At 42.5% G+C, this 142,018-nt stretch overlaps 9 protein-coding genes across 13 annotated transcripts; 5 read left to right on the top strand and 4 right to left on the bottom strand.

Moving 5' to 3' along the window:
• Window positions 1-6,808: 6,808 nt before the first annotated feature.
• On the top strand, window positions 6,809-13,065 carry tapbp.1 (TAP binding protein (tapasin), tandem duplicate 1). Its single transcript, XM_030409565.1, has 8 exons — window positions 6,809-7,176; window positions 8,259-8,450; window positions 10,066-10,314; window positions 10,420-10,779; window positions 10,910-11,233; window positions 11,726-11,827; window positions 12,099-12,127; window positions 12,285-13,065. Exons 1-8 carry the CDS (start codon window positions 7,116-7,118, stop codon window positions 12,294-12,296), a joined length of 1,329 nt encoding a protein of 442 aa, XP_030265425.1. The 5' UTR covers window positions 6,809-7,115; the 3' UTR covers window positions 12,297-13,065.
• A 687-nt stretch (window positions 13,066-13,752) lies between these two features.
• On the top strand, window positions 13,753-23,613 carry daxx (death-domain associated protein). The gene is made up of 11 exons (XM_030412849.1): window positions 13,753-14,104; window positions 15,145-15,401; window positions 15,608-16,072; window positions 16,281-16,412; window positions 16,520-16,636; window positions 17,347-17,578; window positions 17,999-18,168; window positions 18,498-18,657; window positions 19,350-19,887; window positions 20,526-20,661; window positions 20,820-23,613. The coding sequence occupies exons 2-11, from the start codon at window positions 15,162-15,164 to the stop codon at window positions 20,877-20,879; spliced, it is 2,250 nt and encodes a 749-aa protein (XP_030268709.1). The 5' UTR covers window positions 13,753-14,104; window positions 15,145-15,161; the 3' UTR covers window positions 20,880-23,613.
• Window positions 23,614-24,839: 1,226 nt separating this feature from the next.
• zbtb22b (zinc finger and BTB domain containing 22b) lies at window positions 24,840-36,438 on the bottom strand. 2 transcript variants are annotated; one of them, XM_030412931.1, is made up of 5 exons: window positions 36,259-36,438; window positions 33,256-33,480; window positions 32,297-33,043; window positions 31,704-31,982; window positions 24,840-31,560 (listed from the first exon to the last, which is right to left on the bottom strand). In XM_030412931.1, exons 2-5 carry the CDS (start codon window positions 33,469-33,471, stop codon window positions 30,496-30,498), a joined length of 2,307 nt encoding a protein of 768 aa, XP_030268791.1. In that variant the 5' UTR covers window positions 33,472-33,480; window positions 36,259-36,438; the 3' UTR covers window positions 24,840-30,495. The 2 variants fall into 2 exon arrangements, with proteins under 2 accessions (XP_030268791.1, XP_030268790.1); XM_030412930.1 differs by having other exon boundaries at window positions 33,256-33,486.
• A 664-nt stretch (window positions 36,439-37,102) lies between these two features.
• On the bottom strand, window positions 37,103-44,508 carry kifc1 (kinesin family member C1). 2 transcript variants are annotated; one of them, XM_030409588.1, is made up of 17 exons: window positions 44,396-44,508; window positions 43,187-43,282; window positions 42,963-43,062; window positions 42,705-42,758; window positions 42,266-42,349; window positions 41,432-41,630; window positions 41,162-41,327; window positions 40,703-40,870; window positions 40,384-40,497; window positions 40,168-40,254; window positions 39,819-40,016; window positions 39,493-39,657; window positions 39,240-39,378; window positions 38,900-39,039; window positions 38,671-38,744; window positions 38,327-38,402; window positions 37,103-37,707 (listed from the first exon to the last, which is right to left on the bottom strand). In XM_030409588.1, exons 2-17 carry the CDS (start codon window positions 43,274-43,276, stop codon window positions 37,663-37,665), a joined length of 1,899 nt encoding a protein of 632 aa, XP_030265448.1. In that variant the 5' UTR covers window positions 43,277-43,282; window positions 44,396-44,508; the 3' UTR covers window positions 37,103-37,662. The 2 variants fall into 2 exon arrangements, with proteins under 2 accessions (XP_030265448.1, XP_030265454.1); XM_030409594.1 differs by having other exon boundaries at window positions 43,187-43,279; window positions 44,396-44,496.
• Window positions 44,509-44,756: 248 nt separating this feature from the next.
• Window positions 44,757-59,368, bottom strand: znf384a (zinc finger protein 384 a). 2 transcript variants are annotated; one of them, XM_030412277.1, is made up of 12 exons: window positions 59,216-59,368; window positions 57,996-58,049; window positions 57,143-57,210; window positions 56,010-56,337; window positions 55,152-55,274; window positions 54,412-54,575; window positions 54,253-54,329; window positions 53,387-53,611; window positions 50,550-50,717; window positions 49,353-49,431; window positions 48,853-49,011; window positions 44,757-48,657 (listed from the first exon to the last, which is right to left on the bottom strand). In XM_030412277.1, exons 2-12 carry the CDS (start codon window positions 58,042-58,044, stop codon window positions 48,262-48,264), a joined length of 1,836 nt encoding a protein of 611 aa, XP_030268137.1. In that variant the 5' UTR covers window positions 58,045-58,049; window positions 59,216-59,368; the 3' UTR covers window positions 44,757-48,261. The 2 variants fall into 2 exon arrangements, with proteins under 2 accessions (XP_030268137.1, XP_030268138.1); XM_030412278.1 differs by lacking the exon at window positions 50,550-50,717.
• Window positions 59,369-60,800: 1,432 nt separating this feature from the next.
• flot1a (flotillin 1a) lies at window positions 60,801-69,980 on the bottom strand. The gene is made up of 13 exons (XM_030412918.1): window positions 69,767-69,980; window positions 69,185-69,248; window positions 68,835-68,910; window positions 68,069-68,159; window positions 67,514-67,657; window positions 67,212-67,331; window positions 66,731-66,826; window positions 66,196-66,348; window positions 65,894-66,075; window positions 64,986-65,031; window positions 64,679-64,816; window positions 64,325-64,489; window positions 60,801-64,078 (listed from the first exon to the last, which is right to left on the bottom strand). The coding sequence occupies exons 2-13, from the start codon at window positions 69,225-69,227 to the stop codon at window positions 64,058-64,060; spliced, it is 1,275 nt and encodes a 424-aa protein (XP_030268778.1). The 5' UTR covers window positions 69,228-69,248; window positions 69,767-69,980; the 3' UTR covers window positions 60,801-64,057.
• Window positions 69,981-73,876: 3,896 nt separating this feature from the next.
• LOC115578694 (tubulin beta chain-like) lies at window positions 73,877-84,725 on the top strand. The gene is made up of 5 exons (XM_030411784.1): window positions 73,877-74,039; window positions 79,361-79,469; window positions 80,452-80,562; window positions 80,761-81,005; window positions 81,101-84,725. Exons 1-5 carry the CDS (start codon window positions 73,983-73,985, stop codon window positions 81,911-81,913), a joined length of 1,335 nt encoding a protein of 444 aa, XP_030267644.1. The 5' UTR covers window positions 73,877-73,982; the 3' UTR covers window positions 81,914-84,725.
• A 1,003-nt stretch (window positions 84,726-85,728) lies between these two features.
• Window positions 85,729-107,297, top strand: LOC115578693 (uncharacterized). 2 transcript variants are annotated; one of them, XM_030411783.1, is made up of 10 exons: window positions 85,729-86,036; window positions 92,824-92,885; window positions 93,236-93,256; window positions 93,408-93,674; window positions 94,546-94,633; window positions 94,744-94,970; window positions 96,559-96,846; window positions 97,626-97,804; window positions 103,567-103,659; window positions 105,877-107,297. In XM_030411783.1, exons 2-10 carry the CDS (start codon window positions 92,840-92,842, stop codon window positions 106,324-106,326), a joined length of 1,659 nt encoding a protein of 552 aa, XP_030267643.1. In that variant the 5' UTR covers window positions 85,729-86,036; window positions 92,824-92,839; the 3' UTR covers window positions 106,327-107,297. The 2 variants fall into 2 exon arrangements, with proteins under 2 accessions (XP_030267643.1, XP_030267642.1); XM_030411782.1 differs by lacking the exon at window positions 85,729-86,036 and adding an exon at window positions 86,050-87,106.
• Window positions 107,298-117,190: 9,893 nt separating this feature from the next.
• tcf19l (transcription factor 19 (SC1), like) lies at window positions 117,191-125,246 on the top strand. The gene is made up of 6 exons (XM_030413135.1): window positions 117,191-117,622; window positions 118,174-119,178; window positions 121,785-121,954; window positions 122,808-123,201; window positions 123,500-124,001; window positions 124,314-125,246. Exons 2-6 carry the CDS (start codon window positions 118,908-118,910, stop codon window positions 124,657-124,659), a joined length of 1,683 nt encoding a protein of 560 aa, XP_030268995.1. The 5' UTR covers window positions 117,191-117,622; window positions 118,174-118,907; the 3' UTR covers window positions 124,660-125,246.
• Window positions 125,247-142,018: the final 16,772 nt, after the last annotated feature.

A 142,018-nucleotide genomic window follows, 5' to 3' on the forward strand; every position in this document is an offset into this window, starting at 1 on the left:
CAGAGTTAAACGGTACTGCGATGGTGGTTATCAACTTTCTTTGTCAAGTCCGGTTCTCTGCTTTGTGCTCTGCGCGCGTACATGTAAAAGGGGGCGTTTGACGTCATATTATTCTACTTCCGTGCGAAAATGGATCGATCCCGGGCCACATATTTTACTCAAGATGAGCAGATTCTTATTATGCAGGACTATGAAGAATTCAAGGACACAATCACGGCAAAAAGTAACACTGTCGCCGCCAGTAGAGCGAGGGAGGGCTGCTGGCAGAAAATAGCTGACCGTGTAAATGCGTAAGTTAACAATGATTAATATTAAGATAAATATTATATTAAGCCCTTAGTGCTTTAATTTCTGAAAGCTCAACATTGTGCAACTTTTACATATTAACCCTCATCCATTTAAAAAATAAATACACTGAAGTAACAACTATCTTTTTTCATTTTTGAATGATGTCTATATTGTTTTCACATTTTACTGATCTCAGTTATAGAATGCGCGTGTGTGTTTTATTGAAAGCGAGGCTGAGTGTGCGTAGGCTCGGTGTTTTTTTTTTTTTTTATTACTGTGTCGGGATGAACAAGCAAATGTAGCGACTGTCCCTGTACAATGACAATAAAGAGCTTCCTGACAGTGAAAATCGCTCAAGCCTGTTAGATTTTGTTTGGGTGTACACTGCCCTACAACGGGTGAAACATTGATCAGTTCATCAGTTTATTCAAGCCACATCAAAGAAATAATTAACTTTGCTCATTATCTGTGACAAATAAATACTAGGTTGGCCTAATTAATATTTCATATTGCATTTTATTAAGATGTGGAAGCAGCAGTCGGACATGGCAGCAAGTTAGAGCCAGATACAAACACATCATTCAAAGTGGTATGTAGCCAAGCTGCCCCATCATTTTGTCAGTGTGGATAACATACTGTTTCCCATTTTATTTTAATATATCACTGTCTTAAGCCAACAGGAAGAAGAATGAAAAGGGGAAGATTTCATTATGCAAGCAAGTAATACTGATGATGTAGAGGGGTATGAAAGTAGCCTACATTACCAGATATTTTATAGAATCCTTCCTTAACAAGCATTGTGCTCAAATGACTTGGGAACACTACAAACACGCAACACGCAGTGTTCTTGCTCAGATTTGCTGCATCACCAACTGAATGTAAAAAGGTTCCCGTGGCAAAAAAAAATGAAGGGCTACACAAACAGTTTGCCTTACAGTGAGCGCACAGCTTCTTCGAGTGGCATTCCTGACACTCGGCTCAATAAGTGAGCAAATGTTCCGTATTCCCTCGGCTGAAAATCTATATCGCTCATAGAGAATTTCATCAGGAAATGCCAGCGGATCAGCGCGATCTCGAAGAAGCCGCTCACATCGTAGTGCTGCCAGAATTATTCTTGCTCCCAGGTCCACCGGGTTCTCAATGAATGGTGACGCCATCTCCGAATGATTTACACAGTGAAACAGCGGCGCTTTTATAGCCGATTTTAAGCTGAAACTCTGAACATAACCTGGTCGGGACCAGGTTATGAGCTAAGCATAAGTTACCATGGTGATCTAGCCGGGTTAAAAGAGAGCCACCTTTGTAGTACAGGGAAGCCTGGCTTTAGACTCAACATACCTCGCTAACCCACTAAACTGGCTTCGCAGTACAGGCCTCTGGTCGGGACCAGGTTTTTCTCAACAAACCTCGAGTTTCTCTCCGTCTCCGCCCTCTTTCAGCCACACACGGTATTTGATTTCCTCATTCATTCAGTCAGCAGGCGAGTTTTGGCGTAGTATAGTTCTCATTGATCATTGCAAAAATCAGTCAGTAGGCCTACATTCAAAGTTATATTAGGTGGCGACTATTTTCACTACCATGGCATGTCCTTTTGATAATGATCCCGTGGATGAAGGTGCAGCATTACTGCGCAGAGAATTAAATATTCGTCGGGAGATGATTATCAGACTGCGCATAGATGTTCTTGCATTTCCAGACAATTCTCTTTTTGAGCGGTACCGTTTCACGTCACAGTCCATCATTTACATACACAACCTAATCCGTCCTTACATTTCCAACATTACCAACCGAAGTCATGCTCTCACAGATGCGGAGATGCAGAGCACTTGAGCAAGGCAACTGTATGCAGAGCGGTCAGAAAAGTGTGCCTCGCCCTGAAACGGCTACTACCCATTTTTATCATTTTCAGCTCCTCTGCCACCGTCAGAGGTGGCGGTGCTGGGCCACCACCCGTCTGTGTTAGTTTAAATAGGCTTAATTATTTAACAGAACATGATATAGATGAGAAGACATTTATGTGTGTGAAAACAGCATTATGTTGGGGATAAAACAACTGTACAGTCACACAGCCACTTAATATTTACTTTACAATGTAAAACATGATCAAAATGAGGTACCCCCATGAGATTATGCCGAGGTCTAATGTTTTTATGTTTCATCTTAAGCTGCAGCCAAGTGCGCTTCTCAGCCGGGGTTGCACCTAAATGAAATAAATTAATAGGCTACCACTCACGCAGTTTCCCCCTGTAATATTATTGTGATTGCAAAGGACTTCATTTAAAATTATGCATTGACCCGAGCACCAATGTTCTCCCACGCCGTCTCCCTCTCTTTTGCTGCTGCAGCGGTTTTACACTTCCTTCTAAAAACGTGCTCAAACTCACCGTATGAGCGCATTAATATTTACATTTCCAGTGGGGTGAAAAACGTAGCCCTCCTCTTCCCCGTTGCCATGGTGACTCGTCGAATCAGGGCTCCATTGATGCTGTCTTTTTATACTTGTGGTGCACGTGCTTAACTCCAGGTGAAACTACTCCGAGTTGATCAAACTAACTCAAATCAGCTGTTCTGGAACCGAAAACTCAGAGTTTCCTATTTCGGAGTAGATCAACTCAGAGTTCAGGGTTAGACTCAGAGTTTGTTGAACCTGCTTTGTGAAATGGACCCCTGGTGGCTGAGAGCCGAGTCGGATGACAACAGCTTCAATGATCAGCTTCAGTTTGTAACGCGCCACATTTAATAGTCGGTAACGGTAACGGCGTTGTAACGATGGAAATAGTAATTAGATTAGCCGTTACTGAAAAAAAGTAACGCCGTTAGTAACAACGTTTATTCTAACGCCGTTATTCCCAACACTGGTCCCTGATAAATTTAAGGTGAAGTATTGACACACGTCGACTCAGCTATTTATTGATTATTCAGTTATGCTGCTATCGTCCGAAGTAAGCTAGCAAGCTAACTCTCTGCTCCAACAACGATAACTACAATGCATTAAACTTTTAATGTAATTCAATTCATCACATTGATGTTACTGTACCTCTATCTTCTTAACATTTTTCTTCCTCTTCATTCCTTCTTTTCCTTCACTGGGTGCCGGATAGTTTCAGTCGTTTGGATGTTGTGGTTCTCTGGGTCTTGGGGTCGGGGTCCGGTCAGATTCAGGAAGCTCGCCTCTCGACTGCCCCCCTCACAGAGGACAGGTACAGTGCACTGAGCCAGGAACGAGAGAAAAAGCCTCTCCATTATTTAATAGTCTTTGCTATGAAGTTATATTGCTGTGGGCTGATATAATATTAACGGGTAATAACTAACTAATTACTATTTCCACCGTTACAACGCCGTTACCGTTACTGACTATTAAATGTGGCGCGTTACAAACTGAAGCTGATCATTGAAGTTGTCATCCGACTCGGCTCTCAGCCACCAGAGCTGCACAGCTGTTTTATTTTATTCTTTTTTTTAGCTTGGAAAATTTGAATGATGAAGAAAGTACGAGAAAATACGTATATCTGTATATTTGTAAGAGCTAAGCCAACACCTATAGCTGCTGAGTTGCTTCCCGCCGGATGATTTAGTTGACGCACTAATTAACTCGCTTCTGATGGATCCACGCTTTGACACAGTTTCTGTCTTGAACACTTTATCCATTTATTGTCCATTATATGTGTTCTTTCAATTAACAAACTTAAAACATTTCCTTTGTAAACAAAACAAAAATAACTTAAACCCAGCAACTTGTCTCAGCTTCAGCCACAGCGTGAGCGACAGCGGTCAAAAACTGTTTACCTGTCTGGGTGGAAACACCTGCCCCGGCAAAAGGTTGGTTCCCATTTATAACATTGGAGCCAATTACAAACAGCAACATCTGATAACATCAATTACAAAGCAAATAATATTATGGCTCCTACAGTCCCTTAATCTGGATTTGCACCAAAAATAAGACAACAGTGGAGTCCAAAGTTTGAAGTTTTGAGGCAAAAATTATTCTAATGTAGATAATCAGACCTTTATCAGTGCTGTGGTGGAAATGAAGAAATAATTCAATCAAATAAATTTGGGCTATAGCATAAAAATACAAAACATTTATGGAGAATATATCATTAAGATTATAATTACCAATAATTATTTGGTGTTACTTACATAAGGCCACATAAACTGAGAGTGAACAGGACTATATAACATTATAGTGATATGTAATGAGAGAGTAGAGTTTCCACCACCAGTATGTTAGATAGAGAACATTATCAGCTCCCTATCATTGGATTTAAACTAAAATGCACACTAAACCTGGGATATGTGCAGCGTCACCAGCTTAACTGAGGTGAAGTAATTTTGTCTCTCTCAATATTTATAAAATCTCACAGTCATTTGGCTTTTAAATCTGTTAATTTATCAATGAAGGTTCCCATCTCACTTCATTTTCTCCCAGCAGAATGAGGCATTAAGTTCTGACTGCAATGTCAGCAAAAATCTTTTTTTTATACATATATTAGAAAGGATTCTTTTTGGTGCGCTGAAAAACAGAAAAGCTCTGCAAGATATACTGCTGTTAATAATGTTCCTGAACAACATTCGAACAGTATGACATCTATGCAAATGTAACTCAGAGCAAGCTATCAGTGTGGCACACCCTTCACTCTGACGACAGTGTGCTGCCATGTTTGTTTCTGTTTTTGTTGTTTCTCTGACATGGAGGTCTCTGCAATGCAAACTGTTACCGCGAGCTTTTGGTCTCTGAGATAACAAACACTCACTAATGTTCGGGCGGAGATATATAAATATTAAGAAAACATTTGCCGAATGAAAAAGGAGTACTAAATAGTTCAAAATATATTATATACAGCGTTTTACATAATTTATACAGTTTCATCTACCGCAACTTTTTTGAAAAAAAGTGAGAACTTTTTCCACATGGCTCTCCTAATGAGTAACTTAAGCGAGTTACCGTTCACTGGATTTGTTGAATTTCATGTTTGGCATTAATAGGTTATACCGCTTTATATATTTTGTTTAAATAGGGAAATGAGTCGAAACACTGTTCAAACCGCTGCGGAGAGGTATGTCGCACTTCAGACACGGAAACAGAGACAGGCTTGCAGCGATGCCGGCAAAAACTGATATTTTTACAATGAAAGAAACATTTTAATGGTTCTTATTTAATGCCGATTTTACAAGAAGGCACTGGTTATTTAAATTGTGCCATAGCCTTATCACAAAGTCAGTTAAGTTTCTCCTCACGATGCAACAATTCGTAAAATCAGCTACTTATAAGGGAGTCTGGGATGATGACGTCACTTAACGAGACTTGCATGGTCATTGTCACTGTCATTCAGTGAGAATGTAGTGCGTATTTCCTCTGCAAAACAAGTTGGTTTTAACCTGTTTTTTATCTGAACACTCGTCACATTGAATAACTCATTTTAATAGTATATATATAATTCATTATTATTCATACCACGCATCCCGAACCCTGTGCTTTAGTGTGACAATCATTCTAATCCACCAAACAGAAATGTAACGTTTAGAAAGGGAGCAATAAAGAGAGTCATATGTTTTCATTTGTTGCTATTATAAAACCACAGAAAGGGTTTATACAGGGATAGAATGCTTTATTTGTTATAACAGGAAGAAGCAGAGGTCACACTTGACCCTGTCCATTATCAACTTGATAAACTTTTTTCTGTCTCTTCCAAACATCCGCTCCTGTTTCTGGCATGAAGTTGATCGACAAACTGTATCTGGTATAAACTGCGTGGCTGTAAACGCCTCAGCAGCAGAGATGATATCTGCCTTTTCAGGAGTCTAATATAGAGTTAGAGCTCCTCCACTGGACAGAAACACAAACATCCATCTGTGCTGTTTCTGGGAAATCACTTGATGAGTCTGTTAGGTTTCGTTTTGGTGTAAATGACTCAGGAGATCTGGCATGATCTGCATTTTCTGGCGCACAAAGGCAGGAGGAGGAAGAAGAAGTTATTCAGTGATCTGTCTCTAATGTGTACTTCTTGTTTTGCCACATTCTTCTGCTGCTAATGAAAATATGTGCTGCAGAAAAAACAAAGATGAACATCAGTGAAAACTGCATTTTAGAAGTTAACTTATTGGTTGAATATACAGTGTTGAACAGAAATTAGGTATCATAAAAACGAAATCTGCATCTTAAAAACACATAAAAACACGCTGCTAACATCTGGATATAAGGGACAATGGTTTATTTGTGCAGGTCTATTAATAGTTTCCGCCTCTCTTGTCCTCATCTGACCTCTGTCCCTGCATAAACTTGCAGCTTTGCATGCCCATTTGCTTCACAACAATCTCCTTTTTCTTCGTAAAATAATTAAAGCTGCACACTGACAAATGTGCACATACTCTAACCACACGTAGTTATGATAAAATGTTAGTTGCAGGATATTCATTTTGCTGATTAACAGCCCACGTAAGCAAAGAAAGGACATACACTCGAGAGTAGAAGGTGGATTATTGCTTATCATAGAGCGCCATCTACCTGTGAAACATGAGAACTACTTATTGAACACTTGGCACGATTTAAAGCTGATTTGTCTTGACGTTTCTAGTCAGTTTTAAGTATAACTTCATATTTCTGTGTTTGACGTCGCACAGGGTTGGTTTTACGCGGTTTTATTGTGAAATTACGGCCGGATATTTTATTTTTTCCCCCTTGGCTCGCTTGAAGAGCTCGGTGTAGGCAAAAGTGAAAGTAAAATGAGCACGGAGTCGAAGGGGGAAAACCAGACAACTAAACTCGTCTTTGTCCGAGAGAAAACAGATAAAAGTCACATCTGAGAGCAGAGAGAAGATATTTAATCATGACGGACTTCTCTACAATCTACAAACTGTCTCTGGTCACAGTTTTCGGCCTCGTTCAAGGTAACGTCACGATATTATCTGTCGGTTTTTAAAAAGATGTCTGTCACTTTCTGTCTGTGTGGCGTCGTCCTGGTCGAATACACGTATTAACAGTATTTATATATCTGCAGCATGTTTGTACGGCTGGATGCGTTTTCTCGTGTAATGACGCAACCTGTAATGTTAGTGTGCATTTCGTTAATTGCAGCAGATTTGTACTATATTACTTAAAAGACCATCTGTAGACACCAACAAGTCACTGACGGTGTGCTGTCTGCCATAATTTGACAATGTACTATTACAGTGTGCGTAACGACTCCTAGTTAAACTGTACATTTCATGGTTTTTAAAGTGAAGTTAAAGTGAAAGTATATGCGCCGAATTCAGCACAAGATCCAGTAAAGTACTGAAATGACGAAATTAACTTGCTATTAATCACATACATTTAAGTTGAGCATAGATAACATTAAATTACAGTATGTTTCTAAACGGAGTTTGGTGTGAAGGCTCAGTGGACTAGCGCCCTCTCGTGGCTGGAACTGTTACACCTGGTGGATCACGAAAGAGCATCACAGGGGACAAAAATCCAAAACACATAATAATACAACGATTAAAAAACAAAACAGAAAGAGTAGGCTGAACTTTCCTCGGATAAAACCGCCTGTTTTGTCAGAAAACTTGAGTCATGTCATGAGAAAGAATGAGAATAAACTGAATGCAATACACTGAAACACTGAGAGAAACAGTCTGTCTCATCCTAAATGGTTATAAATTATCTAAAAGATAAACCAAAAGTTGTGTATTATTTCTTGTCCTGTCGAGGTTTAATTCCTTCAAGGCATTATGTAACATGTGACACTCGATGCAAGTCATAATTCATTTTGAATTCATGATATTCTATAACAGTTTTTGGAAATGCGCTAGACACATTCTGTAGCAATTGGCAATTATTATCGGAATTTCAGAGGATCTCCAATAAAGAATTGTGAATCAATGTGAACTATAAAACAAGAACATAGTGTCATAGTACTAGGATGCTCCTGTGTCACAGTATTTTTTTTTTTTAATTATTGTATTTTAATTGTTCTCTGTGTTGTCTGAAGCCTGCAGCAGCAGCTGTCCGGTGTTGGAGTGCTGGTTTGTGCAGGAGAAAGCGGGACGAGGAGGAGGTTTAACTGCAGCTACGAGCCAGGAGAAATCCCTGCTTCACATCAGAACAGACGCACACAGCCGCAGTGCAGGTTCACAGAAGGTCCCAGCTGACATCAACCCTGACAGAGTCTACTTTGTTACAGGTTAGGTCAAAATGACACTCTGAACAGCATGTATAATGTTTATTTAGGTGTGTTTGATGATTAGTGTGCACAGAGCTTCCTGTATATACAGGATATATTTTTGTATGTGTGCTTGTGTGTGGGTCCATGCAAGGTGCAAGCTTCAGTTTGATTTTCTATTTTATACAGGATTGTACTATGAAATCTAGTAGTAACCCCCTCCATGCTACACACAGGACATGTCTATGACAGATATTCAAATTAGGGTCCGATCACTGCTGGATTTTTGGGGCAGATGCTAATGCAGATATTTGGATGTAAAATAATTCTGATATCAATATGTATATTCTGTTATACACAGAATATTTACATAAACACACATTTATGCAATTATCCCTGAAATGTGGTTAACAAAAATTTGTGAAAAAAATGTATTTATGTGATGGTGGCAGAATATTTAAAGTTTGACAATAAACTGTATTGTCCAAAATTACATTATGGCACTGGAATGATGAACTTCACTGGAAATAAGATAATTATAAATTACCCCAGGCACAAAAAAATGTTTTCATGTCAATTGAAGTAGAATTAATTTATAAAAGCATTTAATAGATACGTATACAAATGCGGCACGTGTGGTTTCTGTAGCCGGAAAATCAGACTGATTACCACTTTGTTTCATTTAATTATTTTTATTACTGAAAGAAATCTTAGGTGTAAGAAAAAAATTCAGATGTCTGTATTCTCTGCATCCTCCGAAATCTCCAGATTGGTCAGTTCAGCATGCTGTCATAGTTGCATTGTAAGATGTATCCTCCTGTCTGTGTTGTGACATATTAATAATCAGTCGGGGGGGTGTGCGGACGCTCGTCACTGTCAGTCCGGGGGGGGGGGGGGGGGGGGGACGGACGCTCGATCGATCATCGCCGTCAGCCGGGGGCTCGTCGCCGTCAACCGGGGGACGGACGGACGGACGGACGGACGCTCGTCACCGTCAACCGCGGCAGCCCACAAACACCCGCTATAAAGCAGCTAACATTGTTGAGTATAGCGGCGCTGACCTAGCCGTATAGCGGCGCAGCGCCGTTGTTCCACCGTCTGGGGAGAACCCTGATTAATTAGTGTAGGTACCACCTATAGTATTTTGTGTCACATCCGGGGAGGAGTTAGGTGGGTGGTACGTCAACAGAGTAGTAAAATCAGCTGTTCTTCACCTGTTTAATGAATGAATGAACTGAGAGGGTGAAGGGGGAAAGGTCCTACTTTGCTGACCGCTAAAGTACATTGGTTTTGGATATTTTTTGTTTTTTCTTTCACTGTCTGTGTTTTTAGCCTTAATAAATATCTGATTCGGCATTCCTCTGGAGCTTAGTTTTTATTTTACGGAAGCGCGTCCGGCAAGAAAAGTGTTTCCCTCGCTTAGCCTCTCGGCGACCACTATTGTTCCACCTATAGTCGCCTAACAATTAGTGTTGTTTGTTATGGACAGTATTTGGGAGTGGTTTTTTTCCGAATTTGGACGGATCTATCTTGTGTTTTTGCAGACAGGCCTAATGTTTATCTCTCCATCCTCACCCTCTTTACATCGAGCCACCTTTCCTTTGTCACTGACAGAGTTTGACTCCTCTCTCCTCAGACCCAGCTGCGACTCTCTGCCACAGCTCTCTGAACCCTCCCAGAGGTTCTGTCAACAAGCCCCAGTGTGAGATCAACCCCTTCCTGCCGCAGCCCTCCAGCCTCAAATGGGCTGCTCCACTCACAGACTCTGCCCTCAGTCCCGTCTACCTGCAAGCTGATTGGTTTTCAACTTCCTATCAGGGCCTCAAAAAACAGCTGACGGTTTCCAGTATCACGCGTGCTCCCACGGCATCCAAGGAGCACGATGGTAAATACTGATGTCACAGAAAAATAGTTGAATCGATGACCTTTATGAGCGAATTACGTCTGAACTCAGTCTGTGGTTGTCCGACTGTCTCCTCTGTTTCCTCAGTGATCCTGACTGTGAGCAGTAAAACGGTCTCGGTAAAAGCCAGACTTGGTGAACCAGTGCTGCTGGACTGCAACTTCTGGGTCGACCCCACCTCACCTCTGTCCGGGTCGGGTTTTGCCGTAGAGTGGCGCTATCAGTTCAGAGGCGACGGACGATTGGTTCTGGCTTACGACGGCAAGACGGACCGCTTGGCCGACGCGCAGGAGGAAGGGGCCACGCTGGACTTTGAGAGTCTGCACGAGAAGGGAAACGCATCCCTGATCCTGCAGGAGGCCAAAGTGCGTCACTCCGGGCTGTATATCTGTACCACGTATCTGCCGTACCTTGTGGCTCAGGTGGCGATGGAGCTTGAGATTGTTGGTAGGGGGAAATCTATTTACAGTCGAACAGCACTGAAGTAAACTATTCAGTTGGAAAATCAAGAGCACCAGATTATTCTTATTAACTCTCTCTCATTATCTCCCTCTTTTCTTTGCTCCCTTCTACCCAGAACCTCCATCCCTCTCCATCTACCCGTCCCCTCTGCCCCTCGCTGTTCCCGGCCAGACTTTGACCGTCCAGTGTGAGGCGTCCGGCTTCGCCCCCCTCTCCCTGGAGCTGAGCTGGGAGTTGAAAGGTGCTGACGGGAGCTCCAGGCCTCTGGGATCAGGCAGCATTAGCGGCCACAAGCAGGCGTGGGATGGAACCTACAGCCAGACCACCCGGCTTGAACTCGACACCACCGCCCTGGACCTGGGCAGAGGCGGGGAGCTGATCTGTGTGGCTGCCCATCTTGGAGGCACACGACAGGCCAGCGTGACCCTCAATGTCATAGGTAATGTGGAATAACTTCTAGCTATTTATCAAATTCTATTGACAACATTACTAATAGAAAGATGTTTTTTAAATGTGATTACACTTTATAATTTGAGCAAAACCCTTTCAAATTTTGCACCCTTAAAAGATACTGAACTTTGTTTTCCTGGGAATGTCTCTAGCTGCTTAGATATCCAGTTATGTAAACTCTTTGCAGAGATCATATCACTGACCCCTGCATTCAGCTACATGTGATACTTGAGCTGCTTACAATACATGACACCAGCAGTCACGAGCTCAGTACCATTGTTTCAAGTCACCATTTAAGATTGGGACATTTGCAGTAAAGTGACTGGTTCTCATTGAGCTAGATGTTTGTAATTGTATTCTATGGGACAGTAAAAATGGACTTAAAGGTTAAAATATTATTTTCATTAAACTGGACGATAGATATGCTCGTCAGATAAATGAGAATCAACCAATACTTGAATTCTGTCTTCTGTTTTTTCAGGATTCAGCGCTCCCTCCATCGAGGACTCGATGGCGATGGTCGGCGTGGCACTAGTGCTCTACGGTCTCATCAAGTTCGTCTCTTGGACCGTCACCAGCTCAGGTAGCAAATATTCCAGAAACATTGTAAACTGACAGTAATAATAATTATTTACTTTGCTGCACCAATTCAATAATTTGAAGATACAAGAAGACTTGGTGCTATCTTGATACAACAAAACTAAAACATACTGAAATAGATTTGGCATTATTGAATTAAAGTTAAAATAATACAGTATACAAGACAGCGTATGGGATGAATGTTGTTGATGCGGTAATATATTTTAATTTGATTTCTGTTAGTGACTTTTTGTCTTTTATGTTACTGTACATAGGCTCAGATGAGGCTGCTACAAAAGACAAGGTGAGGCCACTTTTTCAAACACTGATGCACAAAAAGTATAATTCTGATTGTCTTTACATAAGTGTGCTACTTGTATGTATGTTACAACCTTGGAGCTGCTCCTGGGTGTTTTCCATGTCTCCTCTGAATATTAACTTTCAACTTCTTCCACTTACAGAAAGACAAGTAAAGAAGATTGAAGTCAACTGCTGGAAGTGCGATACTGATCCAACAAACCTTTCTGTTTTGATATCTTGGATGGGGTTCAAAAGTGATTGTCCACCTATTCATCCAGAAAGCTTTGTCTTTTTTTAAAAACCTAAAGCGTTTTTGTTTTTTTCATAGATTGAGAGAAAAGCTTGCTTGGGATATTCAATGCTGTGTCAGTTGTTAATTTTTTTTTACTATTTTGCACTTACATAAATAATGTTTGGGGATAGATTTACTGTTGTGCTTGGGTACCAGTGATAATTTTCTGAAAAGGGTTTCTGCTCAGTCTAAACATGTGTGTTGTCATATTTCTTTAATCTCCTACTTTAAAGTGATATAGCTGTTATATCATATTGGCCTCCCACTGTTTAAATACTATTTCTTGTTACGTACACTGGAAAAGAGTCAGGAACTTGGAGGAAAGTTAAATTATGATATAAGGCAAACATTTTGTGTAAATAACCGAGGAAAGTAAAGTTAGAATCAGACTAAACTGTCCAAACCCACAAACAGAATTTTTGTAAATACAGAGATTATAATGTGTGTATATTGTGACTTTCTGTGTTAGATTTTTTTTTATAGTGGTATGACGCTCCAACAGCCTGGGCTAATGCAGAAATTAAATGTGAAGGAAATGGTACAAACAGGGCACAAAAATCTACTGAAGGTTAAATTCCAAATTTATATCAAGTTTAAAGATCACAAGTGAAGTCTGGATTTTAAGTGTAATAAACACATTTATTAAAACATGCTGCTCCCAGTCTCCTGTTTATCCATGGTTGTGTCTCTTCAAACATGCTGGTATGACACATTGTTTACACAAAACATGGAAATGCTGACGTGTATATTATGATAGCCAAATGTGGAAAAGTACAAAGAAATAAATATAAGCCCTTCATAATGACCTTCAGAATACTGCAAAGTTTGATTGGTAAAATACAAACTGACTATGCTGGTTTAAACATTTAAGTAAAATCTAATTTTTAAACCCAATAAATTGACATCAATGAGAACGTGCGACTTCCGTTGTCTTTTTCAGAATAAAAGTACGTTGCGCTTGAGCAGTTTTGTTTTTGAATTTTAAGACCTAGATTCCTTATAGATACAAATTAACAAAATGTTATTTAAAGCAGATGTGTTTTTACCCATCCACACACCAGATATTCGTGATGTATGAGATGAATTGATAAAACAAAATTGTTGTGAAAATGGTATGAAGTGCATGAAATCGGCGTTTGATACATTTGTTTATTTATGTAATTCATAGATTTCAATTTAATCTCTGAATTGTAAATTTCATCTGTAGAAAAACAACTTTAACATTGATTTTGAAGAAGAAGAAGAAGAAGAAGAAGAAGAAGAAGAAGAAGAAGCCGACAGCCAACAGACAACCAATAGCTAACGACATTACTAACCGTGCAACCACCTATGAACCAATCAGAGGCCTTGATGTTGATACGACTTGAGCGGGTACACTTTCGATCTCGACTCGACACCATAGCCAAGTTGACGAGCATTGTTTTGGTAAACAGAAAGTCTGCGGGATTAAAAACACGCGTTTCAAGTTTGTCGCGTTTGTCTAACAAGCGATGTAACATAAAAAACAGCATGTGGGCTTTTCTGCGGGCTCGTTGTTTTTGTACTTCGCTCACTTTCTAATCACAAAGCTAACTAGCTACATTCTGCCCAATGCTAATGTTCGCTAACTCGAGCACAGAATTGTAAATATGCGTCGCGGTGGATCGTTATCATCTTTTGTTGTCACGTCTCAAAGGCCATAAACAAGAGGTCGGTATGTGTGAATGTGTGGAATGTGTGACAGTTGAAAGTTTCCTGTTCATACGAGAGCTTTTGTGTCATTCCCATGTGTCATGTAGCTTACTGTGTTAACAAGCTAAGATCACATCTGTTCGGCTTCAGTTAAAGTGTTCGGAAGCGGCCGTTGCTGCCTGACTGTTCATTTTATTTCTCAATCCATGAATATAAGGCTCATGTTTAATGGCAGCTTTGCTTGCACATGAATGAAGGCTCGATGTTAGAGCACCATGGCAAAATTCGCGAATAAATAGCCATGTTTCTGTGTGGTGACGCGCACTATGGTTAAATATGAGAAGGTGTTTAATGTTATTGTTTAATTTGAGCTTAAACTTGTAACTTATCATTTGATTGTGTGAAAAACGGAACAGTATCATGAGTGACAGAGTCGGGGCCAGTCTGAACGGAAATTTACACAAACCTACTATGCATTTGTTTTTATGAAAACAAGGGAACATTATGAATGTCACCTTTGATTATTCCTAATCGTTGTACTATAAAATTACTTATCACACAACTGAAGTCAGGGTTGTCCTAATCAGGATTCCATATAACCTTTCAACAAACCTCTCAACGTAACATGTTTGTTAAAATTCATTTTATTTTGTATTGTGGAAACCTTTCATATTGAAATTACATTTGGTGACGTCAGACTTTATTGAACATGATGTGTCATATCACGTGAGAGTTATTTTTGTTATGCAAGTCTTCTGTCCCTGTTTGCTGCTCCGATCACTGGTACTGTAATAGTGCAAAAACATGTGCTTCAAAAGACAAGCAGCTGCTGGTTTCAACAGGTTTCACAAACAAAAGCAGGCTCGCTAATAGTTATTCTAACTATATTACTGTTGGTAATGAACATTTCACACCACGTTCTACCCTGTTTTGCCTGTTGACCTTCCTTAAAGTGGAAACAAAATATCGTCACTCCTCACGTTCCACCAGAACAGTGTAAATTTCATTATGAAGTTGTCCTGATCAGTATTCTTACTTTCTGTGTTTTCTGAAAGCAGAATTACCAACATTTTGGATGGCGGTGGCTCCCGCCTCGATGGCAGATAAGATCATAGTCCTTGATGATGATGATGAAGAGGAGAGTCCTCAGCCCTCCTGTTCCGCCTCCAAGTCGTCCTCTCAGCAGCGAGCAAAATATGTGTCGCCGCTCAAAGCTCAGCAGCCTGTCCCGACCCACATTACCCAGTCACCTTTCGCCTCAGCGAAGAAAAACGCACATGTTCTTCAGGCAGAGAATCAGAGGTTGTTCGCTGAGGTGAGTTTACACATATGTTTTAATATCTGTTCTAACTGTTTTGCTGTCGTAATTATAACTACATTGACAGTACACTGGCTGTAGACTGGAAAAACTTGATAACAATATGTTGTTGCTATTATTTTCTTCTTCCTTCCTCGCTCTGTGCCCTTCCTCGGTCACCTTGCCTTCTCTTCCTTCCTGTTTTCTTTTTTCCATCTTTACAGTTTGTGGAGCACTGCTCAGCTCTCACCCAGGACTGCCCCGAGGTCTTGACCTTCCTCCAAACGAAGCACTCCAAGGCCTCCCCTGAGTATCTGTCATCCGTGGAGTTCAGGAACACCTTGGGACACTGTTTGACTCGTGCCCAGGCAAACCGTTCCAAAACCTTTGTCTACATCAATGAACTGTGCACTGTGCTGAAGCAGCATGCAGCCAAGAAGAGGCAGATCGTCACCAAAGTTGAGCCTGGGCCTTGTACCTCAACATCAAGCTCTACACCGTCTACCTCTGTTACACTCAAAAGTAAAGACAAGTCTAAAGTTGAGGTGGAAGAGGAGGAGGACGACAGGGTGAAATCGACAGCAGAGGATAAGCAACCATCCACCTCAGGGCTGCAGGAGGGCGAGGAGGAGAGCAACAAAGAGGAACAGCAAGCAGAGAAAAAGGCAAAGAGAGCATCCAGGAAACAGGTTAGTGTTGAACACTAGAAGGTACGACTGAATCGTTTTTGGCTGATGATGATCTCATAATGAGAAAAATCAACTGCTGTTTATTTTGTTTAGAAAATAAATTGTTAGAAAATAAATAACCGGGGTCAAACACCTAAAATTAGCCTAAAAAAAGTAGCCTCTGTATAAGCAAACACATGTTACCCTTCGTGTCTGTTCTACGTCTCAGATAGCGTACCTGGAGAATCTACTGAAGGTCTACAACGAGGAGATCTGCCGCCTGCAGCAGTCGGAGCTCAGTTTAGACGACCTGGGATCTGAAGAATCTTTATACATCCAAGAGCACAAGCTGAAACGCAAGGTCAGGCTGGAGTTGGATATAGTGTGGGGCGGTATAAAATAACCATTATACCAGGTTTTGTAACAGCTATTCACACCTCTTCTGTCTGTCCTCTTCTTATGTTCCAGATGATGAAGATTTATGAAAAGCTGTGTGAACTAAAGGGCTGCAACACACTAACGGGCCGAGTCATCGAGCAGAGGATCCCCTACAGCAGCACGCGTTATCCGGAGATCAACAAGAAGGTGAGCTGGTTGTTACTGGTTTAAATGTTTTCTGAGGTGTCCTGAAAAAAAAAAGTTAAACTGAGTAAAATACTGTTGCTGTAAGTGTGACTGGGTGCACACTGTTCCTTGATATCATGTCCCGACTATCTACCAGGTCGAATCATGAGTACAAAAACATTATTAAGCAGTTGCAGACCTCGATCTTGCATGAACACCAATATTATTACTGTCGGCGGGTTTTGATTCCATTACAACTTTATTTAATTGAGGTTTTCAAAAAATTTAGAGCAGAATACAAAACACAAAATGATAGAACTTCAAAATTAATTGATTTTTATTAGTAACATTTAGAGATGTCTCAGTTATACTTAGATTGATATTGTATAATAACTTTATTTTATATCAGCATAATTATTTTGAAACAGGACCTTTATTTCAACAGGTCAGATACACATTTCTTCAGCTTGGAGTTAAATAAAAGTATTGAATCAGAGTCTGTATCAGATATTGATGTTAAAGAAACCCTTATCATACGTGACATCTCATATTCAAACAGTAGCAGAAGTTGTAGGGGTTTGTCAGTTTATTTGTGACAGAAACAAAGTTAGATGCGACACAAATTCATGGATATAACAGCGTGTCTGGTGTCCGGATATGGACTGTGGTTTTCTTTTGGTATTTCTTCAGACGGGCTTCTGATCCGGGACTGTATTTTCTTTCCTCATCAGATTGAGCGGTTCATCAACAGTCCTGAGGCACACAAGAACCCTCCAGATTACCACGACATCCTCCAGCAGGTGCTGCGCGCAAATGAGCGCCACAAACTGTGCCTGAGCAGAAAACAGCTGAACCAGATCGCCCAGGAGGCTTTCAGGGAGACCGGGAGCCGCATGCAGGAAAGACGCCACCTGGACCTGGTGTACAACTTCGGCTCGCACCTCACTGACACCTACAAAGCTGGTAGGTGAAATGAAATCGTCTGCAAACGAACTGTCTTTACTGTGTTACTTAACCTACATGAGGAAGTTGAGTCATTTATATACAACGATCATACAGTGTATCCATAACAAGATTGATGATTAGTAGAGCTGTCTGTGATTTGGGTATTGATTATTGGATACGTTCAGGTAGTTTTTGAATGTATAAAACATGATTTGTACGTTTTTTTAAATCCAACATGTCACAAAATATTCTCTCTGAAAGGGAAAAAAAAAAAAAGTATGTAATTTAAGTGTGGAGGCTCTGTCTTCCTTCTTTCTCTATCTAACACTAATCAATTGTCCTTCCTTTCTCTTCTTATCCTCACTTGTTCCTTTGCTCTTTTTCATCATTCCCCTCACGTCTCCACCTTTGTCCTTTTTTATCCACCACCCTCTGAAGCTATTGACCCGGCTCTGGTGGACAACTCTCTGCTTCGGAAACTGCGATCAAACAGAGAATTGGGTCTGTCACGTCTGGAGGAGGTCATTACTAAGTATGCCGTGAGGCAAGAGGACACAGAGGAGCAGGAGAGGGCCAAACGACTGGGGAAAAGCAGCAAGGAGAAGGAGGTATGAGAGCATCTGAGGGAGGAGGGAAATCATCACAGGTGTCTTTTTGTTTATGTCAATATGTTAGAGTAGTTTCTTGGATGAGAGATCTTCCTATCGAGACACAGAACAGTGATATTTAAAGTAAGCAGCAATAACACATCCACTGCTAATGGGGGGTTTGGGAAACAGGAAATTAGAATGCAGCATCATTTTTGTTTCCAAGCAAGAAAACTAGAAAGTCTTGGCATTAATCATCTTGGCATTGGCATAGATCCTGTTTCTGAAGGTTCTGTTGTTGCCTTTTCTTTTTCTCGGTCCTGTCTGATCTTCACACGTCTTATTTTCAGGGCCACAAATCAGAAAAGGAAGAAGAAAATAAAGAGGTGAACGGAGTGGCAGAGGTGGAAGAAGAAGAGGTGGAGGAGGAGGAGGAGGATGAAGAGGAAGAATCATCAGACCCAGACATTGAGGAAGAAATCCAGGCCAGCACTCAGCAGGATGGACCAGGTCTGATCAGATATATTAATTCATAGTTTCATGTTTATTTTTTTAATTAGGCTAAGCAATCATGAGACTCACATCTGGATTTGTAAAGCTCGACAGTTCGTTGGTTTTATGACAACTGTCATTTACATTTTTGAAATTCTTCTTTATAAATATATGGGTGTTTCTCAACAACAGCTTGACTTTATCCTAGTGGCCCTTTGCAGGCAAGAGTTTGTCCAGTTCAAATTATTTCACCAACAATAATGATTTCATAGTTCAACAACTTGCTGTCAGAGTTACCTTCGTTACCACGTAGTTGTTTGTATTTGTGCAGTTTTTCCTCTGACACATCAGCACCTGACCGAGGCAACATGTTGGTTTAATTAGTTACTGCCATGGGAATGTACCATGTGATCAATCACAGATCCGGAATCACTCGATCTCTTTATCGATGTAGTTACTAGACGACAATTTAGACAACTCACTTGTGTGTTGTGATGCAATCCGTTTGATTTAACACTGCTGCTCATTCATTATAATAGTAGTTTAAATTTAGTTTGATCATTACCAGTTGGACACGTTTCACAGAGTAGAGTTGAAGTTAGTTTAAAGTTCGACCACCAGGAGCTGTCAGATAAATGCTGTTTCAGACAAGGGTGGCACAGTGGGAGGAGAAAAGGTTTCGTTGCTCTTATTTCTTAATTTTCTTCTAGACGATATTGAGAACGGGGAAGACGACAGTAACGAGGCGAACGGTATCAACAAGGAGGATCAGACAGACGAGGTGTCAGGAAGCGTTTCTGCGGAGGAAAGTGTGAAAGATGAAGACGAGGAACCGATCTCAAGTGGACCCAGTCCTCTTTCTGATGAAAGCAAATCCCTGTTATCACCGCTGTCTGACCTGCCCTCCCCTAGACACAGCCCCAGCCAATCAGAGCCGATGCAGACTGACAACCACACACAGTTATCTAATGGTAACCTCGCAGGATTAGAGGAGCCTGTGGATTCCTCCAATCAAGTTTCAGTCGTGCTGGTAAGCACCAGCGAAGTCACCAAGGATCCCGATGACGGCTCCACTGCAGTAGACAGTAGGGTGGCTCCGCCCCTCTCACCAGCAGTGATTATAGAAAAATGTCACACACAGACGGCGACCAACGGGACATCGCCGCCTCCCAGCCCCAGAACAACCAGGGTGAAGAGGAAGAGAGAGGAAACATCAGGAAATACAAAATGCATAAACACATGTGACAGGTACATTAGGCTTTGTTGGCATGACATTAAGAAAATCTGTCAGAAGATTTTTATCAGTGGATCACTTTGAAACATTTTCATTTTCATAGATGTGACAAAACAAGAAACAAGAGCTTAGAAATCTCAGGGAATTATATATTGTTCAAATAAGACTTGCTGGGCAATATATTGATATTATATCTTTATTGTGATGAGACTAGATATCATTTTACATTTTGTTATATCATGATTATGGCATAAGTGTTTTCTTTTCCTGGTTTTATATGCTGCATTACAGTGACGTGACGTAATTTTCTGTACCAGACTGTTCAACTTGTTCTTATACTTGCCTTTACCCACGTAGTCGTACTATCCACATTACTGATGGTTAATTATCAGAAATGTCATAGTGTTAATATTTTGAGGAATATAATACAATATAGATAAATGTTAAATTCTACTTTTTAACCATGTAATTATTCTCAGTATCACAGCTCATATACATGTGAGTTGTACTCTTAGTAATATTTCTCTGAGTTACTTTTATTAGGAAAGTTGTCAAACCATCTTTTTATTTTTTCGCTTTTTGTTGATTTTCTTCTGCCTCTTTATTTCTCTCCTCACCTCACTCCACGTTCGTCCATCGTCCCTCCCCTCAGTGATATAGATATCCCACTGGAGATGGGTGTTTATAGCTGCAATTCTCCGCAGCAGGCAGAGTCAACACGAGCAGACACGCCAACCCAGGAAATAGTCAGCAGCTCGCAGTCGACGCCGCCTCCCAAAAGAAACAAGGTGGGTGCACGTCAATGAGGATTCAGTGTATGAACAGCTGTTAATGATTGTAGTGACAACTGTCTGCTCTGATTGTTAATATAGTATGTAGATGGACTGACTGGTTTCAGTTCAGTCAAAAGTTTCACATTCTCACCCTCCACTGCTTGTGTTTCCAGGTCAACGTGGCGACCCAGTGTGACCCCGATGAGATCATCGTCCTGTCAGACTCAGAATGACCTTCGACCTCTCTCCGTACCACAGATTGTTCCACCTGTCTCCTGTATTCTAGGATTTCCTGAAAACGCTCCTTTCTGAGGACCGTGCTTGTCTGCTGGCTTGTTAAAATCTTTTTTTTTTTTTTTTTTCAAATTCTTGCTGAATTGAATGTGATTCAAACAGCCACTTACAGGTGTGGAAAAACAGGGAAAATTATGAATTTGGTACATCGTGTTAGTTAATTACATTTTGCCAAACAAAAGCCCAAGTGCTTGTAAAGGACTTAGATACAATTGTTTAAAAGAAAGCTGATTAAACTGGACATTTGTTTTCTGGAAAATCAAGGTTTTGGGAGCCTTCTTCTTCTACAGCTGTGTGCATCACAGCGTACTGCTGATGTAGACGCCGACTGTCTTCTCTCCGTTTGCGGTTCCGGTAATGATCTGAGTCGACTGGGTGATCCAAACTTCTCTTGCCGTGTTTTCTGCCGTTCATTGCTACACGACTAATTGCGGCTGACGTCTGATTGGTTGTAGCATTGAATTAATTTTTTTGCTGCTCTGAACACGGAGCTAAAAATCTTCTCATGGGCTGATTGTCCCCTGACTTGAACTTTTGTTAGTGTGGTGTGTGAAAGAAATCAGTGCCTGAAAACATGAACTGTTGCAAGGAGTTTTGTTTTCTCAGACACTCGACTGGCGAGGGCTGCGTTTGCTCACCGCCAGTTTGTTTACATTTTTATATTGCAATTGCATTTTTTTTCCTAAATCAGAGAGAAGAGGTGGTCTGTACAGAAGGAGCTTTGACGTGACATTGTTTTATTTGCTGTTGCTATTTATGCATTGGATTAGAGAGCTGTGTGGTGGTCTCACGCTGTCAGCGAGACGTGTGGAGACCATCGTTTTCTCCCCTCGTATGTTTTATTAATTAGGTTTATTAATAAGTTTTTATTCAGGTCAATATCTCCTGCAGGATAGCTGAATAGTTTCCAGATAGATGGTTTGATTGAGCAATTGTGACAAACTCTTATGCAAATTTTAATATAATCAGGATGGCAATGTCTATATTTGACTTATTGTCAACAAATCCCATAAAAAGACCAAAATAATTACTACTGTGTTGAACTCATTACAGGCAGCAACATTACAATTATTTGTTGCAAATGATGAAAATTGATTGAGCAGAACCAGATACATCGCCTTTTTTACTCCATGCGTTATTCGTTTTCAATACCTACATTACCCACAATGCTAAGTAGCCACTGGGTGACATCACTAGTCAGTTTATCACAGTTTATTACATGCAGCTTCTCCTGGAGCCACAAAATACTTTATACTTCTTTTCTCACATATGCAGTAGAACTCCCCAAGACACACTTTAATGTGTAAAGTTAGTAGACAGTCCAAAACTTTCGTATTCATCTGTTCCGTGGAGCACATTCTTGTCCACCAACCATTAAAAACACAAATGTTCCTCAAGTGAGTAATAATACGCAGGTGAAGAAACAGGAACAGTTCACCCGAGAACTAAAATCGAGTCATCGATTATCCACACAATCGTATGCTGATGGAAAGTCCGGTTTAGATTTGTAGTCAACATTTCAGCATTCTACTAAACAACTTGATTTTTTAAAGCTAGTAAAGTTAGTTTCAGTCAGCTTGTGTGAGTAGATTATGACTGAATTCTCATTTATGGGTGAACTTTTCCTTTAAAGCGAAACTACATATGTAACCTTTAGTTTTACGTCTACAGTAGAAAGCAACCGGCTCAGATCTGAGAGCAGAGTTAGACGGTTAGAAACTTGTGAGGGACGGACGCACGTCATTTTCCGTTTAGGTGTTTTATATGGGATTTGTTGATATTATGGAAAATATCAGAGCAATAACAGCTTTATCCTTTAAGTAGCCTACAGAACAAAAAATGTTTCCTCATGATGGTGACACGTCTCAAAAGCAAAAGCAAAGAAAGGGAAGTTAAGATTTAAGTTACCTCCTTTTAATGCGTCTCAAACAGGGCGTCACCTTGACAATCATGAGTTGTACCTGTGCCTCTGTCCAGCACGATGACTACATTTATTCACCTCGCCGTGTTCACAAAGCCAACATCAAAACCTTCCACAAGTCCAGATTCTGTGGACATAAAAGCCAATTTTTCCTTTTTCTTTATTTCAACCCAACCTGGCCCAGATCCTCAACACTTGAATCTGACCAGAGTCTTCACAAATTCAGATTTTTTTTTAAAATAATGTCAGCAGGAAATCCAGTTTTATTCTGACACGTGCAATGAATCTCTTTCCTGCAGATAATCACAATGTAGAGTCGTCGGCACTGCTTTTACATTTGTGGATATTCTGTATTTAGAATACAGTTTATTTTCTAGTTCTTGTAGTCAGTGTTGGACAGCGTGGCACTTCAGATATTTCATGATCTGTGTGTTCATGTCCTTTATTAAAACTATGAGTTGTCCGTTTTGTCCTTATGTAATAGAGCACTGGTATTTTGATGGGAAATTTCCCCTTTTTTTCAGTACCAAGCGCTCTCTTTTGTCTGTTTTTTTTCCCCCCCGAGGATTTAACAGCACGGGTGAAATGATATTTTTGGGTAAACAGTCTTTTCAAAGTCACTAGAATGTAGACGTGGAATCGTTGCTACAACCTGTCGGCCTCACTTATGCAGAGGAGTGATCCATTGTTCACTGTGAATTATTTTCTTTTTCATTTTTGATAATAAAATAAATGATAATTTTTTATATACAGTCTCTGTGTTGCTGATTTGGATTTTTTATTTCTTGAACTAAATGTATTGAAGACATTTTCACAGTATGAGAAAAACTAATTTGTTTTTTAACACTTCTCAGCTGATCACGTCGCAGATCAGACCTTGTTTTTTAACAGACAGAACTCAGTCGTAGCTGAAGCGACAGATGCACCGATCACGTTCACCAGATCCTTGTTGATCAGGTATCATCTGATCAGCTCAGTTTTTGGCGCCTTGGCAGAGCCTGTCATGTTTTAAATCAGGATTAAAGAGGGCAGTGGTTTCATATCTGTACTCTTATCAGCAGATATGCTGAGTCGTCGTATCTGGAGAGAAGAAGTTGGATCAGTTTATCTGCAGTTGTAGCATCTTTACCATTTTGCAGTGTTAAAAATCCCCCAAATCCTACTGATTCTACCTTTAAGTGTAATCGTGTTTGACTTATATTAATGACCTGAAACGTCCTTCAGACTTTTTACTTGTTATTGATGCTTAGATTAATTTCCAATACTTGTACTTTGACTTCTTTACTTGAGTTAAAAAGTGAAATCAGTACTTCTACTTCAGTGTGGTGATTATACGTTTTCTTTGTGTGTGAGACACTAGCGGTGATAAAAGTCCTCACATTCTGCGGGCAGATGTGTAAAAATCCTCCGACAGAAAATATGTTCTCTTGCTTATATGTTTTTCAGGATGATATTTCACAGTGTACACTTTCACTATCGTTAATTTGAATAACTTATTAACCTGTTGGGCCTCAGATTAAAGAAAATGGCTCGAGTTGAACTAAATCCAGCAGTTAGTCTGAGATGTCGCTGTTGTTTAGATATTAAAGATGGTAGCAAAGCAGAACAGCACATAAAATAAGATCATGTCTCTACAGTTATGACTAAAAGTAACAAGTTTGCTGATTTTACATATCTCTACAATGCAAATTGACTGTTAGTTGTGAACCCAAAAGTGCAGTTTTCGGGGCCTGGGCTTTGGAGGCTTCATCTTTTTCCACACCACACCTGTCGTCTGAATACTGAACCAGGTTTGGCTCCAATAGCATCTGTGATGTCACAAATCAAGCTCGTAGGCCAAACTCTTAGAATCAGGTTTTCAGTGAGCACAGAGAAAATCAAAACTTTCAGGAATGATTTCTCGAAATCAAACTCTGCTCATGATTCTACAGAGTGAAGCTCAAACATTCAGCTGCAAGAACAAGAAGAAAAACACAGGTTGGACATCATTCGCACCAAATAATTTATTAATCCATTATTTTGATACAGGGCAGAGGTGAATATTGATGTACTGTAGTTTATTACATTATTAGTACCACTCAGGAGTTACATGAAATGTTCTGTTCAACAATCAACTGGTCAATCAGAAGACGTGTAAGAAGTTGTGTCACTTGTGGAATGTACAAAAATAATTAAACTACCTCAGTCTGGTTTGCAGCAGCAACATTAAGCTCTCGACACTTCTACCTTCACATCTTTACCTTCTCCTGATGATCATTATTCAAATACGACGTGGTGCAAGAGAAAACATGTGGTTGTAGTTTGTTTTTCAGTTTTGTGTCGGTGCAGCAGCAGGTGAGGCTGCAGAGCTGCTGGAGACACAAATATAAAACCCACAGCCATCGTTTTAATCTGGGATTCAGGGGGACGCCATAAAAGCAGTGAAGTGATAGTTGCCTCCATTCACTTGGAAAGTCGAGGAAAGTTTTGTAGTCCACAAAACATTTTCTGGAGTTTCACAGTGAAACAGCGTTGCAGCATTCTCCAAAACAACTGAAGTGAATCTGGACTGTAATCAAAGTCTCCAGAAGCTCAGAGAGCCTAAAGTGATTTGAAAATATGTCATTTACACTCTTGTTCACTCACTTCAGACGAGGTGTGCTAATAGGTGAACTGTCCCTTTAAGAATTCTGATGATACACTTCTCAATTTAAGACATTTTAAAGTGTGAAGGCACTACACTAAATTTCGAGGCCTTTCATTGAAGCTTTATAGTTAAACTTATCATTACATAAAAACTAAAGCTGCACAGACATTTGAATTATTATCAAAACTGCAATTTTTTTAAAGGGTAAAATCTGTAAAATCAGTTAGTGGTTTTATTATTTCTGTAACAAAACAGCATCTTCATGAAGTGCTGCAGTGCTGCAGAAATGTCCTTGTTTACAAATCTTGTTCTCCAGATGTAAGAAAACATATTTATTTTTTACTAACCCCAACAAATGTAAATGATTTTTCAGTAAAAATTCCAATTGTGATGCAAACATTTGAATTCCTGCTAATTTTCATGTTGCAACAGTAATATCTATCGAAATAATAGCAACATGTCAACAAATAAAAACCATACCGAGCAGCCCTAATTAACACTGCAGACCACATGTTGAGGTTTTATTGATTACTTGTGGGATTGTAATTGAAATACTTCAGTCTTGCAGTGCACATTTGTACTTGAATCCAGGTTTTATCTTGTCCAGTTAACGTGGAACAGGGAATCTGACACAAGTAGTCTCACAGACTGGAACATCGGGGCTGTTACTGACTTTAGGAGAAACTACTGAATCCACATGTTTCCAACTGCGTCCTCTCTGAACACACACCCGTCTCTGCATGTGTTTGGTTTGTTGAGGAATGAAAACATAAAAATAAGCGTGCTCATCTTGTTCACATACATTCACTCTCAGTTTAAGTTATCTATGCGCTTGTTTAAACCCTATAGAGAGTCGTGTTCACGTTTTAAGATAAGAGTTAGGTCACCATTTCACATTTCTCACACATTCTCCTCTTACAATCACCCGGTGTTTTCTCTGTGTCTGTTCAGCAGCGGAGTAAACAAACAGGAACAAAGTGTGAAACTAAAATCACCCACAAACACCTGCAGCAGAGTCACAGAGGAAACACCGGAGGTCACAGATCTCTGAACACGTACCAACACCAACAGTCCTCTGACTTCGTCTGAGCTCCCAACCTGCATATAAAAATATCCTCACCCAGCCTTCACAGAAGGAAAAACGTTCAGACCCTGCATCTCTTTCTCTCCACATGACTGGAAATCTAAAACATCTCTGAAGGCATGCAACAAGTTTATGAGGTCGTGTGTAATATTTCTTCCACCATTAGCGGCGCTGTGCTGCAGCCTCGTCGACACACTGCAGGATGTTTCCACACAGTTTGATTTGTTAGACACAAGAGTGAAACAATCATACAGCTACATATCACCAGAAACACACAAGGTTATCATCACATCATCCTGATCTCTTAATCACAGTACCACCTGTGGCCACAGGGGGGCAACACCTCTTTAAAATACTGAATAAAGAAACACCACATTAAAGGAACAGGTCACCCAAAAATTCACGATTATCTAGTCACCCTCATGAAAGTTGGTTGAAGTTCTGTAGCCCACATTAGATGAGGTAGCTGAGGACTTCATACCTTAAAAAATAAAAGCTTGTCTGGCATAATCCAAGACTGGAAGATCCCAAATTGATTTGAAAGGATGTCATTAAAGTCTCGACACATGATCGCTTCTGTACGCACCTCAGACAGGATGCTGCTGACATTTAAAGGTTAGCAGCTAGAGTCTTTTCAAATCAATTTGGGCTTCCAGAAGCAGTCTCCGAACGATCTGTATGGCGCTGTCTTATGTATTTTAACGTTGTAAAACAAGTCCCCATCTACTTCAGTTGTTTCGGAGAATGCTACAACGCTCCACAAATGTTTTGTGGACTATTAAACTTCCCTCGACTTTCCATCAATTTAGTGGTGAGCAGATAATGACTGAATTTTTCTTTTTTGAGTGAACTGTTCCTTTAAAGGCGACTTGACTCATTTTTTTAATCACAAATAATGACACTTAAAGAAAACCATGTTCTGTACCGTGTTTGTTGGATTTCATAGTTTCTCTTTTGAAACAATTCATTTTTTTTACAGTTAGGTTACATCTGATTGAGACACACAACATAGTGTTAAAAGTAATCTGATCAAACTGCTATAATGAATTTGTTGTTTCCTTCAGGTGGAACCGGTCGAGGCTGTGTGTGGATCTGATCTCACAGCAGATTAAACAGCTCCTCCCTGTGGAGAAGCTGCAGCTAAACGTGAGTAAGTTAGCAGCTCCTTGAGGTGATTCAACAGCTTGTAATAATTAACAAGGTGGAGGTAAAGTATTTCCTTTCTACTAACGAGTCTGAGGCGTTCTATATAAAGATAAACTGGAATGTATTACAATGTTTGTACTTTGGCCACTGACATTAAAAAAAGACAAGGCGGGCAATGATTAACATATCTTCCACATTTCTTTTTAGTTAGTGTTACCTGGTAATGTCATGAAATAGTTTATATATACTGTATAATGGTGATTAAACTGTTAGCCTAATTCAGGATAAACTTCATGGTACAAATCTACTTTTCAACACAAAAATGTTTTTTTTATATATATATACACATTTAGGTAACTACGACATGTTTTGTAATAAAAAGATTACAAACAGAACTGATTAATGCTGAATAAGTGAATGAACGTGCTGATAAGGCACCAGAACCTATTTCAAGACCACAAGCTTGTTTACAAAAATAAACAACTCAATGTTTTAATGGAATAAAAAAAAAAGGCAGACAGAATTCACACCGTGCATTATCTGCAGTGTAACGCCCCTGTTAGTGTTCTGATCAGTAGTTGTACCGGTTCATGTTCAGTATGGTCCCAGTAGAGAAACAGCACAGAACTAATGGTGTGTTCTGAGCCCAGCAGGGCCCAGAAGAGAACGTGAGGTTGCGTTTCTGTGAGGTTCTAAGTAAACAGACCCACCTGCGTTTCAATCAGGCGACTTTGTTTGTGTTTTACTGAGTGAACAATGAGGGCGTCACTCAGGACGGACGTTACCACCAGGTCAGTCTAAAGATTTATATAGAAGAACTAGATACGAGAATCACTCGCCTACAATAACGCCCAAAAAGTGTTCTGACTTCCTGTGTTTACTTCCTGCGTTTACTTCCTGGTTATGAGGCCCATTAAATATGCACAGCGATTTCCTCCTATGACCCCGACTGTGAGTTCCTGCTCTGCCAATAGACATTAAATTCAGATGACATGACAAATTTTGAAATTGCTTTTCTCAGCTTAAGGGAAGTTTTACAAATCTAAAACCTCCATGGATCAAAAACTAACAGAAAGAGTCATAATCAACCTTGTCAACAGTCTGTTAGTGTAGTGATGTAGGTTTTAAAAACAGTGCACGCAGATAGCAGAAGGTAAACCAACAGTCTTCACCTGGTATGTCAGAGTTTGTTGTTGTAATACACGTGTTGGCCACAAGAGGGGGAACCACTACATTATTATGGATCCGACCTCTTAGCAAGACTCTGATTGGTTTACACTGATATCATTACCCCAATCCTAACCTGGTCTCACTCCTCATGCCACAATCTAACATTTCCAACCAATGAAGGCAACCAATCAGAGGGCAACTTAAAGACATGATCCAGGAAAAACGTGCAAAGATTATCCTGTCAAAAACTTCTTTTTATCCTGTCAAGTCATAAACACATGAGAGTAAACAACTGGATTGGACTTCATCACCAGAGTCTGTTTTTTAAACACTTTGAAATACTTTCTCTACTCCTGACTAACTCCTTCCAATGTCGACCAGACAGCAGCAAACGCGTCAGTATCACAAGTTCGTATTAGTTCCAGGTCTGATGAGTAAACGATGATATAGTTCTATATATTTACAGTGATAACATACTCCTCAAAGCACGAGAACTCTGTGAACAACGAGAAAGTGAAAGCAGGTTACAGCAGCGAGATTTTAGAGCAACGGGGGGCTTCTACTGCCTCATCGGGTACAGGTAGTGTTTGTGTTTACGTAGAGCAGGACCATCTCGGAACAGAGACATTCGCTAATTCAACAACCAGACGTTACCTAAAAATTAATCAGAGTGAGTTTGGAGCAACTGGCTGCACAAAAGACAAAACTGCTCCTGTCTGGTAAATATCCGTCCCTGTGCACTAGCTCCCTTGTGATGAGGTTAAAGTCTTGAACGTTTTACTGAACTCAAAGCAAAGCAGCACTGAAGTATCGTCTAAAAAACACACGGCAGTGCTGACGGTTAGTCTGTTACATGGAGACACTGAAGAAAAATGTACCACTGCTGCTGTAAAGGGGGGAAAAACACAAATCTGCAGCTTCAACTCGTTTTTATCCTGCAGATTTGTGTTAATTTAAAAATGTTAACTCATAGGATGTAGATACATTACTATACAATACTGCAGAAAATCACAGCAATTTAAGAACAGTCATTTTTCTACTCTACTGATACTATAATGTTGCCACAGAAGGTAACAGTTAGTGAAGCACTGTCTTCTCATTTTTGGTTTCCTCTCCACACGCACAGCGTTCTTCCACAAACCCCCCCCCCAAAAAATAAACTTTAGTAACATATTTAAAACAAATAGCTTACTCACTGAGACACAAGGTCCATTTTTAATGAGGCCACTTTTTCGGAGGCAAGTTTTCCGCAAGTCTTTTGCGGCGCGAGAATCGAGGATAATTTAAGATGGCATCAGCACGACCACAAGTCTATTTCAGAAACTTCACGGCACGACAGTCGACTGGAATCTCAAAGTTTCCGTTTTTCTATAAACACTTACAGGTTCTTCAGGTCGTGTGTCCAACGGGAGCCTCGCCTTGTTCCCCCGCTCTTGACGAAGAACGCCGTTCCCTGCTAGAAAAGCTGAGTGTTGGCAGTTGAAGGTGTTTCAGAAGAGCACTGCGCTTCTTCCAAGTTACCTTTTTGTAAAAACAGCAGGCAGGAACGAGAAGCGCGACAGTTTGCTGAGACGGAGGCGCCCGTTGGACATGACACGCGATTTTGGTTTAAGTCACGCTACTATCATTGGCACCGACTTCGCACACGTCTTCATCGCACACACTTCGACCGAGACCGAGACCGCCAAACATCCCCGATCCCTGACCCTGACTCTGAGAGATGGCGGCCATGTTGTTGCTCAGAGCAGCATTGTTGTTGTTGTTGTTGCTGCTGCTACTTCCTGTCGTGTGCTGCGGCGACAGGACAGAGCCGGAAAGATGTGGAGAAGAAACTGAGACTCCTCCTCTAACTCCTCCTCCTCCCAGAATACCGCCCTGTCCTCCCTCACCTGCGGACAGGAGGAGGTGAGGGGAGGAAATCAAATCTGGGCCGTCCTCACCTCCTCCCCTTCTCCCTCCCTCACCACTACTCCCGCCCTCGCCGCTCTCTCCCATCCCGCTGCGCCTCTCGCAGTGCGAGCGGTGCCTCATGAAGCTGTCGCGCCACATGAACTTCTTGCCGCAGCCGAGGCAGTCGTACGGCTTGAGGCCCGTGTGCGTCTTCATGTGCTCTGTGAGGTGATGTTTCATCTTGAACTTCTTCGCACAGACGGGGCAGTGGAAGGGCCTCAGGTCCAGGTGCATGTTGATGTGGCGGTCCCTCATGCTCTTGTGGGTGAAGGTCTTACCACAGTGGCACATGAACACTTTCCCCGAACCCCCCGCGCTGCTGTTACTGCCACCACTCCCACCTCCGATCCCCCCACCGTCCATGCCATCCACTCCCAACCCGCCCTGCACCGACAGGTGGACCGCACTGTGCTCCAGACCGGGACCTTTGAACGAGGCTCCTCCGATCATGCCTCCCGCCATTCCCAGGGGAGGGGCACCAGCGTCCAGAGAGAGTCCGGAGGCCTGGCTGTAGAGGAGGATCTGGTTCCCCTGCATGTCCAGGGGGAAGAGCTGGGCCCGGGCCGAGGCTGCAGACTGAACCTGCCCCAGCAGCGCTGAAACGACGCGGTTAGCGCTCTGGCTCTGACCTGCTGCGCTGTCGTGAAGGTGCTGAGCTAAAGTCTGGTCCATTAAACTGCCTTCAAACTTGAGGTAGTCTTCAGAAGACTGGCAGTAATCCACCTGGAGACAGACAGGGACGGTTTATGTTTAGATGTTGTATTATCTAAGAATCACTGTTAACAAAGCTCTGTTAATCGAGTTATAAACATGTTACTTTTCCTATAAATTAATTTTAATTTCCTTTAAAGTGAGTCCGAGCTCACCTGTGAGTCCATGTCGTTCTCAGCTCTGCTTGCCAGCTCTGCCGAGAGGCTCCTTACGTTGGAGATGTTGAAGTCGCTCCTCTCCCTCTCTCTGGCCAGCTCCATCTCCCTCTCATCCTCGTCCTCCTCGTCTTCTCCTCCCTCCTCCCCGGACACTACGATGAGGTCGTCGTCCTCCATGCGTTCGGTTTTCACGACCACCCACTGTTTCCGAGGCATGATGCTGGGCTGGCTGTAGGTGGGACGCTTCTGCGGTGTCAGTGCTGAGTCATCGCCATCCTTTCAATTGAGATACTTCATGTTATAATAGTCAATGAGGGATAACTGGTTGTTTCTGTCAGTGTCAGTGATCAGTTTTGGGGATGAAGGAAAAGCAGCTTGATAACCATGGATATAGATACAAATACCAATACTACATTCTGATGTTGAGGATAAAGACACTATATTCCTTTTTAAAATGGATCTCCTCAGAACAATAAACAAGTGGTGACGTTTTAGAGTTTGATTCACGACATGTTTAATCATGTTCAAGGACTCAAGTGTGTAATTTGAGTGATTACATATTATATTTTTAAAGGTGCATCAGTGTTCACCTGATAGGACGACACGCCAAAGCTGTCGCTGACCCCGACTTCCTGCTCCGACACGGAGCTCATTTTCTTCCTCCTCCCGCTGCCCCCTCCTCTTCCTCTCTTCCTCTGGTGGTACAACACCTCCTCCTCTTCCTCCTCTACTTCCTCCTCCTCTTCCTCATTAAGGAAGTTCTCCTCTCCTCCGGATGGGGTGCAGTAGCTGGGGGTGTTGCTTGCCCCGCCTCCGTCCACAGAAGCCCCAGCTGTGGCCGCACCGCCTCCCCCAAAGCTGCTCCCGTCTCTAGGGCTGAAGTAGTTGGTGCTGCTGGGAGACTGGCTCTCGCTCACTGACGGCCGGCTGGGAGGCTGAGAGGCACGTTGGGGCTCGTTGGACTCGATGACGTGGGCTTGACTAACACCACCATCACTACCAGCTCCATTACCACCACCGGCACTGCCATCCCCATTGCTGCTGCTACACCCAAGGTTAGCCGACCCTCCACCTCCTCCGACACTGGCTACGTCCTGCACGACGCCTCCTCCTCCTCCTCCACTGCTCCCTCCTCCCGCCCGGCCCTCCTTCAGCAGCTCTGTGCATTTGTCCACGATGTGCCACATCTGCAGGACGCTGCCCACCGTGAGGTAGTTAACGATGTCATCGCGCAGCATCTGGAGCCGACCGGTGTAGGCGCAGCTCAGCACGCTCTCAAACGCCAGCGGGTCCATCACTGCCGGGATGGAGACTGTGGACATGTTCTTCAGTAGTACCTGGGAACGATTCATCACAATAAAAAAATGATCAAGTTATCAATGAATTGTCCTGCTCCTCCCCCTCCACCATCTCTTATTTTATTATACACAACTATCACGGTGGACAATGAACCTACAGCACACCTCTGAACAAGGTGTGATACATGAATAATCTCCATGTAGCTTTAATGCTTTGAAGGCGGTTCCCTGACAGAGACATGACAGCACACCTGGTCGTGGAAGTAGGGCGAGGAGGCGGCCAGGACGCAGCGGTGGGCTTTGAACACATGTCCCTGGACGTGGATGGAGAGGTCACAGAGCCGGCCGTCTTCTCTCTGCTGATTAAGACTGTCCAGCACCGAGGCCTGAGCGCTGGGGAAGCACACCTGCACCACAGAGCCAGATGTGTCGCTGGGGGCTGAACTGCTGCTGCTGCCCACCTCCATGGGCAGCGACTGCATCTGGGGGATAGAAACACTTTCATCACTTCACAGGTACATTCTGCTATCTGAGCCACATCGGGTTCAATGTGAGATTTCAGAAGACTCTGTTCTGATATTAAAATATAACACATAATCATATCTGATAAGGTGTGGAGAAAACATTTAACATGAATGCTATTGTGGAAATCATTCAGAAATCTTTTTACTGAAAGTGCGGGCTAACTTATCAATTAAAGGTATTTTAGAAGTCTAAAACTACAGTTAGATAAATTTTTAGTTCCCAAACTCATCTGAATAAGCAAACATAGCAAAAATTAGTGCAATCTAAAACAGTCTTCCAGTGAAGTCTACCTTAATTAATGCTAATAAAGGTCAGTTTTTGTTTTCCCTAAAATGTTACAAAATAGATAAAAAAGTTGAACTCAGTTTTCCAGAGTTGAAGGCAACATTTTCAAGTATTTTGTTTTATCCGTCCAACCAAAGATATTTAGTTTAAAATGATATTACAGAGACGAAATTACCTGACCAATACTTGTTTTTTAAGCAGCAGCCACGTTGATAACTCTGTCTTTGCTTCAGCTGCTGATAGTAATTGAGTGTCTGTGTGTTTCTTACACACCCTGAGCTCTAAGACAATAGTGAATAGTGAGAAGACAGGATGGGACAGGACCAGATGCTCCTCTATAGACAACTGTGGGAATGCGACAGTGCAAGGATCCCCGTGACCAGGAGTCTTGATCAGCTCTGAGGTGGGCATCAGAGATAAGCTACAGGAAGGAGCCCACACCAGAGGTTTTGACCTGACTCAGCGTATACATTCTCATCTAAGTATAGAGAGACCATCCTGTCCACTTTAGCTGACATCAGCAAAGTTAAGTAACACACATAAGAGTTACTTCATAGGGGGTGTGAAGCTGACCCATCCTTCTTTTCTCCCATTGGATAGATGAACCTTTATCCACCAAAGCGACCAATTAGGAGAAGTAGGCAGGTATGGAAAATAGACTCTGAAAAGACCCCACACCAGAGAAAGGTGGGTGGTTATTGGTAGATTTCCTAAGATCGAAGGCTCGATAGGACTTCTGAGAGGCAGAGGGCGACGCGTTTGGCATTACTTTGCCATAGATTTGAGAGCACCAGACATGCGGCCACACTCTGTTCGGACGCAGGCTTGAGATCTGTTTCAATAAAAATTGCTCTATCGTTCCACCCAGCCTTGCCTCCGCAGAATTCTTTTATCAACATACTACACGCCAACACCTTTGAAGAAGAGAGCCCAGAAACTACATAATATAACTGGGAAACACTAGGAGGAGGGAAATCAGAGAGTTTTCTATTTACGTTTTAAATTATATCCATTCATCAGTCGGAGGAAAACAAAATACTGATTCCACTATTTAAAGAAATGCTGATAATTGGTGATGTGGACCGGTGGACCAGTAGTATAAAAGTATTTAAATGCAGGTAAATATATGTATAACTTGATTTTACTTGTATTTTTAATAAAATACAAGACAATATCTTTACTTTCACCCAAGTATGACTTTGAGATGTTTTTACAATGCAGTTCATTTATCACATTCTGTATTTGTGGGATAAATGAAGAGAAAACCAAGGAAACAGTTGACTTGTGTGGCCATGTTGTTACATATAAAAGATTTCTAATTTACCCATAATACACTGTTAAACAACATGTTCTTAACTTGCAGCAGTGAAGAGCGAGACCTTAAAGGGCAACTCCACCAATTTTACACACTGAAAGTTTGTGTGTGAAAAAGTAGCTTAAAGCTTTTTGTGTCTCCAGAGGAAGCTGAGTTTACTCTCCAAAACTTTATTGTACACAACTTCAATCACAAAAACACAGACAGACACAGGAGGGTGTATGTGATCTAATAAATCACCTCAAATGATGTCACTCAGTGCCTCAGTTGCATTGTGGGTAATGTAGGTTTTAAAAAGGGAAAAAAAAAAGAAATGTTTTGATCAATTGTTGTCAAACTGTTGATAATGAAGACAAGGCTTGACCAGATGCCCGCATTTCCCACAATGCAACTGAGCCACTGAGTGACATCACTAGAGGAATCTATCAGATTACACACAGCTTCCTCTGGAGCCACAAAAGGCTTTATAATACTATTTTCACACATGCAGCAGTACTCATCAAGACCTGTACACCCACTTTAATGTGTGAAATAGGCGGTGTCACCCTTTAAGTGTGTGTTTAAACTCTGTGTTGTCTCTCAGTCTGTCCTCCTGCAGCCGCCTCCTGCTGCACGTCTCCCTGTTTGGATGCAGTGACAACAAGATGCACATTCTCTATATTTGGTGTTTAGATATGTGCATTTAATATCCACTGTGTGTCATGCATCATGTGGGTTAAACCAGGCAGACCGGCACCGAGGCAGATCTGATGTGATTACACTTTAACAACATGCAGACAGTTATGAAAAAGCTCAGATCAACAGTGTACTTCTGCACAAAAAGCGCACATCATGTTATATTTTCATGTCTTCATCACACTGACGAGCAGAGCACTTTATTGCTGTTATTAGTGCATGAGGTAAAATCAACAGCTGGATTACAAACACACTTTTTTTTTTAGTTTGACATGCTACAAGAGGGCAAAGCTGTGTGTTGCACATGACGCCTGCACGGCTAAGGACATGTCTGTCTGTCTGTCTGTCCCCTCAGACAGCAGACAGACACTTACAGATGTGACGTTAGCCTGATGCTAGCTAGCTCCGGCGGCTGGCTACAGACAGCCGAGCCCGCTGCGGACATTAAACTCACCGTTTCAGTAGACAGTGCAGCCTTCAAAGGTGCAGTGTCCGTCCGAGCTGACGGCGGTGAGTCCCGCCGGTTCGTCCAGGCCCGGAAGTTTCAGGGACATCTTTTGAAAATGTTCTTCTGCCCATCTGAGCTCTTCTGCAGCAGCAGACAGCGACGCGTCGCCTTTAAAACGATTCCAGACAGACGAGCCAGACTTTGGCCGACAAAAAATAAATTAAATAATAAAATTTGCATATTTAAACACAGCGCGCATGTTTCTAATATTAGTGATGGTTATATAAAAAAAAGCATATTGATTTAATGAATCCCATAATGATGAAACTGCATGTACAAAGGATTTAATATGACAGACAGCAGCACAATCTGTGTCTTTATCCCAAATCATCACACAGAATTGAGATTCACTATATGTTGAAAATAATACAGACGAAATATACAGAAAAATTAATCTAGAATGAAATAAAAAAAAGATGATTATGATCATGTCCAGTGTAAGATCCAAGCAATCACTGATAAATATGACTTTCATTCTGGTTAAACAATTAACATCAATCCTTTGTCATTTTAATATAAATGTATAAGATATTATATAAAGTAAAGTATACCAGTCGATATAATCACACTCTTTTAGCCTTAATGTAACAAAGCTCATCAGCTGTGGCAAATTAGACTCAAAATTAAAACTAAAATAAACTTGACTTCATGAACAAATATCTGAAAGTCGATCTCCATATGGTCGAATGACGCTCAACTCATTTGCCTGGATTGCAAAACAAAGATAAGGTGCATTCTGTTTATGAAAGTATTAGAGATCATTTGTTTAAAATAAACACAACACAGGAAATATACAGCAGGTAGCCCATCTACTGACTGTCTTTATTATCACACCATGTAGTGAGAGAGTACAGATGGAAAAATAAGAGAACAATGACCTTCTACCACCATAAATCAAGGAAAACAAAGATGATAGTATCAGTTTAATTACACCACATTTATTTGCAATTATGCTTATGCTCATGAAACATGCTTAAACTGAAGTGGGAAAAAGAATTGAATAATATGGATTTCTTTTATTAAAATATGAGCTTAAATGTCTCAAATACTATCACTAGTTAAGAACCCTCGAGGGCTGTTTGTGTTAAAAAAAAACAACTACAAAAAACTGACTAGAAATATGCATATGTACACATCCACTTGATTTACATAGAAGCATCAAAATGTTGAAAAGGCTGCATTAGTGATCACTAATCAAGGCCCTGAGAATATACAAAAAGATTTTAGTTTTTGGTTCTTACAATAGCACAATGTGTAAGTCGCAGGGATGGAAACGATCACACTGAACATTTCATGTTGTGACCATAATGGTAAAAACTGTTATAACCGAGTTTTTAAACGCACTTTGCTCTACTTCCTGTTGGCGCTTGCGGTTCCAATGACACAGTCGTTCACCTGTAAAGAGAAGAAACAAAACATTACATGTTGAAAATGTATTTTTCAGGAGCTACAGATTTTAAAGGTTGGTCAGAATTGGCTGATTGTTGAAGGTCACTTGAAACAAACAGTCACTTCCAGCTGCTGCTCTCCAGTCTTGTTTACTCTGTTGTAGCCATCCATGGCTGTAGCTACTTATCCATGCAGCTAGTGGCCCTATGAGCTGCCTTTTGCCTGCTTTGACTTCAGAGACGTCATAGGCTTCCAGTCACCTTGGTTTGGTGACTCATAGTCCGGGGAGTTTTTTGAGAAATAAACATGTTTGTCTTTGGTAAAAGTGAGAAATGTGAATGAAGGTAGTCTATGTGGTTTTATTTTCTGATTAATAAAAGGAAGTAGGTATAAGAATGTTAATTTTCCTGACATTTTGAGTTCATGTTATTTATTTATTAGGATTTAAAAATCAAAGTCACAATTCACCCAGGAACTACTGTTGCTGGGAAATTTTCTCAGCCCATTTCTCAAATACAAGTTCATTTAACTTTATATTGAAGTCCACTTAATCTCCAGGACGAATGTCATCTTAGCAGCTGTCTTGTCAAGAAAAAGTCACTGAACAACCACTGATGCCACTGACCTTGCTGGCAAACCTCAAAGAGTTGAGTGTTTCCCCAAAGCTGTCCGACTCCGGGGCGATGTTCACAAACATCAGGCTGTGACGAGAAAACAGAAATTCAATTAACATATATTTAGATACATTGAAAAAACAACAATATGACTAATTTCCTTGATGTTTCTCTGGGTGAGAATTTAAACCAGCGAAAAGATGTTAAGTCATTATTTGTCTTCCCTGATCTATGTAACAAGCTACAATATGGAGGCTGAAAAGGGCAGTTTACTCTCTTGAGCTGATGTGACAACACAGCATCTGTTAGAGTAGACCACTGACATCCTGAAGCTATTCTGATGTGACAAACTCACGTTTTGCTGTTTCCCCCCAAGCAGCTCTGCAGAAGATATGTCAGCTTGGAGTTCCTGTATGGTACGTAGCTCTCCTGGTGCACAAACAAAACACATTGAATACTGAAAAATGAACAATAGCGAGATGTTTAGCATTTTGTCAGTGTAAATAAAGCACATATCTAACGCTTCACAGACTCAGAAGCTGAACTCGGCACTGTTGTTTTCAGCCAGGCTCCTGTTTACAGACCTTGTTGGCCAGCGCGCTGATGACGATGCCCAGGTTGGACAGGGAGCCGTTGATGGCAGTCATCTCTTTGAAGCGCTCACCCTGAGACTGACTCTTCAGCATTCGCTCGCTGCCAGCCAAGTCCACCAGACACAGAGTGGCTATATGCACACAAACAAGCAAGGACACAAAAACTTATGTTTACAGTTAAATAACACCAAATGTATCCAAGTCCTAGAGCTAACATTAATGTGGAGTCAGTAAGCGAGAAGCTCGTCCATCGCTCTCAGGACTAAGAGCAAATACCAAATTTGAAAACCAAATTTCTGACAATGCCATAATCAGTGAGATTTATACTCACACTTGCATTTGACATCCCTGCCAACATTCACTCCCTCAATATCCAGCTGGAAGACTGAATGGGAGCGAGAGGAGCGGTCATTCTGGGCTGTTTGGGCCGTGGAGCGATTCTGATTGGCCAGCGCGATCAGGCCGAGAACCTGAGAGGAGGAGCAGATCATATAGATCATTAACTAAACAGGTTAAAAAAAAATATGAACCGCGTTGTTTTACCGTTACAAAACATAAGCAACTGAGATATCTTCCTGCCGTACCTGATCTTCGTTGGAGACCTTTTCGTAGGTGAGGTTGGTGATCGTCACCTCATTGTTGGTTGACTTTCTGATCTCGTGCTCTGGCCTCTTGCTGGCCTTCCCGGTGTAGAGGAGGTCCCGCAGGCTCTCGTTGTAAATTTCAACAAAGCTCGCTGTGAAGGTGAACTAAGAACACAGAAATGGTTCCAACATTTAATAAAAGTCCATCATTCTACTGGATGACAGAGTCCCTGAGTGCAAATAGGACAAATATGTGGGAAACATACAGACTGCATGTAGTTTGCAGTTCCTTGTATGCATTCACAAGCATGACATTACACACTAACCTCCCATCCTTGTGTCGCCAGTTTCTCTGCTGCTCTGAAGATTTGCTGCACCGCTCTGGGAATGACGCCTCTGGCCTGGTCGTACTCAGCCCCCTCCATGGTGTAAGTCTTTCCACTTCCAGTCTGGCCGTAGGCAAAGCAGCAGACATTGTAGCCATCCAATGCTGACTGCACCAGCAGCGAAATCTCTTCAAAGACCTGAAAACAAAGTGACAGAATCCAAAATTTATTTTCTGGTCTGGTGGTACACAGCCACAAAATATCCATGTATTTTAAATCACAGGTGGCATTTATTCATGATACTTTAAGATTCTTTTATAAAAGATATTATGAAACATTTATAGTTTACCTCCTGTTGTGAAGCCATGGGGCCAAACACCCGGTCAAAACTGAAGATGTAATTCTTCTGAGTCTCTGCAGTTTTTCCTGTGTGAGACTGAAAAGCATCAAGAGGCAGAATTTAGTTTTATTCTGTAACTTTTACAGTAAATTCACCATAGAAACTCAGATGTCTTCACAATCAAAACAGGTTTTTATAAATCTGGTATGCTGACAGGATTCTCACCTCCTCTGTTTTGGCGAGTGTTATTGTCTTGACGTCGCTGGCTGGGAGCTGGATGTGTTTGCTGAGGCCTCCATCCACCAATGGGCGCACTCTGCAAAAGACCCGGATGTTTCCCTGTGTGACAAGAGTGACATGTTAGTTTAGCCGTTGCAAAATGGACAGAATCTTCTCTTTGGTTGTTAACGACTCACATCTCTTCAAAGGTACAAAAGTAATCAAAAAGAAAGAAAGAAGAGAAAAGAACCAACATTTCCCTAGCAAGGTAACCTAGACCATAAATCAGCCTTTGAAGGCGACGTCACCCGACACTCTAACTTGCCTTGAGCTCCTGGATGGTATTGTGAAGCCGCCTGCGCTCCATCTCACCAGCGTGAAGCTCGTCCTCCTGCTGGGCCACAGTCTCTTTGAGGGAGCGGACCTCTTCCTCTGTGTCTCTCAGAGTCCCCTGGACCCGAGCCAGAGTCGACTCCTGCACCGACAACTTCATCTGGTGTGGAAACAAAGACACAAATAAATCAAAATACTGTCTTTTCGAACATCTGAAAATTACATTTTCAGTTTTAAGATTATTAAAACTTAATTGATGGATTTCAGGAGAACAGGTCCTTGCCTGGTTGTTAGGGTTAATGCAAAGTTGGTTGCTGGAATAAATGGCCTAAGGCCAATCGTAGGGTGTGGCACTTTAGACAGGCCAGACTTGCCTATTGTATATTTATGTAATTATAATACACAGCCGACCTAAACAGAAATAGCTCCTGTCCAGCAGCAGACTTTATACCTTGAGAGTTTGCAGCTCTGTCTCTTGGCTGTCTCGCAGAGTCTCCATAACCTTGTATTTGCCCTCCAAGTTGGACAGCTCCTTTTGAAGAGTGCTCTTATCACTAGAGACTTTCTCCAGCTCTTCCCGGACTCCTGACAAGGCCTGCAGCTCCTCCTCATACTCACTTAAAAATCACAGAAAATAAAAGGACAAATTAGTAAAACTACAATGTGATAACAGTAAAATACTTAATTTTAAAATATCTTAAAAATGAAGAGGTTCTTGCACCTGATCTGGCTCTTCTGCTTCTTGAGCTCTTTCTCCATCTCAACCATTTTAGATTGTCTCTGGACCATCGTGTCTCTCAGAGCCTCATTCTCCTGGTTGACAGATTTGAACTTCGTCTGGTAGTTACGGACCTTACCCTCCATGTCGCTGACCTTGCCCTTCAGGTCCCATGCATGCCTCTTGGTGGTCCCACCCCCACCTGCATAACAGAAATCAAGATTCTTGACTACCGTAGTTTTCCTTTTAGGCAGAAGACATCTCTAACCGTCACAGTAATAAATAAAGCACAGATGTTAAAAAGAAAGTTGAGGATGGCTGAATTCCATTTAGCTACATCAGTTTCTGGGTCCTGGTACTGTGCATGTTACCTCACAGTCACAGCTCACTGGAGCATTTGAATAGAACAGTGTGTGTGCTAGTTTAAATTTTGGCAGGTACCACGTCTGAGTGGCAGACAAATAAAACACCAACCTGAAACAGTGGCTGGCAGAGAGAATTTAATTTCATGCGTTAAAAAAAGTGCTGCTACAAGGAAAGTCAGTGCAGAGGCATGAAATAAGATCAGGTAGTCAGAGACCACCTCAAGCTATATGCTAATATATTGCTGCAACAATTAAACTTCTTACCCCGTGCACCTTATCCATGTTGGAAAAACACGAAACAACGAATTCCACAGTTTTTAACATTTCATAGAAGCTACTGGCACTGCACTTAATCTCCAAATCATGGTTATCGTTTGTAAAAAGGTTGATAGCCACTAACTTAGCACCAAAGATTCATTTTCTTGATTGAATATAATTAACTAAAGAACAAGGTGCAAGTTGAATTTCTCACCGGCTTTTGTGGCAGCGGGTGCAACAGATTGTCTGATGTTCCCTCCCTTTGCTGCAGTTGAAGCGACAGATTGTTTCAGGACACCTGATGAAACATGAAAGAGTAATGCATGAAAATTCATTGTCAACATCACCCATACAACACTAGATTATATTATATTGATTAAAATAGTTTGTGCATAATTTAGGCATTTTTCAAGGAGCACAATTTGATTCAGGCATTTTCCTAAGCATGAAAACATAACGGTTGAAATTAAACATTTATAGAAAAAAATATAATAACTGCATTTCTCTTTTATTCTGATGATATCTCAGCCCTCATGCCTTCTTCCAGACTGAGAATCTGGAAGAAGGCAAACAATCACTTTAATCCTACATTAAAATAAGCATTCCCAGTGTATGCGCTCTCTCCTATCAACCCAGCAGGCTGCTCATCTTACCTCTGGAAGGACCCACAGCCACAGTGGCAGCTCCCATACCTCTGGCTGGCTTAGCTGTGTGAGGGACAAAATGAGACAAGAATAATATATTACAATATTTCATACACAATCTTGTTGCAGCCTGACATGTTAAAAATATGGTAAATGATACAACATCTGTTTTTATTATACACAAATGTCTATATGAAAAGGTCTCTGCATTGTCCTACACTGATGAAAAACAGTGATTCTAAACTCAGGTTTTTGCAAATAACTTACAAAAAGGTGCTCTGGATGGTGCAACAGCAGGCCGTTTGCCACCAATGATAGTAGCTGCTGCATGTGGTTTGACAGGGTCTGGGTCCTTACGAATCCTCTTCTGCAAGAAGCAAGAGCAATGATTCAACATTTTGAGCTATAATAATAATCTACTTTTTCTCTACACAGATTATAATAGGTAATGCCAATCGAATGAAAGAAGTAGGTGATTTTGTTGTACAAACCTGAGCAGGCGCAAACTCTTGGGCGTTCTCTGAGCTGCTGCTACTGCTCGTAAGGACCCTTTTGCTTGACATGACTGGCAAGCGGGACATATTCTGCTGGAGGTTACAGCAAATGACAGTCAAACATACAGAAAATCTTAAGCATTTACACATATTGGTCATTCTAATATCAACAAGGGGCATAGTAAGCCTTCGTTTGTCCCCATCTTGTATTACCATTTGAGTTGTAAAATATAAGTATCCGTTTCTCTGAGATATACTGTAAGTCCCAGCCATGTTTTCTTAATAGGTCACAACACATGCTCCCATTCTGAACACATTTCCAAAATCCAGAGAATCGTCTTACTCTTTGGATGTTAAAAATTTTGCTGGAAAATTATAACCTGTTCCTCAAGTTGCAGCAGTGAGATTATTTTAGCCATATGTTCACCCATAATTGGCATGGAAATTAGAAAAAAATGGAAAGTAACATCGATACAGACAGATATGGCTGGTAATATTTCAATAAAAACTTAAGTTAAGCTATAAAACAAAACCAAAGACATATGTCATTCTTGGGTACCATCTTTGTTTGGATTAAGAAACAAGAGTGGCTTCTGGTTTTGTACGTAGTATTTCTTTTAGGGAATTATAAATGCTTAGCTCTGTGACTCATCGATAAGTAAATAAATGAGAGGCTTAGACTGGCCTTGAGCACGATTCATTGTAACGTTATAACACACAGCATGCAGTAAAATCATAGAGTTTCTTTGAATGCCAATAATCAGAAATAAAGTTTGACATTTTGGTGAGAGGATGAGGACTCCCGACAGCTAACATTAGCTTCAGAGCTAAATCAATAACATAACTAGACTGGATGATGACGTTACAAGAGCGAGTTATCAATTTCACAAAACCACATCTAGTTACTCTATATCGGTTCTAACAAAAGAAGTACAATGTCGGGGGGGTTAAATGTTAATCGGCTTCGACTATGTCAACGTAAACTACGTAAAACCTACTTAACGTTACTGGTTAACCGACGTTCTTGTTATTGCTAACGCTAGCTGTTCACATACCTCCCGTCGGTTAGCCCGAACATTAAAGCTAAAAAGCTACGTTAAAACACCAGACCAACTGTTATTGAATCGTTTCCAAGCAAGTATCGTCCCATCTAAACTTTGAGATGAAAGGAAAGCTTAAATAGCTTTAATGTATAAAAACAGTTACCTTGCGTAAAGTTGAATTTCACCACAGCTCAGTCCAATCCGCCGCCTCCGGTCGTTTGAATTTGAAATCGAACTGTTTTGGTGGGCGCTTCGGACAAGCTGCTGTGATTGGTTGAGCGACAGTAACCCCGCCTCCATCTTCTTGTGTGTTTGTTACGTTGTACGGAGTGTCCCACCCGGGCGGAATACACCCATGTTGGCTCACCGCTTTCCTCACAGTCGTCATAAAATTTATATCAACCGCGATCACATGACAAAATCAAACATTCAAGGTAATTGATTTTATTTCCTGTTTTTCTAAAATACAAGATGTTTTTCATAAACTGAGACACATTGTATTCGATCACTCCCTTGACAAACTATTAGTAGGTATTAAAAATAAAGTTTTATTTCTTTTTTACAGCACAATTTCATTTGGCCACACAGTAACTGCAATGTGGGAGTCTTGGGCACTGTCTCACTTTACTCCCTTTCACACACTTTTAACTGCTTTCCAAACAGTTTTTTACTACCACTGAACAAATGTACCACTCTTGACCCACTGTTGCAATTTCCACATCAGGAGGCTGACTAATTTGTTACACACACAGCAACCACACAGTATCATTGGACTACAAATCAATGTATGAACACTATTTTCTCCACTGTGACGTTGGTTATGGAGCATTATCGATAAATATAAGAAACCTTTGCAGGAACAGACCTAACTTGCGTCTCAGATTTTTACAAATTGGTAAAAAAAAAAAAAAAAAAATCATTGACAGTACTACGCAGTCCGGATTTTAATAAAGAAATCAGACGATTATGTTTTTTCATCATAAACTGTTGTCGAACTTTATTCTCCGTAAGGGAAGAAACAGTCTGTTCAGATGAGCAAGAGGTGTAACTGTGCATACAGTATGCAAGAGTGTAGCATAAGAGGGTCATTATTAACTGTATTATTATCAGGAGCATCAGTAATAATATTAACAAGAATATTGAGAATGTGTTATTTTTCATAAAGGACACAATGAAATACAAGGAGGAGTATACATGAAGACAATCAACCTGTTGCACAGGCTGCTTGAACATTTTGATTGGGTAGCTTGTGCACAAAAACATGGCAGCAGTGTCCCTGGTCACCTACACCACAGCCCCAATTAATTTAATTCAATTGTTGAGATATACTCACAGTTCATTTATGAAAATGTTCATAAAGAACGTCTCATGGGTGATCTATATTAAGAACTGAATTCTGGTTGCGGTGGGCCACAACTGTCTTGTCTATGAACTGAACTTTCAGGTAACTTGGCCAAACCATTTCAGGTTACGTCATAATTAGACTTAATATCAACAAGTGCAAAGGGCGATGGTGGTTGAAACTACAACACATGTTGCGTAGTCATACGTTACAGAAAGAGAAAATTATTTTAATGCAGTTTCACCAACTTTTTGGGCAATCCCCAAATTGTTCAGAGCTGGAATCTATCATGATTTTGCAGACTTTGCTGGGGATGGATGCTCTGGTCCATCAGCACTAAAGGTGACCTGGGATACAGCCAATGATTTGGTACTTGTTAATTTGAGTTTCCTTTAGTTTCCATATATGCTTTATACAGGACATTCTTCCCTTTTACAGTTGAAAAAAGTATTTTCTATCTATTTTATGTACAGCATACTGCAATACAATAATGCCTCGGATTGATAGTAATGTGAATAACATTTGCAATACAGTCATAATGAAAGAAGTAATAATATGTATGAAAAGTTCTTTAAAAAAAGATTGATAACAGTACCTGTCAGCCATTTTTATCACACAGTCATTTCCCCAACAAGTGCCCTGACAATGTCGAGTTGGGCTGTCTTAACTCAGTGGAGGAAAGCAAACTGCCTTAATCGAAATAGTTACAAAAAGATGGGGAAAAAAATCACTCTTGAAGGATTTTTCTCTCTGTTCCCTTCGCATTCATGCAATCACTTTGCTTTCTCTCTGAGCTTGTTCACACGTTCCTCTATTGGTAGAAAAATACATACATATGATATATTAAAATAAAAAGTACAATGATGACAAACATAGGCATGAAGTACAAGCTTCATCAAGTGCTTTCTTTTTGACCCCTCCCACCCCCCAAACCCCTTTATTCACTCATGTTTCAATCTCGCTCTGCTGCAGATTCCTCATGTTTAGTGCACAGGTCCGTCTCTTTTGTTCAATACTTTGGGTTCTGAAAAAGAAACTGATGGAAGGTTGAGTGAAAATTAGGACATCATGATTTGTGAAATGCACACGTTGAGATTCAGCACCAGGCTTTAGCCTCATCCTGGACTACACCCCACTCTTTTCTTTCTGCTGCCCCTCTTCTTCTGTGGTCTTTTCAGTTCAGTCTTTGTGATCCAACCCTTTCTGTCACCGGTACCTCAGCAGTGTTGTTCAAAAGCAATTTAAATGTATTAGCTTCCTCATTTTTCAGGTCAGTACCACTGCTCTTCCATCTCAGCTGCTATAATAAATCTCTAGTCTTTCATCACTGATTCCTTGTTTCTCACTTGTTTTGGCTTAAACTAAATAATGGACAATGTTCAGATTAATGTGATCTGAATGTGTTCAAACATTACATCATTCTCTGGACCATAGATGTGCAGAGAATAGTGTAAATATTATTTTACAGATATTTTACACCTTCATCCTCCTTTGATGCCTATTGCAAACAACGCAATACAACAAAAAAACAAAAGAGAAGGGACACCAATGAGCCTCTTTGATCAAGATTCTCAGAGGAGGACTGCTGGTTTAGGATCAGTGTATTAACTGTATTTTAAGTCAGAGTCTGGTCCGTCCACTTATGGCTGATTTAATGTGAAATAGGACTAAAGATGCTTTTGAGGAATTCAGGTCTAGATTTTGTCCCGTCCTCAAAACTAATTATGTAATAGCCAAAACTGATTTCAGATTAGTTTTCAATAGTCCTCACAAACTGGAAGACTGCGGTTTCAGGCTGAAGAATAAAACTATGTATATCAGAGTCCTACACCAGCATTTCTACTGAGAGATACTTCGCACAAGTGGGCTCAGGAATCGAGAAGCACATTGTAAAATATCTGTGTTCTAACAAGTAATTCACTGTTGTACTCAGCATTAAAGCTTCTTAAAATAAAAGGAGAAACTGGCATTGTGTGGATTCAATCTTACTGTTATCTTTGAAAATGACCCAATCAACCCCTTTCAAAATAATCTCACTCAATGCCAAAGGAAAGTGGGTGTAAAGTGATTCCACAAGTGCAGAGGTTTCAAAGTGGGAGGTGGCATTCCAAGGAAGCTTGTACAGTTTGAGGGGAGGCTCAGTGAATGGAAGTGAAAAATTATCACATAATTTATTACCTTAGTTCAAGAGAATAGCCTTGATGTGTGTGAACTGATGTAAAGGAATAGTAGTGATGCAGTAGTTTGGCGTTATTTTTGTGTTTTTCCCACTTTCCCACAGTCAGAAACTAATAAAAGCCTTTGGGCAGGATGTTTTTCTGAAGAAAGTTCTATTTGGTGCAGTCTGAAGTTATATTATTAAACTAATATGAGGATGTCTTGACTCAAATACTGAGTGTCTGTAGGATAAAATAGGCTAAGTGAGGGGAAATATTTGGTGCCTTCATCTTGTCAGTCTCTTGAAAACACCTGCACTTGTGTCTAGTCACATTTCCAAATACAGCCAAGTGTCAGTAAACCAGATAATTTGCATATGGCTAAAAATATAGTAAAACTTCCCACCACAGCCATTTGTCTTGCTTACGAAGAGTAGAACACTGAATACAGTTAAATTACTTGTTCACATGGACCTTTTTACACTGCAGACACAATTAGTAATTCTCTCAAACAGAGTGGGAAGACGCAGCCTATGAGTTCATATGCTCCACCTGTATGGCTGATGTGGAGACGGTGAGGCAGAGGTCTTTGTGGGTCACTGGCACATCTGCCACTGTGACTGGTTTGTACTGGATCTCATTGGCTGACACTGTCTTGTACTGGTGCAGGTCAAATGGGCATTGAACCACAGCTTCTGTGGGCTGTTGGTGTGACTGGTAGCTGCCGGGGGGTCCAGGGTTCTGGTTGTTAGGGTTGGTTTGGGCTTGAAGGTGACCCCCTCTGCCCCCTCCTCTCCCTCGGCCACGTCCTCGGCCTCTGCCTGATCCGCCTGGCGTAAGGCCCTGGGCCTGCTGGGCAGCTACTGTTGCTGCCACTGTTAGCGGGTCGGGGTTGTGCTTCCTCATGTGTTTCATTAGATACGTCTCCTGCAGTTGGGGAAAGAGAAGTAGAAAACATGAACTAATCATAAATATAAATAAACTGTATATGAGATTGAGGAAACTACATCTACCAACGAGACACATTCTCCAAGCCTGCAACTCTCTCCATATGTGTGTTTTTTGTCATATTTAGACGAGAATCACACGTACATTGAATGTCTGATGTGTGACGGTACGTACCGAGGTATATGATCTGTTACAGAGGCCACAGGAGAACAGCTTGGCATGTTTGACGGTGTGTGTGGACAAGTGCACCTCCAGGCTGGCAGCGTCTGTGTAACCACGGTTACAGTTGTGGCACTTGTACGGCTTATCTTTGTTGTGTTGCCGACGGTGAGACTGTGGGAAAGAGTGATACAGATGTTGGTTTGGATAAACACTCTATACGTTTTGATTTCCAAATACACACTGCTTCAAAATCTGATGTTGAGAAAACCACAAAAATGTCTTAATGACCTTTTTTTTTAACTTTCTATTCTTTTTCACAAACTATGAAAACTGGAAGAAGCATGAACATTTGACTCTGCTAAGACAAAATATTTTCCTTAGTTTCATGTGACCAAAAAATAAAGTTTACAATCATGTTTTTGCCGAAAACGCAGGAAGACACATCAAGGAACAACAACAGGAAATGACGCCAGCTAGTGACAAACAAGGATCAATCCTATGAATTAATTTACCTGTAAGTTTGACAACTGAGTGAAAGACTTATCACAGCCAGGATGGTTACACTTGTACGGTCGGTCACCGGTGTGAATCCTGAAAAATAAACGAGGCACACGATGAATTAATTACACTCTATAAATTACTTTTTTGCTACACTTGACACAATGAACGTAAACACACGAGTGATGGTCATTATTGCGATTACATACACTGCTGTGTGTGCAATATGTTGCAACATACTGTACACACAGCAGTGTTATGCCAATCAAAATGCAGCGTGCTCATGCCTCCACAGACATGCCATGTATCATTTACCATATTAACAAATAAATAACACTGAATATATTAAGTGCATTTTAATGGCATTAAGATGAAGACCTGAGTAGATCTGGCTGTTAATTCTCATATTTTCTCATATTTTCTTTTCTTCTGCTCTTATTTACACAAAAGTTAATTCCTTTTAGTTGGGGCATTTTTTGTGTTTTTTGGTACCACTGCAAACAAACTGTACCCTGCTTTTACACCAACCCTTTTAATCCACTGTGTAGTGTGAGAGAGGCTGGACATTAATGTGTAACCTGTAAAGCTAGGAGTTCAAACACGAAAAAACAATGCCAGAGAACATCCTGAACCCTGACACCGCATCATATGTTTTAAAGTTTGAGTTCTAAGTGTGGAAATTTCCTTTTCCATTTCATTGCACAAGAACCACATGGGATTTTTCCTCCATTCACTAGTAGGATAAACTTCTCTGTCCACTGGCTGTTGTCAATTTTCAAGATATTTTCTTCATCAAGTGTTAAGAGGGACATCTTGCAATGGCACTTGATCTATTAGCATCGAATCAGTAGCAAGCGCTAGCCTAAACTGCTGTCAGATTCTTGGTTGCAGCCAACCATCTATCTCTCTTTAATATCACCTTCCCTTCCTTCAAGGCTGGAAACTACCATAAGCATAATTAATGTCAGGAAAAGGTTCTGGCCCAATCTGAGTTAGGGCAGCTAATGTCTTTGAGAACTCGGATTTAATATTTTAAAAAGACACTGTGACAGGCCCTCTGACAACACAGCCTGGCTACCAAAATTGAATGGCACAAAAGTGTAAAAGATGCAAACAATCACAATGCCATAACTCTCCACTCACCAGCTCCCATACATGCACACATAAAAACACATCCAGCCATTCAAACACAGCCCAGCCCAGCCCAGTACCGTGTGTGCTGCTGTAGGTGACTGAGCTGCCTGAATGTTTTCTGGCAGTAGGAGCAGGTGTAGGGCTTGGCCCCGGTGTGGATGCGGATGTGCTGGGACAGGTAGCTGGAGTTGGCAAACGACTTGGAGCAGTGGGGACACTTGTGGGGCTTGGCCTCAGTGTGGTTTCTAACACGGGAAGCCGGGATTGGAGGGGTGAGGAGATGGAGAGAGAGAAACAGAGAGAGAAACAGCGAGAGATTTTTAAGCTACAGCATGACCAAACTTCACGATGAACCGAGGACCAAATCATGCGATAAGTAAACAGGATCCGCGATCAACTGCTTTGATCACAGATCATTAAGTTTGACAGTGTGCTCTTTGTGCTGTGTCTGAGTTGTGAAAACACAGAACAAAAACATACAGCAAGCACAGTCACGCTTTTCTCTTTCTCTCTCTCTCTCTCTCTCTCTCTTGCAGTCTCTCCATTTGGTGTGCCCTGCTTTGAGTGGAGTGTGAGTGTCTATGAATGTCTGACTCTGCTGCAGTCAAATGGAAATATAAATTCAGGATGAGTGGCAGGCCAGTGGAGCACATCGTCCTGTTTAAAATTAATGGCCTGAATTCTACAAAGAAAGACTAGTGCATGGCAATAAGGGAAATGAAATCTCGAAGAAGGTGAAAGATAAGGTCAAACATAAAAGTAATGGCGGTATGAATGGGAGACGGGTGCTTTCATCACATACACGGACACAGAGAGTAACGTAATCGAGGTAAAACTACTCTAAAAGTCTGATTAGTGGCTTTATCTGTTAATATAAATGTAATCATGAGGGTGTGTACAACATGCAGGCAGACTCAGCGCACTCAAGAGTCCCGAAAGCGACAACGAGTCTGTTTTGGTTTAATGGGTAAATTATTGTACACATGTAAAGAGTACTCACATGTGTGTGATTAAAAGAACACACTGTTCTTCCAGCTGACACATTTTAACTAACTAATCATCAGCTTTGTCATTTACAAGCAATGCCATGTGATCTTAGCTGAAACTCTGTGTTCACAGCTTTTTCTGCTTGAATGGAAATTAAAAATGAGAAGGGAGTGTTTTAACATCACAAGTGACTCCAATGACAGTGAAAGGCTGTAAAGGTGCTTTGAACCACAGACAGGATGTTAGAAGGAGTTGTGTGAAAGCAGAGATGGATTAAAAGAAAATAGAATAACTACAATTAGGCAACATGCATGCAGTTCAGTTCCAGTGTGTTATAGTATCATGAGCAGGATGAGGGAGTTAAAACCAACCACCTGCTGATAAAGGTGTGTTTTAGTGTTAACTGGTGCTGTAAGTTGACGTCTACCAGGGCTGTGTACTGGCAAGAATCTGACGATAAGATTCAAAATATTGCGGAATACTGTGTAACTAAAGCACGGCTATATATAAAATTATAAATCAGATTTTCTGAAAACTGTCAGTCTATAGAGCACACTACCATAATCATAAAATCAGAGTAATAAAAGTGAACTTTTTTCATTGCAATATAAAAAGTGAGATCTGCATCTGTATTTATGACTGATGCTGTTTCATCCAACATCACAGTTCTGTCTGTGTAATCTGATCAGAGGAATTAGCCTTAGACTGTATCAGTGAATATAAATTAACAAAACTAATTAAACACTGATACAGTTGTTTTGAGACTGTAGCATCACAAAACACAATATCACTAGTAAGTGACCAAAGCAATTGTTAAATGCAATGATGATGCTGACTTCCTGGCCTGATAATTCCAGTTAATCCTCACTTACAAATACATAAACGTAACATGCAAAGAACAATGATTAAATAAAAAGTTTGTTAAGTAAGTGCTGCACCTTTGAGTGTGATGCTTAAGCCACGTTTCCACCGCAGGAACTTTCCCCAGGGAATAGGAAGCTTTAAGAAACTTATTTCCACCAGGGATGTTCCTGACGACTACATTTCCTGATGATTAAATGGAGGTTTATACTTAAGCCAAGGCCACTAAAAGTAAAAAAATACTCTGAAAAAGCCCAAACTGAACACAATTTAATCAGAAATGGTAAACAAATTTAGTTGGGTATACTTCAAGAGTTATTTGAAACCTCAAAAACGTGACAGTTACCTGTCATTGTTAACATAAGTAACGGATACTTCGACACGGAAGACAGGACAGTCAGTGCAAATGACGTCACTATGTAATTTAAATGTGTTTCGTTGTGGTTAAGTCTTAAATGAAACCCACTGAAGGGCTGCATGGTCGGGCTTATAATGTAATTGATGTGCTTGCTGTAGCAGCACTTAATATTCTTCTTGTCTTTGATGGAGTACATATTGCTCACTTAATGGTCTTCAATGTGTCAACATGCAAGAATTCATTATCAGTCTATAAATCTCCATACAGCCAAACACTTAACCAACACTACAATTGAGCAACTGTCTAGGGTGGTGTAGTGTAGCTGTAGGGTCTATGTTGACACGTCGACATAGAACTACAGAAGAAAGCAAACAACAGATTAACAGATGTCGATAATTGATCAGTCCTTGTTGTACAGTTGAGTGTGTGTTTGTATACATCAGTGGACTAATTTGCCTAATCCTTGCGGGTCTCTAGACTACAGACCACAACTGGCTGACTCTGGGTATTTTGGGTGGAAACGCGGCTTTAGACTCTGCAAAAAGAGCTTTACACTGTCAACACTGTGGCATATCCTAAACTGGCCACCCTTTCCCCCCTTTCATCAGTCACCACACACAGGCCCACACATGTGGTTTAACAACAGAAACCACATGAACAAGCAGGCGCACACACTCACAGGACCAAACAAACCACTCAGCCCAGTACCGTGTGTGCTGCTGTAGGTGACTGAGCTGCCTGAATGTTTTCTGGCAGTAGGTGCAGGTGTAGGGCTTGGCCCCGCTGTGGATGCGGATGTGCTGGGACAGGTAGCTGGAGTTGGCAAACGACTTGGAGCAGTGGGGGCACTTGTGGGGCTTGGCCTCAGTGTGGGACTTGGCGTGGATCTGCATGTCTGACTTGCTGAAGAACGTCACAGCACACATCCGACACCTTGGCAAGTGAGGAGTGAAAGAGAGAAGAAAACCTTTACGGTAAACAAAGTAGTCAGTAGTGTTGTACAAAAATATCAACCGATTGATGCTGAATATTTTAATCTCTTCTCATTTTCTACATCATCAAGACACGCGTACCTGCTACGATTTCTCTACAATAGTAAGCTGACACAGTGCACACGTAGGCCCGTCTTATCCCACTCTTCTATGGTCAGAAATAACTAAACTGAGATGCTGTTGTGCTGAACACACAGTACACACGCCTTGTTATATTTATTTCTAGATAAAAATCAAAAATGTTAAGCCTTCAATATCATGTAAGTTTTACCCTGTGGTATCCATTATGGTACTGAATATTTATATTTTTCATGGTATTGTGACGAAGTAAGAAATCTTTGTAATGATCTTTGTAATCTGTACAGCACTTTGGTCAACTTGGTTGTTTTAAAGTGCTTAACAAATAAAGTTGGATTGGATTGGATTGGAACCCAGTAGACTGGTGACCTGTTCTTAAAGTATATTTCAAATCTGTCACAATCAACCTGATGCAGCATTTGAGACTGTAATGGATGAATGTCTGCTACTGCTATTGGTGTTGGAACGATCCTAATGCTTTTCTCTGATAAGTCTTTCCACTACCTGTAGGATTTGGGGCCATCTTTGTTGGTATGATCATCCTCATCATTTGACAGGTCATATGGGTCAGCAGTGGGGTGCTGAAACAAAATAACAATAAGTCAGTTATGAAAAAGGCACAGGCACTTGCTGCAACAGAGAAGGAACACAGGAGACCCTCACCTGTCCTCCAGCTGCGAGGTGCGCCAAAATTAATGCATCGCTACCTGGAGGAAGGACCCCACCCACTCCAGCTAATCTCCCCATCCCCTGTTTGCTCTTCCTGCCTCGCTTTGATGGCGTCGGCATGACAACTGCAGGAGGGATAGCGATGTCATCCTTCTTGTCTGTAACAAGAGAAAAGTAAAAAGACAAAAGAAAGGGAGGGGAGGGAGACTTGTGTGAAGTCAGCATCTATAAGAGATGAGATATTGTGACGTAATCAGCCACACATCACCTACATGAGTTACAATGCAGAGAGACGTGCTGCCTTGGTCAGCAGCCATACCACAGCTTATGAAAGAGTATGGACAAACACATGTGTGTGCATACTTGCATGTGTTGGGATGTAACAACACAACAAATGCTGAGATAAATAAATGGTGGGTAGAAAACAGGACTGTCACATGTGCTTGATCACACCAAGATGACATGTTTAAAGAATTTAAAATACGGAGAAAAAAAGGTTTTATTTACTACAAACCAACTAAACTAATAATGAATCATCTAAAAGTTTGTGTCACTTCACTTTGTCACCAGCAGTATTTACAGTGGGCAAGTTATAGTTGTTTTATTCCTGAAAAATCTAATTCAAATTCTTTTGACAAATACATGTCTAAAAATAATAATCATAAATCTTTACTATTATCCAACAAATGTAGTTTGCATTGACATGTCGAGAGGACTCCAGTGCCTGTGTTTACCTGTATTTGAGGGGTGCAGTGCAGACACTATCATGGTGGTGGCAGTGTGGGGTCCAGTTACAAATGACTGCGTGGAGGCAGTGGGGACCAGTGTGCCTTGAGGGGTGGTGATCACTAACCCCGCTAAGAGGAAAAGAGAAACTGTGATGTGGCTGTCCATCAAAACAAACATTTTACATGAATTCTCTTGGCATTCTACAGAGAGGTACTAACAAAATGCGCAATGCCCAATATTTAGAGCCACAATAATACTTTGTCAAAGCCACAGATACAGTTGACAAAACACTAATTTTCTTTTCTTAGCTTTTTTTAACTAGTTATATGGATCAATATTCTTTGACGCTAGCCTTTCATCTACAAGTAGATGCCCGTTTTCTTCTGCACAGTGACACAGCTGGCAGGTGTAGTTCAGTAGAAAGAGAAAATAGTTAATTTAACGAGGACTGTAGATAATCTTTAGTAACCGGGTCATGATTTCTGGGGAAAGACATTTCTGTTGAGTTGCTTTGAGCACCACAAGCTAACTGCCCTGTAATTGTATTCTTTTTGACATAAGGCAGATATATGTTTACAACCAATATCTCCAAAACTCAGCAAAACAATCCAAAAATATTTAACTGTCCCTGTAGAACTGCTGCATATAACCTGTTTATACTGATACTGTTTACAAAGAGACTTTTATGGATAGAAGGAAACTACACAAACAGCTACGGTTGGATATTTATAGTGTTCGTGACGCTCATGCAAACATTTCAAAGTGATAACAACAGACAAATTTGAATAAGACGATACAGAAATGGCAAATGGAGTTGAGATGTCATGATTCAGGCAGGAAAAATGAAGCCGCAGCGCACTCACCCGCAGTCATGATACCCGTAGAGGGAACAGGCACAACGGTGATGTTCTGGGACGTGTGGGACTGGTGCAGGTGTCCGCCGACCACGCTTAAAGGTCCGCCGCCACTGTTGCCAACACCACCTCCTCCCATGGTAACCCCGCCTCCTTCCTGCTTGGGGATCACCCGCAGCCCGCCCCCTCCGTCCACTGAGCCGGGGATGGCGAGTACAGCCGTGGGGTAGTGCGGGGAGGCGGTGGAAGACGCGGAAGAGTGGGGGAAGGAGGGCGCACCGGCCTTCTCTTGACCTAGCTGCTCCTTGGTCTTGTTCAGGAACATGGCGTTCTCGATCTAGATATGGATGAGTGGAGGGGCGGGTTGATGGTGAGAGGAAGGAAAGAAGGAAGTAAAAAGGAGGAAAGGAGCATAGGATGGGTGAGGGTAAAATATTTGGAGATTTCAAAAGGATGGCAAGGTAAGGACGGGATGGTGGAGAGAGGGTGAAGGGTGCAGTACCCATACAGGCCCAAAGAGATGAGGAAGACAGGCGGGGTGTGAACAGAGGGGAGGAAAAGTACGATGATAAAGAGGGCAGAAAGTAAGACATGCGATTGAGGAAGGAGGGCACAGGAAGAAATAAAGAGAAGACAGAATGGAAGTTACAAGGGTGGAGAACAAGAGAAAATTGACCCAGGACCAGAGGGAGGTGATCCAAGCGGGAGGATGAGGAGGACGGGAGCAGTAAAATGTGCGTGATGAAGGGACAAAGATGGTAAGAAGACCACAGGCGAGAGGATGAAGGGGGGCGATGCGGAGGAAAAGAAGGCAAATGGGAGAGAAAAGAGAACGAAGGCATAGTGAGATGCAAAAAAGTAAACGAAAAAAGGGATCAACGAGAGGTTGAAGAGATGAGACAGGAGAGGGACAGGAGTGATCACGTGAACTCTCGTCATGTCAAGAACTCACATTCAAACATCTGCAATGTCAGGATAAACTTCACAGACTATGCCAGCATTATTTGTTGGTGTTACGTAATGTTTTAAGAATTTTCCATCAACAGTCAAAGTGATAACCCTTTGCGGGTATCTTTTGACGTAGCATATACCGCTATACCATGTGTATTTCAAGACAATTCCAACAATAAGTTTGTCTCTACCTGTCCTTGTACAGTGGGGACGGGAGACCAAAAGTATGATGAGTTGAAATGGGAATCGTCCATTATTTCTGTAATTAAAAAGCAACACACTTAGAAAACACCTGTCCTCCTCCTCCTTTCTCCTCCTCCTCCTCACTATGCTCTTCTTCTTCTGTTTCTCTCATGTGAAACGAGACCATGCACGGCTGCGTTTCAATCATCTTAGTTTGCTTCCTTTCCACGTGTCCTCTCCTCCGCCAGCTCACACACTGAACACGCCAAGTTTCGGCATCAGTGCGGAGAACTACCTGTTTCTAGGTGCGGCTGGTTAACAGCCTCTTTTTTTGGAGAGTTTTGAGGGATCCCATTAGACAGAAACTGCCGTTAAGATTATTATTTTTAACATAATAAATCAGATTCATAGAGAAGAGGATGGGAAAAGAATCAGGTCAAGATGTTAAATCCTGTGAGGGATGGACATTAAACAAATCTACAAGAGCACAGAAGAGGCAAGAGCTGAAAAACACTACTAATAATAATAATAATGATAATAATAATAATCAGTCTTTGAGCCTTTAATAATGTTTTGTTAAACAGACCATGCACTTCCTCAACACTACCTTACACAGTATGTGTCGCTATTACCAAATGAAACAACCTTTGAGCGGCTGATCTATCTTCTTATGTCAATCAGTCTAGTTTTGAAAGCAAAACTATGTCAAAACTACTCATTGCACAGAGGTTCTCCCAAACGAGATTGCTCAGAGAGTGTGTGTTGAAATGTCATCCTTCCTAAGAGTGCACATGGTTTGCAGAAGACAACACCCACTGTTTAGAAAAAAAAGACTACGGTACTATCTTTTCATTATCAAACCTCTCATCTTCTGCTTCCTGATCATCTCCCACTGACACATAGGCAACATGTTTTCTGTAGCACAAGAAAGGAAGGTTCATAGTTTCATTGTTCTACTCCTGCATGCATTTGCAATTTATTTCTCACATACTTTGCTGTCATAGTAATATTCTACCACGTTTTTGAGATTTGTTGTTTTTGTCTGTAATGCATGTGTAGATTGTGAATACCATGCATAGCCATACTGCTCACATACCAGGAAGAGCATGCGTTTAATCACAAGTTAGTGAAGCTGCACTGATATTTGACAAAACTGATAACTGTTGGGGGAATAAAGGCCCATGAAAAAGAACCTTCAACATAAAAAGGTCAGATCACTAACAAGATCAACTCTCAAAGTCTGAGGTAACGTTATATGTCATGCAAAACAATTGGCAATGCTCAACTCGAGGCATGTTTTACTTGTTTTTCATGAGCCTCGTCTCCCCTCTTTAGTTGCAAAAGCTGATTAATAAATAATGTGTCAATCTTCTGAGGCAGATTCATTAATTTCCACCAGAGTGCTGCTAGCGGACAACTTAGGGGCCGATCATGTGTCACACCAAGTCAATCGTTCAGTGCTCCGAGAGCCATTTTTTGACGAGGGGCACAGGCTGGCTCCTAAACTGTGGCAGTGCTAGCTGCGGGCTGACGTTAGCGATGATTGATGAAATCTTGCAAAAACAAATTTGTCAGAAATCATTTATATCAGTGTGCCCCTTGCACAAACACCCAGCCTGTATGTGTTGCACTGCACCGAACCTGCTGCCGAGCGCCTAATGAGATATCTGAGTTGTAAACAAACATGGCTAGCGTTAGCTGGTTAACGCAACAAGACAAGGGAAGCTAGCTAACTTGCCTCCATTAATTTTCTCCTTTTGTTCGCTGGCTTGCTCTAGCTACAAGGAGGCCCGTGTTTTCATATGCTGAACTAGCTCGTCGCTTGGTAAACACAAACATCCTCGCTGCCTACGCCTCCATTCCTCACTCCCTGCTCATCTCGCTGAGTGAAAATAAAAAAAGAGAAAAAAAAAGTCTCGAATAAAAAAAAACGAAGACAGAAAAAAAAAACGTCGACGCCGTTGCCTCTGTGGGAGACGCAGCTTTCATGCAGACTTCCGGTGGTTGGGACGACAGTGCTCTCAGACACACTGAAAATAACAGATAATTAATAACCGACAAATAACTCCTGTGTTAATTACCGGTGAAATCGATTCCCAGTCAACCCCCCCGGAGCTTCCTCGGGTCGGGACAGTTGGGAAACTTTGTCCAAATCCGCCCCTCAAACCCTCAGATGTGCCTTTTTTTTCTTCGATTTTTTTTCCTTTTTTTCCCTCCAGCTCACCTCAGCAGAGTCAAGTCCAACGGTTAAATGGCTGCCTTTCCGGTCCTATATTTCAAAATAAAATGCGCATTGATTAATAGTACTCGTGTTTTTTTAACAATAGTACCAGCGTTACAAATGTTAAACTAAATCAGAATTACAGGAAACTCATTCATACAGCTCCTACTGTTTATAGGAAGCGTTTTATATTAATCTGGAAGACAAGTCCCCCCTCTCGATATTAAAATGGATATCAGAAATGACAATTTTGTATTAAAAAAAAGAAAGAAAAAAAGATTTTGCAGCCTATTATTGAATAGATAGAAACATTATCATTACCAACTGTGGACTGTACCCTTTGAACTGGCTCCATTGTAAGCTAATAATAATGTTCAGGTACAGTGGTTAAAAAAGCCTTAGTGACAAGTGTGTCACAATATATACTTTTATTTATGTTTTTATTTTAATGGTCTTGTTATTGTATTTTTGTATCCATCCATCTAATTAAAAACAAAATAAAGTATTGAAAATATAGGCTTTACTATCGAGCTAACGCCTCTTAAGGTTAAAAGTGGTATTATGAGCTGGTTTGAAAACTATTGCAGCTAATTCTCTGACAAAACATCAAAACTGTTATTTCTTCACACTTGTATGATAATGCTTGTCCATTTTTTTCCCCAATGTTTTATAGGGGCACTTTGTAGTTTTGGAGATGAAATCAAAACTCAGAAAATAAATTTAAACAATGATAATAATGTAATAATACAAGTATTGATAAAATAAAACAATTTACAGTTCTCCTTTTCTTCAAAACTTTTAATAAATTAATATATTGACTGTCTACTTGGCTGTCAACACCGCTCTCCATTTTCTATACATTGGTTTTACTCGAGTTTTGAAGTTTGTTGATCATGTGTTAATTTGAAATACTAGTCCATCTTACTTCCTGTACTAGATTAGCTATCTCTGGCTAGCTTGACGGAGCTAACTGCCTCCATTCAGCGCCTTCCGGTGTATTAATTGTCCCGTCAGTGTGCGCGGTTCAGAACATCACTGTCAGGTTCTGTGCGAATATTGGACGCTTCAGCTTTGTTCTTAAGTATAACAGTTAATAACTACGTATTTTAATATTTTTAATTGATCTAAACTTCCACTTTAAAAACGTCATCATTGCTGCAGTGCTTTTGCAGGCTATCCAAACTATTCAATCACAGTTATTTTCTATTTTTTCTATAATGACTTTAGCATCAGGGGGTTGACACGTCGCTGTGGTTACAGACTTGCTGGTTTGAATCCCTGGATAATTAAATAAATTAAGATGCAGAGGCTAGAACTGCATCCCCAGTGACCCTTGGGCAAGGCACTGTCGCTCCAATGACCTGCTCGGTGCAAACAGCAGAAACCTGCAACTCCCAGGGATGTAAATATATTGACCAATGATCAGTAAAAGGAAAACCTCAAAAATCTTTAGGAAAACAACTTTATTGGGACCCCACCATGCATGTGACAGAGCTGTTCTTCATGGGGCCCCTTATAAAAAACAGGATGCAGTTACAATTCACACGCAACACAACGTGATAAAAGTAAAAAATAAAAAAATGGGACAAATGTACAGAGTCAAAAAACACATGCACAGTTCAGATGTGTAAATAAATATAACACATTAGCAAAGTGAAACAGTGACACAGCAGGAGATGCAGAATATATTCTATGAGTGGTTTCCCTTTTTGCAAGTTTATTGTGTACAAGATTCTACAATAACATCCTCCTAATGAAAAGTACATTTTGGCAGAGCGTCAGCCGCAAACTACAGCAGGACATGAAATAACACTTCAACAAAGCAACATCGTGTAACTTTTTAACCTTAAAATAAGAGCTTCAAAATCAGTTTCTTTCAATAAGGTGTCTCTATCACTTGTTGTAACTTCAGTGGGACGGTGACATCACAGCGTTAAATACATGTTTACTTCAAGAAATACGATTTTAGTATATAACAATGTTATGATGTAATGACTTTTATTTGTAGTTAGCACCCACATTACATCTGACAAACTGTTACTGACCTGGGACTTTGCCCTCAGAAATTATGGGGGGCGCCACATTGCACACAAAAGGCCAATTTCTACATAATGTTGCTTTAAAACTCTACTAAACTGACTATAGCTTAAATATACTATCATGAAACACTGTTAGTAAGAGTAAGTAGAGTTGTTAACGGTGAACTGTGAAGCAAACAGTGCTACTGTATCAAATATATACTGTGTAAATACATCTATATCATCATCATCACGCTTAATACGCTCCATTACAGAAGAATAAACATCATCATTTCCTTTTCCATAACTCATCTCCTTCTACTTAACTGTATCTCACTGTGGTAATTCCACAGTAAAGTAGCCTACAGTGTCCTGAATGAAAACATAATGCATTTGCAGGATTAAATTACACTTAAAGTGTGACAGGTGTTTATGCGTCCATAACCGCAGGATTACAATTTCTTTTAATAAATACAATTACCTCCTGAAAGCCATTTTTCAATACATTTGGTTTTACCGTACTCAGCAGTGCAAAGAACACAATCACAGACAAATAGTGAGTATTCTTGGTTAAATGAAGTGCTCACAGAAGTGTAGTGATTGTAAGACTCTTAATGTTCTTAAATAGGTTTTGATTTGTGAAATGTACGCAGATGCAAAATAAGATAAAGTGCCAAGATAAAACATGTTTTGAATACCCAGTCAGAGGTGATGGTGAGGTAGAGGGGGACGGTGTGATGGGGTTAAACTGTAAGGCAAGTTTGATTAGTTTTTAGGAACTGATGCCTCAGATTATCATAATTCTGGGTGTCAAACGCATTGAAGATGAGAAAATGAATTATATACATCACACATGATTTCCTTACAATGTTTGGTTCCGTTTCCCTGAAGTACAAACTGACGTAACTTATCTGATTGTTTAGCATCTCATTCACTTCTCCTCACATGAGGCTTTCATTAAAAACAAAACAATAATGAGATAAAGCTCAGCATTTCACTACAGTTATCTCATAATTAAACTGTGGTATTCCCAATGCTACAATAGAAGGCTGCAGTTATACTTTATACAATATTTATCTTCAGTTCCACAAGCTCCGCCTTTATGAAAGCTGCTACATATCAGGCCATCATCACACAAACGGGACCACTTTACTTAAGGTATACATCGAGTATGTATGAATGACTGGACTGCAGGGTGGAAAACCTCAAGGAGCCTGAGCCAGAAGATTAAAGTCAGACAGGAAAGTGCGATGTGTTGCTCCTGCACAGGTTTCTAATGACTGGAACTATATTATACCAGTATTCCTGAAGTAAAGGGTCCTCAATAAACATTTTCTTAATATCCCTCAACTTGATAACTGTGATAAAAAGGACATAAAATCAGTAAACACAGCGTGGAGACCACACACAGAAGACAATAACAGATTTAAAAAATATACTACATTGTAATGCCGTACAGATTTACAGATGGTATCACAATTATAATGAGCTGTTAGGTTTCAACTATCTATAACACTTTTAAAGAGTGATAAACCTATTTCTCAAGACTCCCTAACTCCCTAAGAATTCTTTCTGAAATATATATAAAACCAAAACTTTTAGTATTTTAATCACGAGTCAGTTTTCCATTTAATTCGGTTACACAACTTCAATGTGAAGGGTCACATTAATGCAAAGTTAAATTTAACTCTTCTGTCGCGTTGAGTCAGTGTGAATAAATCAAACACACTTCCAGGAATTTTTATGATTATGGAACAGGCTCAGTTTAATCCTATTTAATACTTCTATATATTCACTGCTTAGATTATATCTATGGAAATATATATGTACAAAACAGCCTTGATTCAATTATAACCTATAAATAATATGTTAATTCAGGTATTACACATTAAAGTAATGCATTTCAGATTGATCATTCTTGATTATCAAGACCGACCAACTTATGTGATTTATACATACAGATTCAACATGTTAAACTCTGCATTAAATGTGACCCTAAGTGACCACTCAACCACTAGCTGTGGTTTCAGACTATAACTATGTTATGTTAGTGGCATTAGTAAATGAAGGTTTTGAATGTATGTTTGTATTCAATGTTCATGTTAAGTCGCACTTAAGGTTTGGCAGCAAGGCAGTTACAGAGGAGACGTTACAGGTCAACACAAACAGTCGGGGAGAGACGAGGACAAAAAGGAGACAGAGACGTTCTCTTCAGTGAGACGCAGACACACAAAATGTGACGTACTGCACAGAGAATAAAGTAGGGAAGGATGTGAGATAGGATACGAAGAGGCTACGGTTACTTTTGTTGCTTTTTTAAGATTTAAAAAAGTCAATGAAAAAGGTCACAAACCCAAACCCGAAAACAAAATATGTACAAAGCGTTTTTAGGCAGTACCAGTGGATGTATGACAAAAAATAAAAACAAATAACTTAAAAGGAACAAAAGTAACTGTAGCCACAATAACTGAGCCCAGTTAAAGCTGGGTACAAAAAAAAGGGGACATTTCCCACACAGAGACATGGACAGAGCTACACGAGGGAAAGCGATACAGATGATGTAAGACAGGAATGTGAGGAAAGAGGCTGTAAGTGTGAGCAGACTCATGCAAAGAGTCCAGACAGCTGATCAGACAGAGGGAGAGTGGACCTGCCTGCCTGGTCACCACACTGGTGGATTCTGTTCAGCCTGTACGAGAGGTCACCTGGAGAGTGGAGGGACAGCGAGAAAGAAAAATACATCTTTTTACTTTATTAATTTAATTTGTTTATCTTAATAAATGTTGACAAACTGTCAGGGCTGGGTGATATGTTCATATTCTGTTGTAGCTTTATGCGAGATTCGATTTGAGATATCGTTATATCGAGACATAGGTATGACACGACATGAATCAGAGCAGAGAAACGCACTAAAATAATGTACGGAGAAAGTGCACATATGAACGTGTTACCTGGGAGATGGAGACTCCGGTCAGTTTCTCCACCGCTGCAGGGAGGCGGGTCATGATTTCCAACACCTCTCCGGACAGCTTGGCTGCGCCCACCTCGCCGCCTCCGCTGGACACCATGGTGACCTTGCTGGCGCCACACAGCGGCTTGCTGATCTCGTCAGCCATCTGGTGGAAAACAGATGTTATGAAATGTCAAAACCTTAAACAACCCTATACTCTGTGAGATGCAGAAGAAAGAAACTGAAGAAATTCAGTTTTTCTTTGCAGAGTGTATTTACATATTTGAAATACTTACAATACATTATTTAACAAAAACCCCATAAGCTGTTATGGACTGTACATGCTGTTTCTCACCAGAGGCAGTTGCTCCAGCAACATGTCCACCATGGCTCCATCCTTGTACTGCTGGAAGGCCTCGGCCTTCTTCGTCATCTGCTCTGCCTCGGCGCGACCTTTAGCCTCCACTGCAAATGCCTCGGCCTCACCTTTAATCTGAAGGGAGATGAGAGGACGGCCGTACTTTACCACAAAAGGCCGCTCACATCTGAGATACTCACAAGAAAGCTTGTGGGCATAAAATCCCTAACATGATTTCCAATTTAAACTATTTAAATCTAAAGTAAGCTGAGATGTGATTCTGCTGGAGCGATCTGCGACTCACCTTGATGGACTCGGCTTCAGCCTCGGCCTCCATGATCAACTTAAGACTGGAAGGAAAGAGACGATGATAAAGAGCTGTGATGTTAGGTTGCTGCTAGAACAGGAGAAAACACGTTTTGACTTATTGTTCTTTAAAAAAATATGGACTGAAGCAGAGTATTTTCTGAGATACAAAGATGTGAATTTTGGAAATGATTAATCTATCTTTTTTTATCTTTTTGGCTTGGGGACCGGAGGGTGGCTGGTTCAAGTCCAGCTACGGACCACAAAATGGAAGTGGACTGGTAGCTGGAGAGGTGCCAGTTCACTTCCTTGACTACTGCCGAGGTGCCCTTGAGCAAGGCACCAAAACCCCCATATGCTCCCCGGGCGCTGTCACAGCAGCCCACTGCTCCTAGCTTGCAGTGTTACAATATATATGCAGCTAGTGATGGGTCAAATGCAGAGAATAATTTCCCCTCGGGGATTAATAAAGTATGAAAAAAAAAAAAATACATTCATTACAACACTCACAATCACACAAGTTGAAAACAATCCACCACTGGACTCTAATTCTACAAACAGTATAACACTAACAAGCCTAACTTGCAACTGTGCAGAAATACTGGGTTAAAAAATAATGCTAAAAATGTTTGATTTAAATGTCAACGTCATGAACAAATCTATAAACAATAACTGCCTTACAGAGACGACAATTCATCTTCACTGAAACATTTTTCAGTCTCGCAGGTCAGGTCAGCTGCAGAACAGCAGGGATTCATTATCTTACTTTACGACACATCAGCAGAGAAAACAAACACCGGGGCCTTTAGACTCTGGTCCTGAAACTGAAAGACTACCTGCCTACTCACAACACCGCCCTGTTGTTTTAGAGGCGTAGCTACAAAACAACAAAGCGTTATGACTCACCGCTGAGCCTCAGCCAGCTTCTCCAGGCGGTATCTCTCAGCGTCTGCAGGTTTCTTCACCTTGGCCTCCAGCTCCATCTCCCTGCGGGTGATCTCCTGCTCCTGCAGCATGATCTGCTGCGCCCGCTCCACCACCTGCACCTGCATCTTCTCCTCCTCGATACGCTGCTTCGTCTTTGCTACCTAGCAAAGGAACATACAGCACATACATAAAATATTTTACATACTAGTTCACACGTGCAAGTTGCTTTTGTTCACTGGTCGAATAATCACATCAGCCAGTTGTTACTCCCTCTGGTGTACCTGCAGCTGGTAGGCCATCTCTGACTCTGCCTTCTTAGTGTTGACCTCGATGTCATAAGCTGCCTTCTTCAGCTCATAGTCCCGCTGGGCCTTTGCCATGTCGATCTCATTTTTGTACTGAGCCGACACTTTCTCCTGCATCGCATGAGCCTCCTGCAGACACACAGAGAGAAAGAGAAAGAGAAAGAAACACAGATGTGAGCGGGGAAATGGGAATCAGTGGGAGTAACTCTTGAAAACCGGAGGAATAGACCAAAAATAGAGAGAAGTGTTTACACAGAGCAAAACAGACTAGACAGAAAGTGACTAAACTCTAAATAACCTGCTGAAAACAGACTTCTAAAAAATGATCACTATCAAGACAGCTTCTATCACATGCCACATTCAAAATCAGTCTTTGTGCTTCTCTAAATAAAGAATATGATTCCAGTATTCCCTCCTGCTGCCTGGTTTAAAAGGGTTGTTTACGCTGAACTGAAGCACTTCAGATGAATAACAGCATCCTAGAGGACGGAGACAACGTGACATATCTCACCCTGATCACAGCATCTCGCTTGTTCTTGGCCTCTCCAATGCGAGCGTCTTTCTGAACCTGGGCCGTTCGAGCTTTCCCCAGTGAATGCAGATAATCCTGCGCACGAGAGAGAGATAGAAAAATTAGATGTGCATTCTTTTATCAAGGAAGACTGAATCCAAGATGCAGAATGGGGCTGTTTTTTTGTGCCATAGCAGCCCTTTCTGTTGTCAACAGAAAACAGAAGATACAGAAGTAAGTCATGTGCATCTGGAAGGCCTGCAAGCAACAACGCAATTTATCTCACAGATCATAATACATTTAGCATCTTTCATCCCTTTCTCACTTATCCGACTATTCATGCTTCCACATCTTTTGTGTTATTGGTATTATTCAATTTTTAAAGACAGCACTGGAGTTTAGCATCAGCTTTTCAACATCCAGCATTCAGACCACAATTACTTCAGAAACTGCCCTCTGTAGTTCATAGATATGTGGTTACCTGGTCGTCGTGAACATCTTTGAGTGTGTAGCTGACCACACTGATGCCCATGTTGACCAGGTCAGAAGAAGCCACCTTAAAAACCTGCTCGGAGAACTTCTTTCGGTCCTTGTAGATCTCCTGTAGGAGGGAGATGTTTACTGTCATGTGGAAAGCAGAGTGGCACACTCATGACAGAATCATGACTGTACAAGTTAAATACATTTTAAGCATCAGTGCTTCAGGTAGGACGGGTGTCTTTATGTGCCTTCACAGTCAGAGAAGCAATTGAACACAGAAATGAACGGCCGTCAGATCGTCACCTCCACAGTGAGGTGGGCGATGATCGCCCGCTGGTGTCCCTCCAGCGTCTCCAGGGCGATATGAGCGATTTCGGGCTCCGACTTTCCCATGAACATCTGGCAGGCTGCAGCCAGCATCTGTTTATTCTGACCCTGGATCTTCATCTGTAGGAAACAGCAGCTCATTTATCATTATTAGGACCACAGACAAACACTGACACGATCACTGGGTCAATGAAGAAACTCAATGAAAAGGCATTCAGTGTATTAACTGTCAGATATGATTCCAGTGAATGATTTCCAGTGCTACACATGCTGTCTTCACTCAGACTATTTTTAGATACCGCAGCCTTTAAGTGTTGCGTTACTGCCATCTACTGGACCGTCACCTGCCCAACCACTGCAGCTACACAGATGGGATCCTGCCTGTAGCTGCATGTGTGAATATGAAAATCCCTCGCAGTCACTGTGTGGGAGGCATGATGGGCCAAAAGCAGACACACAGCCTTCCAGCTCCGTCTATATCATACAGTCTAGCAGTGTTTAGTTGGTGACGGGCGCTCCTTGCACACTTACCTGGGCAATCCCGGTGACAGAGATGGGCACCCCGTGACGAGTGTAGACTTTGTCGCTCTTCACGTTCAGAGTCAGAGTGTTTAGGGAAATCCTGCAGAGAGGCGGGGTAAGACAAACCAAGGAAAGTGATTTCTGATTGATTACCTGCTGCTCTGATGGTATGCATTAAAGTGTAGCCATATCCTGTTTGTGTGAATATTTAGTTGCTACCACTGAGTGGAGGCTATAACAGGTACAGGATCGAGATCAGCAACACCGGCCTGGTGCCAAATGATGGACTGAACTGAACGTAGGAGGAGCAGCATGTGACCGAGAGATGGAAATAAAACTGGTCTTATGAGGAAAGCAACTCTTTGTATCCAGCACAAATAATATCATTACACAAACACACACGGCTACACCCCTCAGAGGATGAACTATGATTTCCAGTGGTGGTATTTGTCATGAAAATTATACATTACAGTTACAAAAAACAAAATACAGAGAAAATATGATGCTTTTTTCCTTTTAAAATGTAATCAAAAGTTGTAAACATAGTCTTGGAGTTGAACGCACACAGATGACATCCACCAGGCCGGATGTACAACACAATAATTAGTCAATTTTAAAAACAAATACTACTTGTATTGTATTAATAAATAAACATTTTCTCGACAGAATTTTTCAAACTTGGCATCTTTGCCTTTTTAGAGGATCACAAAGAAAACGTAATTATGGAATGTTATAACTGTCTTTAGGTTAAGCAGCATTATCTAATCAATCTTACCTCTGTATCTGCTGAACGCAGGGGAAGACGAACACTCTGCCTCCAGCTATCATGAGCGGAGGAGAGCGACAGAAACCTGGAGGAGACGAGAGACCAAGAGGAGCCTCAGATCAGAGTGTGGACATGAGTCATGTCTGAACAAAATCAATGTCAAAGTGTTTATTGACATAATGCACATTTCAGAACACGTTTCCTGAATGACCCTTTACAATTAAACTCTAGGAATGTATAAATAACAATACATATAAATATGTTTGAATAGATCTATTTGTATGTGTACATATATTTGTATAATTAACATCAATCACATTGAGGTGTTGTACATTTAAAAATACAGGCCATAACTTCACCTGACACCACCATAGCCTCGTTAGGACCACAGGTGTAGAACATGTTTGCTGATCCTCCTTCAGACTGGAAACCAAACACAACAGTAGAATGATCAATAAAGGCAGTGACAGATCAAGTCAGCACATTTCTACACTCCATATGATAATAAAGGAACTGTTTGGAGAAACGCAGTGGCATCAGTGTGGGACATGTTGCTGGAAATCACCTTTACTTTAACGTTATACATTTATTTAATAATCCTATTTAAAGATATAAATCCTCCATAAAATAAATAACATTTCATGCTGTAACACTGTAAGCAGAGGGAGGGGTCGTGATGGGACCAGACAGCAGCAGACAAGCAGGGCTAAAATCTAATTTACAGATATTGCGCAGCTAAATTTGTAAGGAAAACCGTGAGAGTAACAGAAAACTAACACATAATATCGACTTTTTAGGGAAGAATAACGCTTGTGTATGACGTTACGTTGTGCACATAGCTAGCAGCTAGCTGTGCAGTCTTTAACTCAGCGAATTTGACACACATGTATGTTTACAATCGAGGATTTGTGTGGATAAATGTGTAATACAGTCACACTTACTGGTCAGGATGTAAAACGACGTGGTTTAGGTAGATTTGGGTGAAAATGGCGGATTAAGCAGCGGTCTGTCTTCGTTAAAGATATTGTAATTTTATCCCAGGTGGTGGTTATTCCCGTTAGATACCAGCTGATGTGGCCAGTAAATACAACACGGACTGCAGCTCAGCAGCGTCTGTGGTCATCACTGGATGATGATGGGGACCGTGGATTTCTGAGGAACTCTCGCGAGATTTACACGCACTGTTTTCTTCATTCTGCATGTTGCACGAGTTAATTATGTTTTATGCTGTGACATGCTTGTGATTAAAATAAGGTTCGGTTTAGGCACAAAAAGTGGTTAGGGTTCAGGAAAGATCACGGTTTTGGTTAATATGATCAATCTCGCGAGATCTTCTAGAGGTCTGGGGTGAGCGTGCCCTATATTAACACGGTGTAAGTCCGCCATCTTGTGGCGAAAAAGGGGAACTGTCATGAATTTACCTCAGACGATGCATTCAGGTGCGCTCTCACACAATGGGAGATGGGAGCAGACAAACCTGGGGGTTCTGTGTCAAACAGGCGCCACCTACTGGACATAAGGGTCGATGCATTTTACTTTGTTAGTGCAATTTAGACCGCTCTCATGTCAGAACCATGTGACCGTCCCAACACAAACATAATGTAATAAAATATTAGAAACATTTTCTTATTTATGACTGAATAGACTTTAACGTCGCTGACCTCCTCATGCAATTCCCAGAGATTGTGATTGACTCAGAATCAGAATCAGAATTCCTTTATAGGTCCTGCAAACAGAGATATTTTGTGTGTCACAGCAACCTAAGGACAGTTTATTTTAACAATAAACAATAATAATTGCACAAAATAAACAATATAATAAAAAAGGATAGAAATAAATTCTTATATACATAATATGTGCAAGTCCCCCCCCCCCCTTCTGTGACATCACCGCCATGAAGTCATTCACATTTTTTTTTTGTAAAAGTACAGAAGAGAAATCGATAACACTTGAGCTGAGGTGTCCAAATTACCTGAATTCACCCGACTTTAAAAGTTGTTGGAGATGTACTGCCTGGTTTGTGAGACACCTTAGCAGCGGCTCAGCTGCCTTTATTAACAGGTACTGACACTATAACGAGCTTATAAAGATGTCTGAGTCATTTCATAGTAGCGTTTTTACAGACAGGTTTGCATGTTAGCCAAAGTGTGTGTCTGTTGGAGAGTGTTAGCATGACGCCATTATGTGCTTTTTAATGTTAACTTGTTAATACTAGCATCCTTACAGCTGGACATCAGAGTACAGCTGTTAGCTTACAAGCTCTATGTGTTTAATAATGTTTCAGTATTTAGCATGTCAGCATCTAGAAGGTCATTTTGAGCAGCTAAAGTAGTTTATACACACAATATGCAGCCACATTGTAGTCTGTACAGAATGGATTTAGTGTGTTTGTCTCAGTTTTGGTTTAATGTGTTATTTAAATCATTGCACTGACTCCATGTGTGTCAAAAGATAGACTTTATGGTAATAAATCACATTACTCGTGTATAAAGCACTAAATGTTCTCAGGACTGAATACATTTGGTTTACTTTTGGTTTACCTCTTAAAAACACATTTATTAAATCACATTATAGTAGATTTTACAGTGCAGAGTGATGTGAGACTCGTGAAGTGATGTCATGCACATGGTTACAGACTGCTACATCATTCTTTATTGTAGAATTATTATGCTGTAAGAAATTCCCTTTTTGCTGGATGTGTCTGTAATCTGATTACATCTTTTTTCTCTGTTACAATCAGAATATATATACATACACACACACACACACACACACACACACACACACACAGATATGCATGTAGTCATCATGTTATACTAAAGCACTCCCTCCTCTCTCCAGGTGAACAGTGGGACGTGTCTTCAGCTTCAGGTGGAACAGCTCTGACCTGTATGATGATCAGACCTGGAGAGGAGAGACACCTGGTCCAACAAGGTCAGTGCAATGGAGGTGCAAAAATTAAAGGCAGAAAGTGTGAGATTTGTCAGTTGCTTCTATTAATACTCTAGGATCAGTAAATGATTCTAGTCTAGTCGAGTCTCATTCACAGGTTGTTGAAGACCGACAGTTTGGGTTGGCAGAAGCCATGACAGTGTCACTGTTGGGACACGAGTCTCTCTCCCTCTTTTTCTGTTCGTCTTAAAAAAAAAAACTAAATAAAAAAGGTAAACAAGCGAGGTAAAAGTTACTTCAATGGGAAATAAAAGATGGAAGTAAAAGAAGTATTTTAAATGGGTTTTAGTAAGTGCTATATTGTTGGCAGCTGGCTATGTTTCAGTTCAACCTGTTAAATGAGTTTTGTTTACTGAGAGGAAATATTAACAGTGTGTCTGTTTAGAATATATAATATAAATGATAAAATTATATTTTATTTAACATGTATATCTACACTGTTCAGCCACAACATTAAAACAGCTGACAAGTGAAGTGAGCATTGATCATCTTGTTACAATCAAATGTTCTGCTGGGAAACTTTGAGTTCTGTCATTTCTGTAGAGACTCTTTGACAAACACCACCCATCCAAACACCGTTCAGACCAACTGCACTCCCTCATGGCAAAGAACCCAAGGTGTCAAACTGGCCTCCTCATTCTCCAGATCCCAATCCAGTTGAGCATCTGTGGGATGTGTCAGAACCAACTCCCATCCATGTTGGGGCCCCCGTGGATGGTTCTTGGCTCAGACTGCATCCAGTGGAAGCTCAGTTGGATTGAGATCTGGGGAATCAGGAGGCCAGGTTGACGCCTTGAGCTCTTTTCCACGTTCCTCGGGTCGTTCCTGAGCAGTTTTTGCTGCCATCAAGGAGTGCTGCTGCCATGAGGGAGTGTACTCGGTCTGCAGCTGTGTTTGGGTGACTGTTGTTTGTCAAAGAGACATCAACAGGAGTGCTAGGACTCCTGGTTTCACAGCCGAATATGGCATTGGAACACAATGATGAATGTTATTTATTTCACCTGTCACTGGTTCTAATGATGTGGTTCTCAGTGTATACACATGTTAAATGCTTTTTACAGATACACTCAAAACCTCCACAAATAAAAACAAAACTTCCATAAAAACACTCAAAATCTCCCAAAAAAGGCTAAAAATCTTCATAATTACAAACAAAAACTCCACAAAACTTCACAAATTCACAAAAAGCGTCCAAAAATCTCCACAATGACACACAAATTCACTAAAAACTTCCACAAATACACAAAATCTCCACAAATACGCAAAATCTTCACAAATAAACAAAAACTTCCACAAATTCACTCAAAACCTTGCTCAAAGAGACTGAAAACCTCAACAGACTTACCCAAAACCCCCACAAAGAGACGCAAAATCTTTATAAACCTCCACAAATTCCAGAAAAACCTCCACAATGACACACAAATCTCCACAAAGAGACTCAAAACCTCCAGAACGAGAGCAGCCAGGAGCTGAAAGTGTGAGCAGAAGAACAGGTTGCTGAGGACGAGTTGGACGACGGTTTCCTGAACTGAATCCTGATTTCCTTTAATCAGGTTTTGTGGAGTGACATGTTGTGTGGTTGCTGCTCGGCCCAGGACAGGAAGGCTCTGCAGCGGGTGAACCATCCATCCACAGAGCATCAGTGACAGAGGATGGGTGAGGTGTTTATTGGCTGCTTTGGTCTCTGTCCGTCTGTGATGGAGCATTAAATGAGTCAAACTTATTTTACAAGCCTGGTGTTGTCAGATGTTTTCTATCAGCGTTGTTCCTTTTTTTCCTTTTTTCCTTTATTCAATTTGTTCAGTTGTCAATGTCGTAATAATAAAGTATTTTTACTTAAATATTTACTGTCTTTGTCTGACACTTATAATGATAAATCGTTGTTGTAAATAAAGAAAGTTACGGAGTAGAAAGATGTAGAAAGACAAACACTTTGGCACACCCTCTCTTCTTTCGGTCCCTGTTGTTGAGACAAGGAAACCCCTTTAGAGAAATAACTCTATCTATCAGCCAATCAGAACGGGGGCAGCAGCAACAGCAACCAATCGTGAGCATGAACGGCGGTGGTGTAAAACTTTGGCCCCTCCCCCCCAGGAGTCTACAATCTGCTCTGCCTGTCAGTGTGTCAGTCTGTCTGTTATCAGTCAGTAGGTCAACACTGCTGCTTCATCTCCTCCACACTTTACCTACCGAGTACCTTCCATCATGAGGGAGATCGTGCACATCCAGGCCGGTCAGTGCGGGAACCAGATTGGTGCAAAGGTAAGAAGAAGAAGATGTAGTGACAACAAATTAACCACTTGTTGTTGTTGTTGTTGTTGTTAATTAACAGTTTAATCAAGTTTTATGTCAGTTTATGTCTTTAAACTTGTCAGAGCCCTTTTCTTCTGTGGTGTGTCTTGACAGTTTCAGAACATAAATTCATTTAAATACAACTTAGTTTTTGTGTCTTGCACACACACACACACACACACACACATTTAAATATTTGTTGTACATGATTAATCATGCATTACTCATGCAGCCCTGTATCTTCAGTCCAGCCATCTGTTTCAGTTTACCATTTACTCTGCTCATCTTCCACCAATTTGTAACTACATCTTAAATGTGATTACTTGTCTACATTTTTTTGAGTGTTAAACAAAGTTAATGATCCTTAGTGTAGTTCACTACAATCTTCATGGAAGAAGAGAGACTCATAGATACAATTTAATACAATACTCTACAAACGTACCAGTAAATATTATGTAATAACATTGAACCACAGTATGGCTGCAACTATTACTTTTATCAATGAATCTGCAGATGACTTTCACGATTAATTTAATCTATAAAATGTCAAAAATTGTGAAAAATGATCCTCACAATTTCTCACAACCCAAAGTGACGTCTTCAGTTTACTTCCCTTTTTCTCAATCCGCAGTCCAAAACCCAAAGATTTGTTTTTTACGGTCACGAATGAGAAGGAAAAGCAGCAAATCCTCACATTTAAGAAACTGGAACCAGATAAATTATTATTATTTTTTTTTAAATGACTGAAATTAATGTTGATTATCCAAATAATTATTTTCTTCAGATTGACTATTTTAAGAATGAATCAGTTGTTGCAGCACAAACTCAGTCTAAATAGAAATGAGGCAGAAATTTAACCCAATACTGTTTCTACACTTGATGAGAAAATACAGTAAACACCATCAGATTGATACAAAGTACATGAAACAATAAATCACTGTTGAAATCTCTGTGTTGTGATGGGTCATAAAAGTACCACAGAGGACTGTAAGATTGAATAAATACACTTGCAGCCCAACAAGCAATATATTTGTGTGACACTGTAGTAGAAGATTAAACAAACCTGATAAAACCACTTGAACTAATACGTGAGAACAGCTTGTAGGATTACTGCAGTGATTCTATATTTCGGGGATAAATGAACCGTAATCTCCACGCAGCGTTTTCGCATATGATTACAGTAACAATCACACATTTGGAGCTGTTGGCAAAACAGCGGCTCAAGTCATTGATCCATGATAAATGAAGCTGGCCAGACCGCAGCAGACGCTCGGGGCCAGCTGCTGTCTTGGCCGCCTGGTGAGCCGGACTCTTTGTCACGGAGAAAAAAAGAGAGAGGAAACAAACGAGAAGAGGGTGAAAAGAAAGGAGAAGTTTGCTGGGGCAGGGGAGAGGAACGCAGCAGGAGGGGCTGGAGGGGGGAATAGACAAGTGTCTCAGTGTCTGTCTGCTCTGAAAGCACAGATGAGGTCATTTAAATAGCTGCTTTTCCAGTCGGTGTATCACATGCACACGCCCCGAGCCCCCAAATCCACCGGTGACCCTAAAAAAACCTTGTTTACTCGTGGACAGGCTCCAGAATGAGGCTGTGCAATCCCACCAAACCCTCAAATCCTGGTTTAGGTCATTTACTGTTCAGTGAATGATACATTTCATGACAGAGCAAGTTTTCTGCAAAATGAATAGTTTATATGTCATCACCACATCGAAGGTCCCATTTATCATCAGGTCTTGAATTATATACTCATCGAATTAAAGGTACAATTGAGCTTTTTGCAATTGTATTTCCAAACTAAAAACACAAAACAAACGTGTGATAGAAGCAGCCTCTCTGTTAGGACGAGCTTCTGGTTTTGGATTGACCAGTTGGAATCTTTCTCTTTCTTCCCTGTTTGCTTCCTGTTTGTTCTGTTTCCTTCAGTGAATCAAAATGATCGCCCCAATATTGAGAAATTTATATTATTATTATTATTATCGTCTTGGTATCAGTGTTGGCTAGAATTATAGCCAATAAATGGATCTGGTAATATGAAGCCAGATTGTTTTCATCTACTTAAAAAGTACAGAATCTAACCCCTTCGATATTCGAGGAGGCAGCATGCTCCTCAAAAAAATAGTTTTGCATCATGACAATGAATATGGAGAAGAAGAAGAAGAAGTGCAGCACGTTGGTGTCAAACTGCTGAACGAGATAAACATCTTATGTCATCTCTTATAATCTTAAGCATACTGTTGGAGTAAGTGAAGGTACTGACAATGTAAAAATAATGGAGGGGTGTTGGAACCACGGCTGCCAGTAGAAGTAAACATTATTTTACAAAGCACTCTGTCGACTGTGTTAAGTGTCATCTTTGTGTAGTAATGATAATAATAATATGAGAATAAACTTTATTTATACAGCACTTTTTTAAACAGGATTACAAAGTGCTTCATAAAAGAAAGGAAACCCAGACATGGCAGAAAAAGAAGAATAAAAGACATGAATATGGAGGATATAAAAACTATAAAAGTGAAAAAAAAAAGTTCAAGTACAATAATGTATGTAAAACAAAAATGTTTCTGTAAAATAATCTGTGTATTATGAGTGAAGCTCATATCTGTCATCTCTCTAATTGTACTTCATTTACACACCATAAAAGCACTTTCAACACAGATCGCTCTCCGGTCGAAGAAACACTCAGAAAGTCGTGTGATTTGAAGACTCTGACTCTTGCAGACGAGCTCTGGGGCTCTTGGCAGGACAACAAGAGGCGTGGCAGCAACATATGGGCTGACTCAGGCTGCACTTCTCAATGGCCCTGATCAGTGAAGACAGAGTGTATTTACAGAGGACTTAGCGAGGCTGAGGTCATCCTCACTTCACAATGGATTAACTTTGCCTGAACTCACTCATTTACCCAAATCTAGCTCCGACCAGAACCTGCTCAGATTTCTGTTCTTTTTCTGGATCCAGTGAAATATGAGATGGGCTCAGCCTCAGTAGTCCAGTTTGTGTGTTTGACATTTGTGAAATTGTTAAATCCACCATCAATCTGTGCTTATATTCAGCCGGGATGTGCCGTATTAGTTTAGTTAATTACGTAATTAGTCAGTATTCTTATTGCTTTGAGTGTCGCCCAACAAAATTCTGTAGGTCAAGATATTTTTTTGCCAAACTGCTCGACTAAAAACTTATTTCCATGGTGATCACAGAGGGGAGGGGAGGGACAGACAAAGATGATGAGGAGGTGACAAGACTGAGGAAGAAAGAAATCCCCCCCCCCCCTCTCTCTCTCTCTCACACACACACACACACACACACACACACACACACACACACACACACACACAGAAGTGTCACCCTCCCTCTGCTTATCTCCCCTCCTTTCACAGTCCACGGTAAAGATTAGGGTCAGCTGACTGAGCTGGTGTGACAGTCTGTGCTGGTGTCTTAACTGAATTTGGCGTTAATGTCTCAGCCTGCAGAAACCAGGCCGGCTGAATCCTCTGAGAAAGCTCCGCTCTCACCGACCCTCCCACTGCAAACTGAACAGGGACTTTTAGTACTAGATAAGTTGAAGAAAGCGTGCAGTACTTTTTTGTGCGAGATTCCCTAAACTAGCCATAAAATTCCAGGTGGGGATAATCGGTGGCTTCTGGTGCTCACTGATTAATCATATTTTCATCATCTTTCCGATATGAACATGCACGATAAGCACAACGCTAAATACTGCCACGCAACATCTGAACACTTGAGCTACCAGAACAGCCCTGGATTATACATGCATGATAGATCTGGATCCCAGACCCAAAGATGGCGACAATTCAGGCCAATGGAAATTGCTCGCCTAGCCAATACACCACAAGTTGCTTACTTCAGGGTTTAATTTGTGTGTATGCAGATTCTCCGTGAGACTCACAGGCCTGCTGAATATGTGCAGCACAGTTTCTCCTGCTGGCTGTGTTGACATTACAGCTTCTCTTCGCTCTGAGGAAGGTTTTACAAACATGAAACCTCTGTGGATCAAAAATAGATGATAAAGAAAGTCATCATTGATCTCACAAAGAGACGTCTCTTTAATAGAGGTAGTGGGTAAAAAAAATGATTTTTTTGGGCTGAAGCAGGAAATTTTTTGCTGCAGGACCACAAAAGGCCACTGGGCAAACTTGGAAGCGATGCAGAGCTGCACCTCCATCGTCCAGGTGGATGATACATCCATGCCCTGGAAACATCAGGCTTGTTTTCACTCCATTTTGCCAATAAGATGGAGCCCCAGCTACCCGTTGGCCTCGCTGCAGATTCATTTGTGTGAGTTCGGTAGGGAATAAAAATTCTTGTTAGTAGTTGTAGCTACAGTTCACTCTTTGCTTCTTTTCTGACACCTTTTTTCATTCTGCCCCAGGACTTCCTCCTTTTGTTGTGGAGTCCTGGTCTCAGACCTTTAACCTTTCTTTGATGGTCACCAGAGCAGAAGAGTTGTCTCGGAGCTGTTTTTTTCACATGCCTCCTTCTAATTGTAGCTGTGATCAGGATCAAAGCTGCAGTCCCTTCTGATTTTTACGCCTCTAGGTCAGAAAGAACAAGCTGGAGCTGTCACAGGACTCTCCATGCTTGTACTCTTACACACATGATGCAGTGTGTGTGTGTGTGTGTGTGTGTGTCCATGAAATGCAGCCCGTACGATCAGAGACTAGTTCACAACACGGTGACTGTCGCCTGCAGAAAACTTTCTTTAACCAGATTAAGAGAAAGAAACAGTGTTTTTGCAGAACATGTTGCTGTTTTTCGGTGATCTTGTGACTGTTAAAGGTAACAGCGTGTTCTCAGGGAGCACAGACGACAGAGGAGGGATTGTAGGCCGCGCTCCTCTCGGCCCTGAGTAAATTAGTTTTACAGTTATGGCCTCAACCAGTGCACAAAGACACCTCTCTGTAACACAGTGGGTCGTAAACCTTTTCACGTCAAGGACCCCTGAACTGAGACAAATAACACCACGGACCACCATCTGATAGGGATTAGTTAATCTTTAAGATGTTTTATTACATAAGCTGTGTGAAACCAACCAGTTATACCAGAATTAAAGCTGCAAATAGATGTTTTGGGGTTTCAAGCCCAGTGGAAATGTTTTATTTTAAAGTCTCAACAGATTGGATTTGATCAGTTATATCTTAACTGAATGTAGGTAATGGAAAAGATTCTGTGTCAAACACATTTGCATGTATTTATAAGTTAATTTATTAATATTTCAAAGTTATATCACATCATTCCAGCACTCAGCTCCTTCACTGTGTGTGTGTGTTTGTGTGTTTAGTTCTGGGAGGTGATCAGCGATGAGCACGGCATCGACCCAACAGGAACCTACCACGGAGACAGCGACCTGCAGCTGGACCGGATCAGCGTGTATTACAACGAGGCCACCGGTAAGCACAACCTGAGATGTTCTGAGGTCTGTGTTTGGTAAAACGAGGGGAGAAGTCCCCCGTGTGGAGAGACCGGCTCACTGCAGCTGCAGGGAATCAAATGTAGATAAAAATACAACCAGGAGACACTGATGTTGTGCTGATAGATTTAGATTAGTAAACCTACATGTGCACATCACCTGCTGTTTGTCTTCAACTGTTCACATGAGGAGATTCAGCAGATTCTCTGCCTAAAATATATTGTAGATAACATTTGTGTAAGATAATCATGTTTCATTGTGTTGGTACTTGGTACAGGTGTACAGTTTGGAGCCCTGAACATTAACAGATATGGAGCCATCACAAAAATGCCTGCTGGCGGCCATTTAACCTTCCACCATAAGGCTTTTGTCATCATCATCAGACTGAATCAGCACTCGGCACTGTGAATATAACAATGTCAGTAAAAGTCAACCGAAGTAGTGTATGACATGATATGATTTGCAATGTGGATTCTCAATATGACCACATTATAGATAATCTTTACATTCAGACAGCTGCTTCCTGTAGTTATGTTGTGTTTGGCTCCATCTTGTGGCCACATGAGGCACAACATCCGTACACCTGCTGTTCTCTACTTACCTGAGGGACATGCAGTTCAGTGCTCTGTCATTACTGCCAAATGTGACTTTCACAACATATGGAGACTCATGCAGGCGCAGTGGCTGGAAGCTCTTTAAAACCTGCTACATTTATCTAATAAAATTGACAATTAGTTTATGTTTTTTTTCATTTTTCTGGCAGAAAAATGGCTTCTGTAATAATTTTGTTGCTGGTAAACAAATTGTCGAATATGGATCATGCAGCCTACATTGTGTCAGTGCAGGGATAGAACCCAGCCGTAGTTTTCATTATTACATTTTTCTGGTTTGCAGTTGCTTCTTAAAGGTTTACAAATACATTACACATTGAGCTGACATGTTGTTTTGGTCCCTGTGTGAAGGTGGGAAGTACGTGCCCAGAGCCATCCTCGTGGACCTGGAGCCAGGCACCATGGACTCAGTCCGCTCCGGACCCTTCGGACAAATCTTCAGACCTGACAACTTTGTCTTTGGTAAGAACAGACACGACTGGAGACGAGTTTGAGTCTGTAATGTGGCCTTCTGTAACAGAAGAGGTCAGAAGTCAGAGCTTGATACAGAATATTAGTCAAATTTAACATCTTTACTGAGGATACTTGAAAGCCAACAGCAAACAAGGCTTTGGTCTGCGGGAAAGAAAAGATTCTAGCTTCATTATTTTCCCCCTTCAGGTCAGAGTGGAGCAGGAAACAACTGGGCCAAAGGTCACTACACAGAGGGGGCGGAGCTGGTGGATTCGGTCCTGGACGTGGTGAGGAAAGAGGCCGAGAGCTGCGAGTGTCTGCAGGGTTTCCAGCTCACACACTCGCTGGGAGGAGGCACCGGCTCCGGCATGGGCACCCTGCTCATCAGCAAGATCAGGGAGGAGTACCCTGACCGCATCATGAACACCTTCAGTGTGGTGCCCTCTCCCAAGGTAACATCCGATACCGAACTGTCAAATAAAATAGTTTGTTCTTGTACTGTTGCATACAAACTGTAACCTACATCTCTTTGTTTCTTTGTCGTCAGGTGTCAGACACAGTGGTTGAGCCGTACAACGCCACGCTGTCCGTCCACCAGCTGGTAGAAAACACAGACGAGACCTACTGCATCGACAACGAAGCCCTTTATGACATTTGCTTCCGCACTCTCAAACTCACAACTCCCACTTACGGCGACCTCAACCACCTGGTCTCCGCCACCATGAGCGGCGTGACCACCTGCCTGCGTTTCCCCGGCCAGCTCAACGCCGATCTGAGGAAACTGGCGGTCAACATGGTTCCCTTCCCTCGTCTCCACTTCTTCATGCCCGGCTTTGCCCCTCTGACCAGCAGGGGGAGTCAGCAGTACCGCGCCCTGACGGTGCCCGAGCTCACCCAGCAGGTGTTCGACGCTAAAAACATGATGGCGGCTTGTGACCCTCGCCACGGGCGCTACCTGACGGTGGCCGCCGTGTTCCGCGGCCGCATGTCCATGAAGGAGGTGGACGAGCAGATGCTGAATGTCCAAAACAAGAACAGCAGCTACTTTGTGGAGTGGATCCCGAACAACGTCAAGACGGCCGTGTGCGACATCCCGCCGCGCGGCCTCAAGATGGCCGTGACCTTCATCGGCAACAGCACGGCCATCCAGGAGCTGTTCAAACGCATCTCCGAGCAGTTCACCGCCATGTTCCGCCGCAAGGCCTTCCTCCACTGGTACACCGGAGAGGGCATGGACGAGATGGAGTTCACCGAGGCGGAGAGCAACATGAACGACCTGGTGTCCGAGTACCAGCAGTACCAGGACGCCACGGCCGAGGAGGAGGGAGAGTTTGAGGAGGAAGTGGAGGAGGATGCCTAAAAAAAAAAAAGTCACAAAAAGTGATGCAACATGTTCTGAAGAGAGAAAAGAAATTAATAATGAAAAAGAAAAAAAAAAAGAAAACAGCGAAAAGAAAAATATTGTGATCATGATGAGGAACGCTGGTTAGAAGTATGTGGGTCAGAAAAGTTTAATGGACGGATGGAAACAATGAGAAGGAAGTTTGAATGTGGGCAGAGAAAAGGATGAGACCAAAATTCATGTGCCATGGTTTACAGTTTATTGTGACGCCGTGTAGGCCGAAGACGAGCCTCCCAAAATCTTTCTTAACCACTTCCACCTTCAGCTCTAGTTACTAGTTATTATTTAAAGTGTCGTATTGCACAAACATTCACTCGCACTCCATGCAGGCCTGCAGGAGTGGAGCCACGGGAAGATTCATACTGCAAGAAAAACAGGAGAAAGATTGAAGAGAGGTTAAAGTTTTAAATTTAAAAGAAAAAAACATTTCCTTATTGCCAAATCTGTGGTGTGATGCGGTTAATCCAACCTGCAAAATGAACATTTTATTTCTTAACCTCTTTAATTTAAGAGTGTTTCCTCTGAATATTTCCCCTCCCTCCATGTTTTACTCTTTTAACCTACAATGGCCCTGATATGCTGTCTTACGTCACCTCCCGCACGTGAAAAAGAATTTGGAAAATATCCTCGGTGCTTTTTTCACGGCGTTAGCGTTTAGAGAAGTCCAGCTGTGGATGTTTTTGATTCCCAAGTGTTAAAGACAAGAGTTAAGTCAAAGAACGTCAAAGTGTTAGAAACCGTATAACTATGAGCTGCTTCAGAAACATGACATCATGCCGTCATCAGTGTTAACTGCTTTTATCAGTGTTCACTTCTTCGAGCTTCAGAGATAAATGTGATTGTAGCTCAACGCTGTCAAACACAAGCAGAGAGGTACATTAACATTTATATGAAAGATTAAACTTGTCTCACTCAGTTAATCAGGTCAATAATCCGACCATTGTTTTCTCACTCCAGTTGTAAATATTAATTTAAAAAAGCTCAAAATTAAAGAAGAAACACGTGTTCTTTTGCACAATAACTTTATCGATTTTTTATTAAAGTATATACATAATAAGAGACCTTAATAATGAGAAGAGCAGAAATAATTTCATTAAAAACAACTATTCAAACAGACACAATAAAACATTTAAGGATTAGAAATACTATACAACAGAAATACAGAAATATGATATAAATAAGCAAAATCAAAATAAGAGTATTGTGTCAGATCCTCATTTCCTGCTCAGGATCTAAGTTAAAAAGAACATTTTTTTATTTTTAAATCTTGTTTTCAAATCTAGTTGAACAGTTATTATTTTGATACAGCACAAATTCTTCACCGTCTCTCTCTCTGTTGGTTTGATGTAGACGGTTGTGAACGCAACTGTCTTCAATTTAACTTGCACATAGAAGAAATATCTTTTAACTGTCTCTGAGTTTGAGTTTAAATTTTCTTGGATTATCCTCAAAATAGAACAAAGTGGATATAACTGTAACTCCGTATCCAGGATCAGCCTGATCTCTTTCATTTCATTCCAGTATTTTTTACCGTCTTACTTTAAGCAAAGTTTTCAATCAGAATTAAAACTGTGTTTGATTGAATTACTGACACGCAGACAGACTCCAGTAAGATTCATGTTACAGCCTTAATGCAGCAGCAGCAGGATTTATCTCAGACGTCAGCCAACGTCATGAGGAGGATCACACGCTGCAACACGCGTCAACAACCGCCGTAGCTCACGGATAGCATGTTAGCTTTCTTCTGATCTATTTTCCATTCCATCATCGTGGGTACGAGATCTGTTGAAGGTCGGAGCTCATCATGTGTAGAAGCATCTTTGCTGTTGTTGGATTAGAAGCTTGTATCTGCTGTAATAAATCTAAAGACAGTTACAAAACATTTCTGTCTCCGTGTCCTCCAGACTAACTCTTTACACTGGTGGCTCTGATGTGCCCCCCACATTTTCATGCACCTGCACATCATTTAGGTGCATCCAACAATTTATAGTAAGACCTTTTTTGTCAGATCTCACGCACATTAATTTGTTGACACATTTTGTAAATGTAAAGAGGAATAAAGGTGCAGATAAATGTTTTTTTGTTGTGTAAATCACAGCACACAACAAAAATGGTCATAACCTCAATTGTTTTTAAAAAAAATTCGAAGGAATGTGTCTGCACACCCATTTTTTATTTGTTAAAAACAATTCTTAGCATAAAAAACATTAGTTTTAGAATCTTTAGTTGCACCTGACAGATGTTGGGCTGCATGCAGATGTGCTTTAGTTAGAAAATACAACTAATTAAGGATGAAATGATTGAGTGAGATGTATTTCAGAGTATTAAAATCAGAATTCTTGTTTTACTTTCTTTCTTTTCTTCTTTACTTTATCTCTTCAGTTCACTCCTGGTGTCCAGAAATGATCATTCAGCAGCTCAACTTGTGATTCTTGTGTGTGTTAACATCTTAATTATTGAGACTTTTGAAACACATTAAAAAAAAAATATATATATATAAAATGCCTGAGTGTTTTTACCGTTGAAAGTAAAACCACCAATTTGCAGCTTTACATTTCGTTCTATAAAATGTTTTGTCCTGTGAAGAAGTTTCACATTGTGTTAAATGTTAACGCTCTAAAACCACCACAGTATTCATCCACATCAAACAGTGTCAGCTTTACTTTACTGTCAGTAGATTCTTTAATTCCTCTGTAAGAGTTTGACCTGAGACCCCAGTGACTGTGAAACGTGTGAGAGAAATAAAAAGACATTTGTAGGAAACAATAAACTTGTTGTGTTTGTCCTTATTGATGAAAATACTTTAACTATATATTAATCTGTTTATTATTTTGTATGATTATAGTATTTCTACACAGCAAATAATGAAGAAATGATGAAAAACGTTGATCAGAAGTTTTAATAAGAGTTCAAGGTACCGTGTTTATATTTTATCTGATCATCTGGCCAAAATCTAAATATACTAAGTTTATTATGACATGATTAAACAGTGATTAAGACCAAAGGACAGCAGCACCACAAAGGACTGGGACACATTCAGGACCTCGGACAGAGGCAGCGAACATCATGAGTTTACTGCTCCTGCAGATGCGTGTTTGTTAAAGGGTTACGCCAACAATTTCACACATTACAGTGTGTTTACAGGTCATCAGGAGCTCTGCTGCACATGTGAAAAGAAATATACTATAAAGTCTTGTGTGGCTCCAGAGGAAGCTGCATGTAATCTGATAAATTGCCTCCATGGATGTCACTCAGGGGCTTTGTTGCATTGTGGGTAATGTAGTTAAAACAAAACATTGCACTGCTCTCACACTGTTGGACTCATGAGGACGGTTTATGAACAAATGACCAACATCAGTACAGCAAAACCAGAGACATCACTTTTTAAAATTCCACACATTCTTCAAAACCTGGCGCCTACATTACCCACAATGCAATTCACCCACAGACAGCACAGTACAGTAATACTCCCCCCTTGACCTTTAAAAACATTTTAATGTGTAAAATTGATAGAGTTAGCCTTTATTTTGACTAATTTATTATTTACTTATGAATGTGGACATTTCCAAGAAAGCAAAGAAGAATAATTTCTGTTATCATTATTTTTATTATCATAATTATGAGAGTTTCTGCTATTATTAGAGAATAATTAAACATTTTTTTCTTTCTGACACAAATTGAGCTGTCAGTTTAATAACTTTCTGCATGAATAACTTATTCTATTCTGTATTATATAAACTGACGACATGGGGAAACACCTGCCTCCGGTCCAGGCTTTGTATGGTCGTCCGAGGTCGGTCTGCAGAGCGGCTGTGAGACAGACTGCACGATCTTTACCGAAGCTGCCCGAGTCACTCCGAACTCTAATGGTCCACAAACCCGACATCAGCCGAAACTCTCCAGTCTCTCCCGATTCGGCCCCATTGAAGTGTGTTGTTTTCGGGTTGTGGGTGATGGTGTGGACGAGATTTATGAAATAAAGAAAGGAAAAAAAAAAAAAAAAGGAAAAAGGCGGTTTGTGAACATCTCAGCTGAGCCCCTCCCCGCCCGCTGCTTTTTTCGGATTCGAGGCTTGACGAAGGTAATTACATCCAATTCTAAATTGAATATTACATCAAATAAGGTGTTTAGCTCAGTGTGTCGCTGGAGCAGGGAGGCGGTGGGTTAAATTCTGCAGTGGTCCTGTGCGGTTCTGTTCTGTGTGTGTGTGTGTACTGGTGCCGAGCGGACCCACACGGCGGGTTCAGGGCGTGTAACCAACAGCAACGCGGCGGGGAAGTCGTGCGGGGATTGCAGCACTTATTGTCATCTTCACCCCATCATGTAACACCTCACTGCGCTCAGGCGTTTCATTAAACTTTGTGTTATTTTGGAGAAAAAAGGAGCAAAATCCAGACAGAGATCCAGACATGTGTGTCACCACTCAGTCAGATTTGGGGTGATTTCTGTTAAATTCAGTCCTGGAAATTAAATATAATATCATATTCATATGTTGATTCTTATAATCTGATCCACAACTGGTTTTAAAGGCACATTCTGGTGATAATATCAGCCAGGCTGTGGTGCATTATCATGTCCTGTGTGTGGGATATACCCGTCTGGATCAGGGGTGTTTTCTGCTCCATCCCAGTGGAAATGGTTACGCAATGCACTGGCAAAGTATTTACTAAGAGAAGAAGAGGAGACTCTTTGTTGGTCACATCCTGAATATAAGATAATAACAGTTTTGAGTGATCTTCAGAATAAAACAAGTTATTTAAGATGAAGCCTGAGGTGCCTGCTGCTTCATCTTCAGCTAAACCCGCATAGGCTCCAGATGGTGACCAAACCAAGTGATGTCTATGAAAGCAGCAAACAGCAGAAGAAAAGAGAGAACGGTGCTTTATTCCTCTGACATGAATTATGCACACACACTCTGGCACCGAGTGTCTGACGGTGCTGATGAATTCAGCCCCGTCCTGTCTTCATTCATCATCATTCTGCCCCCGTTTTCATTTCCTCCATCTTCCATCCGGACATCCCCGTAATGGGACAGCCCCCATTCATGCCGGTGTCGTGACACACCCTTGGCTGCACCATCACCACCATCATCACCACCAGCAGCAGCAGCAGCAGCAGCAGCAGCTCCAGGCCGTACGGGATGCGTAAAGGGTGAGGAGGGGGAGAGGGTGGAGGTGCAGAGGAGCAAAGTGGAGGAGACAAGCAGGGACCACTTTAAAGATGGCTTTGATGTCACTGAGCTATATTTAGACGTTGAAGTTGTATTTGACTTTTTTCATGTTAAAATCAGTTAAATTCAATGTTTTGTTCCCAAAATGTCCTGAGAATATTATCAAGCAACTGGAAGGTTTCTGTTTTGTTCCCACAATGTTCTTCTAAAGGAAAATGTTCCCTAGAAAACAAAAATGTTTGGTGTTAACGTTGAAAGAACATTTTGCCTTAACATTTTTAAAGATATAAGTTGTAGCGACTAGACCTCAAACCAGTTTGCCCGAGCTCGTCCTGTCTTATAATACCACTCTGGGTTTGGTCAGAATAAATCCTTAAATCACTGAGTATGTCAACATATTCTGGCTCTGCACATTTTTATCGCTGCTGATGTCTGACTCTCTACCACCTCTTTCTTGCTACACGCCTTTGTCATCCCTTCCTGTCGTAGTATTGGTCAGAACCGCTGTAAATCGCCTCCATACTGTACCCACTGTTGTCACACTGGTCTTGGAGGCTGTGTTCAGTCTTTGTTCAGTGTCCTGGACGGGTTCACTCTCACGTCAGGCTGCCGAATCCAGTTGAGCCAGCAGAGCCACATTCTTTAAAGTCACGTTTAACATTCAATTAAAACGTTTAATTTAAAAACCCTGCTGGAATTTGTGGGAACATTCCCTGGCAGCTGGATCTGCATTTGCATCTTGAACCTCCTGACACTAATGCTCTAAATTGCAGGCTAATGAAATTAGCAGTTAGCAGCGATGTCAGAGAGAGCTCTTGACATAATTACATCAGAAGGAGAAACCATCATATCAGCTCTGGGTTACTCTGAAATCTGTTTAATTCTCTTGCAACTGGAGCCCAGTGTATCAGCAGAAGTATAAGGGAGATAAAACAGTATGGAGATGAGGGTGGAGGCATGATGCTGCAGCCCTCCTGCAGGCTTGTGTGGGAGAGGAGAGATTAGATGAAGTGGAAGAGAAGCTCTTAAAGCCGTCAGTCAGTGTGGATGTAAAGCTGAAGGGATCAGCAGCCTGAGAGCTGTACGGTTACCTCAGCGCCTCTCACCGCGGGCAGGCTGCTGGATGTGACACGGGCACTTCACTGAGTTCTGCGCCTCCAACAGTTTGATTGATCCAATTGGTCATAAAGGCGGACAGGAGAGTCGTGACCTCATTTAGAGTCAGACTTTCAAAATGTACATTGTGTCCTGAGCCAAAGGACGATGGTTACATCTGCATCTTGGCCTCCTTAGCTCGTTAGCTCGTTAGCTCGTTAGCTTGTGCTTTTATCCGGAACACCCGGAGACGAAACAGCAGCTTTTCAAATTGTGTTGCTCTTAACAGGTTCAGTCTGTGTTGGTCTGATTCAAGTCTGATCAGTCCGTCATGCTTTCTACCCTGAAAGTACACATGTAGTTGTGTATGTCCAGTGTAAGTTGTGAGATTCACTACCTGCAGTTCGTACTTTGACATTTTTAAGTGGTGTTACCTTTTCCAAAAGCTTCCAGTGAGGCTTGAGACAAGATTACCAAACCAGTCCTGTCTTAATTTTCCCGATCACGACAACGATACAAAGGTCTCTTGTGTTCCTTTTTCAATAAGAAGTGCTCGCTCCAGATTTCTTCTGAAATTTCTTGCGTGTTTGAAAACGTCTCTCCACTTTTAAACACAATAGTACAAGAGTCATTTTCAACTGTTTCACCTGCTAAGTTTGGTCAGCTTTTATCTGGGTTTGTCTGATGGGGGTTGTTGCAGTCATTCCAGGAAGTTGTTACTAATAATTAATGCAAATTCAGACAGTATTCTGCGTGGCCCTGCAGTGTTGTCCAATCACAGCAAATGGGACAAATCATCAGAGGCCTAGAATCAGCCCAAGCTAACACAACATATCACGACATACCACATATAAGAAGGCGTCCTTTCTCTTTGCTGTTTATGACAGTCACATGTCTTTTACTTAAACCTACAGTTGTTGGCAATTTTTGCGTTTAGACCTGATCTACCCTTAAACATTTAGGCTGTCTGTGAACGTTTAGTCAAACAGCCCAGTTAGACAAATTCTGCAAAAGCATTGCAGCGAGATTTCACTGCAGAGGCCCTAAAACTGAAGGACGTCCGCTCTAATCTTCTCTCAGTCCGCTGAGCTGAAGACATCAAATTCACTGACAAAGTGTGAAGCCAGAACTGATCTCCTGAGGATGTCATGGAAGCATCTTGTTGGCAGCACACATAGTTCCGTATTTATGACATTTTATATGGAACATCTTCATCTGGTCCACAGTGCACCTACAAAAGCAATATGAGTTTTGAGAAATACTTTAACAGATCAAAATGATTACAGGAATGATGTTTTGCAAGGAGGTTCAGCTAGTTTTCAAAAAGCTGGTACTCACATGATGGTGTGACATACGTATCCAAAGCTGCGTTGGCAAAAACTAAATCTTTTCAAGAAGACATTATGACATAACTGACACACTGTAGCTGAACTAATCGAGGCGACATCCCGCCAAGACGTTCAAATGTCAATTTCGCGCAGGGATAGGCAGATATCGTTTTTGTGCACTTTCAGGGTGTTTGTTTTGCTGCTGACATTTTCTCAGAGCTCCTGCCTGGACTGTTTCTTTTTGTTTATCACCATAAGGCTCTGTTAGCTCTGAGTGCTACGTCCACTTCAGAGAATAGAGTGTGCTGGTCTTTATTTCCCACACTGTTTCCATGCATGTGTATCTGCTGCTTTCCTGCAATCCCTCTGCAATAAAACACCTCAAACCATAAAATCAGGCATTTTAGGCTGCAGCATCCGCCCAGAAAAACCCTGGAGCGACTGATTATTACATCCTAAGACGACCGCCAACATCATAATGTTCCTGTTTCTGGAGGATGCTCAGTGTGCCGAGGGATTTACGCTGCTTTCAGTGGCAGTCTTCAGATGCACGTCCCCTCCTCTGACTGCGCTCAACTTAATCCATTTTTCATGTGCCGGGGTTTTGAATGTTTGCGCATGTGTTGCTCTTGTCGGTGTCGTGTGTTATGACCTTTATACAATCAGCAACGACCTCTCATTTTCTCGTTAGATGTATGCTCGACTCCACCGATAAATCAGACCTGTGATTTATGTCGCAATAAGCTAATGGCTCTGTAGAACAAGAGCGCAGGTTGGTTCAAACGTGACACACATGGCAGCGGTTTTATGATTACTGTGTTTGTGCTTCAGGACTAAGAACCTCTGGAGGAGATTTTCTGCCCACTTTGAAGCCAGGGTGTCATTTGGAAGTGACTTAGCGTCTCTTGACATGCAGAAGGAAAATAGATGGGCTTTCTTCTCCTCTTTTTTTTTCTTTATATAGCTCTCTAATCCCTCATCTGCGGAGGCTGGCAGGAATTCAATGGCTTCGTATTGTTCTCTCTGTCAGAGCCGAAAGATGCAGATATCTGCTCTGTTGCGTAACGCTGCAGTGGAAACAAACAGAAAAAAATAACTTTTTCTAGACTTCACTTCTTGAGCAGAACTCTTGGCAACAAAGCACATATGGAGCTGGAGATTATCTGTTTTTAGTGGAAGCTTTTGAGCTTTCTTCGTGTTTCAGTTCTATAAAGAAGATTCAGTGAGTCCACATGAGTTCTCCCCTTTAGAAGTCAGCCATCCCAGTAAAACACAGTTGTTCTTGACTAAGTACATTTCCTTGTACTGCTGCACAAAAAAATGCTACGTGTTCGTCACTTGAGTATTTCCAATTTATGCAGCTTTATGCTTCTACTGCACTAAATCTCGGAGGCAAATATTGCACTTTTTTTAATCCACTAAATGTTTCTGACAGCTTTAGTTACTAGTTACTTTACAAGTTTGAATACCTCTCCGTCTAATCAATATCATGCATCTCCAAATTCAGTCACTTAATTGTCAGATTGGTGGATCCCACTGGACCCGTCCAACCAGCCATACCGTGTCTATCGTACATTGGCCTCGGCAGCTTTGTGTTCTCGTTACTCCTGAACAATTACATCCATTTGTGACAAGAGAAGGCAGGAAATGCAGTGAGCGTCACCACTGGAGCGTCATTCTTGTGTCAGATAGTCGTTTTGTTGTTTTGCGTTGAACTAGACGAGGCCCGGTACGGATCCAAGTGCTTTGAGAGGCCTTGTTAGTAATTCTGTCTCACGTTCAGACGTCTCTCTGTCTCCTCCACTATCTGTCCATCTCATTATGCCACCTGAGTGACTCTGAGCTACTACGGCTTCGTCTGATCCAGTGCAGTTGTCCTGAAAGGTCAGCGAGTCCTCTCGTGCCAGCTGGCTCCCGTCCAGCTCACCCTCCCGGTGACCACACACTCTCGGCCTGTCTCTACTCTCTGGTGTTTCCTCTCTTTATTCACTCTTTCTTTCTGTATCCTCATCTGCTCCCCTCTCTTTATTGCCTTACTTGCCTCCCTCTCTTCCTCCCTCGTGTCTCTCTCTGGTTTGTGGTCATGTGTCATAAGTGGATTGGTAATTGTCTCGTCACCACATGAGTCGTGATGGTACATTTTACTTTACAGCAGCACTATGGATGGTGTGTGCTGGCAGCTCTCCCCCCTTGGAGCTAATTTCCGAAATGCTATTTAGTGTAATAGGTTGGTGCAAAGCGGCGGGGGGAGGGGAACTTCTTTTCTGCTCAGGGACGCAGAATGCAGTTGGCTTGCTTCTACGCTGCAGAGGTGTTTTTTCGATTAAACGCCAGACCCGAATTAGCAAAACATCTTTACTTTATGAAACTTAAAGAGACGGTTTTTTCCTTTTACCTGTGGTGCGATTAGGGCCGCAACAACCACTTTACTAAAATCGCTGATTTGTTTGGTGTGATGCACGGCACACGCTGTGGCACAGTCACCTAAGGTGGCCGGAATTTACAGAACATTTCTCCGGAGTGTGTGAGAAAAATGTCGGCGGCGGTGACTAACGACACACCGGAGACGCACATGATTACACATGCAATTTGTGAGAAAGTCAATTTGTGAGTCTCGCTTCCCAACTCGCCAAATAATGACACAATGAGATTGTATGTCGGGTCGGCCGGCATCGCAAAGTGTCAGTATTTGACGAGTTGGTGACTAAAAAGAAATTAGGGACATAAATACCTTCCGTCCAACACGTCCTCAGGCCTAAATGACTGAACAGGTCGATTTCCAGTGTCGCCTGAAGATATTTTACATTTAGAAGAAGCTTTTGTCCAAAGCGACTTGCAGTTATTCATACATACATTCATACAATGATGGTGGTGGCTGCCATGCAAGGTGCCGACCAGCACATCAGGAGCAGTTTGGGGTTCAGTATCTTGCCCGAGGACACTTTGACATGCAGACCAGGGGAATCAAACCAACAACCTTCAAATAACAAGATGCTGGCTGTACTCCTGAGCCACAGCAGCCCTTTTAAATGTCTCTAAAAATCAGCAACTCAGGAGAAACTGAGGCATATGTGATTTTATGGTAAACTGTCTCATTAACCTCTTTAGAATAAAAATATTCTCACGTCAAATAGAATGATCCTATTCTGATATCATTAAGGCGGATATCTCTTTTTAGAAAAAGTCATCGTTTGATCCTCCGGAGCCACAACAATGCTATAAAAAGCTTTTTCTTGTTTGTTGTCTTTTGTGTGTGGGTGTCTTTTTTTTTCCAGACGCAGACTCTTCAAGATGAAAGCGGTCTCGGCGGCAGCGCTTAGCGTCCTGTTCTGCGCTGGTAAGCACAAACATAATCAGTCACTTGGGAGCGGGTTTGGATGAGTGAATGGCTGAAACAGACATCCTGCAAGAATGGATTTGTTTCAACGTAGCACAGATTCTATGAAAAGCCCAACAAAGGGAAGCTGTACGTTTATTTGTGATCTATAATTTTCCTTTCCCTTCTTTTATTAGATTGTGTTTACATCCGGTCTATTTCTGGCTGTCATTATGTGATGCATTTGCATTTCAAACGCGTTGTGGAAGCAGTTTTTTGGATAAGAAAAGAGGAACTTTGACTTGTTTAGGGATCTTTGAACAAATCAGCCGCGAACTAAAATAAAACCCTCTCTATCTTTTCTTTCGCAGTTGTTTCAGCATCTTCGAAAGGTAAAACTGCATTCTAGTTTGGATTGCTGTGCATGACTGGGAGTGAAAATCAACAGATTATGTGCATGAGAAATGACTCAGAGACAGTTAACACAAAATAGCAGGCTGTCTATGATACGTGCTAACATCTTACGTTTGAATTGTTTCAAAGTGGAACGCAGGACAGCGTTCTTCGGGGAGGACATTTTTTTCCTCGTCCCGCCTGGGAACGTCAGCGAGGTTGTGTTCAAACCCCGGACGAACAACTCCGCCGAAGTGGTTCTGCTGCAGGCGGGCAAGGTGGTGAGTCCTCGGTGCCACATCAGCTCTCTGGGCCACCTGGTGCTGGAGGACGCGAAGGAGGAGGACGAGGGGCTGTACATCTTCAGAAACATCAGCGGCCCCAACACACCCAAGCACATCGTCCTCGCTGTCAAGGGTGAGCTGTCTGTCTGTATTCTCCAGCTCCAGGTTGTTGTTGTTGTGCAGCTCTACAGACCCGGTGCAGCGGAGGAGAGACAACAAGATTTTTGTGTCTTTTCAGGTGACAAATGATTTTATTCTTTTGATAACCTAGATCAGCAGCGGCCCTCATCTTTGCCATGGAAATCACAGCAACCTAGCTTGATCCTTATTAACAGTGTCCAACTGCAGCATGGATTGTCAGACTAATTCACAAATGTTTTATAAGTGGACAGAAATTGATTTCCATGGGGTGTTATCGACAGGCGCAGGCTAAGATGCCTCTGGATGGAATTGGACAGACCTGCAGCCTGGTCAGAATGATACAACGTGACGTAGCGCTGACAGACACATCGCAGAGTTCCTGCTGCATTCTAGTCAAAGTCCAAAGTCAAAATTACCTAGTTGACATTTTCCCACTTCTGACCTCAAAAGCGTTTCAGGTGCACAACGAGACGAGTGTATGTCCTGGCTTTGGTCCTTGTTTCCTGTTTTATTTTGTAGGATTCATCCGCATGTGTCTCGTGTTGATTTCCACTTCCTGTCTTTGTTTTTTTTCCCCAATCTTTTCTGGTAAATTAGTTTCACCTGTCTTCCATTATTCCTCCCTCCCTTGTGTCTTTAATTTTCTTTTTCCTCTCCGTCAGTTCTGCTGTTCCTGACATCACTGTGTTTTCCACCCTTGTGTTTCTTTTTGCAATCCTGTCTGTGTTTCCTGAGCCTCTTCCTGGTTTGTACTTCATGTAGTTTGTATTTCTGTACATTTTGGGGGATTTGTCTCAGCAGTATGCATCCCAGTGAACCGCCTCCTTGCATCATGACACAGTTTGTCTCATCTTATCCATCAGACTGCGCTGTGGAGCAAGTGGTGAACTACGGAGAAACGTACTACATCCACCTCAAAAACATCGAGGGCCCCATCACCCTGGAGTTCAGGTACAGCCAGCGAGAGTGTGAGACCGACCGAGAGCAAGATGTACACTGACAGCCACCGTGTTAGTTAGGTAACTTCTCTTCTCTTCTGTTTGATTTCCGACCACGCGTAGACCCATTCTGGTTCATCCCAATCAGACTGAGATTCAGCATGCGACAGAGCCTCCACCCGTGGTGCTGTATAACCAGACGGCGGTGTTAGCGGAGGAATACGTGGGACGCCTCGTCGTGTCGGAGCAGAAGGTGACGCTGCACGCGGTGAGGATGATGGACGAGGGGAGCTTCACGGTGCTGGACCGCGAGGGCAAAGTGAGGAGGAGGAACTGTCTGAATGTCAGAGGTGAGCCGGGATCTGTGCGTCCTCTCTGCCCATCAGTCTCATGTGCTGTGTGTCGTTTGTTGCGTGCATTCTGGTCTCATGTGCAGTGTGAGAGTTTCCTATTTAAAAGGGATTGTTCAACCCAAAATCAAACAGCTCGTACCGTGCCTGTGGTGTTATGTATTCATCTCATCGTTCTGGTGTGAGTTGCCAAGTTTGGACAGATATCCAAGCTTGTGGCGAGCAGTTTCATGTGGGAACTATTTTCTTTTTTCAACGCAGTGTGCAGGAAGTGTGCCTCTGCTCATGCTCGTGACAGCGCGGGATGTAAACATTAATGGCGTCCTCCTCGGGTGAACTGTAACATCAGCCAGCTTGATTAGCTTAGTTAGCGAGCTTCCACAGTGAAGATGCACTTTTTCCTTCTGCATGGTGATACAGTCTGCTGTTGCAACCACCTCCCATAGACTTCAATAGAACTAGCACCAGGCATTCAGAGAGTTAGAATGATGATGTCATGTCCCTTTTACTTTAATACCTGCGCAGTGATATGGATGGCAGGTAAAAGATCTGTGGATTATCTTGAGTAACCGGGTCAGAATTTCTGTAGAGAAAACATTTTTGGCGCTTTTACCACCAGATATCTAGATAAGAATTTTTTAATTTTGGGTGAATTCTCCTTTTAATACTTAAAACAAACTGAAGTTTTGATGTGATGATGGTGATGAAAAGTCGAAGGATCATTAACAGTCAGTGCGTTTACATGACATTCAAGAAAACCGAATTACTGCGTTAGTCTGACTATGATGAGATTTTGTAAGATGCATGTATACACCTTAGTCTGACTAAAATCTGACCGGATCGGATTTCTCATAGTCGAATTACACCACGTAGATTATTCGATTGAAAGTCGCATTAACTCCTGCATGTATACGTTTCCAGCGGATCGGATCGGATTTTGCGTTCTGCGCAGGCGCGAGATTTTTCCCCGGGCCGTGAGCCGGAAGTAGACGGGCGGCGGCGGCGGCGGCTTTCCTCCGAAATCACAGCAAGAAAGAGCGCCAGAGTGTCCCTAGTTTGTGTAATCATCATGTACACCATATACGAAGTGTACAAAGATGTAGCTTCGTCTCGCTCTTCGTACGCCATCTTTCTTGAATGCTGAGGCAGCTGGTGACGTAAAGAGGTCAGCCGGAGGTGGCCCCGTTAATACTAGTTGAAATGGGTACAGCGCCACCTAGCATACCGGGGTATGACATGCTTTCGGCCAGTAATTCGATTTTCTCACCGGCATGTATACTCGGATAATTGCAGTTTACCGACTGAGCAGCATAGTCGAACTATGGCTGTAATCTGACTAAGCTGTGCATGTAAACGCACTGATTGATTAACTCATCCTTCCTGAGCATCAGGGCCAAATTTCATGCCAATCCATCCGATAGTTGATACATTTTACTCAAAATCAATAAAGTCAACCAGCTGCTGGCGCTAGAGGAAAGGTCAAGGGAACCAAAGTCATCAGGCTGCATCCTCTCGTTAAAACGGGCCTCTGTATAAAAACCGTGCCGGTCTTTCAGCTGCTGACACGTCCACCTCTGATCCTCCGCAGGGCATCAGACCTTCTTGCGTCCCACCAACGGAGACAACCTGAAGATAAAACTCTACCTGCACCACTCCAACTTTAACATCGTCTACAGGTCCAAATCAGACAATCAGGACCGGAGCGTGCTGAGCCAGGGGGTTCTGGTGACACCACTGGACCCGCAGCTGGAGGGCAGGCTGACCGTGGAGGGATCCCAGCTCATCTTTAAGAAGGTCCACGTGTCCGACACGGGCGTCTTCAAAGTGACGGACCTGGCCGGGTTTCCTGTGGCTCACGTCCACATAGAGGTGCAACGTAAGAGAAAAAGACACATTTGGGTCATAATGTGCCAACTGAGCCAGAATTCAGAACATTCCCCAGTTCATGTCATGGAATTTCTTGAAAAAATCATGTAAAACATCACACGAATACTTATTTAACTACAGATTTTTTAAAGTTTGGTCCTTTGAGCTAAATTTGATTATTTTTATGATTATTTTTAATAACTGATCAGGTTGAAATTTGTACTGAACATCCAAGAAACCAAAAGAATGACTTATAACATGTTTTCATTTAAATAGTTGTTGCAGAATGTTAACAGTAATTAAATTAATACAAATTGATTATTTCTGACCCTGAACAAAACATCTGTAAGTTTAAATAGATATCTCCACAAGTTTTTACTTCTTTTACAACCAGATTTGATTAGTTCCTGAAGTTACTTTGTCCTGCAAAAAACAATAAAATGAGTTCTGCAGATCTTGCTAAATAAAGCTTCAGAGAAGAAGAAACAATTTTAAAGACATTTAGACGAGGATACTTTTATAATAGATGACTGTTACTTGCGTAGAAAAGGTCTGTGGAGGTCTAAAACATCCAGGTACGTACATCTCTGAGTAATGTTTCTGTTCTCAAACAAAGCAAATGTAAAATTAGGACTTCAAAGAGTTGTTGATGCCAACTGCTAGAGTTATGGTAGAAAAACAAAATAAGAGCGTCGGGTAACGAGACATCAGAGCAGCTGACTCCTGCAGTCACAGATGACTAATTGTTTCTCTCTGCGGTTGTTTCCCTTCTTCTCGTCTCCGTCTCAGCCACTAAGCTGCCTCCCCTGACCGTAGCCGTCCTGTCGATGCTCGGCCTGATCGCCTTCATGCTGGTGGTGTGCCTGCTGTCCTGTGTCTACACGATACACAAGAGGAACGAGAAGAGCAAGAAGCTGATGCTCCTCGCTCAGCAGGCCGGGAAGGGAGATGGGGAGGCGTTCAGACAGGTGTGCAGCGCCATCCTCCTTCATTTCTCTGCGATGGAGGGATATTGTAGGATCACAGGAGTTAGCTGTGTGTTTGTGTGTGTGTGTGTGTGTGTGTGTGTGTGTTGGCTGAGGGAGGAGGGTTCGGTTCCCGCTGTGGGAGTCAGGATGGTCAGCTGGTCCACTTCCTGACCCGCGGTGCTGGACCTGGTACACATGGTTACAGCCAAACCAGACAGGACATCAACATGGCCGGAGAAAACTCACAGACACATCATTAAATAAAACCCTTTAATCAGAAACAAATACAACCAAAAAAATGCGTTTGGTTGCAACTGGCCATTTACAGTCCGTGCTTTCCTAAGCACCTGTTCAATATTGATTAACTGACTGATTGGATGATTTAGAGGAGTTGACAGATAATCATTTTTTCACCACAACCCTCCACTCAGCATTCCCAGCTGGGGATTTGTTAACCCACTGAATTTATGGACTAATTAAAAACCCATTACAAACAGATGAGTCGCCATAGAAACTACTTGACGTCAGGCCGATTGCTCCGCTGAGGGGTATTAGTCCAATTTAAAGACAGAACAGGTGTAACACAGATTTACAGATGAATTGAATGAAAGTTAAATAAAAATTGCGCTGAAACTGAGATAACAGGGTTTCAAATTGTGTTTGTTGTTCACTAGTTCTCTCTCTTCTCTGCCACAGTGTACATGTTTCTGTGTGTTTACTACACCGTCTAAACTTCATATATTTGGACTCTTAATGTATAACGGACAACTCTCAGGTGTTTACAGGGTACTTGTGATGCTGTTAGCAGCAGCAGCTCTTATTTTCAGAGTCGTCACTTTGCAGTTTGCTTCACTGCATTCAGGAAAATCACCTTTTGCAAACACAAGCTGAATTTGTTAGATAAATGTTGCTAAATTACAACAATAACGCTTCGATTTAAGCTAATTTTCTTTTCTGATTTAACTTCCGTCTGCCTCACTCAGCCACCGACGGTAATGTATGTATGTGGGCTATCTGAAATGATAAATGTTTGTGTTGAGTGAATTCAAATGAGGCCTTCATGCTAACAGCTGGATGTCTCTGATTGGTGGCCCAGCTAACGCTGTTGCCTGTGCGTTGCATTTTCTCCCTCTTAAGGAGCCTCAAACGGAGCCTCTTCTTGGTGAGAGAATTGTGTTCTGGCCTCTTTTCTCTGCGCCTCCTTCTTCATTATTGGTGTCTAGAAAAATGTGAATAAGTTCCTCGATCAACTTGCTGCTACGCGACACCGTTATCGGTGGCAGTTTCAGAAACGTGTGTTCGGTAGTTTTTTTTGGAATTGTGGTGCTTTTGAGATAAAAAAAAATCCATGAAATAAAACTGAGCACCAGCAGACTAAACACTTCCCGGACACGGAGGAGAAACTGCTGTCAGTCTTAACGGAGAAGCAGAAGTTGATCGAGATCTAATATGTCTAATAAGAGTCGATGAATTACCTGAAGTGGATCCGACACCGCAACCTGGGACGATCTGTCTCTGCGATCCTGAAAGACTTTTCAATATTCAAGTGACTGACTGAGTTTTCCACGAAGATCCCTTTAAGTGTAGATTCCAAATGTACATATTTTTCTATCAGAGGGCAGAAACAAGTCATAGAGAGTTGAATGGCTGAGACAGAGACACCATTCACCCTGTTTTTAAAATGATTTTGAAGCTGTGAAGGTAAAATAGTGACATAACGTTGCTTTAAGATGTACAGATCAATATCAGTGATTAAGAGCACATGAGTAGAAGTCAGCGCCCAATGGTTGAAACTCTCCTTGTTTGAGCAGCTCAGTCCGGATCAGTCTTCCAGGATTTTAGATGCACTTTTGAACCAGGTCGCGGTGCAACATGCAAAATAAAATAATTAACAAGCAATTTAAACTTATATTTACTCTTAAAATCATTGTTTCTTAAGACAAGTGAAAAATCTCTGCCGGGCTCTAATCCAGTTTGTGAAAACAAGTCAAAGGCGGCCGGTTCTTTTCACCTGCTTTAAGAAAATAAAGATTTTAAACTGAAGTATAGAGACTGAGTGACCCGACGAGGCGCTTCATATCTCCTCTGTGTCGCTGTGTGCAACTGCAGCTGAGCAGCGACACCAGAGAAAGTCACGCTGACATCATGTGTGACTTTCTTTCTCTGCGACTAAACATTTGCGCCGCTCCTTCCTCTGCTTCCTCTCTCTCCCTCTCCCCTCCCTCGCTCCTCTCCCTCTGTCTCTTCCTCTCGCTGATGGACGGCTCAGATGTCGCCCTGCAGTTACTCATAAACAGCGGCGTTATGATAACTGCGGACGCGCGGCTTTCACTGCTGTGTTTAACCCGCAGTATGTGGTGATCCAGCTAGCTGAGCGCACACACATGCACATATTTCTGACCTGTTGTTGTTTAATCGTGTGGGTTTGATTCACAAGGTAACTATCCGATGTGTATGTGTGGGTATCTGTGCCGGTGTTTGTGTTAAGGGCAGTAGTGATTAACCTGTAAGAGCTTCTAATTAACGTTATTCTTGACTGTTTTGCAGAGAATTGTCACTGTGTAATCAACTACTCGCCCAGACAGTCAGTGGGTGTGCTGTCGGTGTTTCTCGTGTCCGTCTGTGTTTGTCTGGTTTCTGTGCGTTCGTTGTTCATCTCGTATAGTGTTTAAGTGATGTAAACAATTAGATAAAACACGTGACATGACATTGAGACATTCCCCACTGTGGCCTGCTGGTTTTACATTTATTCCCACTATAGTCAACAAACGCACCATCGACAATATTCACGCTACGGCCATTTTCCTCTGACATCACACCGTCACATTGTGGGGAGCTCGAATGAGGCGCAATTTGAGAAACTGTGATCATTTCACTGCTTCCTGATTGATTCGCAGCAGTAAAGACATTGGATAGTTTAATCCGGAGGGACATCGGACCGTATTTAAAGCTAAAACAAGAGGTTTGATAACTGATTAGCTTCCAAATCAGACAACGGCTAACGTTATCTGTTTGATACGATACGATTAGGAAAGGAGCACATCTCAGAGACAGGAAGTAATCAAACACTCATGTTAGCCAGGAAGTTGTTGAATGCTAACATAAGCTAACGAGTTTAATCAAATGTGTTGTTGTACCTTGAAACACGGCTGAATGTGCCAACGGATTGTCACGATCAATCATCTTTTCCAGCTGTTGATCGATTGGGAATCTCCAAAATGACAAACAATTTGCCAGACGACCAACGTTTATAGTTTCCCGCTGTGAGCGAGACATTGGATGAAAATGGCCGCCATGTGAATAAACTCAGGCTACATTTGAGTTTATTACCACTTTTCTTCAAGTTATCATTTGCTTATTTTATATTGGTTATGTTTTAATAAGGTGTGGTCACATATTTGGATCCTATTAGTTACTTTTACAGGCTGCACGTGCAACTCTTTAAAGGGACAGTTCACTACAAAATCTGAAAAATACATATCTTTCCTCTTACCTGTATTTATATTTATTTATCCAGATTGTTTTGGTGTGAGTTTACGCCTTCAATCGAAAATTATGGAACTCGATGGTTCTCAGCTCGTGCAGCTCCAAGCCCCCCCAAAATAATCTGAGAAGTCTGTTTCCTGGTTACTCCACAAACTTTGTTGTGAGCCGTTTTGCACCGGAGCTATTTCACTTTTCATATCATCGCATGCAAGGAAGCGTGCATCTACTTGTAGACAAGAGGCTCGCTAACTAAGCTAACTTAGGTAGCTAACGTTACAGCTGCCATGACGACGAGCCTCACGTTGAAATGACGAGTAAACACCGAATGTTAAACCAGCAGGTCCTCTGTGCGTCTCTCACTCGTTGTGTGTGTCTGTGTGTACAGGTATTGTTTGGGTGTGTGTTTGTGTATATGGCTACGTAACGATCAGTGTGTGTGTGTGTAAATTCCCAGTGTGTGCCTTAATTTCCACGTATGTGTGTGTGTGTGTGTTGGAACTTGTGGTGTGTGTTTGTGTTTTGCCGGTTGGGGGTTGAGAGGACAGCAGCTGCCCTTCACGTCGGCCGCTCTGACACGTTATGGATTTCCTCATGGATCCGAGAACACAGACGTCATGTACGAGAGGATGTCGGCGACCCCTCCGGGCGTAACCCAAGAGACCGACATGAAACTCAAATCAATCAGACCAGCTGACTCTTTCTCCCTCTTGTTTCTCTCTCTCTCTCTGTCTCCCCGTCTGTTTCCCATCGATCTTACTCTCCATCGACCTCTCCATCGTTCTCCCCGCCTCGTTTTCATCCGTGTTGCTCCCTCGTATCTCACTTTTGTCTTCCTCTCTCTTAATTTCTGCTCCTCACTCTTCCCTCCGTCTTCTCCTGCCACGTTCTCTTCCTGCAAACACACAAGTTGATTTCATGAAATATTTAGTCCAAATATAATCAATAACAGTCAACAGTATCAGGGAGGCATTGAGCTTTTGATCGGTGCTTTTTGCGGCAATAGATAGAATTAGAAAATGAAGTATCATAAAGTCACTTCAGCCGATGTATAAAGGTTTAAATTCAGGAAAAACAGAACAAAAAAACTGCCCGCCTGTCACCAAATGTGAACCGTGATTGGCTAATGCATGGCCGTCACTCATCCCTGTCACCTGACATAAATGATGGCTTTGTACGTTTCTGCAAAACCACAGATACGTTAAATTTGTACCATTCCTACACATAATATTAACAGTCTTATAAGCCAAGAGGCCACCGTGTGCTTCCAGTTTTATCCAACAAAACCAGGACATTTTGCAGCTGTCGTTGTTTATATTCTGAATGAGACGTCGGGACATTTTTGAGCTGTTTGTGGTGACAGGTGTTGGTTAATGATCTTTTCCAAAACCCTGACCAGGTGCCAAAGCTTAAACTGACTGTCCGCAGAGAGAAATAACAATAAAATAACATTTAAAGTGTGCGAAATGCACAATGCTAATATTTACTCAGGTGCTTGGGTTGCATCACTGAACATGGTATGCTAAAGTGTTAGCATGGAGCCAAAATATTCTGCTTTTTGCACTTATTCTGAATAAGACCATGTTCTTACGAAGCTGTTTACACATCAAATGAAAAGCGACTTATATTCCCGTTTACATGCAGCGGTGGGAAAAAAAAGGGAAAATGTGTGTGAGCAGAAAAATTAGGTCAGTGTGTTCACTTCTGTTGGCAAAGCCGACTAAAACCCAGTTTCTCTTAAATGTAAAACGTCCTCCATCCTTCTCTCTCTGTCTTCTTCTCCCCAACCTGTCACTAATCCCTCTGACTTGTTTTTCCCTCTTCTTCAACACGTCCATCTCGGCCGTTCTTCTCCTCCTCTTCCTCTCTAATCCCCCAAACAGCGTCCTTCATGCCTCCGTCTGTCTTCTTTCCCTCTGTGCTGCAGTTTTTCTTGCAGTTCAGTGGAACCAACATATTTTGAAAGACGACAGCCCGTTCGGCTCTGCTGCCTCTCAGCCTCCATCCATCCCCTCCGTGAAGACAAAATAAAGCAGCTTGTCTCGCGGTCATGTCACACAAGCTTCCTCTTCTATATCTTACATGTGTATTTAAGTGCTTCCTGTGCAGTTAAATGTGCCTCGTGTGTGTGTGAGTGTGTTTGTTTTATGTCCTCTCTGTCAGTGTTGATGTCATTTTATTGACTAATTAGCTGATGGGAGATCAAACTGTTGTGGCCACAGTGTGGCGTATCTCATGTGTGTGTCTGTGTGTCTGTGTGTGTGTTTGTGGGTCTGCAGGTGGTCCATGAGGCTTACACCAGGTTCACTGAGGAATCTATCACGCAGTCCGTGTGTGATAAGACCCCGGACGGCTCGGAGGTCACGATCAAGGTCAGTGGTGGAACACGCAGAGGCAAAAAAGGCTGAACGCTGAATACTGATTGGCCGCAGTTTGTCAGCTACCTCCTTAAAATCAGACTGCAGCCGACAGAACTCACTTTTTTGCAGAAATTAGTCTTCATGTTAAACATTTTATATGTACAGTTTGTCAACAACACACATAGTTATTGACTTCTAATCCTGTTTGCATCATGTTAGCTCATTGGCTAATAGCTGTGCCGCAGGTTTCTGTGAGCTTTGCTGAGTAGAAACGTCTCTTGATGCCAAGTTTTTCAAAGGTTCGTCCTGTTTACTGGAGTACAACTGTTGCATTCCACGAGACATGTGGGATCGTAATGATTATTTCAGCTTTTAGTCAAACCCTCATGTTTATATTTTGATTATAATCACACAAAAATATAAATTAATTGTCTTGAAAATGCCCTGTGAGGTCAGGTCATCATCAGAAATTAATGGACTCCGTGGAGGAAACCGTCCGCGTGGCCTCCATGTCAGCTATTGATCCCTGATAATGAAGACAGACATTATCTCTTACTTAATGTAATATTATCAATGCAACGTAACGAGCATGTGATTAAAAACTAATCAGCAAAACGCCACTTTGCTTCTGCAGACAGTTTCTGAAAAGCAGCAAAACCTCATGGCTGCACAAGGTTGGTTGGTCTTGGAGTTGAAATCAGGCTAACGGGTCAATTATTATCATCATAGCAATAAAACCTGAGAGTGAAAGTCGTGATCTTGATTATTAGAACGAGCTGCAGCATCTGAGCGACGTCTAAGAGCTGATTACAGAACACCTTTGTACTGTCAGGGAAGTTATACTGATAAAAAAAAAACAGAGATCATTAACTATCCTCGAGTTTAAGATTTCTTGGCTGAAGCTACCTGCTGCATAAAGTCAACTCAAAGCCAAGTGTAATTAAAAGGCAATCAAGCTTACGCAGCGCGCTGGAACAGATTAGATTCAGGTTTATAGGAAGATGAGAGAGTAAAGCTGTGCAGGAGTTCTTGTTCTTGTTTGATGAGAACTTCTGCAGGAATTATTATTCTTTTCCTTATTTTTTGTCATATATATGTCCCGCATATATGTTGGCAGACTTGATTTCTAAATTAACGATAGCTACCGTTAGCAGAGTGTAGAGAGGTTCTGAGACGAGCATAAAGTCACTTTCTTTGGACTGTCACGGAAAATTCCTTCAAAAGAGAAATCCACCGTCCAGCCGCTTTAAACAACACCGAAAAATCATCCACAGGCTTGTTTGGGCAACTGACAGAGACGAGGAAGGTCCAATATGGCCAATAAAAAAGTGATTGATACGTGTAAATTGCTACAAATTGTTTCAGTGAGCCCAAAGTTCAAACAATTACATTTTATCCTACTTTTAAGATGAGATGATGTCATTTGATGATGTCAGTTATTGGTTGTCTGCTCCGTGTGGTGCCCATGAATCTATATATTTTTAGAACTAGATCAACAGCGCTGCTCGGCCTCACTTCCAGTTTTGCCTGAATGTCCAGTGAAATGTGGACAATGTCAGACAGCATGAAGGCACTTTGATTGTAAGTTTTAGATTTTAGCAGGTTTTAAATGTTTGTTTTCAAAATTAGCCCGGTTCTAATCTAGACGTCTGTTGACCTGTAAAACACCAGGTGATTGCTGGGTTACTTCAACACATGTGGGACGTCCAGCAGAACAAACATGTCTCAGACTGTCTCAGGGAAAATCACTGCAAAAGCTTCTAGACTTTAGCAGAAAGCTAAATTCTTCTGTAACATACATTCTCTGTAAATAATGAAACGCGGTCTCCATGTTTAATAGATCAGGCCGGTGTAGCCCCTCATCCATAACTCACGATTTAAAGTCTGTTTCTTCGGGACGGATTTTCTTTTCTTTCAACCTACTTAAGTAAATTCCTGCAGGTTATTGAATATATACAGCAGCAACACAATGAAGTGGTGGTGACTGTAGTATGTTAGTTGAGGGTAAATCTATAAATATGTTCCCTGAAACATGGAGATGAATTATTCACATTGACCTCAATTTATACCGCTCTCCTCTGCCTCCCTCCTCCATCTCTTCTTTTCTGTTTGGGGAAAACATGTTGTACTCTTCCCATCCCTCTCTCTTCATCCTCCAATTCTCTTTTGTACTCTTCTCCTCTCACCCCTCAATTTTCCCTCTTCTTCCTCTTCTTGATTTCTCTGAAGGGCCTCGAGGTGTCCAAACCGGGCCGCTACCACACCCTCTCCTCGGACAATTTCCTGGAGATGAGCGACTCCGGGGTGGAGTTCACCCACTCTGGCCTCCCGCTGGACAGCGACACCGATGCCGCGATGACCTACGCCTCCCACAAGCCCCTCCTGAACGCCGTCTCCCCGACGGCCGTGACCGAAGAGGTTCACTCCGACATCGGGGAGGCCACCTTGGCCCCCCACGTCGACCTCAGCGCCACCCGGACCCCCGACTCCGCCATGAGCGCCAGCCCCGCCTCCAATCCTCGCTCGTTCGCAGCTGCCACGCCTGACGGCAGTTTGTGCGGCGCCGCGTCACCGGGAGCGGCCTCCAGGGGCACCGCGGGGTCGGATCCAGCCCAGGCGGACGGAGGGCCCGAGGGCGGAGAAGCTGTGCAGAAGGAGGAATCGGCTCAGAGCACCTGATAGGATGCGACGCGGTGTTTTTTCTTTTCCCTCATCGTCCTCATACAGTAACGACATCCACAACTACCCGGCTCCGTGTTTCCCCCCCGATAATATCCAAACACCACCCAAAGTCCTCCATCACTGCGTCTGACACAACATCACAGACACAATATTTATGCTTGGATCTGGATGTCAGTTCAACCTCAGAGAAAAATAAAATAAAAAGACAGTTGCCTAAAAAAACGCGCAATACAAAATTCGCTGCACTAAATGAGATGCAGAAGAGTCCCGCCCCCCCCCCCCGCCACCACCGAGCTCTATCAAAAGAAGAACAGAGCAATTCTGTGCATATGGAAAAAAGCATGCATTTAAATTAAACATTAAAAGTAGATATCGTAGTGCAGATCTACAGGAAATATGCTGACGTTAGAGTAGACCGACTGCATGCCGGCTTCATTGGGCCAGAGAAGCTGCGATGAAAAGGGTAAAACACTCTCAGCACTTTTTGGGGAAAACACCCAAATGGGATCAAATGTTCTGCAGGTCCCGTCGAAAAAGATTGTACAGGAGGTTTTGACAGTTTGACAGGCGGAGTCAGCGCGCTCGGAGGAATCAGACGTTATTTCCTGAGAACGAGGCTGCGAACAACAGCGAGCAAAGAACTTCTCCGGCGTCGATGGCGAATCCCGACGTGTTGCCTCTGACAGCACTTTTGTCTGCTCTCGCGGCGTCACGCGAACGCTGCGATGATTGTATCCCTTCCCACCCACGCGCGGACTCTATTATCACCAGTTCAAGTATGTCAGAGAGCGTCTCCGCCCCTCGCACAGAAGAGCTTGTCTCAGCACTCCATTCGCCGCCATCCGTGAGAAAAAAACCCCCCCACGACGGATCCTTTCTGGAAAACTTGCACACTGAAACAAACTCTGTAGATCGAAAAACCACCTCTCGTCTCCTTCCTCTCACATCTTTTGGTGTCAAATCCCCCCCAAAAAAACAAACCCTCCCACCTCATCTCACACAGGCTAATGATGAAACACCCCCCAGATCGACAGCTCCCTGCAGACACTAGCCTCACGTGTGGTTATTTGATCACAAGCCCTGTCAGAGGAACATCAAATTCGAAAAGAATAGTCCGCAACACTTGTTGGACTTTCGGCGCAGCTCCTGAGAACATAATTGGATTCTTGGTCTGTTCGTGGAAGGACAGACTCACGGACACCGCAGAGTGATAAAAGAGACGACGGCGATGGAACGGGGAACTATTCGGGGAGCAGATAAAATGACTCGCATGATTTAAAGCCTCCTATTTTCGTCTCAGCCACCATCCAACGGACGGAGCTCGTGATTATTGTGGCCCGGTTGTTTGCCAGAATGAAGCGACTGGAAAGGCGCAGTCGGATCAATCTGCGATAACGACGCGGCCTACGACAAAATGAGACTGAGACTGTGTGTGTGCGTGGGTGTATGTAGACGGGGGCTGATTATATTAGAGCTTCGGTGCGTGGAGGCGTGATTCCTCTCAGAGAAAAAAAACAAGGAAATGAGAAAGAGGAGGACATTCTCAGTATAAAAATCCAGAAATAATGGTTCAATTATTATCAACAACCCAGAAATTGAGCTCATACATGTGCTGCTGCTCGTGCTCCGTGAATCCAAACTTAACAAACAATCCCGTAACGCTGAGGAAGGTCAAATGTTTACAGATATTCCAACCTAATCGCCAGTGTAAACGTTGGCAGGGTACGTTTCTGCAAACCACGGGTCGGATGACGTTTGTTTACACTTTATGCTTCTTTAATAATCACAAGACAAGATGATGCAGATCACATGAGAATAAAGAAAAAGGTAGAAACAATAAACTGCCGTCGGCTCCTTAAAAATATCTGGTTGTTTCATGCTGACAAATAATGAAACCCCGCCTCGATGAGTGAATTCCAACATGGCAGCTGTGTCGCCCAGCTGTCACGCCGTCCCTCCACCTGCTGACATGAAAGTCGTGACGTGATCTGTTTGTCACGAACAGATTTAATGTATCCGTGGTTCGCAGAAACCTAAAACGCCAACAGTTCATTCTGCCGACTGGGCTGAATATTTCGGTTTAAAGCTCCTCTGTGACAACGAAAGGCATTCCAGTCCTGATAACCAATAGTTCATTTTGTCGATTTGTTTACTCTAGAGTATGTGCGAGGTAAAAAAAGAAAATAAATGCTCTCAGTCGTCACGGGATGTCGTAGTGATGTGTTCAGGATGCTTTTAAATGACACCCGTAGGTAATAAATCCACAGTCCTGCTTTTTTTGTTTACCTTTTTTGTTTTTCAGCGCTCTTCTTTTAAAACAAGAAGGCCTCGGTAAATCAGCGGCGTGTCATTTAATTACAGCCTTTACAACAATAAACACATTCCCTGGGAGGATAAAAAAAAGGACAAAAAAAGACACGAGTAATTGACCACTGAGATACAGAGGAGGGAGTGGAAGCGGTGGCATGGCCTCGAGTTCAAACGTGCTTAAAAAGAAGCACGAACAGTCAATTAGTTTAAGCTCTCGCAGCCATAACAACTGCGTTTGACTAATTGGTTCCCGTTTCTCGCCGTGAGAAGAAGCCTGCGGGCTAATTCAGGTCGCAGGAAACAGATTTACACCAAAGACTTTTTTCACGTAATGAGAGCGAGACGACTCGAACTGCTGAGGAGACTCCGTCAGAGCACGCGTCCCCTCCACGTGCAGCGTTTTCACACCTTTAGGGAATCACAGCCGTGTCCTCATCGCAACATACAACAACAATCCCACGCAGACGTCACTGTTATCGCCTCCATCGACAGCTGTTAGCAGCGTGGCTACCTCGTGCTGTAACCGAGTTGATGTCAAATTGGAAAGCCGGTGATAAAAGTTGGACCCGCGTCCTCGATGGGGGTCACCAAAAGCAGTCAGGGTGGACACAAAAGTTTGGTGTCCGGACAAGAAAAAGCACAAAATCCAACACGTGGGGTCCTTTTGATACAAGAAAAAGGTTCACGTTGTATTTGAAAAGGGTAAAAAACAAGTAGCAGCTATTGTAAATACGATATATTGATCTGCAAAAAAATGACTAGCTGAACTAGCTCCCCTCATCTTCAGGAACATGTAGTTTGGATTGATTCTTTATTTACCGCAGAGGTTAAATATAAGAATCCCGAGTGTGTAGAATGACCTGCATACCCTTCTTGTATGCCATCGAAGTATTGATTTTGTACGGCTCCTTTATCGGCCGCTGCTTTTGCTCGTGCAGGGACTTCTCGACTTAATCCGATATATATATTAACACCACATAAAGCCTCCTCGACTGACTTCGTGTATGATGTAAATATCAGGTTGATTCAATTCAAAGCTCTAATAAGAAAGGTTACATGGACTAATGACTTATTGATGATCGATGATTTTCAGTTCAAATCTAAAGCAATATTAACGATAATAGCACTGAGACATCCCTAACATCCCTTCAGGCGCGTAGAGGAATCCGACATAGCGCACCTCAACATCGCTCACCCCCCTTTTTTTCCACTGTTGTAAATATACAGTAATATGTGGTCTGCATGTGTATAGTGCAAACATACTAATACGTTTCTTACTGCAAGGCTTATGCAAGATTTTATACTATTAAACCGCTGCATTGATCCTTTAACCCCTCATCCACAGTAGGTAGAAAACAAACACGCAGGGCTGGAGAAGCATTCAGTCCAGCTCATGATTACATACGACTGTGTGAGATCCTTCCATCAGAGTTTCATTCAGCTGTGTTGGAGTATCTGAAGTCACCTCTCGGGTCTGTTACCTGACACTCAAGATGTTTATTTGTACGAATATCAGCAAGTAATACGATAATGCTCTTGATGGTTAAGTAAAAGTTTGACTCATATTTAGCCGCGCTTTGCACAAAGACTGCTTGGAAAAAAACTGCTCGCCTCTATTGATTACTTTTGGAATATAGAGCTATTTAAAAGGATATTCCGGTGTAAGTTTAATCCATGGTCTAACACACCGTGAAACTGTGTTAGACTCCCTCTCGAGAGATAAAGTTTGCAGACCGCTAGCTAATGTAGTTTTAGCATCCTCAGAAACGACCGCACGACAACAATACACTGCAGTAAATGGATCCAAATATAAACCGCCATCAAAAAGCCACAAATAATGCTCAGAACAGCACCAAACTTCAGCAACATTAGAAACAGGGTCCCAGCACATATTTCGAGGCATCAGACATTTGATATCGCAGCTCAGTGATGATCATTACTGCGGGACTCTACTGCACTCGGTAATCGACTCACAGGGCTTCCCCACAACAAGGAAGGCTTCTCGGGTGGTGAGTTTTGTTTATCTATTCCGACAAATACGGCAACTATATCAAATGTTTGATGCCTCGAAACATGTGCTATGACCCTGTTTCTAATGTTGCTGAAGTTTGGTGCTGTTCTGAGCATTATTTGTGGCTTTTTGATGGCGGTTTTATATTTGGATCCATTTACTGCAGTGTATTGTTGTCGTGCGGTCGTTTCTGAGGATGCTAAAACTACGTTAGCTAGCGGTCTGCAAACTTTATCTCTCGAGAGGGAGTCTAACACAGTTTCACGGTGTGTTAGACCATGGATTAAACTTACACCGGAATATCCCTTTAACACAGATTTCAGTAGAAAAATATAACGGCTTTAATTGTTTCTTCATAATCTGAGCACGGAGGGCAGAGCCACACTTTGTGCAGGAAGTCAGTCGATTAAGGGACCTCGGGATCCTAGTTCTATTTGGCAACTTAACAATTCAATACAAGTCAATACAATACAGTACAATACAGCAGGAGTTTGATTTTGGCCAACAGCCCACCAATCAATTCCTTTTTCGGCCTCCAAGAGACAAAGTTCAGGCAGGTCTGGCTAATCTGATATCACTGTGTAGGTGTTGTTACTGGAACATCGTAATGATTGTTGAACATCACTGCAGCTGAACACTTTCACTTTCACAGATTTATCAGGTTCAGGCACTGTGTTTATCTCAACTCGCAAAACTGTGGCATAAAAAACATGATTGCTGAGTTACATTGATGTTCTTGGAACAACATCAACACCTCAGTATCAGATCATGCATGAAAAGAACTACAGTCACATTAGTACACAAGTGGCAAAGAGGCTTCTGAGCCGCCGTTGCCTGCAGTTAAATCCAAATAAGATAATGCAGTCGTGTCAGATAGTTAAAACAGAGTTATACGTTGTTAACCTAGTTTTAGTTGCACTTTATCGCCACATATAAAACAATAAAAACTATCCTGCTTTGTATCTGGCGTGACAGTAATGCAGCAGTAAAAAGTGAGTGTTGAGTAAAAGTCTGAAAGTATCTGATATTACATGTGCTTTAATATGAAAAAGTAAAAGGTTGAGGAGTCAGCTGAGCGCTCGTTCTGCTGGAATAGTAATGATAAAGTTGAGGCAGTCGCAGCTGATGAAGGCTTTGTGGGAGGATTTCACTTTCTGTCGTTCGACCTCGTCTGATGTTTTCTGTTTCAGTGCACATCAGAGGCGCTATTCACCCAGCGCTCTCAGAACAGAGGCGCTGATCCCCGTGTTTGTAGAGGCAGATTTAATAAAACCAATCTCTCAGTTCTGCTACATTCGCTCCCTCTGTTAATCTACTATTCTCCGTAATTCCAAGAAGAATATAATGAAAAACCACGAAATGATGCCTGCAGTTTGCTAATACCTCTGATTATAATAGAGGAAAAATCAGAGGAACTGTCAGCTGCAGCGTCTGAGACTGAAGATCAATTAACTTTATTTCACTCGAGTGCAATCCAGTGATCGGATTTAGTTTTATCTGTGACGGATAATTGGAGAAGATAATTGAAAACCACCGGTCTCTGTCGCTCTACAGTAAGAACTTTTTATCATGAATATTGAACACACAGTTTGAAACCAGGTGTATATTCCTTTGAACAAACTGACCCCAGATCAGCTGCTTGAATATCGCTCCACACCTCCGTCCCCCCCCCCCCCACCGCGACACTCACAGCACCTGAGAATGTTTTTTATACAACAAAAGGAAAAAAAAAAAACCTTCCTAAAAAAACACATTTCATATAATCAGTCATTCTCAACTGGAACAAAGTGCATTTGGTGAAAAAACACACACCTTTTTTTGAACGAATGCTTGATTACATCATCATCGTGAGAACTTTTTTTGTAGCAACACATTTAAGCACCAAAAAAAAAAAAAAGAAAAGATGTCTCTCTCTCTACTAATGTGCTTCGTATTTCTCCTTACTCTGATATTATAGCCTATATCTGCTGTCCCAGTGTATACCTAAGAGTTAGTGTAACTGCAGCATGCTGACCTGTAGATTGCTTGTGGGACGGCAGCCGTGATGCTGATAGAAGCTAATAATCATAGTAGTTACATGAATTGCACTTTTTTCTGTACAGCTGGCCTCCCCGAGTCCGTCCAGAGCTCCGGTTTCCCATCATCCTCCTGACTCTTGAACGCACCCCTCACTGCTGGCTTTCAGCTGAGGGTGACAGTTAAAGGACAATACTGGTGTTTTTTTGTTTTTTTTAAAGGTTGCTGCCAAACATATGTGTGTTTTTATCTCTCGTCGCTGGAGACAAGAAAAACTTCACCTGTAGGAATATAAGACACAAATATAAGAAAGGGTGAGAACCAGAAATCTACATTAAAGAGAAGCCAAATCTAAAAATGATCACAGTTTGCACCATCTTTGTCTATTAAACTTTTTAGAGAATCTTTTTATGCTTTATTTATAAAAGTATTTAAATTGAGTCATAATTTAAAGAAAAACTTATATTTTTGGGGTCAAATTTGACCAAAAAAGTTGATAAAACATACAAATTTAAAATCACTCTGTGTTTCTCACAGTATTTCTTAACACTTCATCAGTTATTTGAACTACTTATGTACGTAGATGTTCTTTGTTTTTGAGATATGTTCATCTGTATGAGCTGAGTACAAAGGTTATTGTTTCTTTAGTTTCATTGTGGGATGTACATATTGGGAAAATCATCAGCCACTTTTTGGTATCAGTGAAATTTGGAGAAAATAAGTAGAGCAGATGATATTTATATTAAATCCTTATATTGACTAATTAAGCGCACTATCAACACACTCTAATCACACCAGATTATTAAATATATGAAATGAGCCTTTGATTTCTGCTGCGAAAACAAAAGAAACGCTCCGTCATGGTTTTATTTTAGATGGATTTAAACAACAGTCTCTGAGGTCAATTTTCATAATGTTGAATTCAGTCGTTAATATTAAAACTTCACGAACATGCAGATAACAATATAAATAATATAATGAACAACATTTTGACATTTATTGAAAATATATTAACCTGTATTCATATTTTTGGCCCCAAAACTTGTGTTCAGTGTGAGTTCTTCTGATTTTTGATGAATAACTAAAGAGTTCATCAACAACTTTTACTTCCTCCACACATATAATTCATTTTCACCCAAAATGTCACTGACACTCATCTGGCTCTCACCCTCAATATGAAACACACATTCCAGGAGTCCAAAAATAACATTTTAGTCACAACTGTCACGTCAGTCATGTACCGAATCCTTAAAAGTAACACCAATTAGATTTCGACACCATCACTTCTGATATAATGTGCACTGACTCCATTTTTAACCTTGAAGCTGAAGTTTATTAAAAAGTTTCAAAATGAACATGCAGTGTCTCATTTTAGGGGCATTGAAAGTTTATTTTATGTGGATTCCTTCATGCTATTTGCATTTACTAAGGATTTATTAACTCACACACAGCCTCACACTTCCTTTGTTGTCAGATGGTTTTGGGAAACCTCAGTCCGGACGGCTCTTGAGGCTCGATTAGATTCCCAACGCTTGTTTTATGACTCAGGCAGGAGAAGTATTGTCACCGTCAATATTACTGCTGTTCATCCCGCAAACATGCAACAAAAGTTATGAGTGATTTAAAGACTGTGATGAAGTAATTACAGCCTCATGTATATGAGGATTTAATGCTTCTGATGTTTGGTTTTATAGTTTACGAGTAAAAGAGACTCATGCAGATCTGTTTTTGATTTTCTGGCATGGCAGCAACACGCTTCAGTCATTTTCAGTTCATCTATTTTGTTTTGGGGAAAAAGTTTTCTGTGTTGCGTTCAAGGTCGGGTTGAGACGGTCGGATTAACCGTCTCCGCAAATATCAGGTTCTCATGGTATCATGGTGACTGTTTTACACACTTATTATTATTAGAAACAGAAGGTTATTTTTTATGTTTATTATAATTTCACAGAATATTATGCCCCCTATATTTTTTTAACAATGTTTGTAACAATACGTTTATATTCAATATCGTAGGTGAGCGACTCACATGGTATGATAGCAGTTTTCATAACGTGGTTTTGAGGTTTGATTAACTTTTCGTTTGTTTGCATGAAAGTCTCTGTTGCTTCTCGTTGTTGCTTTTGTTTTGAAGGAACTCGTTTGAACATTTCATATCTTAATGGTTCAGATGTCTGATGTTTTTTAAAGCTGGGTAATCATTGACTGTAATGATACTACTTCACGTCACTGCCATGAACGAGCAGCCACACGCCCTCCCTGTCGTTTGCTTGAAGAAATAAATCAATGATTATTTATATACTGGTATCATATAAGACCTTTTGGCATCCTGCACAGACTTTTGTAAAGCTTCTCTTTTTCTGTAATGAATGAATAATTCCAATTAAAATGACTTTTCAACAGAGAGTGAATCGAGAACTTTATTGTTGCATCAATATTTTTTTATTTCACGTACACACACTACAATATTTTCCATTTGAATGTGACGGATTAGCTTCATTTCTAAAACACGGCAGGAGAAAGTAGTGGAGAGACGATCTCAGTCTTCAAACACCTCTCAGGTAAACTATTTTACAGCAGGTAGGTACATGAGTACTTTTATACAACCTGCTTCTACTCCATTACATTTAGTTACAAGTTGCTACTCAGATTACAATTTTTCACATCCTTCATCTCCTGCACAGAGAGTTAGTGTACAGGTAGGTCACATGTTCACGTTTCTACTCTGTCTCTACTGTGTCTCTACTGTCTCTACTCTGTCTCTACTGTGTCTCTACTGTCTCTACTCTGTCTCTACTCTGTCTCTGGTCCTCCAGGCTGCAGGCCTGTCTCTACTGTCTCTACTCTGTCTCTACTGTCTCTACTCTGTCTCTACTCTGTCTCTGGTCCTCCAGGCTGCAGGCCTGTCTCTACTGTCTCTACTCTGTCTCTACTGTCTCTACTCTGTCTCTGGTCCTCCGGGCTGCAGGCCTGTCTCTACTCTGTCTCTACTCTGTCTCTGGTCCTCCAGGCTGCAGGCCTGTCTCTACTGTCTCTACTCTGTCTCTACTGTCTCTACTCTGTCTCTGGTCCTCCAGGCTGCAGGCCTGTCTCTACTGTCTCTACTCTGTCTCTACTGTCTCTACTCTGACTCTGGTCCTCCTGGCTGCAGGCCTGTCTCTACTCTGTCTCTACTGTCTCTACTCTGTCTCTACTCTGTCTCTACTCTGTCTCTACTGTCTCTACTCTGTCTCTGGTCCTCCGGGCTGCAGGCCTGTCTCTACTCTGTCTCTACTGTCTCTACTCTGTCTCTGGTCCTCCGGGCTGCAGGCCTGTCTCTACTCTGTCTCTACTCTGTCTCTGGTCCTCCTGGCTGCAGGCCTGTCTCTACTCTGTCTCTGGTCCTCCTGGCTGCAGGCCTGTCTCTACTCTGTCTCTACTCTGTCTCTGGTCCTCTGGGCTGCAGGCCTGTCTCTACTCTGTCTCTACTCTGTCTCTGGTCCTCCGGGCTGCAGGCCTGTCTCTACTCTGTCTCTACTCTGTCTCTGGTCCTCCGGGCTGCAGGCCTGTCTCTACTCTGTCTCTACTCTGTCTCTACTATGTCTCTGGTCCTCCGGGCTGCAGGCCTGTCTCTACTGTCTCTACTCTGTCTCTACTCTGTCTCTGGTCCTCCTGGCTGCAGGCCTGTCTCTACCCTGTCTCTACTCTGTCTCTACTGTCTCTACTCTGTCTCTGGTCCTCCGGGCTGCAGGCCTGTCTCTACTCTGTCTCTACTCTGTCTCTGGTCCTCCGGGCTGCAGGCCTGTCTCTACTCTGTCTCTACTCTGTCTCTACTGTCTCTACTCTGTCTCTGGTCCTCCGGGCTGCAGGCCTGTCTCTACTCTGTCTCTACTCTGTCTCTGGTCCTCCTGGCTGCAGGCCTGTCTCTACTCTGTCTCTGGTCCTCCTGGCTGCAGGCCTGTCTCTACTCTGTCTCTACTCTGTCTCTGGTCCTCTGGGCTGCAGGCCTGTCTCTACTCTGTCTCTACTCTGTCTCTGGTCCTCCGGGCTGCAGGCCTGTCTCTACTCTGTCTCTACTCTGTCTCTACTATGTCTCTGGTCCTCCGGGCTGCAGGCCTGTCTCTACTGTCTCTACTCTGTCTCTACTCTGTCTCTGGTCCTCCTGGCTGCAGGCCTGTCTCTACCCTGTCTCTACTCTGTCTCTACTGTCTCTACTCTGTCTCTGGTCCTCCGGGCTGCAGGCCTGTCTCTACTCTGTCTCTACTCTGTCTCTGGTCCTCCGGGCTGCAGGCCTGTCTCTACTCTGTCTCTACTCTGTCTCTGGTCCTCCGGGCTGCAGGCCTGTCTCTACTGTCTCTACTCTGTCTCTACTCTGTCTCTGGTTCTCCGGGCTGCAGGCCTGTCTCTACTCTGTCTCTACTCTGTCTCTGGTCCTCCGGGCTGCAGGCCTGTCTCTACTGTCTCTACTCTGTCTCTACTCTGTCTCTGGTCCTCCGGGCTGCAGGCCTGTCTCTACTGTCTCTACTCTGTCTCTACTCTGTCTCTGGTTCTCCGGGCTGCAGGCCTGTCTCTACTCTGTCTCTACCCTGTCTCTACTCTGTCTCTACTCTGTCTCTGGTCCTCCGGGCTGCAGGCCTGTCTCTACTCTGTCTCTACTCTGTCTCTGGTCCTCCGGGCTGCAGGCCTGTCTCTCCGGCTCCCGCTGAAAGCGCCTTGGCCGTCAGCCAATCGGGGCGGAGCAGGACGTGACGTAGCTTCTAGCGCTAGGAAGCCCCGGGAGTGGCGCGCCAAATTTCAAAGGACTTCCTCCTGGGAGGAAAGGAGGAGAAAAGCCGCACTGAAGCCTGACGAACAACGGCGACAAAAAGCTGCAGAAACTAAAAACTTTGATCCACCTGAAGGAGTAAAACCCGCCGGCCGAGCCGCTCCCCGGGCCGGAGGAGAGTTCCCACCGCTGCTCGGACACACGCTGCTGTCGGTGTAAGTGGCAGTTTGACTTTCAGTCTGTGTACAAGGAACTGACGACAGCTAGCTTAATCCTGAGTGTGACTGACAAGCTAAGAATCAGGACTGCGACGTCCCTCTGCTCTCGTTCCTCTCGAGCTAACTCCAAATACAACAATGCTCGAAGTAAATAAGCAGGTTGTAGGAAGATATATGCAGATGTTGTTGTCTTTTACTGGACGAGCTGTTCACTTTGTGCCGCTTTTTGTTTCTCGCTTTGTGTGCTGATCCCATGATTTGTCAGTCGGTCTGCGTGCAGCTGATGTCCGGCATGCGGTGCAGCTAGCAGAGGCTGACAGTGTTTATGGCCTGCTGCACATTAACCTCCTGTGTGTTTCTCTTTCACTCTGACGTGCATTTAAACTAAAAAAGCCTGCAATTAAACGATTAAGCTTGTTTTTTTTGGTGCTTTTTATGCTGTCTAAAGTGTCAAGTAAGTTACATTCTACACTGTGAGATGTTTCCAGCACATTAAGTAGAGCAATTAAGAAGTGAGAGACAGTTTTTTGTTTCATTCTTTCTTGCAGATCAGACGGTCCTCAGCTGCTGCACCCTGTCAGGCTCCACACCTGTGAGACGGCTGATGTCAATTGATGTCAAGAGCTTTTGGATTTTAATCTCACACACTGACACTCTCACACACACGCACACACAGAGGCTCAGACGACAGCTGTTCAGACCTCAAACTATTGCACATCAGGACTGAAAAAGTCACGGCTGTCAAGTCTGTCGGCAGGTTTACTTTCTCCTCGCTTTTTAAAAAAAAAAATGTTTACTGCACCTTTTTGAACCAGCAGCACGGCGACACGCAGGCCGTCCACATCGCTGAAGCTCTCTATTCTCCAATCCTCCGGCTTATAGCCTCTCACTCCCGCGGGGGGGATTTGGCCTGTTTGAGTTTGAGCTCATAATAGTGTGCAGAAGCTCATTTCCACACTTCACCAGCTTATACAGTGCTCTGTATCCTCATTATTTATTCATGTATTCGGGACACAACAAGCCATCAGCTCCTCACACTAATGCAAACATCTGTTGCTCAGAGCTGCTGCTGCACCTGCCTGTAACCTTCACACTCGCTGCTTTCCGGCAGAATATTTTATCTTTTACGCTGGCGGTCGGCTCTCTTTGGTCAAATGCCTTCAGTTTAACTTCTAACCTGTAGTAAAGAGTCGTATCTCACGATGGATTGCGGCCTCCTGTAACTCAGGGGTCCTGTCACAGATAAGGGCTAGGCGGTGGCAGACAATCAGACCTTTCAGTCATGCTGTCAGGGGTGCAGCCGTGCTTCCAGCTGCTCCGGATCGGCTCGTCGGCCGGCGACTCTGCGAGGGACCTGTACACGTTCAGGCCGGCGCTGAGCCACTCCGTGTTCCGCCTGGGCCGGGCGGCGGAGCTCTGCGACGTCACGCTGGACTCGACGTCTGTGTCGCGAATCCACGCCGAGCTGCACGCAGAGAAGGAGGCCGGCGGAGGTGACGCAGCACCGCAGGAGGAGGGCTGGAGGGTGCACGTCAAGGACCGGAGCAGTCATGGTGAGAGTCACACACACACACACACACACAGCTACACCTCAAAATGAGACTCGCTCGCACCTCTACAGTCATTGTGGAAGAAGGGATGAGGTGAAGTTACGCCCTGGTGACAGGAAATATTAGTTCCTCTGCAGGGAAACGCTACGCACGGCGACACACTCGTACAAATATTTGTGTTAAAGACGGATGAGTACACACTTCGCTTGTAAACGCACACGCACACACACACACACACACACACACACACACACACACACACACACACACACACACACACACACACACACACATTGTCTTCTGCTGAATAACTGACAGACACACTAAAACGAACACCTGCAGTCAGACAGCAGCTGACTCCCACAAACCAGCACATACAGATATGAACTGCCTGAACACAGCTGAAGATAAGCAGACAGGGTGAAACCTCAGATTAACACACACACACACACACACACACACACACACACACACACACACACACACACACACTGCACTAAATGCATCTCTCCACTTTCAAAACTTTCCATTTATCTCTCCACTCTGGACTTTTTTAAAATCCAATTTAGAGTTGCAGAACGCTCTCAGCGCGTTGAAGCATGTAGTCCTCCCAGTCTGATTTACTACCAAACTAAATCACTGAAATTGCAGTTTGATTGTGGTGATAAGGAAGTAATTAAGGACCATCTTAACTTCTCCCGATCTTTGACCTTGATTTTATACGTTCTGTCTGAATTGGAGCACAGAGCGTGATGCCAGCTCCAAACTGATGAAAAGAAAAGAGGAATGTATTTAAACGTAAGTGCTCCAAATCTGTGGAGCTGTGGGGGGAAAAACACCACCTTCCAGTTTTGATGATGGTCCGTGACAGTTCTTCCAAAAACAAAAAGAAAAAGTGTCCAGTTGAAGAACAAAGCGTGTCATTTTGCACAATTTTTCAAACCTCAAGGTGTTCGTTCAGTCAGTTTTTTGAAAAGCTGCTGCTGACGACGGAAGTAGACAATGTTGCTGGTGGTGGAGAGAAAACAGAACGACGAGGCAGAAACCAGTCAGCGTGCATTAAGGTGGACAATTAAAGCAACATAATGTAGGACTACGGAGAGTTTTCAGTCTCATTCTAAGAGGAAGTCCTCAAATGTCTTATTTTGTCCACAACCAAAAGATTATATTATAAATAAAGATAGTATACATACTGAGACTTCTGTCTCAGAGGAGTAAAGAAAATACACAATATATTCTGTTATACACTATTATACTCTGAGAATCTGAGAATTAAAAACAAACTAACAAAAATTAATTTGCTAGTTGACCGTTGTCAGCGTGAGAGACTGAGAAGGTTATTTTACACCAAAACAACTTTATGCTTAAAATAAGAACCAAAACAATTCTATGATTAATTGACAGGAAATGAACTGACAACTATTTTTATAATCGACAACTCGTTTTAAGTCATTTCTCAAACCAAAAGATGTCAAACATTTCCTATTTCCACTGACTTGATTGTCATTACATGTCGCTTTAAATTCTTGTTTGTGATTATAGATGAAATCTCTTTAGATTTTGGACTACTGTTGGTGCGTTTGTAAACCAAACACTTTGTTCATTAATCAAGAAAATACTCAGCTGTGAAGAAACGTGTTAGTTGTTGCCCAACTTGATTGAAATAAAGAGACAGTAAAATCAGCAAAAAAGACACAATTTAAGTGCCTGTAACAACAAGCTGCCATATATAAACCAAAACACGCCACGAGATGCATTCAGCTCTGGGTGACAGTATAACACACATACAGTCTGTTTCATTTAGTCTCAGCTGGTCGTGAAACAGATCAGATTGAATGTTTAAAGGGGTTAAAGAGGAGAAAAGAGGAGTAATGATGAGCAGAATGTTTAGAGGAGATTAATGAGAACTAAAGACGGATCTGATGTCTGTTAGAAGGACGCAGCCTCGCGGTGTTTGTACAGGGAGGACGGAGATGCTACATCTCACTACCGCAGCCTGCTAATGGTTTTTAGTGCGACCTGAAGTGCACAGGAAGCGGAACAAGGTGAGCAGGGAGGAGATCGAGAGTGAAAGTCTTCTCTTAGGGCCAGCCGACTGTGTCTGACAGGCTCCCAATCTAAACTGCGCCCTCACTGTCTAATTTTTCAAGTAATTTCACAGTCTGTTTCACACATTTTTCACTCCTGCTATTAAGATTACATTTTAGTATTCACCGTGCATTTCTCATTTTGTGCTGCGCTGTCATGGCCGTTTGATTGCCTTGTAGCCTCGCAGCTCCTGTATTCTAGGTCCATTTCACAGACTGTTTTACATTTTGCCTCAATTCTGGAAGCTGTAAACACACTGATAGTCGACAAATGACTTTATTTTGACGCTCCGCTCGCTTGATTTGTTCTTCTTTTTTTTTTTTTTTTCTTTGACAGACGTTCTCATTTTAAAAAGTTCTGTGTGAAGGTGACATTGCCTTGAAAGCTGTTACTTGTTTATGTGTGTTCGTCTGGACCACCGCTTGCATTTCAGAATAAGAGTCTCTAAACATCTTAACCATTAAAATTCGGTAACACTCTACATATTAAATCTTCACCTCCTCTTCCTCTTGTGTTCACAGGCACTTGGGTGAATGAGGTCCGCCTGCAGCCCGGCGTCCAATGGGAGCTGTCAGACGGTGACACGCTGACCTTCGGGGGTCAGTCGGCTCCAGGAAGCCCCGAGTTCTACTTCCTCTTCCAGAAGGTCAAAGTTCGCCCGCTCGACTTTGATGCGATCACGATTCCAAAGGTAATCTTTGTTGTTGTTTTTAAACGCAGACTCAGTGAAAGTAGTCGCAGTCGTTTATAATGTTGCTTCATAAACTGCATCAAACACATAAATACATTTATAAATTGCACTTTCTCATAAAGTTATCGACGGACTGTGTAAGTTGGGGGTTAATTGACAAGTCTGGACTTTATCTTCCTGCTTTCTTAAAGGTTAGTGCCACTGTTGTTGGCCACTCATCAGTTTCACAATCAGACAGTCAGTCGTTTGGTCTATAAGATGTCAAGTAACTACGAAAAATGCTCATCAGTTTTCCAAAGTGAACTCTTTTTCTCTGAAGACAAACTTGCTGTAAATGCTCAACCAGCCGACGACACACAAGTGTTCAAACTTTAATAACTTCTTAGTTAATGAACCTCTCACGGTTGAGCCTCAGGGTAAACATTAACATCAGCAGTGATATTCTGTATTCTTCTAGATTGCACCGTCCTGCTGCTGTAAACACTCACTCGAGCACTAAATGTGTTTTAATACAACTCTGGAAATGTAGAATACTGCAGTTCTTATCCTTCACTGTTTCTCCCTCTCATGATGTAACAGTGTGCATGTCCATGTGACAGTGAAGCAGTTTGGCTCAGGTGTCCACCAGGTGGCATGTGAACACTCATTATCTCAATAACTGTTCATGCAGTGTCAGATTTTTGTACTTTAATTAATAACTTTCTCATTTATGAAGTCTGAGAAACTTTTTTTAATGACTTTTTAGAAAAAGTAATCCTGCCAAACAAACATTAAACATCCGCTTCCAGTAGATAATTATATTTGGGCTTTTCAACATGAAGTTCTAATTTAATTAAATTGTCTTGTCTCCTAGGCGGGCACCTTCTCCTCGGACTTACAGAACCGGATCCGCACCAATCCGGACCGCAAGGAGGCCGCCAACCTGGACCTGTCCAAGCTCTCCATCAACCGGGCCACCGTCATCCTCAACTCCATCGGCAGCCTGAGTAAGATGAAGGGCAGCGCTTGGACCTTCCAGAGGAGCCACAGCCACGAGGGAACCGCCTCGGACCCCGGCTCCTCCTCCTCGCCGCCCCTGGCCGTGGGCCTCGCCTCTCTGCTCCCTCCCTCCACACCTCCATCGTTCGCCTCCGCAGCTTCAGTGCCTTCGACAAAGTCCCTCCAGTCGACCTCCAGGAGCAGGAGGAAGTCTGCACACACGGTGCTCCTCGAGGACGACAGCTCGGACGAGCCCAGAAGTCGAGGAGGTGAGTTTCTGCAAAATGTTTAGAACAAAACACTGTTCACTTTGTAACTTGAATACTTTACCGCTGGATAGATGGTCCTTGGATTAGAGACTGTACAGCAGACAGCTGATAACAAACAGTATCATTAACATCTAATCGATCACTAAAAGATGTCTGTGAAAACTGGTTCATATTTGAACTGTGGCTGCTGTCAGTTCAAACAAACAAAACTCAAACAAATGCAGGCTTCTAAAAATGTGCTGGAGTCTAGTTGTGATCACCTCTCTGTTATCTAAAATCTTATTTCAATGTCGTTCAGCTCCAGCAGGTGTGGATGATGGACAGAGAGCGAGGGGGAAGAAGCGGCGGCGGCTCTACAAGTCTGAGTCGGAGAGTTTCAGTTCTCCTCCTCTGCCGCTGCAGCCCAAGAGCCACGGCGACGTCCGGCGGCCTCTGGAGGCCAAGCCCTTCCCCGTCGGCATCAGGACCATCGGCAGCTTCCACGGTGCCATGACCAACAGCAGACTCAACCACCACATCCTGCAGGCGTCGTTCACCAACCCCGCCGTTCACAAGCAGGAAGTGCCGCCGGTGCACCGGGTCCAGACGGTGATGCACGGCAACATCGCCGCTTTCCGCCAACAGAAACCTGCGCACATTTCTCCGATGGCGCAGAGAGGCCGGCGGAGAGCGCTCAGCTCTCCGGTTTTCTCCCCTCTGGTGGTCGGCGGGGAGAACTACAGCTTGGCCTCGCCTTCAGTGAGGGTCCGCACAGAGGACCGAGGCAGAGTGCAGTTCAACAGATTCCATCATCCAGCAAGGTAAAGAGCTTTACAGAAATCTGTGTCTTTGTCACCAAACAAGGCCCTGATTTATTTGTAGAGTATTAAGGTGATTTTTGCAGATCATTCTGAAGTCATCCTGAGAGTCACCAAAGTGTTTACATTTTATAATCCCACTCAATACAAGTGAGCAGGACGTGTTGCATAAAAACAAGGCATTGTTTGATGAAAGTTCATCGGTAGCAAATGTGGAGTGAAGATAAATATTTACACATTAAATCCTCCTTAATACTTTGCGTCTTCGTTCTTTTCCGCCGTCTGAACGTCCTTCTGTTCTTTCTTTCTTTGCAGCAAACGACGAGGCCGCCCCAGAAAACACCCTCCCCCTCCCCGGCCGTCCCTGCCCTCTCCATCCTCCTCATCTTCCTCCTCTACCTCCTCTGCCTCGTCCTCCTCCGGCTCCTCCTCTTCCTCCTCCGACGACGAGGACGACGACGATGAGGAAGACGAGGAGGTGGCCGTCGGGGCGGTGGAGCCGTGTGCGGCGCCGCGGTGCCGGCTGCCTCAGCAGGACACGGTGCAGTGGATCCAGTGCGACGTGTGCGACGCCTGGTACCACATAGACTGTCTGCACGTCGACCGCAAGAAGCTCCTGAAGGACCCCAACGCCGACTTCCACTGCGGATGTCGCAGATAGGAGAGAAACAAAGTTCACTCGAGTTACCACAGTTCTCCCTCTTACATGTTCATTTCCCTCAGTCACACTTGAAATCAACTTTTCACTGAAGACAGGCTTCTTCTTCTGACGGTCACTGGGCTGCTCCGCTCAAGCACGCAGAGCTTTTTTTTTACTTACCTCAAGAGAAGATGGAAAATAATTTTCTTCCGTTTTTCACATCCTGGTCTTCCAAAGTTTGAGGATGTGTGACCCGACAGTCGCACAGCCGCTTCACAAACCTCTCGCCCTCTGAGTTTCAGAGGAGGTGTAATGAAATGTCTTTGGTGGGATTTCATTATGGCGCCGACTGCCTGGAGAGGTGCGATCACGGCGGGGAAACATGATGAAATGTTTCTAAGTACACTCCCACCACGGCTGTCGTTGACCAGGAGGCAACATTCAGGAAGATTAATGAAATGTTTCAGACGGGGCTGCAGCGGCAGCGACGGCACTGTGTTAGACGTCTCAGTGCAGCCGCTTCACTATTCTCAAAACCGGGCCAATTTTTCAGGGCAGGACAGGAACCTTCACTGAACATTTACTGATGGTGTGATTGCCTCCCCCCCCCCCCCCCCCAAAAAAAAAACCTCCCTCCCCTCCCCCCTCAAAGTAAATCAGCGCCGGGCTGGTGTTTTCCCACCTCAGCGATAACGGCGATGAAATGTTTCCGTGCAGCTCTCCCGCGTGGCAGCAGCTGTCTGGGAGTGGGCGTGTGATGTTTCAAGACAATTAAACGCCAGGAAAAATGTGTCAGCAGACTTCCATTGTTGCCGCTGATCAGAGGTGCTCCGGGGACGATAATCAAATGTTTTCAAGGCACTTGAGCAGAGCGCAGCTGCCGGGAGGAGGAATATGTACAGTTGGGACTGTGTTGTTTGAAGACGTCTGAGAGTGCGTCTGCTGCCGGCTTCGGAGGACTCATTAACCAGCGAAATGTCACGAAATATCACCCGCTGATGTAACGGGATAATCGGGTGAGATGATGTCATCGTCTCTGACTGGCGGGTTGAGCGTTGATTAATTTTTTTTTTTTAAGGTCTCCTCTTCAGATCACTCGAGTCTCTTCAACACCGCCGAGCTCTCGGGCCAAAGCAGGCAATTTTGTCCCGCGTGAAACGGGCCGGACCGGCCTCGACTGTTCTCTAGAGTTTGCTCAGGTGCTGCTTGAGTAGAATAAAATCACAGTGTAGGAAACTCTCCTCTTAAGCACCTTGTTTCTGTTATTTAATCCAAAATGTTTGACTTTTTCTCGCCTCACATGGACAAAACCGGTTTCTGTGGTTTCTAAAACAGCAGCTCATCTTCTGCACCACTCGTATAAGCTCGATGATATTCACATTTACAGCTGTTCAGATAAGAGTAGTGTTGAAATAGTCTGTCAGGGCTGGTGTGGTGTAAAAATGGCTCTTCCAAACTTCACTTTGATTATACCACTCTGGCAGACCTGCAGTTTTTTTTTTTTTTTTTTTTTGGGAGAAAAGAAAGTGGGAGAAAATGGAAATGATTCTTGAGCAATAAAATAATAATAATCTTTGGCTTCGCTGAAGCTCGCAGACTGATTACACAGCGACTCTCGGCTACATCACTGCCGCCGCTCTGCTAACTAGATCGCTGGTTAAGTAGCTGTCGGGACAGAAATCGTTTGGGGTCGGATCATTTTAAAACCGGATAACATTCAGTTTAATGGATTTGAAGGATTCAGTCATTATCTGCTCACCGTGCTGATGGAAAGTTTCTCCACAAAACATTTCTGGAGCTTCGCAGCATCGCAGCGTTCTCCTAGACAACAAGAGGCAGCTGAGGAAAATGAACCCAGCGTGAACTCAACTTGAGGTTGAGTAGATAATGACTGAGTTTTTCACTTTTGGGTGAACTGTTCCTTTTTTAATAAATGCTGCGTTGCACCTCTGAAGGCTCCAGTCACACTCCAGATGATTCCGTTGACGGTTTGACAACATATCGCCGCAAAAACAACAACACTTTGTTTTTTAATACCGCGAGGCTTCGTCACCTCGCTGCAGTAAAACCATATCAGTTATATAGGATTTAACATGATGGCTTGATACTATGATACTTTGGTTCTGATGAGCAGTGGGTTTATGGAAATGTAAAAGGACAAAAAAAAAAAAAAAAAGTTTTCTCTGTTGATCTTCAGCCAGTTGTTTTTGATTTTGTGTGTCTTGTTTGCCAGTAAAGATGTCAGTGTTGCATATTGTTTTTGTCTCTTTTAGATTTTGGGCTCTAAAGATATTTAAATGCCTGTTTTGTCTTTTGGTGCTAACGTCACATCGCTCGCCGTCGTTGGCAGTGTCGTACTGCTGCGTTAGCTCAACTCTCTCTGTGCATGTTCTCATAATGCAGCTGCTGAGGGACTGATACCCTTTTTTTTAATTGGTGAGAAAGAAAAATTGGCTGCGTGACACAAACTTTAACAACCTCCAGAACTACGGCGCCTGTGTGATATCAAATCCGGAGAGAGGTCGCAAATCACCGGATCGTTTGGATTCACGTCGCAGCTTGTGAGGAACATCCGGTGCGTCACGCTGCTGCTTCTACCTCAAAGCTTTGACTCTGAAGCAACGCAGACGCAGTTTAAGACCAACCTTGAGAAACCTTTAGAAAAATTGACAGAAAAATAATCCACAATTATTTTGATCGTTATTTATTGAAGCAAAAAAACGCCCCCCAAAATATTCCAGCTTCTCAACACGGAGAACTTGCTGCTTCTGTTTTGGAATTGCAAATTTAATATTTGTGCCTTTTTGTTAAAGATGTCGTCTTTTATCGTGCTTGGAGGTCCAGTGTGTAGAAAAATAATGCTCATCTTGTCAGCACAAGTGAGGTTTTATTGCGGAATAACAATGGACCAAAAGGGAAAATGATCAACTATCAACTGAAATAGTGGGTTGACAATCAAGGCCGAACACAAACAGTAGATAATGATGTACAATGCCGAGGCCCAACAGTCCCTTTTATATTCAATCAAACCTCATCCAGTATCAAACTGAACAGCGCCTGTATCGATCAAGTTGTACTCACTCACAGATATCAGGATCTAAATTGAGGAAAATGCAGAAAAAGACATCTCGCAATGTTTAATACTGTGAGCAAAAAATTCCTGGATCAGCACCAAAAGTTAACAGGATCTCTTCTTGGCCTGGACCCGTCTTCCATCCAAGTTTCATGGAGATCCATTCAGTAGTTTTTATGTTTCCCTGCTGACAAACAATCGAACACGAGTGTGAACAGACGATGCACAGATGTGTTTCGCGTCGCTTCTTCCCTGTAAACGTCTTTTACAGATGAAATCGAGCTCTCAGCCGACGTGTTTGATCACCACACCGCCGCGGCTGCCTCATTGTGTCGGCATTTCATCCTGGTGACATCCGCTTACTGTTAAAATGCCACAACACAGGACTCAAGTGACGAGTTTATAGATGTGTTTTTTTTTTTTTTTTGTAAATCGTATCATATTTCATAATCTCTCAGTTCACAGGACTTTCACACTGCCTTCACTTTAATAATCACACTGAAATGCAGAAAAGCAGCACAGTTGGATCTTGTTGTTTCTTTGTTTCGGGGGAGGAGGGGAGGGGGGGTTGTACAGAATTAAACTCGTTGTCGTAATTCTCTGAGATCTGCTTCAAAGTTATCAGGGAAGGAAAAATAAAAGACTCTTCACAAAAAACGTCATCTTCTGTGTTGTCTCGTTTTATCTCCGCAGCTGTATCTTTCCCCGGAGACGCCGTGATGTAAAACACATCTCATTTATTATAGATTCCTCCAGCTCCGGCTCGTGATTGATGAAACATTGATATTAGAAATGTTCCCGGATTTGCATTTTGTTTTTCCTCCGGTCTTTTGTGCTGTTGGAGGGATGGTGTGATGTATCTGGTTATTATTTCTTCTTCTTTGAAACGATCACAGCTGAATGTGAATCAACGCGCAAAGACAACATCCTCATAATTGAAGCCCATTATCTCCCATCGTCTCTGCACTTCATAATGGATTTGCCTTATCTGGCCTCTCCATGCATGAAGTTACTTTTGTTCGCAGAATTACTGCTCACAGCGTTTCTGGTGTGACGGTTTACAGGCGAGGCGATACGGGCAGAGTTTTTGTTCTTTGGTAGATTAACCTGCCGACACACGATCGTAGATGTACATGGGTACTTTAATGTAAATGACATAGATCATATCCATAAGTGATGATGATGAGTCTGAGGAAGAGTTCAGCGTGTAAGATCACTTCAGGAGTTGTGATGAAAGCGTTAAACTAAAGAGCATCTTGATCACGGCTGCTGCGACACCCGCCACCGTCTACATACCCGACCCATGACTCCTCAGTAGTGATTACGACATTACTGCACAAACACAAAGACAACACTCATCTCTAAACTCATCCTTTTTGATCACAGATATACACCTGAGAAGGTTTGTGACGGCATTTTAACCTCTTGGCGAACGCCCCCATTTTAAGGTTCTTTTTCCAAAACGACATACTGGAATTAAAAGCATGACAGCTCCCACATAGTTTGAGACTCAGGGATGTGCTTGGTACCATTGGAAAGGTAACACCCTCGAGTTTTGTTTAGACATGTAAGTGTGATTCTATGACATACTGACACAGAGTTACAGAGGTTGGAACACAGGTTTTGGTTTCCGTCCAATTCAAATGTCAATAAACTGACTAAGATATAAGGGCTCAGGTGTGTCTATGGACACAGCAGACACAATTGGGACATAGCCACAGGTCTCAGCTTGCTACACTCAAAATTTGAAGTCAAAAGACTAAAACATTTTCTAAAGGCATGTCTGTGCGTTTTGCTTGGGTCTTTTCTTCCAAGAGCGCCTACTGAGACTCAAAGGCTTATAACTTGAGAACCCCTTTACCTAGAAACATAATCTTGGTCTCGAATGAAAGCTAAGACCCTGCAGGGTTTCCTGCTTGTTCGACACTTGTAGCTAGTTTTGGGTAAAATGACATGGATATATTCCCATTCTATGGACTCTTGGCGAACTATGAAAAAAAAATTGTGGCATGACGTTGTAGCTGTGGAAAAAGGGAACACTCCGAAGGTATGTAGGCATTCTTGCTTCTTGCGGTAGAGGGCTCTTTCTAATGTTGTGTCATGGTGAGTTTAGAAGCTATTACATGGTCTGGAAATAACTTTTTTCCTTTGTGTTTGGGCTTAAAATAATCGCGACAGTCTCAGCTTTCCAACAGTGAGTTTATACTGTTAAGATCTGATGCTTTAAACTGTTAGCAAAAAAACTGTTAGTTTTTACGAAGGGTGTTCCTTAAGTGGTTAAACAGGTGTGACGTTATAGTGCTGACAAAAATCAGTCCACAGACGGACGAGGTGAAACAATACCAGCTGCACTTGAGTGGATGCCGAATGGAACTGGGTCACAAACAAATGTGGGCCAGGGGCTCTTCCCCTCACTCTGGCAGGCTTGCTCAACCTTTCTTTTTTTTTTTTTTTTAGAATGATTTTTTAAAATGTGGCCTTTCCACGGGCATGGTTAGTGACCGAAAGAACAGGATCTCGGGTACAAGCAGCCAAAAATGATTTTCCTCTGGAGGATGTTTGAGCTCGGAGTAGATCTGCTGCTTCAAAAAAGGAGCCAGTTCGTGTGGTTCGAGCATCCGATTAGGACGCCTGCTGGGCGACCCCCCCTTTGGAGGCTTTCCAGGCACGACCAACTGGGAGGAGACCCCGGGGCAGAACCAGAACCCGCTGGTGGGATTATGTATCTCATCTGGCCCGGGAACGCCTCAGGATCCCCCCCAGGAAGAGCTGGAAAGCATTGAAGGACATCTGGAATACCCAACTGAGCCTGCGGCTACCGCGACCCGACCTTGGTTAAGTGTACGACAATGGATGGATGGATGGATGAAGGTTGGACCTTTTCATGGCTTTACTGATAGAAGACGGGATTAGAGAAGGACCGGGGCGAACCTCAGCCTTCATTTTGATCTCAAGCCTGTAAAATGTTGTGACCGCAACTTGCATGGTTACAAAAATCTGTCCACAGACGGACATAAACACCTGGCAACATTCTCAAATTCACTTCTGTGCTAGCTTCGAATATAAAAGGTTTCTCTGTGGCCACCTTTTTTTTCGATGATGGCGCACGCAGGCAGTAAAACAGAAGAAGTAAGAACAATGCAGCAGGGTTACCTTTCAGAAACAAAATGTTCAAAATGCTAATGGGTTCTTGAGTGTATTTTGGACTCTGCTGGTGTTGGAGTGCAAATGTAAAAAGGTTTTCACCTGAGAGCTGCAGGATCGAGTCTCAGAATAACTCAACGATTTCTGAGATTCTTTCTCAGAGAGTCTGTCTGTCGATTTTTCTCCATGCAGTATCTCATTTCAGGGCAAAATAAGATATGAGTATATACACACAGACACACACAGCCCACACAAAGGTTTTGAAATCAGCTGTATATGATGCAGCATATTTGCTACTCACGACTCCAGGAAAGCCATTATACACTCACAGGCCGGTGGGTAGATATCGAGGAGACGGAGAGATTATGGAGCTGAAATGCCCGATGCCTTGACCTGCAAAGGTGGAGGGAGACAATTACATTTGTCCGAACTGTTTCCATAGCAACATTCCTCTCTCTCTCTCTTCTCTTTTTATTTTTTTTTTTGGGGGGGGGGGGAGCTGCAGGAAACCACTCAGCGCTGCATCCTGTAATAACAGCCGGCACCTTCTTCTCCCTGATGATGCGTGGACTGAGACACAGGGTGGAAAGCAAATTTGTGTGTGTGTGTGTGTGTGTGTGTGTGTGTGTGTGTGTGAGAGAGATGGGTACAGGACACACACCAGTAATGTGCGAGGGCGTTTCCATCTTGTCTCCACGACTGTAAAAAAAAGAGGTCAGAGCGACATGAAAGCAGGGGGATGAAAACTGTAAAGCCCATATTACCCATCAGGCAGCTCTTTGGCACACACACACACACACACACACACACACACACACACACACACACACACACACACACACACACACACAGGGGTCATTTCTTCCCTATCTGTCATCAGAGCGCTGCAGCAGTAAGCCGGCTCTTCTGAGTCTGGGTTTGGTGATCTGAGATTCTGCTGTTAGGCCCTGATGGAAGAGAGATCGCGTCACGTCACGTCACCAGACCGTTCAATCAAGCGTCCTGGATATCAGCATGTCACTTATAGTAAACTGATTATTATTTAGTGTGGGCAGGCGGCATCTTTTCTCCAGGAATCAATCAAAATCCACTAAGATTTCTCAAAACTGTTTACAGAGAAAAACTTCAGAAATGTCCAAGAATTTAAAATACAGCACCTTAAAGGCACATTATGTATTTTTTTTTTGATGCTGGGGGTCTGTAGACAACACAAAAAACATACGCAGCTTTGGATCATGGGAGATTTTTCATGAAGTTACAGTGACTAAATGAAACTAAGAAACTAAGAAAATAAGAATTTGTCTGGTGACATCATCAGGACATTAAGGTTTTGCAAAAAAGGACCCGAACGCAAGACTCCAAACAGGCAGGTTGTAAAAAAACACAGAGAAAGATTTAAACAACGAAAACTGACAGGCAACAACAACAGAAGGAGCAGGCCGAGACAAATCGCACAAAAAAAGCCAAAGGAGAAACTTACCGGTGAGGAACGAGGACGAAGGCAAGACTGCAGATGAAACAGCAGCGGGCGCATTCGATCTGACAACCGAGAGAGGGAAAACACACGGACGTACGCTGAGATCAAGACGACTCAGAGCTCGAATATTTCCGACCTCCTGTCAGGAAAAAGTGCAATGAAACGCCGCGTGAAGTCAGAGCTCCTAGTTGTAAAACTGCAAATCCATCCACCCCGACTTCACCAGGTGTGAAGTCTCACAACAATGGCAGCACCGACGTGTAGGGTGTAGGATGAGTTTACAGAGCGTATAGAGTGAGGTATTTAGTGTGTGTACAACTATAAAAGAGATGTTTAATAAACGCCGACTGTTAGCTCATGTTATTTTTCTTGCTGTATTTTCTGTATATCTGCGAGGAGGCTGCACTGTGGAGGCTTCATCTCTGAATACGCCGATTTTTTTTAAGGTCGGTCAACTTTTAGCTTCGTGCACCTGAAACCACCTGGAGGTCAGAAGTTCTCACCTCCAGCTTTGCACTGGAACGCAGCATACGTTTTTCTCAACACCCACTTCTAGTCCACAGCGTCTGGTGTAAATATACAGATATTCAGTCTTTTAAATGGGCCAAGCTCCAAAAATGCTGAGTCATACAATGTCTATTATACATCTCAGCAAAGGTGTGAAAGTCCACACATTCATTCCTCCAGCAGACGAACAGATACATGTGTAGAAAAAGACCTGACTGACTGTTTAGTCAGGTAAAAGTAATAGAGTATCCCTCTGAAGGACACTTCTACCAGCCATCTCTGACCAAAGCTAACTGAAGCTCACGTCATATTAAAATAATTCAAAGACTATCAAACTTAAAGGTAGAGTCAGGGGGATTTGTCCCAGCTGTTCCTGAATGCACCACAAAGATGGCTGATTGCTGATGATTCCCAAAGCAAATTAACAACATGTTGGGTTGGTAAAGCGTCCCGAGCAGCAACAAAGTGAGAAATTAAGAACATCCAGGCAGAGGGCTGCAGGGTCTCTGCAGATATCAGACACTAACACGCCTGATGGGTTGAAATCAGTCTTGTGACGATGGGAAGACGGCGTGCAGTGACGCAAAAAATATAAATAATCCATAAGAAGTAATGAGCCTGTGTTGAAAATGTAAGGAGGAAAAAGTATAATTTTTGTGCTCAGATGTAGGAGGAAAAGTCAAAATGAATGCTCAAGTATAGATGGTAGGGTTGGTCCCAAAATCGTCTTCTTTCACCACATGCCAGTTTCTGATGAGAGGAAATTTAAAGAAACTGAATCTCAAGCCCTCATGACGTCTCCAGCCTGTGTAAGATTGTTCAGAAAGGACCTGAATGCAAGACTCCAAGCAGGCAGGATTGTAAAAACACAGAGTGAGCTTTTAAAAACATGAAATATGGATCCAGAAAACAAAAACACCAGGCAACAGAGGAAACGGGCTGAGACAAATCCAACAAAAACAAAGCGCAAATCCAAAATCTAACCTGAGAACAAACAGACGTGGAGCACAGGCAGGAATACAGATGAAACACCAGCAGACGAACCGGCAACTGAAAGAGAGAAAACACAGACTAAATACACGGGAGGCTAATCAGGACCGGAGGAAACTAAAGAAACAGGGCAAAGACGAAGGCAGGAAGAGACACCAAGACAGGAAGTGGAACAACATGACACACCAGGGTTGGGTAAAACTTACAAAATAAAATGCTAAACAGCTGAACTAGAACACCAAACAAAACCGTGTGTGAAATCAGTGGAGTGCCCCTTTAAAAGAACAACTGGGTCACCCCAGCGAGACTCCGGCTCGGCACCAGCAGCCCGAGCCTCGAGTTAATCGCAGGGACAAACACACAAAGCGGGGCAGGAAGTCGTCCTGCGCTGCTGTGATGTTGCTCAGAATCAGCCTCCACACACACAACGCAGACCTTAAACCAACACGAGATGGAAAACAAAGATTACAAATGCCAACTGATGCTCTCACTCACTGGTGGAGGTTGGTTTTGTGCCGGTGCTGTTTCCCGGCAGGCCAGCAGGGGGCAGTGTCGGCCCGGCCCAGTGCAGCGGACCCCCTCACAGAGGACAGTGATGAGCAGCATGAACGCAGCCACTCCCTGCACATTACACCCACAGTGGAGATCATAGGTGCTCATTATTCCTCTCAGGGAGCACAGGGCGGTGTTATTCTGAATGCTCATGAGCGGGAGAGGAGTCAGCGGAGGGAGGTGGAGCTCAGGTTCAGGTGGAGGGTGGTGGTTGTATCTGAATGGTTTTTAATGGACCACAGAGCTCAACTTCCTCCCATTCAGATCACATTACACAGCTCACCTGCACGCCTCCATCTTGTGCTTCATACCTGTGTTGATATGTGTGTGTGTGTGTGTGTGTCTCTTTTTCATCGTGCAAAGCTGAATGATAGAAATGTGTGTGTGTGTGTGTAGCTGCATCTTCCTGCCTTCGTGCCGATGACTGCACGGGCAGCGATGAGGCTTGATGGTGTGTTGAGGGTGAATCTCTGCACTGTTAATGTCTGTGTGTGTGTGTGTGTGTGTGTGTGTGTGTGTGTGTGTGTGTGTGTGTGTGTGTTACAGTCTTTCGGAGCCCTAACAGGATCTCAGGAGCAGCTGTCGATCCTCTCACTTCCACATTTTCCTCTCCTCTCCTTTTGTCTCTCTCAGTCTGCACTCATCTCCATGCCTCCTCTCTCCTCGTTTCCCCTCTTCCCTCCATGTTTCCTCTCCTCTCCTCCTCCTCTCTTCTCAGTCTTTCCCATCTTCCTTCCTTTCACCTCCCATCCCCGTTTCCTCTCTCCTTTCCTTGTTCCCTTTCTCCCTTCCTCTCCTGTCCTCTATTACTTTTCCGCTCCTTAATTCTTCTCACCTCTTTTTGCATTCTCATCCCCCCCTCCTCACCTGTCATCTCCTCTCCTCCTTCCCCCCCTAATATTCCTCCCTTTCCTCTCCTTATTTCTCCTCTTTCCACCTCTCTCTGCCTCTTCAACCCCCCCTTTTCTTTTTCTCCTCTCCTGCTCCATTTGGACATTTTCTCTCTTTTCCCCCGTTGCCTTTTCGTTCACCTTTTCTATTCTGCCTCCTGCATCCCAAACTCGATCGATGACATTCTTCTTTTTCTCCTTTCTCTCTCTCTCTCTCTCTCCCACTCTCCTCCTCCTCCGTCTTTTCTCCGTCCATCTCTCACTCTTTCTCCCCTTCAGCTCACAGGAAATGAGATTCTGGCTTATTGGCTTATTTCCACCTGTCCCCAGTTTGACCTTTGCATGTCTCTCTCTCTCTCTCCCTCTCTCTGCCACACACACACACGCACACACACACACACACACACACACACACACGCACACACACACACACACACACACACACACGCACACACACACACACACACACACACACACGCACACACACACACACACACACACACACACACACACACATGCCTAGCCAACCACTGCGGTCAAACATACGCTCAGTCATCTTTCCTCACACGTACGCTTCATTCACTCACGACACACACACTTTCCAGACACTCGGCTCTGTGCACACACTGTCACACACTGTCACACACTCACCAAGCACAATGCTGCACAACACACACTCCACTTTTCCACCCCCACACACACAAAAACACACACACACACGCTCCACTTCATTCCACTACATTGTTTCACCTCACAAATCACTCCAAATTGGCTCCAGCTAGAAGAACACACAACCTCTCTAAACTGTTTAATAACGTCATTAATCATTTCGCTTTGACTTCGCGTCGGCACCGCCGGCTCTATAAGTGGCCTGGAAGTGGGTTACGATTTAAGGGGGCCCCGAGCTATGACACGGGCCCCCAAAAGCTCTGAATTAATTGGTCTTTCATCTTGCGCCACGTGGTCTTTTATACACGGCCGACTCAGCCTCTGCCGGGAGAGGAGCGACATTCTCGGTCCAGATAGTCCGGCAGATTTCATTTTCACTTTTAAAAATTCGCTTCACAGCCGTGAAAAGTTCAGACTGGTCGCGTGCTGTCAGCGCGAAGACAGACGAAGATAAACAACAGAGAGACGTCACAGATATCCAGCAGACTCGCAAAACGACTAATGCTGCAAAATATAATTAAACAAAATGATGGTGTTTCTACAGGGAAAGTGGGTCACATATCACATTTACCGCTCTGCCGCCAATTAAATGCTTCAAGTCCAACAGCGGTTTAATCTACAGCGAGTTCACAAAAGACTTTTACATTTTTCTATTATTAGCAGTGGTGTGTTTTATTTCTTTCAGGGCAAAGATCGTTAATGAACAAGAAGGAGGATGTGTTTTTTATGTGATTTTCTTTAGGTTTATTTTCATGAAAAACTGATCTAACATGAAAATTGTCACGCGTGCTTTAATCACTTTAATATTGTGATGGCGTAGTTTTACAAAGAAACATAAAAAAACATGTTTCTAAAGGTCGTATTTGTAAGAAAAGTAGATTTTTCAGTCTCATTCCCGACTCGTCAAACACCGGCGCGTTCAGATCGTGTTCGAGGAGTCGTTAATGAGACTCATAAATCAACTATTCTTTCAAACACGACCTTTAAGACTCTTGATTTACCAATCTGGTGCCAACGCCGTCCAGAGGTCTGCACAACCCAACTCCCATTCTGCAGTTTATCGGCCAAATATACACGACCGCCATTTTCCTCTGACATCAGCTCAGGTTGAAGAGGAGAGAAGCAGAAATCCAAACATTTTCCACTTTTTACAGATTTTTTTTACCTACATATGTAATATGTTTCGGCAAACAACTGACTATTGTTGTCATGATACTGGAATTTTGATACAACACCTTGAAAAATATCAATATTTGATACCATGATCGATACCATAGCTGAAAATCTTTATCTAGATTTAAGATTTAGGTTTGTTTGTCTCTGGAGGAGGTTGGGTGGTGTGTGCACTGCAGCGGGGCATGTGTAAACAGAGGAGAATCAATACTGCCAAAAAGTGTTCAGTATCGATATTTTGTGATATTTCAAAACTTTTGAAAACAACCTACACATGTCTGCACAAAACAACAGTCATGAGAATGTCAAGTCGCGAGGGAATAAACCAAAAATTGACACAACGTGAGCTACGGCTGAACTTTGGTGAAGATTTTCCTGACAAATCAGTCCAGGAACTATTTTTACATTGAGGTGGTTCTGGGGGGAAGAACAGGGTCCAGTGCCCCCGTAACTCTGAGTCCGGACCCCCCTGTGGCCCCCCGACAAGGAGTCTGCATCAATAATACAATGACAGATTTCTTGCAATGATTTTGTACTGACAGGAAAGGTGGAAAAAAAGGTGTCTCAGCAGTTTACTACCCAGTTAAAACTGTTTTAAGCCCAGTTTATCCCGTGTCTGAATGAAGGATTTGTTGTATGGTTGTATTTTGCCCCACGAACAAAAAAGCCAGCCCCAACCTGGCCCCCCTATTAAAACTGGTCTATAACCAACGCTGCCCAGAACACAGACCCGGTTTGTCGACAATATTTTGTCAAATGGCAGCAGAACGAATACTTACTCCTTAAACCAGACGGTGCCATTTTTCTACAGCCGTTACATTTCGCATTCAAATTAACAGCAGATTGATGAATGAAAGCAGAAACTATTGAGAGTTTAACATGACAAAACAATTTATAGACTGTGAAATATGTACGAGTTGCAACATGTTCATACTAAAAGTGTTTGCAGAGTGTTTTCTCACAGCCGTCGCTCTCCTGCTGTTTCCATATGTTACCCTGTGTTTCCTCCTTTCCCAGTGTTCCCAGTTCCCCCTGTGTGTGTGTGTGTGTGTGTGTGTGTGTGTGATGGCCTGTTCCTCCTGTTTACCGTGCACACCTGTCTGAGATCAGCTCATTGTTTCCCCCCTCTCTGCACACCAGCCTCTCATCACTTCGTCAGCCTACAGCAGATGTACTCATCTGTTGTTTCACCTCCGCGGCGAACACGCGTCAGGACCAAATCTTATTGTCTATTTGCGGTATTTTTTCCCCCCTCTCCTTGTGTTTCCTTGTACTTAATGTTTGTTTTCCTCGCGCCTCAGGCTCATCTACTCACCTGTCAACCTGCCCGCAACCTTCCAGCCATCACGCCGCCTTTGTCATCCCCAATCTTCCTCGTCTCCTCCTCGCTCACGCCTCGCCAGCCTCCGCCATCACTCCGCCTCGCCCGCTCTTCCCTCATCATCGCTCCACTCGCCCTTTTCCTGTTTCCCACAAACAAACCTCTTCTTCACCAGACCCATCAGCTGTCACTGTCCTCTGCACCAGGATTCTCAACAAGATCTCTGCTCGTGCTACAAAGCAACGTTTTTATACTTCCGTTTGGATACTCACAGCTATTAATGTTGGAGTGGAAAGATTCTGGTCAAGATTAACACGAGCAAGCTACAACTTCTGCAGATATGCGAGCTGCCAAATCAGTGACTTCAACATTTGTAAGCGTGACACTGCCGGATATTTTTTAAAGGAGATCTTTGGGACGATCTTCAGCCGGGCTCGTGGCCACAGAGCGGGATATTTTTAACGAGAGGTCCAAACGTCTCAAGCTGTGATTGTGGCAACAAACTTTACAGATATCTTCAGCCAAAAGAAGATATTTTCCTCATCCTAAGTGTTTTTTTTTTTATGCAGTCCAGACCATAAGCACAGCATTGTCCCCAACATAAGATAGAGAACTGAACCTAAAGAGATGCAGAATCTCAGCGTACCGTCTCTGTGGTTCGCAGAAAAACTTGCGCTGACATTTATTCTGGTGATTGGTTTTGGGATTTCCGTCTCTCAAATATCCTCCCTCTGAATGAAATCGAGGCTGCAATAATGTTTCCTATTTTGCTCAACAGACTCCGCTTACATGTGTAATTTGTTGTTGACATGGTTGCCTAAGTTAAATGCTGTTGTACCGAAAGCGTGGCGCTCTCTCTCTCTCTCTGCCGTCGCTCCCGAAGTCTCCGGCCGCACAGGAAGAAAATGAGAAAAGTTTCTCGAGAAACAAAGTAAAGTTTTGACCTGAATTTACGGTTTCAATTGCCGCAATTCCACTTCCTCGGATGTGTGTCTGGTGGCGATTCTAAAAATGATCGTTCCATTAAGAAGGCATTAAAGTTTAAACTGGCGTGCGCTTCGATTGACAGTTATCTCAGGTTTATAACGCCGAACCGCACTGGAGGCTCACATGCAGATACAGTATATACATCGTGGAAAAACAGCCGGGAAGAAACGCAACCCATCGTGTAAGATTGATGGAAATCCCGTGACCATGAGCGCGCATGTAACTTGAACCGAAGGCTTTATAATCTGCGCCATCGGTCGCGAAACGTCGAGACTGACAGGCAATCCGGTCGACTCTGTTTTACCTCAGTTGGGATTTTGAGGAAAGCGGAAATGACCTGATTCTCTTGGGACAGCAGCCAAACAGTAAAACCACTTAACAAGGCTGAGTGGAAGAAGAGGAGGAGGAGGAGGAAGAGGAGATGGAGGAGGAGAAGGAGGAGGAGGAGGAGGAGGGGGCAGTTTCAACTTTAGATAAAAGTGCTTTCGGTCGTCTGACGGTTTTAATTGAGTGTGTTTAACTCATTCGCTGCTCCGGAACCGTCACTCCACCGTATCTTAACATTGCATTTAGATTAAATGTTCAAAGCGTCACATCATTCAGTTTGCGACTGACAAATTAATATCAGTCAAAGAGTCCGAATTGGAAAAAAAAGACAGTACATGCACCCATCTCGTGACCTTCATCTGTCGTCCCTGCTGTCGGCTTCCCGTCATCTCATTACGGCTCCTATCAAATTAAACTGAAAAAGCCTTAATAAGGAAAAAATATCTGGCGGTCCTGCTTCAATGAGCAACACTAAAGAGTGTCTATATGAAAGCGACAGATAGACAGTTTTAGTTTGCTTCAGCGCGTCGATCCAACAGGAAGCTCGGGCAGCAGCGGATCCTCGGGAGAGTTTGCTAAAACTCGGCACATCCCGAGAGTCTCTCACCAGAGGCCCGGATTTAGAAAGCTGCTTCCCTGTGAGGCAGAAACAAGAGGAGGGAGGGAGGAGGGGGGCATCAGCAAATTAGCAAGACAAAGAAACCCAAGGCTAAACATGGGAAGAAGAATGAATAATTTAAAGGGCAAATCTTCCCTCGGATACACTCTCGTATCATCGATCTGCCTCGCTCAATCCATCCAACGAGTTATTTTAAATCAAATGTTTTCATCTATTTTTGTTGACACCAAACTGCCCGTCTGCTTCAGACACCATTATACTTTCATCAGTGCACACTTAACCTTAATCTATCACTTGATCTTCGAGAAGAAAGACACACAAAACTCCTAATTTTTTACATTTTGAAACACACCATTTGAACCATTAAGTTGCAGCATATCGGCTCTTTGTAAGTCATTATAAAGTATTTCTAAATGCCTCTTTCTGGTCTTCAAGTCTGGATAAAACATCAGGGGCGGAGCTTCTTTCATTGTGGGTGCACGAGAGACTTCCGCCATCTGATCCGGCTAACTTCCAGAACTTCCGGTTTAGCTCCCGGCTGACTTGAACGGGATTAAACTAATATAATTGTTCAGCTCTTCAAGATTTCCCAAACATTACCGGACCGAAACAATCAGATTGTGACAGTGGAACCAGTCATTCTGCAGACGCTGTGCCGCTCACATTTCAGCCTGCATGCTCACGAATGTGTAAAATGGAAACTAAAACCTGTTTAACAGTTTTTATAGCTCTCTAAATCAGAGCTAAAATATAACCGGGCAGCTGAAGTTCTCCGGTTATTCCCTGCGCTTGTTTATTTCAGCCGTATCCGAACATTAAAGAGGCCACAGCTCAGCCAACCTGCTCTCTGAGGCACCTGAAGATGCTCCTTTTTACAAACCCGGTGTCTGCTCTGCTCCGACTGTGTGAGAGCCTGACGGCGGGCGATCATCATTCATTAAGATCATCAGCCTCCTTACTTTCTATCATTAAAAAGTAATTTGACAGATGGATGGATGGGCGGATAGATGGGTGACTCCGAGAGAGTTGGAGTCGGAGAGAGATGAGCGGACAGATGAAATAGACGGAGGGAGTCAGAAACTGAGTGAACATAATGGAACAATCCCAGTCTGTGTCCAGTGCGCCGGGCTCTGGTTGGTTAGCGGTGTCTGTTTGGGCCCTGTCGAGGTGCAGCCTGATAGCTGTGGGGACGCGCCAAGTCTCTGTGGCAATTATCTGTCAGTCTGCTGCAGGATGAGCCGCTCGGACTCTGGAGCCGCCGCCGACCGCCGCACAAGTTTTGAAGCAGAAGCGTTTCAGAGCTGCAAACAACTCAGCTCCGTCTGCTCGGAGGGACAGGATGTATTTTAGTATGCGCAACGGCGGCGGCGGCGGCGGCAACAATGCATCTCCGACACGTGTTCTGTGGAGGGATTTAGATAAAGGAGTCAGATTACTACGCTGACATGTCACGTACGTCTTTCCAGCTCGCAGCTTGGCACATTCAATGTTTGTTTTTTTTCTTTAATGGGAGGAGACGACAGCGGCAGATAATTATCCTGACGAGCGATTAGCATACAGAGCATGAGGACGGAGCAGGAATCCTCGAGAAGACGGCTCGTACAGGAACTGAGGCTGGATTTTACTCGTTCTGTCTCATTTTGCCATTAAG

This window comes from Sparus aurata, chromosome 3, assembly GCF_900880675.1.
Source record: "Sparus aurata chromosome 3, fSpaAur1.1, whole genome shotgun sequence".
NCBI classification, from domain to species: domain Eukaryota; kingdom Metazoa; phylum Chordata; class Actinopteri; order Spariformes; family Sparidae; genus Sparus; species Sparus aurata.

Coding starts and splice junctions, on each gene's coding strand:
- zbtb22b (XM_030412930.1), bottom strand. CDS start 33,486: ATGCAGTCGCTGCCCATGGAGGTGGGCAGCAGCAGCAGTTCAGCCCCC. Junction 31,983..32,296: donor TTGGCGTGTCGTCCTATCAG/GTGAACACTGAT, acceptor CTCAATTGAAAG/GATGGCGATGACTCAGCACT. Junction 31,561..31,703: donor AGAACGACATGGACTCACAG/GTGAGCTCGGAC, acceptor GTCTGTCTCCAG/GTGGATTACTGCCAGTCTTC.
- daxx (XM_030412849.1), top strand. CDS start 15,162: ATGGCGGTGGCTCCCGCCTCGATGGCAGATAAGATCATAGTCCTTGAT. Junction 16,413..16,519: donor AGCACAAGCTGAAACGCAAG/GTCAGGCTGGAG, acceptor CTTATGTTCCAG/ATGATGAAGATTTATGAAAA. Junction 18,658..19,349: donor CACTCAGCAGGATGGACCAG/GTCTGATCAGAT, acceptor ATTTTCTTCTAG/ACGATATTGAGAACGGGGAA.
- tcf19l (XM_030413135.1), top strand. CDS start 118,908: ATGCTGTCAGGGGTGCAGCCGTGCTTCCAGCTGCTCCGGATCGGCTCG. Junction 121,955..122,807: donor ATGCGATCACGATTCCAAAG/GTAATCTTTGTT, acceptor CTTGTCTCCTAG/GCGGGCACCTTCTCCTCGGA. Junction 124,002..124,313: donor AGATTCCATCATCCAGCAAG/GTAAAGAGCTTT, acceptor CTTTCTTTGCAG/CAAACGACGAGGCCGCCCCA.
- tapbp.1 (XM_030409565.1), top strand. CDS start 7,116: ATGACGGACTTCTCTACAATCTACAAACTGTCTCTGGTCACAGTTTTC. Junction 7,177..8,258: donor AGTTTTCGGCCTCGTTCAAG/GTAACGTCACGA, acceptor TGTTGTCTGAAG/CCTGCAGCAGCAGCTGTCCG. Junction 10,780..10,909: donor GATGGAGCTTGAGATTGTTG/GTAGGGGGAAAT, acceptor CCTTCTACCCAG/AACCTCCATCCCTCTCCATC.
- kifc1 (XM_030409588.1), bottom strand. CDS start 43,276: ATGTCCCGCTTGCCAGTCATGTCAAGCAAAAGGGTCCTTACGAGCAGT. Junction 43,063..43,186: donor AAGAGTTTGCGCCTGCTCAG/GTTTGTACAACA, acceptor TGCTTCTTGCAG/AAGAGGATTCGTAAGGACCC. Junction 40,498..40,702: donor ATACCATCCAGGAGCTCAAG/GCAAGTTAGAGT, acceptor CTTGTCACACAG/GGAAACATCCGGGTCTTTTG.
- flot1a (XM_030412918.1), bottom strand. CDS start 69,227: ATGTTCTACACCTGTGGTCCTAACGAGGCTATGGTGGTGTCAG. Junction 68,160..68,834: donor TGCGTTCAGCAGATACAGAG/GTAAGATTGATT, acceptor GCCTCTCTGCAG/GATTTCCCTAAACACTCTGA. Junction 64,817..64,985: donor CTGAAGCCGAGTCCATCAAG/GTGAGTCGCAGA, acceptor ATCTCCCTTCAG/ATTAAAGGTGAGGCCGAGGC.
- znf384a (XM_030412277.1), bottom strand. CDS start 58,044: ATGTTGCCTATGTGTCAGTGGGAGATGATCAGGAAGCAGAAGATGAGA. Junction 53,612..54,252: donor GATGGCCCCAAATCCTACAG/GTAGTGGAAAGA, acceptor TCACTTGCCAAG/GTGTCGGATGTGTGCTGTGA. Junction 49,012..49,352: donor CTCAGTTGTCAAACTTACAG/GTAAATTAATTC, acceptor TCTTTCCCACAG/TCTCACCGTCGGCAACACAA.
- LOC115578694 (XM_030411784.1), top strand. CDS start 73,983: ATGAGGGAGATCGTGCACATCCAGGCCGGTCAGTGCGGGAACCAGATT. Junction 74,040..79,360: donor GGAACCAGATTGGTGCAAAG/GTAAGAAGAAGA, acceptor TTGTGTGTTTAG/TTCTGGGAGGTGATCAGCGA. Junction 81,006..81,100: donor GTGTGGTGCCCTCTCCCAAG/GTAACATCCGAT, acceptor CTTTGTCGTCAG/GTGTCAGACACAGTGGTTGA.
- LOC115578693 (XM_030411782.1), top strand. Junction 92,886..93,235: donor TAGCGTCCTGTTCTGCGCTG/GTAAGCACAAAC, acceptor TTTCTTTCGCAG/TTGTTTCAGCATCTTCGAAA. Junction 103,660..105,876: donor GCTCGGAGGTCACGATCAAG/GTCAGTGGTGGA, acceptor ATTTCTCTGAAG/GGCCTCGAGGTGTCCAAACC.